A 144,179-nucleotide genomic window follows, 5' to 3' on the forward strand; every position below is an offset into this window, starting at 1 on the left:
TTACGTAGTATTTATGTAGACTATATTTATATGGATATTGTGTAGATATAATAAATAATAGCAATAATGTAAATCCATAGAGTTATAAAGGGGTAGAACTAGGAACAAATGTAAACTTCTTTCTACTCCTTTCTTTCCAACATATGTGAATATGAAGATGTAAATGTTTATCTTTTTATTTTTACTTTCATTTTTATATACATGTTCGAAATAAAACTTCATTCATTCATTTCTTATATTTACTTTCAGCATCCTTTGTTCTAAGCTTTAAAAATCGCTTACCTGCCAACACTCCCGATTTAAGCGGGAGTCTCCCGATTTTCAACCATTTCTCCCGCCCTGCTCCCGATTTGTAATTTCTCCCGCTTATCTCCCGATTTTAAAGTGAAATGAGTCAATGGTGTTTAACGTGTCGGGGTTCCTGCATGGATGTATTATATTAACGGGTTCCTGACAAACCTGGCAACCCAACCCAAAAGCACTGCCTACGTCCAAGCTCCGCCCCACGGAGCTGCTGCGATACGTCAACGTCGCCGCCATATTGGATGTTCAAGACTGCACTGTAAACTAATACAAGTAAATGGACTTATTTTCATAAAGCGTCTTTCTACAAAGAAATGTACGTTTTACGTCTCATTTATTCATTCACACACGCACTAATATACTTGGGAAACAGTTAGGCACCAAAAATAATATGTTTAATTTTCTCAGATGGCAAAAATAAGAACTTTATTGATCCCACAGTAATTCATGTCTCTTCAGCTATAGAGAACAAGGTAGTGCCCGAAAAACAATATATATCCCCCCTCACAAAAACAAGAAAAATAGAGAAATATATTCTCTCATCAGCAAAGCATTACATAAACATATTTTAAAAATTTCAAGTTACAAAATAACATATTTGAACCATTTTTCAGATTTTTTCAGTTATTTTATTGTTTGGAAAATGGTTAAAATATGTTATTTTGTTATTTGAAAATTTTAAAATTTGTTTTGTTTGAGAAAATGCTTTGAAAAAAAGCTGAGGGAAGAGTTGGTGGAGTATCAAGTCATAGCAAGCAAGGATCTCCCACAGGAAGAGAGAGTTGAAGGTTCTGGTTCTTCTAGGGAAAGAGGAGAGCTTTACAAATCTGGCATCACTGATGAAGGCAAAGCTCTGCATCCCTCACAGCAATGAAGCTCAGAGAGCTCATTCAGCATGGTGGAAAATATCCTCACAGGAAACACAATGAGTATGGATAATTCTACTCTTTGCGCACTCCTTTCTTGCAGGATAAACCATACCAGCCCTGGCCATAAGTATGTACCCTCCAAGAAAGTGATTGAAGCTGCAAAGTCTGACACCTACAATTACAACAGGTCCTTGGGTGACAAAGGGAACCTGGAAAATTCTACAAATATTGTATTTTATTGTTATTAATACTAAACTTATTTGGCTCCAAGAAGGCTGTAAAGTCATTTTGGGAGGTACATTTTAGCACATTTCATTGTAGCTATGGATTTAAAGCTCATTAAAAGTCGCCTTGTTTATATCAGGGCGGGGATGTTGTGAGTGGAGCATTCCAACCACTACCCCAGAAAATCTCCCTCTTTTTCACAGCCCAATGTTGGCAGGTATGCTTATACAATAGATTTTTCTTTTTTTTTTACATGCATTCTGCAGCCGCTTTGTTATCCATTACATAACTGTTGTTACTGTTTCGGCCACAAGAGGGCGGTGTTTAAACCTTGTGTTACCTGCTTCGGCCACAAGAGGGCGGTGTTTATCATAGAAACACATGTTTCACTTTAATCAATCAACTGTTTTCCTGTCAGAAAAAGGTTCATTTTTAAAGTCATTAGAAACATTTTGCTAGAAGAATATTACCCTAACCCAATAAAAAGATGGTAAATCCTAAAGGAATTTGAAGTGGAAAAGAAAAAAATATATTTAATTTCCACTTCCACCGAAAATAAAAGAGAAAATAAACTTCAAAATTTTAAATGAAATTTACCCAACAAACGAGTTTTTAAGATTAAAATTTAATTTTGAACTGAATAATTGTGTTTCTTGTGAAAGGGAAATTGAAACTTTGCAACATTTTTTTCTTTCATTGTGATTCAGTGCAGTATTTCTGGAGTGAGATGCAGATTTAACGACATTAAGCTACATTTAACAGTGAATTTAACAGTTATATTTGGTGTTTTTGCTGAAGACAAGAATTTGGACTTTGTCCTTAATTATTTGGTGTTTTTGGGAAAGTTCTTCATTCATAAATGTAGATATTTTAAGACCAAACCGTGTTTGACCCGTTGGAGAAATGAGCTAAAACAGGGGTGCTCAATACGTCGATCGCAAAGGTATTATTGGTAGATCGCGTGACATTAAAGAAATTGACGTCAACCTATCCTCCATCCCGTCTTTTGATTGACATACAGGGCAGCCAATCAGATGACATCTGAATTTTGTCTGAGGTCATAGGTCGCTGCGCATGAGCAAACAACTGCGCTAAGTGCTAACTAGCAAGCTTGTTAGGGCCAGTTTTCAGCCTTTGGTTTTTTCTAGGGCTGAAACGATTCCTCGAATAATTCGAGTAATTCGATTACAAAAAATGATAGAGGAACTTCCTCTGCCTCGAGGAATCGTTTAATTTCTTTTTTTTTCGTTTAATTTCACCAGCTCAAATCCTCGTATTACGCCCGGACCACATTTAATGCGACACAACGCGCTGAGGCTGCGCCGTACATCCATGCGCTGGCACGTTAAAGGGGGGAGAAAGAGACGGCGGGTATGTTTGTTTTGTAACATGCCATGCTCAGGCCATATATATATATAATATATATATATATATATATATATATATATCTATATATATATATATATATATATATATATATATATTATATATCTATGTGCTCAGGCAGTCTGCAATGGCCCAGACGGGAGACACATATAGTTCAGTGCTTAACTTTTATTTTTAATCCACGCTATATTGTTCTGGTCCGTTCCTGCCGTGCAGGCTCTGTTGCCACGGCTACGGCGTACCCTACGCCGTAGGGTACGCCGTAGGGTACGCCGTAGGGTACGCCGTAGGGTACGCCGTAGGGTACGCCGTAGGGTACGCCGTAGGGTACGCCGTAGGGTACGCCGTAGGCTACGGCGTACCCTACGGCGTACCCTACGCCGTAGGCTACGCCGTAGGGTACGGCGTAGCCTACGCCGTAGGGTACGCCGTAGGGTACGCCGTAGGGTACGCGGCGACGCGCACCATTCTGCGTTGTTGTAACGCGGAACCATAAATCAGTATTTACCGGGTATATAAACCTCTGTTCCCGCTACAGTTTTAACTAAAAGAAAAGGCAGAAAATGTCAGAAAAATAAAATCGTAATAAAGCTAACTGGGTAGTTTTCAGTTTTATCTCTATAGTCATTCATGGATAAAACAAGTAGCACTGGTGTCTAATGTGCTCCAATACAGCAGGATCAGAAGTTTATTTTGAACACTGCCAAAACTCTAACTTAAAACTTAACTACAACTTCAAATGTGCTTGACACAAATGAAAGTTCAATTTTAACACGTGGGAAAAACAGCTAACCTTTTAAGTGATGTGTGTTATCAGGTGTAATGGCACTTTTAGGTTAGAAATAAGAACATTTCTTGGTAAGATCCTTAGTTTTTTGAGTGAACATAGTTAATTGTGTTGTGTTGTGCAACATTGGCTCATGCAATATAAAGAATCCTCAATATATTTATAAATAAATATATGTTTTGCATTTTTTGTAGTAGGTGGTTGATCATTTTATAAGTAGCTCATGCTGAAAAAGTGTGAGCCCCCCTGGTGTAAATGAATGAAGAACGGACACATAATGAGCTTCCAGGAGCTGGAAACAGAGACCACTTCAGATTTCTGCAGCTGCGTGACTACTTTATAAAGAACATACAACCTGTAAAAAATCTCAATGGTGTACTCGATGTAACGATCAAGACGTACAATGGAACCAAACTGAAAGCAGTTTCAGAGATTCAGAAGATTTCATACTTCCATATATGAGCTACTGTGTGGAAGTGTGGGGGACAGGGGCGAAAATCCCGTTTCATAGTTGTTTGGGACAATAAACAGTAACATTTTAGAGAATAAATCCAGGGGGGGACAAGGAATAAAAGTTTGATCCTTCCTTTAATACAGCATTTTGACATTTTCATCTCTATCTCAAACAGGCAGAAGAGCTTTCTTAGAGCAATACAAAACAATGGTATTAGGTGGAAGGTGCAATAATACAATAATAATAATACACACATCTGACATAATACACTGATACAAAAACCCACAATCTGTACAAGAATATCTGTCTTATTTCTAGTTAAAATGTCTCATTTTTAGTTAAAAAAAATCTCATTCCACTTAAAACAAGACTCATCACTGGAAAAAGCAACAATTTCCACCTGTTTCAAGTAGATTTTCACTTAAAATAAGTAGAAAAATCTGCCAGTGGAACAAGATTGTTTTGCTTGTAATGAGAAGATAAATCTTGTTCCACTGGCAGATTTTCCTACTTATTTCAAGTGAAAATTTACTTGAAACAGGTGAAAATTGTCAAATAACAAGTTATTTTTCTGGTAATGACTCTTGTTTTAAGTGTAATGACATTTTACTGTTTATTATTATTTTCGGTTTCGGCCACAAATGTTCATTTTGGTGCATCACTACTAAATACTACTGCATTGTTCCAAAATTATTAATTCTGTCTCAAATGATTCTAGGGGGGGACAGCTTTACTAATGGGGGGGACTTGTCCCCCCCATTAGTAAAGCTGTCCCCCCCGGGATTTTCGCCCCTGGTGGGGGAACACATATAAAACAAACAGATACAATATTCAAACTTCAAAAAAGAGCAATAAGAATTGTAAATAAAGCGGCCTTTAGAGAATCAACAAACCCACTCTTCATCAAACTGAGAACACTCAGATTCAAGGATCTGGTCGACTTCAAAACTATAAAAATCCTGCACAAAGAGAATCAGCATCAGTTGCCACAAGACGTCCAGAAGTTGTTTCAAATAAAAGAAAATAAACACAATCTCTATGGGCTCAAATTAAAGCCATAACTATTTTGTATCTGTAAATAAACTTTTTACTTGTAGAAATATTTTGTGCGTGTGCAAAAAATATTTGTACTTGTAGAAATATTTTGTGCGTGTGCAAAAAATATTTGTACTTGTAGAAATATTTTGTGCGTGTGCAAAAAATATTTGTACTTGTAGAAATATTTTGTGCGTGTGCAAAAAATATTTGTACTTGTAGAAATATTTTGTGCGTGTGCAAAAAATATTTGTACTTGTAGAAATATTTTGTGCGTGTGCAAAAAATATTTGTACTTGTAGAAATATTTTGTGCGTGTGCAAAAAATATTTGTACTTGTAGAAATATTTTGTGCGTTTGCAAAAAATATTTGTACTTGTAGAAATATTTTGTGCGTTTGCAAAAAATATTTGTACTTGTAGAAATATTTTGTGCGTGAGCAAAAAATATTTGTACTTGTAGAAATATTTTGTGCGTGTGCAAAAAATATTTGTACTTGTAGAAATATTTTGTGCGTTTGCAAAAAATATTTGTACTTGTAGAAATATTTTGTGTGTTTGCAAAAAATATTTGTACTTGTAGAAATATTTTGTGCGTGTGAAAAAAATATTTGTACTTGTAGAAATATTTTGTGCGTGTGCAAAAAATATTTGTACTTGCAAAACATATTTGTACTTCTGGATACAAAGCTACAAACTTTTTTTCAAAAGCTACAAACCTTTTTTACAACTACGAGTTATGGCAGTGTTTTGACGTGCCAAAACTAAGAGCCAATCAGCATCTTTGGCACGGGTTTCAAAGCGTTTCTGGAGAGCCAATCAGCACGCTGCATCTCCTACTGAAGTCGCCGCCATATTGGATGTTCAAGACTGTAAACTAATACAAGTAAATGGACTTATTTTCATAAAGCATCTTTCTACAAAGAAATGTACGTTTTACGTCTCATTTATTCATTCACACACGCACTAATATACTTGGGAAACAGTTAGACACCAAATATAATATATTTAATTTTCTCAGATGGTAAAAATAAGAACTTTATTGATCCCACATAGGAGGAATTCATGTTCAGGTGCTAGGAATTCAATTCTGGGATAAATCTCCTATTTCAAGGTCATGTTGAAGGTCAAATTTAATTTTCAAGGTAATTTTTTGCCCAAAAATCTCCATATCTCTAGAATTAAGTCACATATTAAGATTATAGAGGATCTAGACCCATATTTTCACCCCCAAGGAAGCAGTTTTCTGTTTATTGGACAGGTCACTATCATTGTAGGGTCAATAATCTGATTGGGTGAGAACAGTGGCTTCATTCATTCATTCATTCATTCATTCATTCATTCATTCATTCATTCATTCATGCATTCATTCATTCATTCATTCATGCATTCATTCATTCATTCATTCATGCATTCATTCATTCATTCATTCATTCATTCATTCATTCATTCATTCATTCATTCATTCATTCATTCATTTATTCAGGCTTAAGATGAACAATAACCTCAGAACTAAGTCACAGTGAAAGAATAGGATTTTATTAAAGTAACACACTAAACATCAGCTGTGCGTATTTAAACTCACTAAAACCTACTATTCCTGCCTCTATCGCCTCGATTATTGATTCATTTAGAATCTTCTGCAAACCGGCCACTAGGGGGCGTCCCAGTTTGTTTGCGGTGGTTTTTGAAAACTTTATGTCCATAACTAACATGCCAAATCAAAAACTTGTCACCAAGTGCACGGTTTTCCTGAATTCCCTCCAGCTACTAGAACGGGGGTCTCAACCCGCGGCTCTAGAGCTGCATGCGGCTCTAGAGCCGCCCTAGTGGCTCCTGGAGCTTTTCAAAAATGTTTGACCTTTTTTTCCCTTTTTTTTCTTCTTTTTTGTTTTTTTTCCCCTTTTTTCTTCTCTTTTTCTTTTTTTTCTTTTTTCTCTTTTTTCCTCTTTTTTCCTTTTTTTCTCCTTTTTCTTTTTTCCCTTTTTTTCTCCCTTTTTTTTCCTTTTTTTCCCTTCTTTTTAGTTTTTTCTTCTCTTTTTCTTTTTTCTCTTTTTTTCTCTTTTTTCCTTTTTTTCCCTTTTTTCCTTTTTTTTCTTCTTTTTTGTTTTTTCTTCTCTTTTACTTTTTTTATTTTTTCTCTTTTTTCCCTCTTTTTTCCTTTTTTCTCCTTTTTCTTTTTTCCCTTTTTTTCCCCTTTTTTCCTTTTTTTCTTCTTTTTTTTCCTTTTGTTCTCTTTTTTCTTCCTTTTTCCTTTCCTTTTTAATCTCGACATTCCAACTTTTTTCTCGACATTTCGACTTTTTTTCAAAGTGCATAATGAAAAAGAAAATCTTCCCCCATGTCTAACTAATATAGAAACATGCAGCATGTGTTCCTTCATTCTAAGGCTGATACAAGACTTTTCATTTTTTGCAGCTCCAGAAATATTAGTTTTTTGTGTTTTTGGTCCAATATGGATCTAAAACATTTGGGTTGCTGACCCCTGGTATAGAAGAATAACAGAAAAGGATGCAAAAGTACAGAGAGTTATTTTTGTCTGTTTTACTCCAACTGTAGCCTAAAGTCATGGCTTTTGAGACACAAATATGTTTACTAGTTTTCTACAGACTTTCTGTTTGCACTTTTGTCATTGCACTAAAAATGTGCACTATTACAGAATGGATGTTCTGCTTTCTTTCTATTGTTTTATATCATTTATACAATTTTAAGTGAATCAGGACAGGTTTCTGTTTAAGGAAGATACTTATTTTATTCAGTTCATTTTGTTATGTTGTATTAAAGTGAATTGCTGGATAATAATTTATTTTCTGTGTGTTCATGTCATTCAAAAATACGTATTTAATACAATTCAGGTTCCAGTCAAATAGTTAAAAAAATCATTTCACTCGTAAAAAAAGGGGCTTCACACGTTTTCACACGAGGAAATTGTTATGGGGATTGGTGCCACACAATACAAATATAAAAAACAAATATATAAGAGATAAAATAAAATGACATGTATAAACAATAATAGAAAGTATAAACAGTGAAATAAAATGTAGACCGGAAATGTACAAAATGAGGTTTTAAAGTGCCGGGTGAGTCTGTACAAAAGTGACTTAGGAACTTAGGATAGGTAAAAAGTATAGACAGAAATGTACAATGAGGTTTGTAAAGTGCCGGATATGAGTCTGTGCAAAAGTTACGGGAGTGGAGTTTTTACGTTAATGTAACGTAGAGTGGGATGGGGGGGCAGTCCGTGGTAGTCGGGGGGGGGGAGGGGGGACCGGGGCCTTGTTGATGAGGAAGGCTGCAGACGGGAAAAAACTGTTCTTGTGGCGTGAGGTTTTGGTCCTGATGGACCGCAGCTCCTGCCAGAGGGAAGAGTCTGGAACAGTTTGTGTCCGGGGTGGGAGGGATCTGCTGCAATCTTTCCTGCACGCTTCAGGGTCCTGGAGGCGTGCAGGTCCTGGAGAGATGGGAGATTGCAGCCAATCACCTTCTCTGCAGAGCGGATGATACGCTGCAGCTGCTCCTGTCCTTTACAGTGGCAGCAGCATACCAGACGGTGATGGAGGAGGTGAGGATGGACTCAATGATGGCCGTGTAAAACTGCACCATCATTGTCTTTGGCAGGTTGAATTTCTTCAGCTGCCGCAGGAAGTACATCCTCTGCTGGGCTTTTTTGGTGAGGGAGGTGATGTTCAGCTCCCACTTGAGGTCCTGGGATATGATGGTCCCCAGGAAGCGGTAGGACTCCACAGTGTCTGCTGGGGAGTCACACAGGGTGAGGGGGGCAGGTGGGGCTGCGTTCCTCCTGTAGTCCACGATCATCTCCACTGTCTTTAGAGCGTTGAGCTCTAGGTTGTTCTGACCGCACCAGGTCACCAGCTGGTCCACCTCCCACCTGTAGGCGGACTCATCACCATCAGAGATGAGTCCAATGAGGGTGGTGTCATCCGCAAACTTCAGGAGCTTGACGGACTGATGACTGGAGGTGCAGCTGTTGGTGGAGGTGCAGCTGTTGGTGGAGGTGCAGCTGTTGGTGTAGGTGCAGCTGTTGGTGGAGGTGCAGCTGTTGGTGGAGGTGCAGCTGTTGGTGGAGGTGCAGCTGTTGGTGGAGGTGCAGCTGTTGGTGGAGGTGCAGCTGTTGGTGGAGGTGCAGCTGTTGGTGGAGGTGCAGCTGTTGGTGGAGGTGCAGCTGTTGGTGTAGGTGCAGCTGTTGGTGTAGGTGCAGCTGTTGGTGTAGGTGCAGCTGTTGGTGTAGGTGCAGCTGTTGGTGTAGGTGCAGCTGTTGGTGTAGGTGCAGCTGTTTGTGTACAGGGAGAAGAGGAGAGGGGAGAGAACGCAGCCTTGAGGGGATCCGGTGCTGATGGTCCGAGGGTCAGAGACATGTTTCCCCAGCTTCACCCACTGCTTCCTGTCAGACAGGAAGTCAGTGATCCACCTGCAGGTGGAGTCAGGCACGTTCAGTTGGGAGAGCTTGTCCTGGAGCAGAGATGGGATGATCGTATTAAAGGCAGAGCTGAAGTCCACGAACAGGATCCTGGCGTAGGTTCCTGTGGAGTCCAGGTGCTGGAGGATGAAGTGCAGGGCCATGTTTACAGTATCGCCTACAGACCTGTTGGCTCTGTAGGCGAACTGCAGGGGATCCAGTAGTGGGTCGGTGATGTTCTTGAGGTGTTTACAGCATCGACTACAGACCTGTTGGCTCTGTAGGAACTGCAGGGGATCCAGTAGTGGGTCGGTGATGTTCTTGAGGTGTTTACAGCATCGACTACAGACCTGTTGGCTCTGTAGGAACTGCAGGGGATCCAGTAGTGGGTCGGTGATGTTCTTGAGGTGTTTACAGCATCGCCTACAGACCTGTTGGCTCTGTAGGCGAACTGCAGGGGATCCAGTAGTGGGTCGGTGATCTTCTTGAGGTGTTTACAGCATCGACTACAGACCTGTTGGCTCTGTAGGAACTGCAGGGGATCCAGTAGTGGGTCGGTGATGTTCTTGAGGTGTTTACAGCATCATCTACAGAACTGTTGGCTCTGTAGGAACTGCAGGGGATCCAGTAGTGGGTCGGTGATGTTCTTGAGGTGTGGCAGCACAAGGCGCTCAAAAGACTTCATGACCACAGATGTCAGGGCGACGGGTCTGTAGTCGTTAAGTCCTGTGGTCCTTGGTTTTTTGGGGACAGGTATGATGGTGGAGGTTTTGAAGCAGGCTGGCACATGGCATGTCTCCAGGGAGGTGTTAAAGATGTCCGTGAACACCGGAGACAGCTGATCGGCACAGTGCTTCAGGGTGGATGGGGAGACAGAGTCCGGTCCTGCTGCTTTGCGGGGGTTCACTTTTTTGAATATTTTATTAACGTCCCTCTCCAGGATAGAGAGGGGCGTCGCAGTGGTGTGGGGGGTGGAGGATGGGGCCTCTGGGGTGTGAAGTGGTGGAGAGGCTCCAGCCCCTGCTGGGGAGGGGGGGGGCTGTTGGAGGAATGGAACTGGGGAATGTGAGTGCAGTCCGGGGGGATGGTGTCAGGACTGTCCCTTTGTCTTTCAAAGCGACAGTAGAACTGGTTCAGGTTGTTGGCTAGGCGTCGGTCGTTGATGGAGGGGGGGGGCTCTGGGTTTGTAGTTTGTAGTTTGTCAAAATTCTGTTTGTCTCTCCTGTTTTAGTCTTTTTTCTGTTGTGCAAATAACATTTAAAACACCACTTTTAGTAACATCAACATTCATCAACATTAGTTTTTTCATGAACATTCCCTTTTTTATGTTTTTATTACAAACCTTCATTTCACTTGTTTCTCGTCATTTATGTTGTGGAAATAACTAACTTTAGCAAACTACTTTGTGATATCAAAATCATGAACATTCTTTTAAATTTTCTTTTGTGCAAAAAAAAACTATTTGTCAAACCACTTTTGTCACATCAAAATGAAGAATTCCTTCACGTTGCAAGAACAAAGACAATCGAGTTAAATTTGTAGAAAAAAAGAACAAATGCAAATATTTGGCAAGAGTTGTGAGTTTTTCTTGCTTTCTCTTTGTTCAAATCTTTGCTGAATGTTGATTGGTAAAGTTTTTCTTATGAGATTTAAACATAATTTGCAGAAAACTATAATCTACTAATTCATGACATTTCAACAATTTTAACTGAAGGAATAATGGATTCGTTGGATCTCTACACTGAAAAAAAATAAATCTAAGCGCATGTAAATATAACATATTTAAATCTGTGTTATTAACAATTAAAAATGAAGTTTGTTGCTTTACATAAATACATCTAGTTTTGAACTTAATCTGCATTTGTTCAAAAAACAAGACATTGTGCATTTTTTCCTGAACCAGCAGTTTTACTGTAATTAATCCCAGTAATCTTTACATTTACACACAAACTACATATTTACTTTTCCTTTAACAATTTTAATCTATTGGGCAGATTGACCAACGTTTAGATGAAACAAGTTTTATTTGTTTAAGTAGAAACCACGGTAAAAAATATCTTGCTTGATCTACTTTAAAAGAATTAAGGCGACTTTTTCACATGAGATTTTTATGTAGATCAAGAAAGACTAGTCTTTGAATACATTACTTAATTTTTAGTATTTACAAAATTAATTTGCAAGTAAAGTCTACTTTATTTTTTTTTATTTTATTCCTTTCTTTTTTTTCTTTCTTCATTTTTTTTCTTTTCTCTTCCTTTTTTCTTTTCTTTTTTCTTCTTTTTCTTTCTTTTTAAAGTCAACTTGATTTTGATAAATAAAGTAAAGTTAACACTATTAAGTTGACTGTACTTGCAAAATGTATTATTAAAAATGAAGTAGTTTATCCAAAGACTAGTCTTTCTTGATCTACATAATAATCTCGTGCAAAAATGTGACAGAATATTTGTGTGAGTGTATATCGTTTTCTACTGATTTAGAATAGAATAGAGTACTTTATTGTCTGTCCCAATGGTGACAGAAATTCCTCTTTGACAGTCTCACAAACACATTCACACATTCCCTTGATTGATTGAATTGATTGAATTTATTTATTTAAAACAGGGACAATGCACACAAAAAAAACATTAATCTTGTAAAACAAGAAGAGATGCTTTGAGCCAGGTTAGTTAGTTAAGTTAGTAAATATTTATTTCGGTCAATCACAAACAAAAATGAAAAATCAACAAACAAGATAACACAGGTTTTTCCCTGCTCAACATTGTGATTTGACCGAAAAGGTCTGGGCTTGAAGCAGAAAGCTTATCTTGCCCACCTTTTAACAGAATAAAATATACAAAAAAACAAATGAAGTATCATAAGTCTACACAGAATAATAATAATAGTAATAATAATAATAATAATAATAATAATAATAATAATAATAATAATAGTAATAATAATAATAATAATAATAATAATAATAATAATAATAATAATAATAATAATAATAATAATAATAATAATGATGGTGATGATAATAATAATAGTAATAATAATAATCATAGTAATAATAATAATAATAGCAATAATATGATAATAATAATAATGATAGCTCTGAAAACAGAAAGTGAAAAGATGCTAAGGAAACCGGCAAAACAAATTTAAGTTGTCATTTTATCTCATGCATGTGTGCATTGTTCTTTGTTTGTTTATTGTGTTATTGTGTTATAGCAACAATTGTTAATTTCCGCCTGTAGTCCCTGGGCAGGTAAAGTGCTAAGCAGATACAATATTAAGATTAATTGAAATAAGACATAATAACCATAATATTTAAAAATTTGACAGAATGCACTAATAAATAAAAGCACGGAAACAAGAGCGCCAGATCATAAAGTGCACAATAGAGACAATAGAGACCAACAGCACATACACTCTCTCTCACTCTCATCACACATTCAAACACATACACATACAACACAAAGATAACAATCATCCTCATCCTCAACCACACCCATAACCAGACACACACACACACTCACATAATACTCAACAATGTGTGCAAACCTGGGCCGCTCGGTGGCGCAGTGGGTTAAGCAGCGGGCCATATACTGAGGCTACAGTCCTCCTCCTGCAGCGGTCGCGGGTTCGAATCCAGCCCGCGCACCTTTGCTGCGTGTCTTCCCCGTTCTCTCTCTCTACCCCTTTCCAGTCTGCATCTCCAATAAAGGGCCACTAGAGCCCAAAAAAAAAAAAAAAAAAAAAAAAAAAAAACAATGTGTGCAAACCTGCTTACTTAATAGCCAGCGCTTTGACAAGCATGAGAATGTGTGAGGATTTGTAGAATAAGTTCTGTGGAAGGACATTCCACTGACCCATGGCCACACAGGAAAAAGAAGAGTTCTACGTTGAGGAATACTACACTCACCCCTCGTAACAGATCTAGTTAGACGTACTGTGTTTTCAGAGCAGGGTGTCACAAACTTTTTCAGAGGGGGGGCATAAGCATTATGAATAATTTTGTGAAGTAGACAAACATTCGAGTGTATAATCAAGTTTTCAAAGCTCAAAATATCATATTTGCCAAGTACATGGCAATGATGGTAGTGTTGTGGTTTTTTGGCATGGATCTTAAGACTACTTTTGTACAATAACTCTAGTGGTTTTGTAACCGTTTCACATGCCTGAGACCAGGATGTAACACAGTACAAAAAATGGGGCTTAATCATTGCATTTAAATATGTACTTGATGCCTCAAGGGTGAGAGAATTTCTTATGTATCTGAGACAATACTGGAGGAAGGTATCAGGAGTGACAAAAGCTGATATTTCGGAGGCCCGTGGTGTTAAAGGAACCTGCCAATAACCTTTTAACAGATCCAGTTTTGTCACATATTTGGCGGAGCCTACACGATCTATGCAGTCCTCCATTCTGGGGAGAGGAAACGAGTCGGGTTTAGTGACTGAGTTTACCTTTCTGTAATCGTTACAAAAATGAGTAGTGTTATCGGGTCTAGTTCACAGCCTGTACAAGTGTACACTGATCACAACCCGTTAGTATTCCTCGCGCACATGCGTAATTCTAACCAGCGGCTTATGCGCTGGTCTCTTCTCCTCCAGGATTTCAATCTGGAGATTCACCACAAAAAGGGCACAGAAAATGTAATAGCGGACGCTTTGTCTAGGTGTTCCTCAGATCCACAGGAATTAAACATTCAGGGGTGTGTTTAATTCTTGGGTGTGGGGGTGTTATGACTGTGGTCATATTTTTGTAGTCTGGCTTGTGTGGGTGTGTGTGTGCCCTTTGATTTTCTTGTATTAATCTAATATGCAGATAGGTGTGCTCCACAGCCGTGCGGTCATTGGTGGGAAGGTTCCATGCCCTGGATGGTGATTGGCTGAAACGACAACCACCTGATATAAAAGGATCCAAGATGGCCGCCACCATGTGGGCTGCAAGCAGGTTGCAGACTCATCCTCCTCCTCTCCCAACCGGCCACACCTTGTACTTCTAACTTTGTATAGGTTTTGGAAGATATTGACTTTTGAGCAAAGTAAGGGTGGGCTGCCAATTCTGTTAACTTCGTTTTCTCCTGTTTATTTTAGTCAGGGAGGTAAGCCTTGTCATTTGTTTTCTTTTGTTTGACAGGTCAGTTACCTACTCCTAAGACAGGACCCTTTTGTTTGTTGTTTTGGCCTTTGTCCACCCTGAAGCCTAGTAGCTCAGTCTCAGTTTACTTTCAAGTTGATCTACTTTTGTTAATAAATCACTTCCTTTTTAAAGTGAAACCAAATCTTGTTTGTGGCTACTTGGGACTTGGGGAAGATGGGGCCTTTTCATGTTGTGTCCTAGGCCCCTAGACTGGGGGCATAACATTAGCTAAATCATATTTCAACGTGTTACTCAGCTTTTTGACATGCCCTTTAAAACTAAGTGTTGAATCCAACGTTACCCCCAGGTATTTAAATTGTTCTACGTGTTTTATTTTTTGCCCATTTACTACAATATCAGGGTAACTTTTAAGTTTACGCCTATTTGTAAAGAACATGGTCACAGTTTTTTCCACATTTAACGTGAGGCATGAGTTGTATAACCAATCACTAACCTTGTTCATTGCCTTTGTTCATTTCACAATATACACAATACAGTATCATGGGCATACATTATAGTGTTAACATCCTGACAGACAGAAGTCATTAATGTAGAAACAGAACAGCAGCGGCCCTAAAACTGACCCTTGTGAGCAGAGGTAACAGAGTACTCCACCCCAGTACTCGAGTAAGAGTACAAATACTACTGGTCAAAATTTACTCTGTTACAAATAAAAGTAGCTCAGTCAAAATATTACTCGAGTAAGAGTAGAAAAGTACTTGCTTTTAAAGGTACTTAAGTATCCAAAAGTAAATGCTTTTAAATTTACTTTAAGTAAAAGTAAGAGTAAGAGTAAATTTCTTATTTTCCACATCAGTAAATTACTATATTTTTTCTAAATTAATTTAAGGATCTTTTAACTCTTGTTTCTGAGAATGAACTCTTTGAAACCAGCTGCACTGATGTGCTGCTTTTAGAACCACAATGTTATATAAAACCTGCAGAAACACCAAAAACAAATCAAATGAATGGGATCATAAGAGGACAGCAGATGATGCAGAGTTTATTAACAATCATGAACTGAAACCAAATGAACCTGCACCATCCAACTAAGTCTGGATCCCCCTCAAAGACACTGCTTTACAAAAACTACATCTCTGCTTTCAATAACTCAATGTTGAAGTCACTTAACTTTACAGGAAGGACATGTACCAGTACAATATAGCAATATAGAGCGTAACAAACTGTCTCCCCGTGTCTGTCTGAGAGCGTGCACTGTGATGTTGTTGAAGTTGTTTATTTCTAGTAGGATAAGCCCCTTGAGTTGTAACAACTCGTTTACGAGGGGGTCCTACACAAAAAACATCAAGACATAACACAACTCAGCACAATACAGTGAAAGGAGACAAGACAATACAATACAATACAGACACGAAAACAAAACAAAAACAAACAATCAAACAAAAAAAAACAAAAAACAAAAAAAACAAGACAGACATATACAAAAATCACTTCGACAAGATTGCAACCAGAGTTTGAACAAATATTAGATAAGAAAAAATAAAAAATATAAAAAAATATTTAAAAAAAATATGAAAAAAAAAAAAAAAAAAAAAAAATATGGTGACAGAGTTAATGAAAGCAGGAGCAGGGTGTTTCAAGGTAGGTGGATAGGACTTGATTAAAACACATGAATGATTGCGATGATCTGATAACTACAGGTAGATGGTTCCAGTCGTTTGGGCCTTTGAACTTGAATGCTTTTGTACCCACTGATTTCCTATTGTGAGGCACTGCAAAGTAAGGATAAGTAGATTCCCTGGTTTGATAATTAGATGTAAGTTGTAAAAAATACTGTTTTAAATAAGGCGGGTAATCATAATAAATACATTTAAATATAAATTGAAACCAGTGTGTCTGTCGTCGAGTATGAAGAGAGGGGAAGTGAAGAGACTGGTACATTGAACAATGGTGAGTATGATAAGGACAGTCCAGTATAAATCTGCAGATTCTATTGTACACTTTGTTAAGAGGAGCTAAAACACATTTAGACATTTAGAAGAAGGTCTCCTCCTTTGACAAAAACAGCTTGTGTCCAATAGGATTTTAGGGAAGAAGAAAAAAGAGCAGACCTGAAAGTAACGAGTACTTTTCAGCCTTCCTAGAAATTTACTCGAGTAAAAGTAAAAATATTTGTCTTGGAAATGTATTCAAGTAAGAGTAATAAGTACCAAAGAAATCTAATACTCAAGTAAAGTACAAATCCTCTGGATATGTACTTAAGTACAGTACTCAAGTAAAGTTACTCCGTTACTGTCCACCACTGCTTGTGGGACTCCCAGTGTGGATGCTAGACATGGAGATAGTTTACCATTCACTCGTACACACTAGTATCGACGAGATTTCACCCAGTTATGTACATTGATAGACAATTCATAATTTTTTAATTTATGTAACAGCACCTGGTGATTTACTGCGTAGATCAGGGAGGACTGCTCCCACCACTCCTCCCTGATCTAGGCTGGTTTTAATTTCCTCAAGGAAGTAGCAGCAGATTCAGGAGAATGGTTCTTTCTGAAACCAAACTGCATTGGATGTAAAAAGGACCTAGAATCCAGATGTGCAGCTAGTTGCTCTGCTACGACCTTTTCAATGACCTTGAAGACACATTACAATAAAAAAGTGAATAAAAAAATTAAAAATACATTAAAAAGAAAAAAAACAGTAAATAAGTTAGAACAGACATGACTAGTGCCGGTTAAAAGTGCAACGATCTACAGGACTGTCTCAGAAAATTACAATATTGTGATAAAGTCCTTTATTTTCTGTAATGCAATTACAAAAACAAAAATGTCATCCATTCTGGATTCATTACAAATCAACTGAAATATTTCAAGCCTTTTATTATTTTAATATTGCTGATCATGGCTTATAGCTTAAAAAAACTCAAATATCCTATCTCAAAAAATTAGAATATTCTGGGGAATCTTAATCTTAAGCTTTTTTTTTTTTTTTTTAATTGCATTACAGAAAATAAAGAACTTTATGAGGATATTGTAATTTTGTTTCCTGAGCGCTGATTGGAGGAGACGGCAGCACTCACCTGTCCGCAGGTGTCGCTGACCAGCAGAGCCACCATGCTCTTATTCTGGGACGAGTCGGCCATGCTGCTCTGTTCCCTGCTCGGTGTGGGAGACGCTCTGAGGCTGCAGGGTTGCAGGTTCAGATCCCTGCTCTGCTCAAGCCCCGCCCTCTGATCAAGCCCCGCCCCCCCGCTCAGATGCCCAAGGGCCCTTCTGGGGGCCCGCCTTTAAAGGAGCATGAGGCAGGATTGAGGCAGGATTTATGAAAAAAATCGTATACATTTTAAGTTTTCTAGTAATAATGTCAGATGAAGCGTTCCAAACCCAAAAGAATGATTCCTCTAGTGTATCTCTCCGTTGCCTTGAACAGGCTGTTGCTGCAAAATGTGCTGCAATTCGGTCCCGAATTTCCCGCGCTGTCCTGCAGATGTGACGTCACATGACGCTGCATGCACGTTCTCCCCGTTCTCCCCGTTCTCCCGTGCCGGCTTCACTGTTGGCTGCAGTGTCATGTCTCTTTTTTCCTATTTTTTCCTCTTTTTTACCTTTTTTTCTCTTTTTTCATTTTTTTTCTCTTTTTTTCTTCTTTTTTTCCTATTTTTTCCTCTTTTTCTCTCTTATTTTCCTCTTTTTTCCTCTTTTTTCTCTTCTTTTTCCTCTTTTTTCCTTTTTTTCCCCTATTTTTTTCGCCTTTTTATTCGCTTTTTTCCTTTTTTTCCTATTTTGTCCTTTTTTTTCCTATTTTTTCCTCTTTTCTCATCTTTTTTTCCTTTTTCTCCTCTTTTTTCCTATTTTTTTCCTTTTTTTCCTCTTTTCTCCTCTTTTTTTCCCTTTTCTCCTCCGTTTCTCCTCTTTTTTTCCCTTTTTTTCCTATTTTTTTCTCTTTTTTTCCTTTTTTTCCTCTTTTTCCTCTTTTTTGCTTTTTTTCCCTTATTTTTTCCCTCTTTTTTTCTCTTTTTCCCACTTTTTTTTCCTTTTTTTCCTCTTTTTCCTCTTTTTTTCCTTTTTTTCCCTTATTTTTTCCCTCTTTTTTCCTCTTTTTTTCCTTTTTTCCTCTTCTTTTCTTTTTTTTCCTCTTTTTTTCTCTTTTTTTCCTCTTTTTTCCCTCTTTTTTTCCTCTTTTTTCCTCTTTTTTTCCTTTTCCCCCCTCTGCATGCACGTTCTCCCCGTTCTCACGTTCTCCCCGTTCTCACGTTCTCCCCGTTCTCACGTTCTCCCCGTTCTCACGTTCTCCCCGTTCTCCCGTGCCGGCTTCACTGTTGGCTGCAGTACCCCCAACGGCCGTCGCGGCGAAGGGTGGCGCTAGAGAGTCTCATTTCTTAAAAGGAGCCTCATGCTCCTTTAAAGGGTACCTTTATTCTGAAAAACCGGGTTTCTCCTGCTTTATTTGTATTTGTATAATTTATATTTTGCTTTTATATTTTTATTTTTTATTTTGCTTTTATATTTTTATTTTTATATTTTTATTTAATTTTTTTTTATTTTTATATTTTTATTTTTATTTTTTATTTTTATTTTTACTGTATTGCACCTATCACCACAACAAATTCCTTGTGTGTGTTGACAAACTTGGCAATAAACCCCCTTTCTGATTCTGATTCTTTATAGTGAGGGAAATTAAGTCAGGTTTTTAGGAGAATCGTTCACTTTGTGAGACAAGCACCAAATTTTGCATGAACATTGCCGAGTACCTACTTATGCAGAAAAGCCCGTTAGCCACCTGAAAAAATCCAAGATGGCGGCCGTTTTTCAAGATGGCTGTCTTATGAAAGCTAAAACAAGGTTGTCCGTGTAGAACTTGAATTGCTGAACATATTTTATCCATCCATCCATCCATCCATCGTCCGCCGCTTATCCGTTCCCGGGTCGCGGGGGCAGCAGTCTCAACAGAGATGCCCAGACTTCCCTCACCCCAGACACTTCCTCCATCTCTTCCTCCATCTCTTCCTCCAGCTCTTCCTCCAGCTCTTCCTCCAGCTCTTCCTCCAGCTCTTCCTCCAGCTCTTCCTCCAGCTCTTCCTCCAGCTCTTCCTCCAGCTCTTCCTCCAGCTCTTCCGGGGGGAGTCCGAGACGTTCCCAGGCCAGCCGAGAGACATAGTCTCTCCAGCGTGTCCTGGGTCTTCCCCGGGGTCTCCTCCCGGTGGGACATGCCTGGAACACCTCCCTAGGGAGGAGGGACATGCCTGGAACACCTCCCTAGGGAGGAGGGACATGCCTGGAACACCTCCCTAGGGAGGAGGGACATGCCTGGAACACCTCCCTAGGGAGGAGGGACATGCCTGGAACTCCTCCCTAGGGAGGAGGGACATGCCTGGAACACCTCCCTAGGGAGGAGGGACATGCCTGGAACACCTCCCTAGGGAGGTGGGACATGCCTGGAACACCTCCCTAGGGAGGAGGGACATGCCTGGAACTCCTCCCTAGGGAGGAGGGACATGCCTGGAACACCTCCCTAGGGAGGAGGGACATGCCTGGAACACCTCCCTAGGGAGGTGGGACATGCCTGGAACACCTCCCTAGGGAGGATCCAGGAGGATCCGGTACAGATGCCCAAGCCACCTCAGCTGACTCCTCTCAATGTGGAGGAGTAGCGGCTCGACTCCGAGCTCCTCCCGGGTGACCGAACTCCTCACCCTATCTCTAAGGGAGGAAACTCATCCCTAAGGGAAGAAACTCATCTCTAAGGGAGGAAACTCATCTCTAAGGGAGAGAACTCATCTCTAAGGGAGGAAACTCATCTCTAAGGGAAGAAACTCATCTCTAAGGGAGGAAACTCATCTCTAAGGGAAGAAACTCATCTCTAAGGGAGGAAACTCATCTCTAAGGGAGGAAACTCATCTCTAAGGGAGGAAACTCATCTCTAAGGGAGGAAACTCATCTCTAAGGGAGGAAACTCATCTCTAAGGGAGGAAACTAATCTCTAAGGGAGGAAACCCATCTCTAAGGGAGGAAACTCATCTCTAAGGGAGCGTCCAGCCACCCTGCGGAGGAAACTCATCTCTAAGGGAGGAAACTCATCTCTAAGGGAGGAAACTCATCTCTAAGGGAGCGTCCAGCCGCCCTGCGGAGGAAACTCATCTCTAAGGGAGGAAACTCATCTCTAAGGGAGGAAACTCATCTCTAAGGGAGGAAACTCATCTCTAAGGGAGGAAACTCATCTCTAAGGGAGGAAACTCATCTCTAAGGGAGCGTCCAGCCACCCTGCGGAGGAAACTCATCTCTAAGGGAGGAAACTCATCTCTAAGGGAGCGTCCAGCCACCCTGCGGAGGAAACTCATCTCTAAGGGAGGAAACTCATCTCTAAGGGAGGAAACTCATCTCTAAGGGAGCGTCCAGCCGCCCTGCGGAGGAAACTCATCTCTAAGGGAGGAAACTCATCTCTAAGGGAGGAAACTCATCTCTAAGGGAGGAAACTCATCTCTAAGGGAGGAAACTCATCTCTAAGGGAGGAAACTCATCTCTAAGGGAGCGTCCAGCCACCCTGCGGAGGAAACTCATCTCTAAGGGAGCGTCCAGCCGCCCTGCGGAGGAAACTCATCTCTAAGGGAGGAAACTCATCTCTAAGGGAGCGTCCAGCCGCCCTGCGGAGGAAACTCATCTCTAAGGGAGCGTCCAGCCGCCCTGCGGAGGAAATTCATCTCTAAAGGAGGAAACTCATCTCTAAGGGAGCGTCCAGCCACCCTGCGGAGGAAACTCATCTCTAAGGGAGGAAACTCATCTCTAAGGGAGCGTCCAGCCACCCTGCGGAGGAAACTCATCTTGCCCGCTTGTATCCGTGATCTTATCCTTTCAGTCACTACCCATGACCATAGGTGAGGGTGGAGTGACTCCAAACCAAAAAAAAAAGGAAATCACTGAGAGGCTAAGTGAGGGAGCATGGTACTGCTGACGTGCTGCATAAACGACAAGCCATTTCCGTGTTGTTTAAACCGTGTCCGCATCCTTCTCCTCTTCCTCTACCTCCTCCTCCTCTTCCTCTACCTCCTTCTCCTCTTCCTCTACCTCCTCCTTCTCCTCCTCCTCTACCTCCTTCTCCTCTTCCTCTACCTCCTTCTCCTCTTCCTCTACCTCCTTCTCCTCTTCCTCTACCTCCTTCTCCTCTTCCTCTACCTGGGCCTCCTCCTCTACCTCCTTCTCCTCTTCCTCTACCTCCTCCTTCTCCTCTTCCTCTACCTCCTTCTCCTCTTCCTCTACCTCCTTCTCCTCTTCCTCTACCTGGGCCTCCTCCTCTACCTCCTTCTCCTCTTCCTCTACCTCCTCCTTCTCCTCTTCCTCTACCTCCTTCTTCTCCTCTTTGAGCTCCCCCTCTCATTCTCACTCTTCTTCTTCTTCTTCTTCTTATAGCTCCTTCCATTTTTGTTGAAGACAACTCACCTGCTGCCTTTTATAGCACACCTGAGTGCTGCGTTTTCAAATGAGCACATGTGTGCTTCCACACCTGGTGGATGTGATTATCCAATTTGTTCATGAGTGTGGTCATTGGCAATCCAGGGCTTTGGAATGACAAGAAAGTAACCTCACAATCCTTATCTGTGTCTAAAGCCGGGAATACACTGTGCGATATTTTGAATGGTATGAGACTGCCCCATCTCACACTGCACGACTAGATCGCGGAGTTCAAAAGTTTAGAACCCACGATTTATGTTCTCACACTGTACGAGCCGATGCTCGGATGCGACCCGTCTGCTGACACTATACGATCATAATCCTCCCGTCGGACCTCTGTGTACTGGAACTCGAGGCCGGTTCTGGGGCACGGGTAGGCTGTTCCAGCCCAAACGTGCGTCCTGCCCACCCGATCAAAGGTTATGGGATCCTTTATTTTTTTTATAATTTTATTTTTTTATATATATATATATATATTTAAAAAATCCCCAAATATCTGTACTGTTTCTGGTTGGGTGGGCACTGCGCATCATTTTTAGACATAACAATGAACACATACCGCAAAAGTTGTGTCTCGCGGAGGAACCGACGTCCCAGCAAAATGAGAAGAGAAAAAAGAGTTGTTCCGAACAGTACAGCACTGCACAATGATAAAAACGAAATCACATTATGGGCGATTTTTATTATTTCACTTTAGTTTATAATTCATCTTCATTGTGGCATCATATAACACTGTTTTAGTCATTTTTGTGCACTTTTTGGCTCATTATATTGTATTTTTCTACATATTTGGGAAGACGAGGTTGCGCCAACATTGTATGACGTCAGGTTTGTTTACATCAGGGGCCGCTGTTATTGGTCCAGCGCGATCACGTGACGCGTCCAAAGCGCTCCTCGACACAGGCGCCGCTGGAAATAGTCCCGCTATTAAAATAACGATCTTGAAAATACTTCCCAAAAATCCGAGTTCAAACTTTTATCCTATGCTTAACATAAATAGCTCTTTTTTTAAAGTGAAAAGAATTTACACGCAGGAGGTGGGAACGAGATGAAACGAAAAGGTGGGTGACCTGACGGCCTACAGCAGACAGCGCACACACTGAAGGCTGATTTATGGTTCCGCGTTACACCAACGCAGAGCCTACGGCGCAGGGTACGCAGCGACCCGCACCGAACGTGGAAATGCGGTCTTTTTCTGCTATTAAAACATGTTGTAGTGTGAATTTGCAACACTTAAACTACAAATAATAGTTTTTGAGGTGACATCAGAGATTGCGCATGCTCTCTGTGAAAGGATGAGGTAAATCTGGTCGCAGCACGGCTTCAACTGTGCGATGCCTTCACGAGGAGCGACCAGGATTTCAAACATGCTTGATTTTCTTGCAACCTCACGATTTGTGATCGGGAGCTCGTCGTGAGGTGTTACAGTAATCTCTCGTCGTTACCCCACGTACACTGCACGAGGCACGAGCAACGATTGGGTCAAAATCGGGCCCGATCAAAAAAAAGTCGCACGACTGGAAAATCGGCTCAAAACGAGCCGATAATCGCACAGTGTATGCCCGGCTTAAGGTGTGAAAATGTGTGTAGAGTTTTACAAATCACTGTGTGTAATGTTTTGCAAAAAGGGTGAAGCAGACATTGTGTGCAATGTTGTGCAAATCTGTGGAGATGTTTTGCTCCTTGGAGTAGAATTTCGCAAATTGTGTGGACATTTTTATTTTAGTGTGTAAACAATCGTAAAAAACTGTAACAGAAGCTGAAATAACCAAAACACTTTATGTTTGCAGAATGACACCACTTTCTCAAAACTTGTCACACATCCATCAAAACCAAACTTTTCCATCAAAACCTACAATTCTTTCTCAATTGAACATGTGTGTTTTCTCATTTATTTACAGTTTTTCACAATGTTTTAAATATTTGTGTGTTATAGGTTGATGCTTTGAGATTTTACTTGAGAACTGTGTGCAACAACCGAAAATTGTGTGTAGTGTTTTGACAGCAAGGTGATTTGTAATTGACCTCAGAGTGTAAAGAAGGAAAGTCAGACTCTAATGCAGATAAGGGAGTGTGAAGTAGTGCCAACTTGGGTCGAGCAATTGGTACATGAAGTGAAGGTTGTGCAAATTGTGCCAAATTTTTTGCTTTTTGAGTGTTAGCAACTGTGAAAAAACTGTAACAATGGATAACAAAATTGAAACTACAGCTATCAATATCAACTTTTGTTCAACACCCTCATAGTATTGACTATTTTACAACTGACAACATACTACAATTTGGGTTTTGTATTGAGCACTCTAACTTAGTTATATAACTTAGAAATATACTGTCACAGAGTATTTACAGTAAAATATTGTAGATGTGTTTTTGTATTGCTGAAGTTCCTGTCAACACCATTGATTTATATTTGTTCTACTGTGTACAAAATGTCAAGATTCTGACAGAAAGATATTTATTGCAGTACTTGTCACATGCACATACTGTGAGCAATCAAAATGACAGGGTTCAATATGCAGTACAACAAAGGTCAATTCTCAAAGAAAGTACTGTAAAATGTGTCTTTTTTCGCGACATTTCGACTTTTTTCTCGACAATTCGACTTTTTTCACAAAATTTTGACTTTTTTCTTGACATTTTTTTTAAAGGTTTTTTTGGGCTCTAGTGGCCCTTTATTGGAGATGCAGACTGTAAAGGGGTAGAGAGAGAACGGGGAAGACACGCAGCAAAGGTGCGCAGGCTGGATTCGAACCCGCGACCGCTGCAGGAGGAGACATTTCGACTTTTTTCACGAAATTTTGACTTTTTTCTCAACATTTCAACTTTTTTCACAAAATTTTGACTTTTTTCTCGACAAAATGACAGGGTTCAATATGCAGTACAACAAAGGTCAATTCTCAAAGAAAGTACTGTAAATGAAACACAATGAAATGAAACCCTGTAAATATGAAAAAAATAAAAATACAGGAAAATTACGCATTGTCGACACGGGCCTGACGATCAGGCCACATGTCCTCGTCCACGTCCTCCTCCATCCATGCTTGGTGTCAACTTCAAGCTATTGACCTCTTTGATAGGTTGAGGACTACTTGCTTTGTTTTGCAAAGAGAGTTCACACAGGGGCTGGTAATTTTTAGTATTGAGAGAGCAGTTCCAATTGGCTGCTACAAAGTGTCTGCAATGTGTTGCCATGGTAAATCAGTTATGTTTTGTGTCTCTTTGTGAGAAGTGTGTTAACTGTTTTGAAAAGTGTATTAAAAGTCAAAGAAAATTGCGTGAAAGCAATGAGAAATAGTTAACTGATTCGCCAGAGAGGTCTCTTGCTGTGCAAAGAAGGTGTGAAAATGAGATAAAGTTGACCCATGATGTGCAAAATGTGTCAAAGTAATCGAGAAAAACTGTAAGAGGGGAATTCATTAAAAAAAGGTCCGTCAAAGGCATGAACACCAGGGCGGAGACAGAGATGTTGAGATTTCCTGCAGGACTGCGTTGGGCAGGAATGTTCGGTCCATCTTAGGGGGGAATATTGGAATATTCTTCCTACCACTTTTAGAGACAGCTCCACTTTACCCTCGTTTAAAGCAAAACCTAAAATATGGCTGAAGGAAAACCAAGGGTGTGAACATTAATTTTAATTTACATTTATTTTTTCTTTTCTTTTCTGTCGTGACCCGTTACTGTATCAAAAATGTGTTTCGGTTTGTTTCCAGCAGCTCCTGCCTGGCGCCCCCTGCTGGTAGAAACGTGTGTCGCAGGCTCCGACGCAAATCTTCGTTAACAGAAATGTTGAAATGTATTTATTCTACACATTTTTACAGCGTTGGAAAATGTTAAGAATGTTTGTATCATGTTTGTCCTCCTAAAGAAACCATGTTAAATCAACAACTATATTCCCCTCCCCCATCCATTTCCATTTTCAAACATTTTTGAAAAAGCTCCAGGAGCCACTAGGGCGGCGCTAAAGAGCCGCGACACTCGGTTTAAACCCTGTATCTCCACCGCTCGCAACTTTAATGAAATCATGCACAAAGAAAATAAAGAAGGAAAAACACACTTTTTTTTAGTGTGCATTTTTTATTAACATATTCTACCTTTATTTTTACATCATTTCACAAGAAAACTTGAAAAAAAAGCGTCATAAATTCAAAGAAACAAGGTATTCAAAGCTTTTCAAATCAAAATCTAAAACAACTGAGAGCACGACAGTCAGCAACGGCGTTGCTGTCGGCGTCCCGTCAAGCTGTGCATTTACACTGGCATATCTATGTGCAATAACTCTATCACGTCTTTAAAAACAACAACAAAATCACATGTTAAACTGAAGCTTTGTACGTGAGTACAGCATGAAAACACTTCAGCCGTCGTCGGTAGGTAGTGTGTGTTGTTATGCCTTCATGGAAGGTGAGAGACTCCCAACTGCAGAAGCAAGATGGCGGCTGCAGGTTCGGGTACGAGCGGAGGGAGAGAAACGCCCGCGGCGGGAGAAAAACGCCCGCGACGGGAGAGAAACGCCCGCGACGGGAGAGAAACGCCCGCGACGGGGGAGAAACGCCCGCGGCGGGGGAGAAACGCCCGCGGCGGGGGAGAAACGCCCGCGGCGGGAGAGAAACGCCCGCGACGGGAGAGAAACGCCCGCGACGGGAGAGAAACGCCCGCGACGGGAGAGAAACACCCGCGACGGGGGAGAAACGCCCGCGGCGGGGGAGAAACGCCCGCGGCGGGGGAGAAACGCCCGCGGCGGGAGAGAAACGCCCGCGACGGGGGAGAAACGCCCGCGGCGGGAGAGAAACGCCCGCGACGGGAGAGAAACGCCCGCGACGGGAGAGAAACGCCCGCGACGGGAGAGAAACGCCCGCGACGGGGGAGAAACGCCCGCGGCGGGAGAGAAACGCCCGCGACGGGAGAGAAACGCCCGCGGCGGGAGAGAAACGCCCGCGGCGGGAGAGAAACGCCCGCGACGGAGAGAGGAACGCCCGCGGCGGGAGAGAAACGCCCGCGGCGGGAGAGAAACGCCCGCGGCGGGAGAGAAACGCCCGCGGCGGGGGAGAAACGCCCGCGGCGGGAGAGAAACGCCCGCGGCGGGAGAGAAACGCCCGCGGCGGGAGAGAAACGCCCGCGACGGGGGAGAAACGCCCGCGGCGGGAGAGAAACGCCCGCGGCGGGAGAGAAACGCCCGCGACGGGGGAGAAACGCCCGCGGCGGGGGAGAAACGCCGGGCTAAAAACGTCTTTGCTGTGTTATATACAAATAAATGAAAGGGGTTCAAATCTACGGAAGCATATTGCTGCCACCACAGAAAAAAAATATCAGTATCACGTTATAACGTGAAACGTTTATTGTTCTTACAATAAATTATCACGTTATAACGTGATCATTTATTGTATCACGTCATAACGTGATAATTTATTGTTAGAACAATATACTATTTATCTCGTTATTACATGAAAAGTTTGTATATTGTAAAACGTGAAAAATATCCTGTTATAATGTGATAAATAGTATATTGTTCTAACAATAAGCGTTTCACGTTTTAACGTGATATTTTTCTCGGGTGGCAGCATTACGCTTCCGTACAAATCCAACCATCTTACAAACTTTACTTAATGCTTGAGAAATATAAGACTTGTAAATTAAAAGAAAGGAAAAACAATCTCTCGTGAAAAGAAAGGAAAAGAATAAATAACAGCGTTCACTCAGAGAATCTCGGAGAAAGATGTGCAAAGCATTTTACGAAGCGTAAAAAGACGAGAAGAAGAGCAGAAGGAGGTTTTTTTTCATGCGGATCAGCTGATTTTATATTTTACATTTGACACGATAAAAGTGACTCATAATGCAGAAACAGTATTTAAATAACACAAAGCTATATTTACTCACTGGTTGAAATTGAAATTGAATGTGTTTTTTTTTGTTTTTTTTTACTTGCACATAAAAAGGAAGTTTAGGCCACGTTTCCACATAGTATTTCCAAAAACAGATATTTCCCCCTCTACGTTTATAAAAACACCATCATTTCCAGGAACCTGCATAAATATCTGTTAAGGTGCTATGAGCAGCCAAACCTACAGGGGGCAGTGTAACGAGAAGATAAAGTCATGCTAGCCAATCAGAATCCTGGAAAAAAACATCAACAAATGACACGAGAAACTTCCAGTTACTTCCAAGATGAACCAGAGTCTTTGGTTTGGAGTGACAGAGAGGTGGAGTTAATTTTCAACATTTTGACTTTTTTATCAACATTTTAACTTTTTTACCGACATTTCGACTTTTTTCTCAAAATTTTGACTTTTTTCTAAAAATTTCGAATCTCCTCAAAATTTTGACTTTTTTCTCAAAATTTCAACTTTTTTCTCAAAATTTTGACTTTTTTCTCAAAATTTTGACTTTTTTCTCAATATTTTGACTTTTTTCTCAAAATTTCATCTTTTTTCTCAAAATTTCTTAAAAACGGATATTTCTCCGTCTACGTTTTTAAAAATCCCATCATTTGCAGGAACCTGCATAAATATCTGTTAAGGTGCTATGAGCAGCCAAACCTACAGGGGGCAGTGTAACGAGAAGATAAAGTCATGCTAGCCAATCAGAATCCTGGAAAAAAACATCAACAAATGACACGAGTAACTTCCAGTTACTTCCAAGATGAACCAGAGTCTTTTGTTTGGAGTGACAGAGAAGTGGAGTTACTTTTAAGTGTGACGTTATGATGGTTTTTGGAGACTTTGAGCTTCGTTTTCGTGTAAACGAACGGACAAAACGCAGGAAAACTCCAGCGTTTTTGCTCCGTGGAAACGGGGCCTGAATTCTCCGGGCAGACATCAGAGAGTGGGGGAAGGTGAAGGTGGAAGTGGAGGTGAAGGTGAAGGTGAAGGTGAGCAGCAATCCAGCGGCTAAACAGGTACAGCAGATGTTGGTCCAGTGTTGGGGGCCGTTTTCTTTTTCTACGAGAAAAAGAAAACGTATTGGAGGAAAAACTATTACTACTACTAAATAACTAACTAAATCAATCAATGAATACATAAATAAATAAATAAAGCATAAATAAACAAACCATACATAAATAAATGAATAAATAAATAATGTGTAAATAAATAAATACATGAATAATGCAGAAACAACCATGGTTCCTACTTTGTGAAAAGGCATTCGCCTCAAAGCGTTTCTACGAGAAAAACTAAACTTATTGGAGGAAAAACTCATGCAGACGGACGGGCTCTTTGGTTCTTACCTTCCTAGCTCTCTGGGGGGGGAGGAGGGTGAGACGGAGGGTGAGACGGAGGGTGAGACGGGTGGCACTTATTTTTCTGCAAAGATCAGATCAACACAACACATGAGACGGCAGTAACACATTCCCAACAAACAAACGCTGCAGCCTGATGACGACTGTGACAGGGTGGAGGAGCTGCAGCCACTCAGGCTGACGGGACACAGGTGTGGCCCGTCAGCCTCTCCATAGCCACGTAGCACTCGCCGTGCTACACTGGCCCGACCGACAGGATCAAGAAATCAATCAATGAATAAATAAATCATAATAAATAATAATACATAAATAAATGATGCATAAATAAATAAATGAATGAATGAATGAATGAATGAATGAATGAATGAATGAATGAATGGATTAATGAATGAATGAATGAATGAATGAATGAACGAACGGATGGATGGATGAATGAATGAATGGATGAATGAATGAATGAACGGACGGATGGATGAATGAATGAATGAATGGATGAATGGATGGATGAATGAAGGAAGGAATGAATGGATGAATGAATGAATGAATGAACGGACAAATGAATGGATGGATGAATGAATGGATGGATGAATGAATGATTGCATGAATGAATGAATGAATGAATGGATGGATGAATGAATGAATGGATGAATGATTGCATGAATGAATGAATGAATGAATGAATGAATGAATGGATGGATGGATGGATGAATGAATGAATGAATGGATGGATGGATGAATGAATGAATGGATGAATGAATGAATGGATGAATGAATGATTGCATGAATGAATGAATGAATTAATGGATGGATGGATGAATGAATGGATGAATGAATGAATGAATGGATGGATGGATGAATGAATGGATGGATGGATGAATGAATGAATGGATGGATGGATGGATGGATGGATGGATGGATGAATGGATGGATGGATGGATGGATGAATGAATGAATGAATGGATGGATGGATGGATGGATGGATGGATGGATGGATGGATGGATGGATGGATGGATGGATGGATGGATGGATGGATGGATGGATGGATGGATGAATGGATGGATGGATGGATGGATGGATGGATGAATGAATGAATGGATGGATGGATGGATGGATGGATGAATGAATGAATGAATGGATGGATGAATGAATGAATGAATGAATGCTGCTGACTCCTACCTTCTGGTTGAGCCGGTAGTGAATGAATGAATGGATGAATGAATGATTGCATGAATGAATGAATGAATGGATGAATGAATGCTGCTGACTCCTACCTTCTGGTTGAGCCGGTAGTGCAGGCTCCGGTCCGACAGCCAGGGATGCCTGAGCGACTCGGCGGCGCTCATCCTCCAGCTCTTGCTCTTCACCAGCAGACGCGTGATGAAGTCTTTGGCCTCGTCGGAGACGCCGGAGAACTCCTGCTCCTCGAAGTTCCACTGGCACGCCAGGATGTTGTTCAGCGTCTCGTTGTCGTCGTCGCCCAGAAACGGGGACAGGCCGCTGAGCCTGGACGGGAGGAATAATAATAATAATAATAATAATAATAATAATAATAATAATAATAATAATAATTCCTCCCGTCCAGGCCGCTGAGCCTGGACGGGAGGAATAATAATAATAATAATTAAAGCTGCAAGCAGCGATGAACGGGCCCTCGCACTCACGGCCACCGTCCCCCATAAGCATATCAGAAATAACACCACCCACGACTTCCTATGTCAAACCATTCAAAAGATATGGCAGAAAATAGGAACTACGAAATATCGACCAATCCGAAGAAGGGGCGGAGCCAATTTACACAAATGAAGGTTGAGGACTCTAAACCAAATCCAATGACACCACCCACGAGTCTTTATGTCAAACCATTCAAAAGTTATGGCAGAAAGTAGGAACTATCAAATATGGACCAATCAGAAGAAGGGGGGGGGTGCGCTTTTTGGCGTCTATCGTCGCCAAGGTAACGCTTTTGACTGAGAAAAGCAATGCGTGTCGTCGCAGGATGGAGACGCACATTTTGATGTATAACACACCTGGGTGCACGTTACGGTTCGGGCCGTATTAACGGCCGAAGAAATGGCATAAACTTCGCAAAAATGACACGATTATTTCAAAATGGCCGACTTCCTGTTTGGTTTGGGCGATGGCGCCAAGAGACTTTTCTTTAAGTTGCGACATGATACAGGTGTGTACCGATTTTCGTGCATGTACGTCAAACCATATTGTGGGGCTTGAAGAACAAAGTTTTCTAGGGGGCGCTGTTGAGCCATTAGGCCACGCCCATTAATGAAAACCATTAAATATCACATTTTTCACCAGGCCTGGCTTGGTGCACAATTTGGTGACTTTTGGGGCACGTTTAGGGGAAAAAAGGCCCCAATTTCGTCTGAAAAATGGCGAAGCCAGAGGCACTATTGTTATCCTGCGGGTTTATTAGTGCCACGGCAGCCCCCCGTGGCACTCTCAAAATTTCTGCGAGGAAATTTTCTAGTTAGTGCCACGACTTGCGCCAAGTGGCACGCCTCCTCCATAGCTATGCAATAGCAATGGAGGAGGAGTGCCTCTTTGCGCAGCCAGAGGCACTATTGTTATTGTGTGGATTTAATCTTCTTCTTCTTTTTTTTTATTATTCATTTTCCGGACAAAACTTCGGTGCGCTACTAGCTTTGAGAAAACGCGAAAAGTAAAAACGTAGAAACGTGCGCCTTAAGCGGCGAATCTTGTGCTATGACTTTTATTAGCGATTGGCGTGCACGTTTTTGCGCAACGTGCAAAAATGTGCGCGCTTACCCGCATCTGGAATGCATTGGAAAAACTTTTGGGCCTCACCACTCGCACACCATTACTCGAAAAATTCTGAACCGATTTAGAAAGTTGTAGGCCCTGAATTTAACTACAGTCCTGTGGATTGTCAGAGCGATTGTACAAATAGTTTTTGCATGAAGTGCAAAAACATTTCCAAATTTCCAAACTAATGGGGAACTATTTTCCCATGTATTTGTATGGCCCCATTAAAAGCGGATGGGAAAATGTTGAGAAAAAAAAGACAAAATTCACCTTTTTTCTGAGTCATCTAACTTGCTCATACTTGCACGTAGAAATGTCATTCAAACTTCAAAACGGAGGAAAACTTCTCTTCTCTCTCCAAACAGTTTTTTCCTAAAATGTACACTTTTCAAGAGAGCGCTCAAGCGAGGACTGGAAATCACTTTTTTGTCAAATCTAGAGTGAAGTTCTAATTTTTTAGAGTGAGAGAAACATTCAACGCAGAGCCTACGGCATAAGGCTGGCGGCGTCTGAAGACCTCACTTATCTTTTTTTTGTTCAAAGATATAAAACAAAGTTGATACTAAAATTGTTTGTTCTCCTTTTTTCCAAATGAGAATCGATAAGAGGATCGAAAATGGAATCGGAATCGGGAAAATCTTATCAATTCCCATTCCTAGTCTCCATTGACTGCAATGTAATAAAAAAAATAAAAAAGTTTTCTTCAAAAAAATCTCACTTTGTTTTCGCACTGCCGTTACTAACACATTTTAAGGAATATCTGAATAAGATTGTCAGAATCTGCTAGGTTCTGTGTCTCTCACGATGTCTTTGTTTTTCTGCTAGGAGCTATGGCTTTCTCACAAATCGGAGTTATTTCAGAACTTCTCACAAGGCAAAAGCTGGAGTTTTCTCAAAGCGAACCTGGAACATTCCTCATGTCGAGGTTCTTGTTGCCCCTAGCAACCAGAGCACAGCTGTTGACTGATTAGACTGAGCCAGAACTGGTCACATGACCCAGTCAGTACAGACTTCATATACTTTACCCTGGAAAATGGAGAAATCTGAACCCTGACCTTTTGACCTTAGATGATCCCCAGTCCTGCTGGGAACAGGTTCATGGGATATATATGTATATTATTATTATTATACATATAAATATTTACATTTGTATATTATATATACAAATTAGCCCCGCCCCTTCTTCTGATTGGCCGATATATTATAGTCCAATATCTTTTGAATGGTTTGACATAGAGAGTCATGGGTGGTGTCATTGGACTCGGTATTGAGTCCTTCAACTTTATTGCTTGCAAAATGCAATAATGTACACAAATGTGCAGCAGCCCGCCGTGGCACTCTCGAAATTTCTGCGAGGAAATTGTCTAGTTAGAATTATAATTGATTGCAATGACTCACATCATGTACATGATGACGCCGAGGCTCCACATGTCCGTGGGGAAGGACACGAACTCGTAGTTGATAACTTCAGGGGCCAGGAACTCAGGCGTCCCGAAGTTGACCCGGAGTTTCTCCCGGGGTTTGTACCTGCGGGCAGAGGTGGGAGTAATCAGTTACAGTTACTCCCTTACAGTTACTGGAGTACGTTTGTTGTTCTTTAAGGAGTAGTTTTGAATCACTATACTTTTTACTTTTACTTGAGTAGATTTGTGAAGAAGAAACTGTTCCTCTTACTCCGCTACATTAGGCTACGTTGAGCTGTTACTTTTCTTTTATCCCTTTTATCCACGTACGCGTCAATCTCATGACATCACTGGGTGATTCTTTGGGAAAAATGTTAGTTTTTGCATGTTTTGTCACATTTACACAGACTCAAACACACACAGAGTTTCTATGAGTTCATGTTTGTTCTAGTTCTGCCTGGTTAAAAAAGAAAAGTACAAGGCTCAAAATTTTGTGCTACTTGTGCTTAATTTATTTTTTTATTATGTTATTTTATTTATTTTATTTTATTAAAGTACTTGAATTTACTTTAAGATTATTTTAATTTAAGCTATTTTTTATTTTTTATTAATCTTAATTTATTTTATTGATTTAATTAGCCTGAAGATGATTATTTTGTACTTTTGTCTGTTTGAATGGTTGTGTTAAAAAAAAAAAATCCGACATTACTCAACAGTTACTCAGTACTTGAGTACTTTTTTACTTTTCCTCAGTAAGTAATTATTTGGATGATACTTTTACTTCTACTTGAGTCATATTATTCTGAAGTAACAGTACTTTTACTAAAGTATTACCTCCTCGCCAGGCCGAAGTCGATGATCTTGATCTTGTTCGTCGCTCTGTCGACACACAGAATGTTCTCCGGCTGGAAAAGGAGCAGAAAAGCCGGAATTTCAGACACTTTCGGAGAGAAAACAGGCGTAGAGGGTCAGACACACTGCAAAAACTCACAATCTTAACAAGAATATTTGTCTTATTTCTAGTTCAAATGTCTCATTTTTAGTAAAAAAATCTCATTACACTTAAAACAAGACTCATCACTGGGAAAAACAACAATTTTCACCTGTTTCAAGTAGATTTTCACTTAAAATAAGTAGAAAAATCTGCCAGTGGAACAAGATTGTTTTGCTTGTAATGAGAAGATAAATCTTGTTCCACTGGCAGATTTTTCTACTTATTTCAAGTGAACATTTACTTGAAACAGGTCGAAATGTCAAGAAAAAAAGTCAAAATTTTGTGAAAAAAGTCGAAATGTCGAGAAAAAAAAGTCAACATTTTGTTAAAAAAGTCAAAATGTCGAGAAAAAAAGTCAAGATTTTGTAAAAAAAAAGTCGAAATGTCGAGAAAAAAGTCGAAATGTCGAGAAAAAAAAGTCAAGATTTTGTGAAAAAGCCGAAATGTGGAGAGAAAAATCTCATTCCACTTAAAACAAGACTCATCACTGGAAAAAACAACAATTTTCACCTGTTTCAGGTAGATTTTCACTTAAAATAAGTAGAAAAATCTGCCAGTGGAACAAGATTGTTTTGCTTGTAATGAGAAGATAAACCTTGTTCCACTGGCAGATTTTTCTACTTATTTCAAGTGAAAATTTACTTGACACAGTTGAAAATTGTCAAATAACAAGTTATTTTTCTGTTAATGACTCTTGTTTTAAGTGTAATGAGATTTTTTGACTAAAAATGAGACATTTTAACTAGAAATAAGACAAATATTCCTGGTAAGGTTTTGAGTTTTTGCAGTGCACCCCTGCACCGATCACAGCGTGAAATCCATACATTTGTCAATATTGTTGTCTCATGTACAACACTGACATTGTATTATTAGGAGATGAGAAAGTATCATGAATGATCTGTTTTATTGCAGGCTGAGGCAACGAGCAACCCCCAGACCTGGAGAGGAATTGGATAAAGCCGATCAAATGTGTTTCCACGAAAACCTCAATTCAGAATTACTGTTTCCATGTAAACTGGAAGGAAAATAGTTTAATTCTGAATTATTTAATTGGGAATAATTAATTCCGTATTAAAAAACATCACGTAACCGTGGCCAGTCAGTTCTGTTTTCTGTAGAAAGATGTTTCTCAGGAACACAGAACTTGACGGCTTTATATTTCTACAGAAAAACACGATGCTGCTGTCGTGTCTCCCAGTCCCAGGTCCTTTAGGTCATTTAGGACTGGGTCCAAATCATCCCCCCTGAAATAAAAACGGTCCAAATCATCGCCCCCTGAAATAAAAACGGTCCAAATCATCCCCCCCTGAAATAAAAACGGTCCAAATCATCCCCCCCCTGAAATAAAAACGGTCCAAATCATCCCCCCTGAAATAAAAACGGTCCAAATCACCCCCCCTGAAATAAAAACGGTCCAAATCATCCCCCCTGAAATAAAAACGGTCCAAATAATCCCCCCCTGAAATAAAAACGGTCCAAATCATCCCCCCCTGAAATAAAAAGAGTCCAAATCATCCCCCCCTGAAATAAAAACGGTCCAAATCACCCCCCCTGAAATAAAAAGGGTCCAAATCATCCCCCCCTGAAATAAAAAGAGTCCAAATCATCCCCCCCTGAAATAAAAACGGTCCAAATCATCCCCCCCTGAAATAAAAACGGTCCAAATCATCCCCCCTGAAATAAAAACGGTCCAAATCATCCCCCCTGAAATAAAAACGGTCCAAATCATCCCCCCCTGAAATAAAAACGGTCCAAATCATTCCCCCCCCTGAAATAAAAACGGTCCAAATCATCCCCCCTGAAATAAAAACGGTCCAAATCATCCCCCCCTGAAATAAAAACGGTCCAAATCATCCCCCCTGAAATAAAAACGGTCCAAATCATCCCCCCTGAAATAAAAACGGTCCAAATCATCCCCCCTGAAATAAAAACGGTCCAAATCATCCCCCCTGAAATAAAAACGGTCCAAATCATCCCCCCTGAAATAAAAACGGTCCAAATCATCCCCCCCTGAAATAAAAACGGTCCAAATCATCCCCCCTGAAATAAAAACGGTCCAAATCATCCCCCCCTGAAATAAAAACGGTCCAAATCATCCCCCCTGAAATAAAAACGGTCCAAATCATCCCCCCCTGAAATAAAAACGGTCCAAATCATCCCCCCTGAAATAAAAACGGTCCAAATCATCCCCCCCCTGAAATAAAAACGGTCCAAATCATCCCCCCCTGAAATAAAAACGGTCCAAATCATCCCCCCCCCTGAAATAAAAACGGTCCATATCATCCCCCCTGAAATAAAAACGGTCCAAATCATCCCCCCCTGAAATAAAAACGGTCCAAATCATCCCCCCTGAAATAAAAACGGTCCAAATCATCCCCCCCTGAAATAAAAACGGTCCAAATCATCCCCCCTGTAAAACTGCCATCCCTCCTTTCCATCCCTTATGTCATTTCATCAATGAATGTGGTTTTACTGCTATTTCAACATTTAGAGTCATCACCAGAAAAATAACACCAGAAAAATAACTTATTTAACAATTTTCACCGGTTTCAAGTAAATTTTCACTTGAAATAAGTAGAAAAATCTGCCAGTGGGACAAGATTTATCTTCTCATTACAAGCAAAAAAATCTTGTTCCACTGGCAGATTTTTCTACTTATTTCAAGTGAAAATCTACTTGAAACAGGTGAAAACTGTTTTTCCCAGTGATGAGTCTTGTTTTAAGTGTAATAAGATTTTCTTTTACTAAAATGAGACATTTTAACTAGAAATAAGACGAATATTTTTTACTATGGCCAAAGCAGGACTCTCACATACTGTATAACATCTACACATCCCATTTTTCAGATTTTTGTCTTATTTTAAGTGGACCAAATGACTTATTTAAAAATAAAGCGTGCATATCTGATGTTGCTCACAGTAGTCCTCAGTTTGCTCAGGGAGCTTGTGTGAACAGAACAGAACTTGACGGCTTTATATTTGTACAGAAAAACACGACGCTGCTGTCGTGTCTCCCAGTCCCAGGTCCTTTAGGTCATTTAGGACTGGGTCCAAATCATCCCCCCTGAAATAAAAACGGTCCAAATCATCCCCCCCTGAAATAAAAACGGTCCAAATCATCCCCCCTGAAATAAAAACGGTCCAAATCATCCCCCCTGAAATAAAAATGGTCCAAATCATCCCCCCCTGAAATAAAAACGGTCCAAATCATCCCCCCTGAAATAAAAACGGTCCAAATCATCCCCCCTGAAATAAAAACGGTCCAAATCATCCCCCCTGAAATAAAAACGGTCCAAATCATCCCCCCCTGAAATAAAAACGGTCCAAATCATCCCCCCCTGAAATAAAAACGGTCCAAATCATCCCCCCTGAAATAAAAACGGTCCAAATCATCCCCCCTGAAATAAAAACGGTCCAAATCATCCCCCCTGAAATAAAAACGGTCCAAATCACCCCCCCTGAAATAAAAACGGTCCAAATCATCCCCCCCTGAAATAAAAACGGTCCAAATCATCCCCCCCTGAAATAAAAACGGTCCAAATCATCCCCCCCTGAAATAAAAACGGTCCAAATCATCCCCTGAAATAAAAACGGTCCAAATCATCCCCCCTGAAATAAAAACGGTCCAAATCATCCCCTCTGAAATAAAAACGGTCCAAATCATCCCCCCCTGAAATAAAAACGGTCCAAATCATCCCCCCTGAAATAAAAACGGTCCAAATCATCCCCCCTGAAATAAAAACGGTCCAAATCATCCCCTCTGAAATAAAAACGGTCCAAATCATCCCCCCCCTGAAATAAAAACTGTCCAAATCATCCCCCCCTGAAATAAAAACGGTCCAAATCATCCCCCCCTGAAATAAAAACGGTCCAAATCATCCCCCCCTGAAATAAAAACGGTCCAAATCATCCCCCCCTGAAATAAAAACGGTCCAAATCATCCCCCCCTGAAATAAAAACGGTCCAAATCATCCCCCCTGAAATAAAAACGGTCCAAATCATCCCCCCCTGAAATAAAAACGGTCCAAATCATCCCCCCTGAAATAAAAACGGTCAGAATCATCCCCCCCTGAAATAAAAACGGTCCAAATCATCCCCCTGAAATAAAAACGGTCCAAATCATCCCCCCCTGAAATAAAAACGGTCCAAATCATCCCCCCCTGAAATAAAAACGGTCCAAATCATCCCCCCTGAAATAAAAACGGTCCAAATCATCCCCCCCTGAAATAAAAACGGTCCAAATCATCCCCCCCTGAAATAAAAACGGTCCAAATCATCCCCCCTGAAATAAAAACGGTCCAAATCATCCCCCCTGAAATAAAAACGGTCCAAATCATCCCCCCTGAAATAAAAACGGTCCAAATCATCCCCCCCTGAAATAAAAACGGTCCAAATCATCCCCCCTGAAATAAAAACGGTCCAAATCATCCCCCCTGAAATAAAAACGGTCCAAATCATCCCCCCTGAAATAAAAACGGTCCAAATCATCCCCCCTGAAATAAAAACGGTCCAAATCATCCCCCCTGAAATAAAAACGGTCCAAATCATCCCCCCTGAAATAAAAACGGTCCAAATCATCCCCCCTGAAATAAAAACGGTCCAAATCATCCCCCCTGAAATAAAAACGGTCCAAATCATCCCCCCTGTAAAACTGCCACCCTCCTTTCCATCCCTTATGTCATTTCATCAATGAATGTGGTTTTACTGCTATTTCAACATTTAGAGTCATCACCAGAAAAATAACTTATTTGACAATTTTCACCGGTTTCAAGTAAATTTTCACTTGAAATAAGTAGAAAAATCTGCCAGTGGGACAAGATTTATCTTCTCATTACAAGCAAAAAAATCTTCAGATTTTTCTACTTATTTCAAGTGAAAATCTACTTGAAACAGGTGAAAACTGTTTTTCCCAGTGATGAGTCTTGTTTTAAGTGTAATAAGATTTTCTTTTACTAAAATGAGACATTTTAACTAGAAATAAGACGAATATTTTTTACTATGGCCAAAGCAGGACTCTCACATACTGTATAACATCTACACATCCCATTTCTCAGATTTTTGTCTTATTTTAAGTGGACCAAATGACTTATTTAAAAATAAAGCGTGCATATCTGATGTTGCTCACAGTAGTCCTCAGTTTGCTCAGGGAGCTTGTGTGAACAGAACAGAACTTGACGGCTTTATATTTGTACAGAAAAACACGACGCTGCTGTCGTGTCTCCCAGTCCCAGGTCCTTTAGGTCCTTTAGGACTGTTCCAGTTTCACCAGTTTCACCAGTTTCCCCAGTTTCCCCGCCTCTCTTTCCTCGGGGGGACAATACCCGCCGTCAGGTTTGACGTGGGAAGGAGCAGAAATGCCGGAATTTCAGACACTTTCGGAGAGAAAACAGGCGTAGAGGGACGGGTCAGACACACTGCAAAAACTCCAAATCTTAAGAATATTTGTCTTATTTCTAGTTCAAATATCTCATTTTTAGTAAAAAAATCTCATTACACTTAAAACAAGACTCATCACTGGAAAAAACAACAATTTTCACCTGTTTCAGGTAGATTTTCACTTGAAATAAGTAGAAAAATCTGCCAGTGGAACAAGATTTTTTTGCTTGTAATAAGAAGATAAATCTTGTTCCACTGGCAGATTTTCCTACTTATTTCAAGTGAAAATTTACTTGACACAGGTGAAAATTGTCAAATAACAAGTTATTTTTCTGGTGATGACTCTTGTTTTAAGTGTAATGAGATTTTTTGACTAAAAATGAGACATTTTAACTAGAAATAAGACAAATATTCCTGGTAAGATTTTGAGTTTTTGCAGTGCACCCCTGCACCGATCACAGCGTGAAATCCATACATTTGTCAATATTGTTGTCTCATGTACAACACTGACATTGTATTATTAGGAGATGAGAAAGTATCATGAATGATCTGTTTTATTGCAGGCTGAGGCAACGAGCAACCCCCAGACCTGGTACACCGTAAAAGGTCCCGGTACGCCAGAGGCTAATATTGAGAAGTGGGGGTACTCCTTACCGGTGGTCCAAATCATCCCCCCTGAAATAAAAACGGTCCAAATCATCCCCCCTGAAATAAAAACGGTCCAAATCATCCCCTCCTGAAATAAAAACGGTCCAAATCATCCCCCCCTGAAATAAAAACGGTCCAAATCATCCCCCTGAAATAAAAACGGTCCAAATCATCTCCCCCTGAAATAAAAACGGTCCAAATCATCCCCCCCTGAAATAAAAACGGTCCAAATCATCCCCCCCTGAAATAAAAACGGTCCAAATCATCCCCCCTGAAATAAAAACGGTCCAAATCATCCCCCCCTGAAATAAAAACGGTCCAAATCATCCCCCCCTGAAATAAAAACGGTCCAAATCATCCCCCCTGAAATAAAAACGGTCCAAATCATCCCCCCTGAAATAAAAACGGTCCAAATCATCCCCCCTGAAATAAAAACGGTCCAAATCATCCCCCCTGAAATAAAAACGGTCCAAATCATCCCCCCTGAAATAAAAACGGTCCAAATCATCCCCCCCTGAAATAAAAACGGTCCAAATCATCCCCCCTGAAATAAAAACGGTCCAAATCATCCCCCCCTGAAATAAAAACGGTCCAAATCATCCCCCCCCCTGAAATAAAAACGGTCCAAATCATCCCCCCCTGAAATAAAAACGGTCCAAATCATCCCCCCCCCTGAAATAAAAACGGTCCATATCATCCCCCCTGAAATAAAAACGGTCCAAATCATCCCCCCCTGAAATAAAAACGGTCCAAATCATCCCCCCTGAAATAAAAACGGTCCAAATCATCCCCCCCTGAAATAAAAACGGTCCAAATCATCCCCCCTGTAAAACTGCCATCCCTCCTTTCCATCCCTTATGTCATTTCATCAATGAATGTGGTTTTACTGCTATTTCAACATTTAGAGTCATCACCAGAAAAATAACACCAGAAAAATAACTTATTTAACAATTTTCACCGGTTTCAAGTAAATTTTCACTTGAAATAAGTAGAAAAATCTGCCAGTGGGACAAGATTTATCTTCTCATTACAAGCAAAAAAATCTTGTTCCACTGGCAGATTTTTCTACTTATTTCAAGTGAAAATCTACTTGAAACAGGTGAAAACTGTTTTTCCCAGTGATGAGTCTTGTTTTAAGTGTAATAAGATTTTCTTTTACTAAAATGAGACATTTTAACTAGAAATAAGACGAATATTTTTTACTATGGCCAAAGCAGGACTCTCACATACTGTATAACATCTACACATCCCATTTTTCAGATTTTTGTCTTATTTTAAGTGGACCAAATGACTTATTTAAAAATAAAGCGTGCATATCTGATGTTGCTCACAGTAGTCCTCAGTTTGCTCAGGGAGCTTGTGTGAACAGAACAGAACTTGACGGCTTTATATTTGTACAGAAAAACACGACGCTGCTGTCGTGTCTCCCAGTCCCAGGTCCTTTAGGTCATTTAGGACTGGGTCCAAATCATCCCCCCTGAAATAAAAACGGTCCAAATCATCCCCCCCTGAAATAAAAACGGTCCAAATCATCCCCCCTGAAATAAAAACGGTCCAAATCATCCCCCCTGAAATAAAAATGGTCCAAATCATCCCCCCCTGAAATAAAAACGGTCCAAATCATCCCCCCTGAAATAAAAACGGTCCAAATCATCCCCCCTGAAATAAAAACGGTCCAAATCATCCCCCCTGAAATAAAAACGGTCCAAATCATCCCCCCCTGAAATAAAAACGGTCCAAATCATCCCCCCCTGAAATAAAAACGGTCCAAATCATCCCCCCTGAAATAAAAACGGTCCAAATCATCCCCCCTGAAATAAAAACGGTCCAAATCATCCCCCCTGAAATAAAAACGGTCCAAATCACCCCCCCTGAAATAAAAACGGTCCAAATCATCCCCCCTGAAATAAAAACGGTCCAAATCATCCCCCCCTGAAATAAAAACGGTCCAAATCATCCCCCCTGAAATAAAAACGGTCCAAATCATCCCCCCCTGAAATAAAAACGGTCCAAATCATCCCCCCCTGAAATAAAAACGGTCCAAATCATCCCCTGAAATAAAAACGGTCCAAATCATCCCCCCTGAAATAAAAACGGTCCAAATCATCCCCTCTGAAATAAAAACGGTCCAAATCATCCCCCCCTGAAATAAAAACGGTCCAAATCATCCCCCCTGAAATAAAAACGGTCCAAATCATCCCCCCTGAAATAAAAACGGTCCAAATCATCCCCTCTGAAATAAAAACGGTCCAAATCATCCCCCCCCTGAAATAAAAACTGTCCAAATCATCCCCCCCTGAAATAAAAACGGTCCAAATCATCCCCCCCTGAAATAAAAACGGTCCAAATCATCCCCCCCTGAAATAAAAACGGTCCAAATCATCCCCCCCTGAAATAAAAACGGTCCAAATCATCCCCCCCTGAAATAAAAACGGTCCAAATCATCCCCCCTGAAATAAAAACGGTCCAAATCATCCCCCCCTGAAATAAAAACGGTCCAAATCATCCCCCCTGAAATAAAAACGGTCAGAATCATCCCCCCCTGAAATAAAAACGGTCCAAATCATCCCCCTGAAATAAAAACGGTCCAAATCATCCCCCCCTGAAATAAAAACGGTCCAAATCATCCCCCCCTGAAATAAAAACGGTCCAAATCATCCCCCCTGAAATAAAAACGGTCCAAATCATCCCCCCCTGAAATAAAAACGGTCCAAATCATCCCCCCCTGAAATAAAAACGGTCCAAATCATCCCCCCTGAAATAAAAACGGTCCAAATCATCCCCCCTGAAATAAAAACGGTCCAAATCATCCCCCCTGAAATAAAAACGGTCCAAATCATCCCCCCCTGAAATAAAAACGGTCCAAATCATCCCCCCTGAAATAAAAACGGTCCAAATCATCCCCCCTGAAATAAAAACGGTCCAAATCATCCCCCCTGAAATAAAAACGGTCCAAATCATCCCCCCTGAAATAAAAACGGTCCAAATCATCCCCCCTGAAATAAAAACGGTCCAAATCATCCCCCCTGAAATAAAAACGGTCCAAATCATCCCCCCTGAAATAAAAACGGTCCAAATCATCCCCCCTGAAATAAAAACGGTCCAAATCATCCCCCCTGTAAAACTGCCATCCCTCCTTTCCATCCCTTATGTCATTTCATCAATGAATGTGGTTTTACTGCTATTTCAACATTTAGAGTCATCACCAGAAAAATAACTTATTTGACAATTTTCACCGGTTTCAAGTAAATTTTCACTTGAAATAAGTAGAAAAATCTGCCAGTGGGACAAGATTTATCTTCTCATTACAAGCAAAAAAATCTTCAGATTTTTCTACTTATTTCAAGTGAAAATCTACTTGAAACAGGTGAAAACTGTTTTTCCCAGTGATGAGTCTTGTTTTAAGTGTAATAAGATTTTCTTTTACTAAAATGAGACATTTTAACTAGAAATAAGACGAATATTTTTTACTATGGCCAAAGCAGGACTCTCACATACTGTATAACATCTACACATCCCATTTCTCAGATTTTTGTCTTATTTTAAGTGGACCAAATGACTTATTTAAAAATAAAGCGTGCATATCTGATGTTGCTCACAGTAGTCCTCAGTTTGCTCAGGGAGCTTGTGTGAACAGAACAGAACTTGACGGCTTTATATTTGTACAGAAAAACACGATGCTGCTGTCGTGTCTCCCAGTCCCAGGTCCTTTAGGTCATTTAGGCTTTATATTTGTACAGAAAAACACGACGCTGCTGTCGTGTCTCCCAGTCCCAGGTCCTTTAGGTCCTTTAGGACTGTTCCAGTTTCACCAGTTTCACCAGTTTCCCCAGTTTCCCCGCCTCTCTTTCCTCGGGGGGACAATACCCGCCGTCAGGTTTGACGTGGGAAGGAGCAGAAATGCCGGAATTTCAGACACTTTCGGAGAGAAAACAGGCGTAGAGGGACGGGTCAGACACACTGCAAAAACTCCAAATCTTAAGAATATTTGTCTTATTTCTAGTTCAAATATCTCATTTTTAGTAAAAAAATCTCATTACACTTAAAACAAGACTCATCACTGGAAAAAACAACAATTTTCACCTGTTTCAGGTAGATTTTCACTTGAAATAAGTAGAAAAATCTGCCAGTGGAACAAGATTTTTTTGCTTGTAATAAGAAGATAAATCTTGTTCCACTGGCAGATTTTCCTACTTATTTCAAGTGAAAATTTACTTGACACAGGTGAAAATTGTCAAATAACAAGTTATTTTTCTGGTGATGACTCTTGTTTTAAGTGTAATGAGATTTTTTGACTAAAAATGAGACATTTTAACTAGAAATAAGACAAATATTCCTGGTAAGATTTTGAGTTTTTGCAGTGCACCCCTGCACCGATCACAGCGTGAAATCCATACATTTGTCAATATTGTTGTCTCATGTACAACACTGACATTGTATTATTAGGAGATGAGAAAGTATCATGAATGATCTGTTTTATTGCAGGCTGAGGCAACGAGCAACCCCCAGACCTGGTACACCGTAAAAGGTCCCGGTACGCCAGAGGCTAATATTGAGAAGTGGGGGTACTCCTTACCGGTGGTCCAAATCATCCCCCCTGAAATAAAAACGGTCCAAATCATCCCCCCTGAAATAAAAACGGTCCAAATCATCCCCTCCTGAAATAAAAACGGTCCAAATCATCCCCCCCTGAAATAAAAACGGTCCAAATCATCCCCCTGAAATAAAAACGGTCCAAATCATCTCCCCCTGAAATAAAAACGGTCCAAATCATCCCCCCCTGAAATAAAAACGGTCCAAATCATCCCCCCCTGAAATAAAAACGGTCCAAATCATCCCCCCTGAAATAAAAACGGTCCAAATCATCCCCCCCTGAAATAAAAACGGTCCAAATCATCCCCCCCTGAAATAAAAACGGTCCAAATCATCCCCCCTGAAATAAAAACGGTCCAAATCATCCCCCCTGAAATAAAAACGGTCCAAATCATCCCCCCTGAAATAAAAACGGTCCAAATCATCCCCCCTGAAATAAAAACGGTCCAAATCATCCCCCCCTGAAATAAAAACGGTCCAAATCATCCCCCCCCCTGAAATAAAAACGGTCCAAATCATCCCCCCTGAAATAAAAACGGTCCAAATCATCCCCCCTGAAATAAAAACGGTCCAAATCATCCCCCCCCCTGAAATAAAAACGGTCCAAATCATCCCCCCCTGAAATAAAAACGGTCCAAATCATCCCCCCCCCTGAAATAAAAACGGTCCATATCATCCCCCCTGAAATAAAAACGGTCCAAATCATCCCCCCCTGAAATAAAAACGGTCCAAATCATCCCCCCTGAAATAAAAACGGTCCAAATCATCCCCCCCTGAAATAAAAACGGTCCAAATCATCCCCCCTGTAAAACTGCCATCCCTCCTTTCCATCCCTTATGTCATTTCATCAATGAATGTGGTTTTACTGCTATTTCAACATTTAGAGTCATCACCAGAAAAATAACACCAGAAAAATAACTTATTTAACAATTTTCACCGGTTTCAAGTAAATTTTCACTTGAAATAAGTAGAAAAATCTGCCAGTGGGACAAGATTTATCTTCTCATTACAAGCAAAAAAATCTTGTTCCACTGGCAGATTTTTCTACTTATTTCAAGTGAAAATCTACTTGAAACAGGTGAAAACTGTTTTTCCCAGTGATGAGTCTTGTTTTAAGTGTAATAAGATTTTCTTTTACTAAAATGAGACATTTTAACTAGAAATAAGACGAATATTTTTTACTATGGCCAAAGCAGGACTCTCACATACTGTATAACATCTACACATCCCATTTTTCAGATTTTTGTCTTATTTTAAGTGGACCAAATGACTTATTTAAAAATAAAGCGTGCATATCTGATGTTGCTCACAGTAGTCCTCAGTTTGCTCAGGGAGCTTGTGTGAACAGAACAGAACTTGACGGCTTTATATTTGTACAGAAAAACACGACGCTGCTGTCGTGTCTCCCAGTCCCAGGTCCTTTAGGTCATTTAGGACTGGGTCCAAATCATCCCCCCTGAAATAAAAACGGTCCAAATCATCCCCCCCTGAAATAAAAACGGTCCAAATCATCCCCCCTGAAATAAAAACGGTCCAAATCATCCCCCCTGAAATAAAAATGGTCCAAATCATCCCCCCCTGAAATAAAAACGGTCCAAATCATCCCCCCTGAAATAAAAACGGTCCAAATCATCCCCCCTGAAATAAAAACGGTCCAAATCATCCCCCCTGAAATAAAAACGGTCCAAATCATCCCCCCCTGAAATAAAAACGGTCCAAATCATCCCCCCCTGAAATAAAAACGGTCCAAATCATCCCCCCTGAAATAAAAACGGTCCAAATCATCCCCCCTGAAATAAAAACGGTCCAAATCATCCCCCCTGAAATAAAAACGGTCCAAATCACCCCCCCTGAAATAAAAACGGTCCAAATCATCCCCCCCTGAAATAAAAACGGTCCAAATCATCCCCCCCTGAAATAAAAACGGTCCAAATCATCCCCCCCTGAAATAAAAACGGTCCAAATCATCCCCTGAAATAAAAACGGTCCAAATCATCCCCCCTGAAATAAAAACGGTCCAAATCATCCCCTCTGAAATAAAAACGGTCCAAATCATCCCCCCCTGAAATAAAAACGGTCCAAATCATCCCCCCTGAAATAAAAACGGTCCAAATCATCCCCCCTGAAATAAAAACGGTCCAAATCATCCCCTCTGAAATAAAAACGGTCCAAATCATCCCCCCCCTGAAATAAAAACTGTCCAAATCATCCCCCCCTGAAATAAAAACGGTCCAAATCATCCCCCCCTGAAATAAAAACGGTCCAAATCATCCCCCCCTGAAATAAAAACGGTCCAAATCATCCCCCCCTGAAATAAAAACGGTCCAAATCATCCCCCCCTGAAATAAAAACGGTCCAAATCATCCCCCCTGAAATAAAAACGGTCCAAATCATCCCCCCCTGAAATAAAAACGGTCCAAATCATCCCCCCTGAAATAAAAACGGTCAGAATCATCCCCCCCTGAAATAAAAACGGTCCAAATCATCCCCCTGAAATAAAAACGGTCCAAATCATCCCCCCCTGAAATAAAAACGGTCCAAATCATCCCCCCCTGAAATAAAAACGGTCCAAATCATCCCCCCTGAAATAAAAACGGTCCAAATCATCCCCCCCTGAAATAAAAACGGTCCAAATCATCCCCCCCTGAAATAAAAACGGTCCAAATCATCCCCCCTGAAATAAAAACGGTCCAAATCATCCCCCCTGAAATAAAAACGGTCCAAATCATCCCCCCTGAAATAAAAACGGTCCAAATCATCCCCCCCTGAAATAAAAACGGTCCAAATCATCCCCCCTGAAATAAAAACGGTCCAAATCATCCCCCCTGAAATAAAAACGGTCCAAATCATCCCCCCTGAAATAAAAACGGTCCAAATCATCCCCCCTGTAAAACTGCCATCCCTCCTTTCCATCCCTTATGTCATTTCATCAATGAATGTGGTTTTACTGCTATTTCAACATTTAGAGTCATCACCAGAAAAATAACTTATTTGACAATTTTCACCGGTTTCAAGTAAATTTTCACTTGAAATAAGTAGAAAAATCTGCCAGTGGGACAAGATTTATCTTCTCATTACAAGCAAAAAAATCTTCAGATTTTTCTACTTATTTCAAGTGAAAATCTACTTGAAACAGGTGAAAACTGTTTTTCCCAGTGATGAGTCTTGTTTTAAGTGTAATAAGATTTTCTTTTACTAAAATGAGACATTTTAACTAGAAATAAGACGAATATTTTTTACTATGGCCAAAGCAGGACTCTCACATACTGTATAACATCTACACATCCCATTTCTCAGATTTTTGTCTTATTTTAAGTGGACCAAATGACTTATTTAAAAATAAAGCGTGCATATCTGATGTTGCTCACAGTAGTCCTCAGTTTGCTCAGGGAGCTTGTGTGAACAGAACAGAACTTGACGGCTTTATATTTGTACAGAAAAACACGACGCTGCTGTCGTGTCTCCCAGTCCCAGGTCCTTTAGGTCCTTTAGGACTGTTCCAGTTTCACCAGTTTCACCAGTTTCCCCAGTTTCCCCGCCTCTCTTTCCTCGGGGGGACAATACCCGCCGTCAGGTTTGACGTGGGAAGGAGCAGAAATGCCGGAATTTCAGACACTTTCGGAGAGAAAACAGGCGTAGAGGGACGGGTCAGACACACTGCAAAAACTCCAAATCTTAAGAATATTTGTCTTATTTCTAGTTCAAATATCTCATTTTTAGTAAAAAAATCTCATTACACTTAAAACAAGACTCATCACTGGAAAAAACAACAATTTTCACCTGTTTCAGGTAGATTTTCACTTGAAATAAGTAGAAAAATCTGCCAGTGGAACAAGATTTTTTTGCTTGTAATAAGAAGATAAATCTTGTTCCACTGGCAGATTTTCCTACTTATTTCAAGTGAAAATTTACTTGACACAGGTGAAAATTGTCAAATAACAAGTTATTTTTCTGGTGATGACTCTTGTTTTAAGTGTAATGAGATTTTTTGACTAAAAATGAGACATTTTAACTAGAAATAAGACAAATATTCCTGGTAAGATTTTGAGTTTTTGCAGTGCACCCCTGCACCGATCACAGCGTGAAATCCATACATTTGTCAATATTGTTGTCTCATGTACAACACTGACATTGTATTATTAGGAGATGAGAAAGTATCATGAATGATCTGTTTTATTGCAGGCTGAGGCAACGAGCAACCCCCAGACCTGGTACACCGTAAAAGGTCCCGGTACGCCAGAGGCTAATATTGAGAAGTGGGGGTACTCCTTACCGGTGGTCCAAATCATCCCCCCTGAAATAAAAACGGTCCAAATCATCCCCCCTGAAATAAAAACGGTCCAAATCATCCCCCCTGAAATAAAAACGGTCCAAATCATCTCCCCCTGAAATAAAAACGGTCCAAATCATCCCCCCCTGAAATAAAAACGGTCCAAATCATCCCCCCCTGAAATAAAAACGGTCCAAATCATCTCCCCCTGAAATAAAAACGGTCCAAATCATCCCCCCCTGAAATAAAAACGGTCCAAATCATCCCCCCCTGAAATAAAAACGGTCCAAATCATCCCCCCTGAAATAAAAACGGTCCAAATCATCCCCCCCTGAAATAAAAACGGTCCAAATCATCCCCCCCTGAAATAAAAACGGTCCAAATCATCCCCCCCTGAAATAAAAACGGTCCAAATCATCCCCCCTGTAAAACTGCCATCCCTCCTTTCCATCCCTTATGTCATTTCATCAATGAATGTGGTTTTACTGCTATTTCAACATTTAGAGTCATCACCAGAAAAATAACTTATTTAACAATTTTCACCTGTTTCAAGTACATGTTCACTTGAAATAAGTAGAAAAATCTGCCAGTGGGACAAGATTTATCTTCTCATTACAAGCAAAAAAATCTTGTTCCACTGGCAGATTTTTCTACTTATTTTAAGTGAAAATCTACTTGAAACAGGTGAAAATTGTTGTTTTTTCCAGTGATTAGTCTTGTTTTAAGTGTAATGAGATTTTTTTACTAAAATGAGACATTTTAACTAGAAATAAGACGAATATTTTTTACTATGGCCAAAGCAGGACTCTCACATACTGTATAACATCTACACATCCCATTTTTCAGATTTTTGTCTTTTTTTAAGTGGACCAAATGACTTATTTAAAAATAAAGCGTGCATATCTGATGTTGCTCACAGTAGTCCTCAGTTTGCTCAGGGAGCTTGTGTGAACAGAACAGAACTTGACGGCTTTATATTTCTACAGAAAAACACGACGCTGCTGTCGTGTCTCCCAGTCCCAGGTCCTTTAGGTCCTTTAGGACTGTTCCAGTTTCACCAGTTTCACCAGTTTCCCCGCCTCTCTTTCCTCGGGGGGACAATACCCGCCGTCAGGTTTGACGTGGGAAGGTAAGACAGACATTATTACAATAGAAAGACATTATTTGAATAGTTTGCTGTGAGACTTTTCCCCTGGACTGAAACCTTTCAGGCCATAAATCCCTCACACCGAGAGACGAGACGTTTGCCTTTCAGACGGCGACGGCGTGTCAGGCCTCGTCACGGGTCAACGCTGGTGAAAGGAGGATGATGGATGACGATCACTAACACTACCTTATACATGGTATTGTGTGGGAGTTTGGGGCTCCACGTACACAGAGTATTTACAAAAACAGATATTTCCCCGTCTACGTTTTGAAAAATACCATCATTTACACCGGGGATCTCAAGCGCCGCCCTAGTGGCTCCTGGAGCTTTTTCAAAAATGTTTGACCTTTTTTTTCCCTTTTTTTCTTTTCTTTTTGCTTTTTTCTCTTTTTTTCCTTTTTTCTCTTTTTTTTTCTTCTTTTTTTCTTCCTTTTTCCTTTCCTTTTTAACCCGACATTTCAACTTTTTTTCTCGAAATTTCGACTTTTCTTTCAAGATTTCGACTTTTTTCTCGACATTTCAACTTTTTTCTCGACATTTCCTCTTTTTTCATAAAATTTCGACTTTTTTCTCCAAATTTCGACTTTTTTCTCCAAATTTCCACTTTTTTCTCAAACTTTCGACTTTTTTCTGAAAAAAAAATCAACTTTTTTTTCATAATTTCGAATCTTTTCTCAAGATTTCGACTTTTTTCTCAAAATTTCGACTTTCTTCTTAAAATTTCAACTTTTTTCTCAAAATTTCGTCTTTTTTCACAAAATTACGTCTTTTTTCTCAAAATTTCTCAAAAACGGATATTTCCCCTCTACGTTTATAAAAATCCCTCCGTGTAGACGGGGCCTGAATAAAGAATTCCGAACCAAACTGGTCGGCGTGGAGAGACCGGAGCACCGGGCTCACCTTGAGGTCCAGGTGCAGGATGTACATCTTGTGCATGTGACCGGAGCACCGGGCTCACCTTGAGGTCCAGGTGCAGGATGTACATCTTGTGCATGTGACCGGAGCACCGGGCTCACCTTGAGGTCCAGGTGCAGGATGTACATCTTGTGCATGTACTGCAAACCCTCGCAGATCTGCCGCACGAACAGCACCGTGTCCAGCTCCGTCAGGTTGTAGTTCTCGTCGATGATGCGGTCGAACAGCTCGCCCCCCTCCACGCTGCGGGAGAGAGAGACCCGGTCAGTAACGTTGCCGTGGTAACGCCCCCCCCCCTCCACGCTGCGGGAGAGACACAGCGGTCAGTAACTAACGTCGCCGTGGTAACGCCCCCCCCCCCCCTCCACCCTGCGGGAGAGAGAGACCCGCTCAGTAACGTTGCCGTGGTAACGCCCCCCCCCCCCCTCCACCCTGCGGGAGAGAGAGACCCGCTCAGTAACGTTGCCGTGGTAACGCCCCCCCCAGGACTTACTACTCCATCACCAGGATGAGGTTGCCGTGGTAACTCTACCACCTGAGATACGGAGCCTTTAGCGCCGCCCTAGTGGCTCCTGGAGCTTTTTCAAAAATGTTTGACCTTTTTTTTTTCCTTTTTTTCTTTTCTTTTTGCTTTTTTTCTCTAATTTTTTTTTCTTATTTTTTCTTTTTTTTCTTCTTTTTTTCTTATTTTTTCCTTTCCTTTTTAACCCGACATTTCAACTTTTCTCTCAAGATTTTGACTTTTTTCTTGAAACTTCGACGAAACGCCCCCCCCCCCAAGGACTTACTACTCCATGACCAGGATGAGGTTGCCGTGGTAACGCCCCCCCCCCGTGAGGTTGCCGTGGTAGCGTCCCCCCCCCCCCCCCCGTGAGGTTGCCGTGGTAACGCCCCCCCCCCCCCCCCCCGTGAGGTTTCCGTGGTAACGCCCCCCCCCCGTGAGGTTGCCGTGGTAACTTACTACTCCATCACCAGGATGAGGTTGCCGTGGTAACGCCCCCCCCCCCGGTGAGGTTGCCGTGGTAACTTACTACTCCATGACCAGGATGAGGTTGCCGTGGTAACTTACTACTCCATGACCAGGATGACGTCGTGCCGGGACTCGAAGGCGGCGTACAGCTGGATCAGGTTGGCGTGGCTCAGCTGGTTCATCACCTGGATCTCGTTCCTCACCACGTCCTGCAGAACACACGCGTGAAACAAACGCACAAACACTGGGGTTTTACTAATATTTATATCGTACAAATATTTTAAAAATGACAAAAAAACAGGTCAGGACTCGGTTAGATTATATCACTATGTTTGTTTCTCCTCGCTCAGTCAGTCAATAAGACGGAGCTGAGTCATGGCTGAGCGGTAGCGTCGCCGTCTTTGGTGTGAGAGGTCAAGGGTTCGAGACCCTCTGTACGCAAAGATTATTGTCAGCAGTTTGTGTATTTTTTCACGGTACTGCGTACCTTCTCTTTCTGGCTCCGGGCCTTGATGATCTTGGCGGCCAGAATCAGGCCCGACGAGTTCTCCACGCACTTGTGGACCTGGCCGAAGCGCCCCCTGGTGGAAGACAAGCAGACGGGCCCAACAAACGGGTCAAACACGGCCGACCGGGAACCACTTCTGAAACCAGTGGCGTCAATTCAGTCTTACTAAGGTACGGCAAGGTTACGAGTCACAGAACTGAACTAGAGTATCAACCAACACGCCCAGAAAATACTCATCACAGAAGTTTATGGAGCTGATCTGAGTGGTCAAGAAAATATGAACTTTTTCAAATGCAGTCTCACTCACATCCTGCTAACTATGAACACTAAACTTTAACAACGTGTTGATCAAGTCAGTCAATGCGCCTTTACGCATACGCATCCGTTTTCAGATAGTTTAATTTATTACATGGAACTCAAAGTCTGCAATTTAACCCAATAATCATTCTGGTGTTTCAAATCCAGCGTATAAAACATTCTTAGATTCTTAAAACACAAAATGTAGAACCCTGGACTGAAAATGAACATATATATTACATTATCTGTCAAGTATTACATTATGAGTTTTGGGAAAAAAAAAAAAAAAAGACCCACCTGAAAATGTAATAAATTCCGAATAATGTAATAAGGTATTACATTATCGGTAAAAATGTTATTACAATATCTGTCAGGATATTTTATTACATTATTGGTGAATTTATTACATTATTGGGTTTTATTACCTTTTTCGATTGAGTTAAGTGTAAATTTTATTACATTTTCAGGAAATTATTACATTATAGGAAATTATTACATTATAGGTGCTACATGCAGGAACGGCCCAGCGGCGGCGCTAACAGTGGCGCTAACGGTGGCGCTAACGGCAGCGCTAACGGCAGCGCTAACGGCAGCACTAATGGCAGCACTAACGGCGACGCTAACGGCAGCACTAACGGCGACGTTAACGGTGCTAACGACGGCGCTAACGGCGGTGCTAACGGCAGCGCTAACAGCAGCACTAACGGCGGCGCTAACGACGGCCACTCACCCGCCCAGAACCTCCTCCCTGTCGATGGTGTAGTAGGACGAGATCTGATGGGGTTTGGGCGTCACGATGCAATGATCGAAGGGAGCCAGAGCTGGAGGAGTCGAGTCTGGGGGAAACAAGATCACGTCTTTACTCAGGAACAGAAACATTCACCGCTCCTGGAAACAAAGATCACGTCTTTACTCAGGAAGAAAGATCGCAGAAAACATTCACCGCTCCTGGAAACTCTAGCTAAACTTGAAGGACTACACTACAAAAACTCAAAATCTTACCAGGAATATTTTTCTTATTTCTAGTTAAAATGACTAATTTTTAGTCAAAAAATCTCATGTCAAAATGTTGAGAAAAAAGTCGAAATGTTGAGAAAAAGTCGAAATGTTGAGAAAAAAGTCGAAATGTCGAGAAAAAAGTCGAAATGTTGAGAAAAAAGTCGAAAACTGAAAAATGCAAAATTTCGACTTTATTCACGAAATTTCGACTTTATTCTTGAAATTGTATTTCAACATTAATCACTCGTCTCAACGCCGCCATGGAGTATCCTCCACCTGTCTCACCTATCAGGAACTCCTTCACGTCGTCCTCGGCGTCCCCCTCGGCGTCGGCCTGGGCCTCCTCCGGTTCTCTGTCCGTCTGTCCGTCTCCCACTCGGCTCTTCTTCAGGTCGTCCTTCACGTCGTCTTCCGCCACTCGCCGTTTGCTCGACGCCGCCGAGTCGCCGGCCTCCTCCGAGCTTTGCAGAGAAACACACAATACTATTCTTTATTTCATTCATTAAAAGACCTCGACCTCTCACCATTATTTTCCGTGGTACCAACACGGAAAGTGGTATAATTCCATAACCTCAATAAAACAATGCTAAAACAGCGTTAAAAACATGCTTTTACAACTGACAGTAACAAACAGTACCGACAAAAACGCATAATTTAGCCACTATAATAAAGAATAATATATAAATAATAATAATGTCATAATCCGTGTATATATCACGACCACGGATCCCTTTGACTTTGCATGGTACAATATCCTTGGTGCACACACGGAATTATACCACTTTCCGTGTTGATACCATGGAAAATAGTGGTGAGAGGTCGACTGGCTTTTATTATTCTTTTAAATGTAATGTTTGATTTGCATTCTTCGGCTTCTGTATCCAGATTGTTCCATAAACTTATACCTTTTACAGAAACACAACGATCCATTAATTTTGTCCTGAATTTTTTTATTTTTTTAAATATCTCTGTTCCTTTTAAGTTATACTTATTTTCTCTTCCTTGACATCTTTCATTCTGGTTAAAAATAATGTTTTCCTTCATGAAGAAATGTTTGATGGACACGTGACACTGACGGTTGTTCTGGTTGGAATTACCTTTCTGGAGGAACCAGAGCAGAACTGACGCCCGTAACCGAGTCTGAGTCTTTTCCCGCCTTTTCTTTGTGCCGCGTCTTCGTATCGTCCTCCGATCTTCCGCTCCGGGCAGAACCGGCATCCTCGTCTTCCTCCGGCTCCGTGAGGACGAAGCTCTGCCCTCCGTCTTTCTCCTTCTGGTCCGGCCGGGACTCGGAGACCTGGCGAAGGATTCGTTCCCCGGCGGCTCCGGCGTCACCCGGCCGGGCGTCGGCCTCGGCGCTCGCCTGGGACAGATGGAGGTTCTGCCGGTTGAGCTTCTCCACCTGCTGCTGCAGCACCGGCTCATTCAGAGAAGAAGAAGAGTCTGGGTGGGAAGAAGACAGGAATAAGGGTTAAACTCTCTACACCACAGACTAAAACTCTCTACACCACAGACTAAAACTCTCTACACCACAGACTAAAACTCTCTACACCACAGACTAAAACTCTCTACACCACAGACTAAAACTCTCTACACCACAGACTAAAACTCTCTACACCACAGACTAAAACTAAATACACCACAGACTAAAACTCTCTCCACCACAGACTAAAACTCTCTACACCACAGACTAAAACTCTCTACACCACAGACTAAAACTAAATACACCACAGACTAAAACTCTCTACACCACAGACTAAAACTCTCTACACCACAGACTAAAACTCTCTACACCACAGACTAAAACTCTCTACACCACAGACTAAAACTCTCTACATCACAGACTAAAACTCTCTACACCACAGACTAAAACTCTCTACACCACAGACTAAAACTCTCTACACCACAGACTAAAACTCTCTACACCACAGACTAAAACTCTCTACACCACAGACTAAAACTCTCTACACCACAGACTAAAACTCTCTACATCACAGACTAAAACTCTCTACACCACAGACTAAAACTCTCTACACCACAGACTAAAACTCTCTACACCACTGACTAAAACTCTCTACACCACAGACTAAAACTCTCTACACCACAGACTAAAACTCTCTACACCACAGACTAAAACTCTCTACACCACAGACTAAAACTCTCTACACCACAGACTAAAACTCTCTACACCACAGACTAAAACTCTCTACACCACAGACTAAAACTAAATACACCACAGACTAAAACTAAATACACCACAGACTAAAACTAAATACACCACAGACTAAAACTAAATACACCACAGACTAAAACTAAATACACCACAGACTAAAACTCTCTACACCACAGACTAAAACTCTCTACACCACAGACTAAAACTCTCTACACCACAGACTAAAACTCTCTACATCACAGACTAAAACTCTCTACACCACAGACTAAAACTCTCTACACCACAGACTAAAACTAAATACACCACAGACTAAAACTCTCTACACCACAGACTAAAACTCTCTACACCACAGACTAAAACTAAATACACCACAGACTAAAACTCTCTACACCACAGCGGACTCTCAACTGGATTTGATAATATTCTTCAACAACAGAAACTGTCCAACAACAACAACGTCTACATGCAAGCTAACCTCCTAAGAGCGAAGGCGTTCGTGTGTTCGTGTGTTCATGTGTTCGTTTGTTCATGTGTTCGTGTGTTCATGTGTTCATATGTTCATGTGTTCATGTGTTCATGTGTTCGTGCGTTCGTGCGTTCGTGCGTTCGTGCGTTCGTGCGTTCGTGCGTTCGTGCGTTCGTGCGTTCGTGCGTTCGTGCGTTCGTGCGTTCGTGCGTTCCTGTGTTCGTGTGTTCGTTTGTTCGTGTGTTCGTGTGTTCGTGCGTTCCTGTGTTCGTGTGTTCGTTTGTTCGTGTGTTCGTGTGTTCGTGTGTTCGTGTGTTCGTGTGTTCGTGTGTTCATGTGTTCGTGGGTTCGTCTGTTCGTGTGTTCATGTGTTCGTGTGTTCCTGTGTTCGTGTGTTCATGTGTTCATATGTTCATGTGTTCGTGTGTTCGTGTGTTCGTGTGTTCATGTGTTCGTGTGTTCGTGTGTTCGTGTGTTCGTGTGTTCGTGTGTTCGTGTGTTCATGTGTTCATATGTTCATGTGTTCGTATGTTCGTGTGTTCGTGTGTTCGTGTGTTCGTGTGTTCGTGTGTTCGTGTGTTCATGTGTTCATGTGTTTGTGTGTTCATGTGTTCATGTGTTTGTGTGTTCATGTGTTCATGTGTTTGTGTGTTCGTGTGTTCGTGTGTTCATGTGTTCATGTGTTTGTGTGTTCGTGTGTTCGTGTGTTCGTGTGTTCGTGTGTTCATGTGTTCATGTGTTCATGTACCTGACGAGTCCTGAGGTTTCCTCTTTTTCTGGGTCTTGCCGCCCTTCGCGCTCTGCTTGGCTCTATCTTTGTCATCCTTTCCCTTGAAGACGAGAGAAGAAGAGAAGATCCATCATCAGACACGAGTTACGATCTACACCAGAGGTTTTAACTGGTTTAGTCCCAGTCCCACCATTATAACCAAGAAGCAACTCGGGGACCAACTGCTTTTGGGGATGTTTGTTTTATTTTGCACCTTACTTTTAAATAAGTGTATGGGCGTATATAGGCTGTTTATTTGCATCAGTGTATATTTTTGTTTGCACCTTTTGCTATAAAAAAAAAAACAAAAAAACAAAAACAGTCAATGAAAAAAGAACAATAGGAGCCAAGAGGGTTTATAATATTACAAAGTTCACTCTCACTTATTTGACATAATTTGGGTGGGTAAATTATTCACAATAATAAATACATTGAGTCTAAAGAATAAATATATATTTTTTTAATTATTATTGTTTTCCATTTACAATTTCACGGACCACCTGCAATACCGCCACAGACCACCAGAGGGCCGCGGACCACCGGTTGACAATCCCTGATTTACAGGAACAGAATCTGAGGCAACAGCACGTCGGGCCAAAGCCCTGAACACAAAAGACTTGATTCCAGTTCGGAGGCCCGACTCTGAGTCCGGCCTTGTTTTCCTAACGTCGACCGCACGTGTTGGAGAAATGTGTTTCTGCTGATGTGTTGGAGAAATGTGTTTCTGCTGATGTGTTGGAGAAATGTGTTTCTGCACTCCAACTATGCAGCGGGAACAATGAGACACAAGACATTCTCATTACTGGTACAAGGAGAAGTCAGGCAGCTTAACATCAAGCGTCAGCTTCCTCCTGGCTACTGGAGTTAATCATATTGACTGTGTTTCCAGCATCAATAACCCTTTTCTAACCGGAATATTAGCAATAACCCGGTTACACGACCATGTAAACACCAATAACCCCTTTGAATAACTGGAATTTGCTCATATTCTGGATTTTAAAAACCTGAATATGAGCCCTGGGTTACTCCTTTTCTAACCCGAATATTTGTTCATCCATCCATCCATCCATTATCTTACCCGCTTTATCCCTTGCGGAGTCACGGGGGTCTGCTGGAGCCTATCCCAGCTTATTTTAGGTGAGAGGCAGGGGTTACACCCTGGACAGGTCACCAGTCCATCACAGGGACACATATAGACACACAAACCATGCTCACAACCACACTCACACCTACGGGCAATTTAGAATCACCAATTAACCTAATATGCATGTTTTTGGACTGTGGGAGGAAGCTGGAGTACCCGGAGAAAACCCACGCAAGCACGGGGAGAACATGCAAACTCCACACAGAAAGACCCCTGCCGGGCCTGGGAGTCCAACCGGGGACCTTCTTGCTGTGAGGCAACAGTGCTAACCACTAAGCCACCGTGCCGCGTATTTTGGCATGTAAACGCCAAACGGAATATCCCCATCAAACGGAACAGGATTTTTTTTTCAGCGCATGTTCTTTCAACAAGTTCAATTCCATGAGCAGTTAATACTTTAGGAATGTTCAATAGTAACCGTTTGGCGTTTGAAAATACCATCACTTTTGATTTACCTGCGTTTAGTAGCAGTCTAATCCGAGTCAGACAGGACTGAACAACATCAAAACCAGACTGCAAGAATTCAAGGGTTTGCACAACAGTATCATCTGCATAAAAATGGAGTGCAGCATTCGATACATTGTCACATAGATTGACAATTAATGAAACAAAGAATAAGAATAAATGTATGAGGACTCCATGATGGATTCATCATGGAGTCCTCTGCTCAGAACAGGCTGCACAGCGGCGCCCCCCCCCCCCCCCCCCCCGATAAAGACCTGGGGGGAGATAACCAACGGGAGATAACTAACAGGGCTGACTCTCGTCTTTTACACCTCAGAGCCCCACAATCTTCCATGAAGGATAAACTACTTAACATTACTGGAACTGCATGTACTAGTACAGCAGGAGGAGGGTGAAGCACAAACACCAGGTCTTGTTGTTGTTAGTTATTACAGGAGGAGGTTTTAGGTGTTTTTACAACGGAGTATTAGGGCCAAACTAAGAAAAAAAAAATTTAAATTCCGAAAATAAAGTCATAATGATATGAAAATAAAGTCGTGATATTACGAGAATAAAGTCGTAATATTTTGAGAATAAAGTGGTAATATTACGAGAATAAAGTCGTAATATTAAATATATTATAAATATATAAATATAACTTCACAAGATGCTCAATATTCAACATTTTAACACATTGAGAAGATGCTCTTCCTGTTAGAGTTCTCATAAATTACCACTTTATTCTCGTAATGTTACGACTTTATTCTCGTAATGTTATGACTTTATTCTCGTAATATTACGACTTTATTCTCATTATGTTATGACTTTATTCTCGTATTTTTTTTTGTCTTAGTTTGGCCCTAATACTCCGTCGTATGTTTTAGACTCTTTCAGCTGCAGCTTTCACCAGCTTTGATCTGCAACTGCGAAACTACGAGAAGAAAATACTAGAAAATGTCCTTGCAGAAATTTAGAGAGTGTCACGGGGGGCTGCTATACATTGCTGCATTTCTCAGCAATAAAGGTGAAGGACTTAAAACTAAGTCCGATGACACCACCCACAACTCTCTATGTCAGATTATGGCAGAAATTAGGGACCATCAAATATCGACCAATCAGAAGAAGGGGCGGGGCCAATTCATGCCAATGACGGTCAAGTACTCAATACCGAGTCCGATGACACCACCCACGAGTCTTTATGTTAAACCATTCAAAAGTTATGCCAGAAAATAGGAACTATCACATATCGACCAATCAGAAGAAGAGGCGGGGCTAATTTGCACCAATTAAGGTGAATGAGTCAAAACCGAGTCAGATGACACCACCCACAACTCTCTATCGGTGCATCCCAGATGCCGTACTAAACAGTAGGCTATATACTAAAAAGTATACATAAGTTTGGCACACTTTTGAGCAAATATCAGTAGTAGCATTAATTAGGACGTCACTTCCTGCCGTTGGGAGGAAGTGACGTGTAACAGCAGCAGTAGCAGCTGTTACCATGGTAACAGCAGCAGTAGCAGCACCGCTCTGCTCTTTCCCGTTTATTCTGGCTTAAACAAGATGACATTATATAATATTATTACATTAATAAATGTCTCCAGAATGAGTATGGATAGTACATACTATTGAGTATGTACTAATGTTTCGGACGCAATAAAATCTTGCATACTCATTTTGCTGCTCATTAGGGTGGAAGTGTGCAATTTCGGACGCAGCCTATGTGAAGACTTGACTGAATGAGTAATGTGACCAGTTCTGGCTGAAGCGATGAGTCAACAGCTGACTTCCGGTTTCCACGGCGATAAGAACCTCCCTGGTGTCAAATCAATCCGATTTGTGATCAAACCGTAGCTCGTAGCCAAAAAACGAAAACATCGTGAGAGACACAGAACCCAGCAGATTCTGACAATCTTAATGTTATTCAGATATTCCTTAAAATGAGGGAGTAAGCTCAGTGCGAAGACAGAGTGAGATTCTTTTGAAGAAAACGTTTGATTACATTACAGTCAATGGGGACTGAGACAGGTATTGGCGCGGCTCTCGCCCCCTCCCCTCCCCCCGTTTAAATTTTGTGCATACCCCGCCTGTCAAAGTCACATTTTATGAATCCCAACACCTATGTCTACATTCTGACAAAAAATTATTTGTCTCCTTTTTACGGTTTGGCCGTGAGCTCGAGTTACAAATAAAAATTTGGGTTATTTTTTACTGCGTCTCCCACTCTAGCAACAGACATTCCGCACTCTAGATTTGACGAAAAAGTGATTTCCAGTCCTCGCTTGTGTGCTCACAAGATTTTACATCTTCATTTTACATCAGGAAAAAACTGTTTTGGAGAGAAGATAAGTTTTTCTCCGTTTTGAGGTTTGAAGTTTGAGGTATGAGAGAGCTAGGTGACTCAGAAAAAAAGGTTTTTTTGTTTTTTTTCCGACCTCCCATCCACTTTGAATGGGGTTTTTTGGACGTTTTTTTGGAAATAACTTTGGGAAAAATGGGAATTTCAACACCAAAAGTCATAGCACACTATTCCCGATTGAGACACACGTTTTGATATATGACTCTCCTGGGTCCTCTGAAATCTGTAGGAGGAGTAGCGAACCGAAATCTGGCCGGAAAATGAATAGAAAACCTGTAGGATAACATTAGATGCCTCGGCATCTCTCCTCCATTGCTATTACATAGCAGTGGAGGTGAATGCCTCGTGGCAACTGCCACGTGGCACTAAAAAAGCATCTCTTTTAGCAGATTAGATGTGAGCGTCTCACCTTCCTGCCGTTCCCCGGCTGCCTGACTAAGAGCTCCAGCAGCCTGGAGCTCTTCAGCAGCTCCCCGATGAAGCTGAGCACTTGCTGGCTGCTGATGAAGCTGAGCACCTGCTGGCTGCCCTCCAGCAGCTTCTCCACCCCTTCCAGCCGCCGGCCCTGGCTGTCCATGCGCTGGCCGGCCGTCTCCATGGAGCCCAGCATGTCCTTGCACAGGGTTTCCAGGGCTCCGGGGCCTCCGGGGCCTCTGGGGCCTCCAGATTCCCGCCTAGCTTTAGCGCCGCCGCAGCCCTCCTCCCGCAGGGAGGCCACGTCCCGGCCCACGCCGCGCACATCCATCGCCAGGCCGTCCAGCCGGGCCAGGACCGTCTGCTGCATCCCCAGCAGCACCTCCATCTGGGAGCTCAGCGAGTCCATCCTGCTCTCCACGCCGCGCAGCGAGGCATCATGGGAGCAGGAGGCCGAGCCGCGGAGCAAGGCATCATGGGAGCAGCAGGAGGCCGATGAGGCCAAGCCGCCCAGCGAGAACTTCCTCCCGGCCAACTTCTGGGCGTGGAGAGGGTTTGCATCGTAAACCTTGGCCAACGAGTTGACGAGGCTCGGGTTCATGACGGCAGGAACTGGTCTCTGGACCGGCAAGAACTGGTCTCTGGACCGGCAGGAACTGGTCTCTGGACCGGCAGGAACTGGTCTCTGGCTCCTCTAGGACCTGCAGGAACTGGTCTCTGGACCGGCAGGAACTGGTCTGGACCGGCAGGAACTGGTCTGGACCGGCAGGAACTAATCTCTGGCTCCTCTGGACCGGCAGGACCTAGTCTCTGGTTCCACTAGGACTGGCAGGAACTAGTCTCTGGCAGGAACCAGTCTCTGGCTCCTTTAGGACCGGCAGGAACTGGTCTCTGGTTCCTCTGTACCGGATCAGCTTCATGCTGCCGGACCGAGTGACGGCGAGAAGAATAGAGGAGGAGGGAGATCATCAATCTCTCCGCTCAGATTTGAGCCATAAGAATAGCAGTTAAAGAGCAGCCCACCCAGTTAAAGCCCCCCCCACCCCGGGGTGGTGGGCGGTTAGAGACCAGCCCGCCCACCCAGGGGTGGTGGGCGGTTAAAGAGCCGCCCCCCCAAACCCCAGGGTGGTGGGCGGTTAAAGACCAGCCCGCCCACCCAGGGGTGGTGGGCGGTTAAAGAGCCGCCCCCCAAACCCCGGGGTGGATGGTTAAAGAGCAGCCCCCCCCACCAGAGCCGGATTAAATAAAAGGACTACACTAGGCAGACTGGGATTTTTGGGCCCCCCTCCATCGATGTTATTTATGAATTGAAATCTTAAACTTACCAAAGTTACTAATAAAAGTTAATTCACATTTTACATAGCATAGTCATAGTCAAGTTGGTTCTTTGTTTTCCAAAATAAGTCATGTGTTGTATATTCAGTCTATCAGACTATTTTTTGATTTTTATTATTTATACGTTATTACACCGCTCTATTAAATGCTATTGAATTATCCTTAGCATTGCTATGTAAACAGAGTAAAATAAGATAAATGTTTTAAGCTATTGCATTTTGCAGGAAATCTTAATTAAATGGGTTGATTAAATTGAATAGGTAAATAAGAAGTCAAATCTACAAAGACCAATAAAATTTGCAGTACGTGTGCCTCCGTGTGTTCATGCTTCCTGGATTGGCAGTGGATGTCCCCCCCCCACCCCCCTCCCTCATTGGTGGTGGGCGGTTAAAGACCAGCCCCCCCACCCCGGGGTGGACGTCAGACGGCTGAGAGGCCGGTGATAAGAGCTGAGAGCTCGGTGTGCAGCCGGGGATGGACGGGGGTGGAGACGAGGGGAACCAGCGACGGCTGCTATGTGACATTTGAGACACTTGAAAAGCCCTTCAGCCGGGTGTCAGAATCCCAAGAATCCGGGACGGAAATATGACGCCATAAAAAGTAAAACAAACAATTAAAGTGCCCTGCTTGTAAATATATAAAAAGAGCAGAGCGCCTCGGAGCTGGAAAACAAAGGGTTAGTGTTTCACTGCGCTTCACAGGTTTACAACAATATCTGGGTGCAGATATGTTTCAGTGGTTTTGTGAATGAGAGAATATTGCACATAAATGAGTGAAAGAATATTGCACAGTATGAGGTAGCTTGTTGGTTCAGAATGTTCACAGCTTTGGGAAAGAAGCTGTCACTCGAGCTCAAAGTCGCTCCCTCTGTCTTACTTTTGCTTTGATTGGTTATAGGAGTCAGGTCCTTCTGGTCCTTACGTTGGGGAGATGAAACAATGACGAACCGAATAAAAAACAGCAGGAGGGGAAAGTGAACCTCAGGTTTTAGACCCCGTCCACACGTAGCCGGGTATTTTTAAAACCGAATATTCCCCCCCCACTCCGTTTATAAAATAATTTGTATCCACATTACATCGTTTAAAAAAAAAAAACCCCTTCCACACATAACCGAAGATCTGCGTTTTCGACCACATTCATAAGCATTCTAAATCTGTAGATCAGTGCTTCTCAATCCTGGTCCTCGTGTTCCCTGTCCTGCATGTTTTAGATGTTTCCCTGCACCAACACACCTGATTCTAATTAAAGGTCCTCATTAGCTTGTCACCAAGGTCTGCACAGTTCTGTTGATGACACAGGTACTTGTATCACGGTGTGCTGAAGCAGGGTAACATCTAAAACATGCAGGACAATGGTACTCGAGGACCAGGATTGAGAAACACTGCTGTAGATCATCTGCGCCTGCCGGGGAAGCTGCGCCTCCGCGGCGCAGCTTCCCCGGCAGGCGCGTCTCCTTCTCGGTAAGCCGCAGTTAACGAGCCCGAGTCCCCCCGTGTCCCGCCACAGAGCTGCCGCGTTAAATCGACGCAGCCCTACGCCGTAGGGTACGCCGTAGGGTACGCCGTACCCTACGGCGTACGGTGCGCATCGCCGCGTACCCTACGGCGTAGGCTCTGCGTCGGTGTAACGCAGTAAACGGTGGTCAAGAGCAGAGACCATTTATTTAATAAATAGCTTGGAGAACAGATGCTGGATCATCTGTAGTTCTGTAGTGAACAAAGGTCGCACGTCAGAACAGATTTGTTGTTGTTTTGGCGCATAATGTGACGTTTGAAAACGCAAAACTCCGGTTGTCTCTGTTTACACCAGGTCTACACGCATAAACAGAGTTTTCAAAAATCTTCACTTTGCCCAGAGTTTTTTTAAACATTCGTTTATTTGTGTTTTCATGTGGATGAAGGTCCAAACGTAGGAAAATATCTCCGGTTTAGCAGATACCCGGCTACGTGTGGACGGGGTCTGAAGCTGACATTTTTGCAGAGCAGGCTCTGCTCTGTTACGTACAAAAGGGGGGCCTGGCAAAAAAAGTTTGGGAACCACTGCTGTAGAGTGAGCTAAAATAACCGAGTCAAATTCCATGTCTTGTCTGACCCGACTTGGACAAATAAACTGGCTTCTAATTCTGAGGACGGAGGACTAGAGGTGGGCAAAAATATTGATACGGCAATATATCCCGATACATAGTCTCCCGATACGATATCGATATTCAACGTATGTATCGCGATATATTGCCGTATCAATATTTTTGCCCACCCCTAGTTGCACTTTATTTTTGTGATTTCAATTTCAGTGTGAGTGAGACACTGCATTTTATTTTGAGTATTTTGTATCTAAGAATAATGCACACTGCACTTTCATTGTGTGTTTTTTCATGCAAATATGTTGCATAATTAAAATGGAAAGTTTGAATTACATTGTTTTGACTCAGTCTGTCCAATGAATTATCACTATCATCTGATGTACATATGTACAACTTGGATTTTAAGATGTGTAATCCATTTTTAAATTTTTCGGTGAACTATTTTGAATATCGCGATGTATTATCGCATAATGTATATTATATGTATATGTATATATATGTATATATCGCATAATCGGGATATCGCAATATTGTATTGTATCGTGGCTCAAGTATCGTTATGCGTATCGTATCGTGAGGTCCTTCCCAATAACCACCACTACGGAGGACGGAGGACGGAGGACGGAGGGTGTTCAGTATTTCTTCAGCACTTTCATTTATTTCCAGACTCTTCAGTGCTTAAACTATATTGAAGAGAAGGAACTTCACTCTGATGAAACCAGTTCATCCTGGACCTGAAGGAAGTTGTACACAAACCTTTAAAGTATTCCAGTCAGACGAGTGTGGTACAGTTGATACTCTGAGAAAGTCAGGGGGGTGAAAGGTTAGAATGTGTTTGACGCAGGCGAGACCCTCGCCGCGTCTCCAGTTACTAACAGGAAACTCCCACAATGCATCACTGTGCACCGCCGCCGGTCCTGCACTCGGACCCGGCAGGTCCAGCCCAGAGACGCCGGTCCCTGGTGGACGGACAAGTATCTAGAAATACTGTAGCAACAACAACAACACTCACTCCAGGGATCTATTTTTACATGTACAGTCGGTTTATTTATAAAAGTGACTCCAAACACGTTTATCAGTCCGTGGTAAACTAATGCTGATCTGTAGTTGGTCGTACCGTTAACACGAGTGTTTCTGCGCTAAAAACAACTGTCCAGTTCTCCGGACGAGGGTCCCCCGTCCCCTCCGGTGTTTCCCTCCCAAGTGGCGTCCACGTTTGCAACGTTTCACCATAGTTTACTGGAGATTTCCCCGACGGCGCCTCCCTCAGCCTGAAAACAGTCTCCAGTAACCGCCATGTACTTGACTGCTTTCACTTGAACTTTAGAGCGTGAAATGCTCGCTAAAATTTAAAAAAAATATATATATTTTTTTTAAATCTTCATATTTGATTGAGACATGCACCTATGAAAACTCAAAGGGCCTTCGAAAGAGCTTTATCCTAAATAATTTTCAAAAGTATATGCAGGTAAATAGTACGGAAGGGTATTAGGGCCATGCAGGAGAATTTTTTTTATTTTTTTTATTGTGCACTTTGAGAAAAAAGTCGAAATGTTGAGATTAATGTTGAAATACAATTTCAAGAATAAAGTCGAAATTTCGCCTTTTGTTCTCAACATTTCAACTTTATTCACGTAATTTTGACTTTTTTCTCGACATTTCAACTTTTCTCTTGAAATTGTCTCTTAAAATATTATTTTTATTTTTCTCCTGCCTGGCCCTGATACTCTTCCGTAAAACAGGGACTGGTTAGATAATAATAATAATAATAATAATAATAATAATAATAATAATAATAATAATTATTATTATTATTATAATAATAATAATAATAATAATAATAATAATAATAATAATAATAATAATAATAATAATAATAGTAATTATTATTATTATAATAAATAAAAGGTGCACTTCTTATTTCTACCACTGGGTGGCAGCAGAGCGCCGCAGACGCAGGAATGTCTACCTGGGAACTGAGAAGCAGTTTACCATCCCTGAAGGTGTAGTCTGGTGTAATCGGGTGTAATCTGGAGTCGGTAGGTCCAGATCCAGACTTACTGCCCTCCTTGACGTATTAATGACAAATACTCAGCACTTCACACGTGAGATCAGCTGTAAACGCTGACGGGTCGTAAACGTGATTGGTGGTCAGAAATAAACCAGACTGGCAGCTTCATCCTGTTGGCCGAGCTGCTGCAGCATTCAGCAGGTTTACAGATCTCTAACGTTGTATTGTCATTGCTCTCTGCAGCATTCAGCAGGTTTACAGATCTCACTAACGTTATATTGTTATTATCTCTGCAGCATCCAGCAGGTTTACAGATCTCTAACGTTGTATTGTTATTGCTCTCTGCAGCATTCAGCAGGTTTACAGATCTCTAACGTTGTATTGTTACTGCTCTCTGCAGCATTCAGCAGGTTTACAGATCTCTAACGTTGTATTGTTATTGCTCTCTGCAGCATTCAGCAGGTTTACAGATCTCTAACGTTGTATTGTTATTGCTCTCTGCAGCATTCAGCAGGTTTATAGATCTCTAACGTTGTATTGTATAGCCTACAATTTATGATTATAGATTAACGTATTGTTAGGATTTCATGAAGGTGGGTTTCTCTTTATATGCAGAATAACCTCATATTCAGCAGGACAGCAGCTTCCATCTAGTCACAGAGTCAGCCTCTGTTTTAAGGCTAGACTACTTTAGATGTAGGTGTTAGATACAAATACACATACCGTTTGTTGAGAGAAGACAATGGGGAGAAACAGATGTTTAGCATTGGGGGGTCTTGACTGTATAACAAGCAACTGTAGCCACCCATGTGCAATAAACCTGTCTCTTTAAGTGCAATAACCACGTATCTTTGAAAATATTTGTAAATTTTTTGTAAATATTATCCATTTTTTTGGTGTTTACTATTTTTTTCTCTTGTACATACTCTTTTTCTACTTTTGGAAATAACTTTGGGAAAAATGGGAATTTTAACACCAAAAGTCATAGCACATAACATATAGCGCATAGCGCTATCATAGCATATCATAGCGCAGAAAACATGTAGGATAAAATACGGCAAAAATAGTCCCCGGTAATTCACTTCCGTTGTGGCTTTTTTATTTGCGTCATTTTTTAAATCTTATTTGCAGTGTTTCTTTTATTTGCAGCGGCGTTTCTTTTTGTTTGCAGCGTTTATTTTATTTGCTAAGCATTTATTTAGTGATGCACCGATTGTTCGGTAACCGAAATAGTTCGGCCGAAAATGGCAAAAAAACACTTTCGGTGTTCGGTGGAATAAGTGGGAAAAAAAACGAACAATTAATAACGGCGTTGTAAAATAAGGAAATAGACTGGCCGCTCCGTCCCGTAACGTTGCACAACACATAAATCGTTGGCCAACCAAAAAGTAACCACATAAGAATTTGACCAACATTCACCAGGAGGTGGAACCAAAACAACATAATGCTGGGAATTAAAAAATATTCAGTTTTTTATGTTCAATAAATATTTTCTACCTTGTGATTTTTTTAAAGATTTTTTTCTTTGAAAAGCCTAAATAAAATGTATTTGATTTATGCAATGGTGAAAAAATTGGCAAAATAAATGAAAAACTGCTGAAGAACCATGTTTGGTATTCGGCCAAGTGTTTATTATTATTTTCGGTTTCGGTTTCTGCCACAAATTTTCATTTCGGTGCATCACTACATTTATTTTATTTGCAGCGGCGTTTGTTTCTGTTTGCAGCGTTACTTTTATTTTCAGCAATGGCGGGTCTCGGCCACCGTAGATTTGGGGCTGGGGTGACATGTTTGGGTGTCTTTCCCGCAGCAGCTCCACCAGTGGGATTCAGGTACAGAGAACACCTCCATTTTTTTGTATAAATTCATCTGGACTGATGACGACGGTGTGCATTTCTCTCCCACCTTGTGGTCTGAAAGAATTGAACCTCCAGCCGGAAACCATTGTGCTTGATATATTAAAAGCTTGTATTAACTTTGATTCTATTCCACTGGTTTTCTTATGGTTCGCCAGACAAACGAACAGTGGATCTTTCACACAAAACGGGGCCCTATCATTGGGGCCTATGCGCTTGTGGGCCCGGTGGCGACCGCCTCCCTAACCCCCCCCCCCCGTGGCCTGAACAAAATAATCCAGGTAACGTGGAAAAGAGGGTAACATTCAAAACTTTGTACATGCTTAGTCGTCTCTTAAAGTTTAGCGCTCATCTCATCTCCTTCATGGCAACAAACTTGCCGAGTCGGCAAATCGGCTGTAACTGTTCCACCAATCCGTGTTGGCTGTAACTGTTCCACCAATCAATCAGTGTTGGCTGTAACTGTTCCACCAATCAGCGTTGGCTGTAACTGTTCCACCAATCAGTGTTGGCTGTAACTGTTCCACCAATCAATCAGTGTTGGCTGTAACTGTTCCACCAATCAGTGTTGGCTGTAACTGTTCCATCAATCAGTGTTGGCTGTAACTGTTCCACCAATCAATCAGCGTTGGCTGTAACTGTTCCACCAATCAGTGTTGGCTGTAACTGTTCCATCAATCAGTGTTGGCTGTAACTGTTCCACCAATCAATCAGCGTTGGCTGTAACTGTTCCACCAATCAGTGTTGGCTGTAACTGTTCCTCCAATCAGTGTTGGCTGTAACTGTTCCACCAATCAGTGTTGGCTGTAACTGTTCCACCAATCAGTGTTGGCTGTAACTGTTCCTCCAATCAGTGTTGGCTGTAACTGTTCCACCAATCAGTGTTGGCTGTAACTGTTCCACCAATCAGTGTTGGCTGTAACTGTTCCACCAATCAGTGTTGGCTGTAACTGTTCCACCAATCAGTGTTGGCTGTAACTGTTCCACCAATCAGCGTTGGCTGTAACTGTTCCACCAATCAGTGTTGGCTATTGGCTATTTATTGTGGTATTGTTGTCAAATTTGAACTTGCACTAGATAAAGCTTCAGGCTGTGTCTCAATGTGTTTTCCAGCTAATAAGTCACAGAATCATCTGCAGAAATCTGATCACAAAACACATTTCCGGCTGAAATAAAAACCTTCTAATTCAGTGTGTTCAAACTTTGATTATTCAATGCTAGTAGTAGTTACTGTGATTCTGACAATTGGGGGAAAAACTTCACAGTGTTACCTTTCAAAAGAAACCAAAACCATCCATGAACTGCAAACGGTTCAAGAACAGCTGTACATTTACTTTGGGTAGAACTTGGAGAGGAGTTTTAGGTGACTTTTACAGGAATGGTAACACGTTTAACCTAGCTTAATCTATCCGTCTAATCTCTGCTGTGGAGCCTCGACCGGGGGAAGACCGGGGGGGATGGACCGGCGGGAGATCGTCAATCATCTCAATAAAATCACCAGAACACAAGCGTGTGTGTGTGTGTGTGTTTTCTGTGTGTGTGTGTGTGTGTGTGTGTGTGTGTGTGTGTGTGTGTGTGTGTGTGTGTGTGTGTGTGTGTTTTTCAGCTGTGATGGTAATGAGTTATGTAAACGGCTGAAAGTGACACCGGCCGGTCCGGAGGCCAGAGGAGACAGAAACAGGACATGCAGGTCTCCATGAGGGACGAGAGGAGGCAGAAACAGGACATTCCCTCCGAGTTCAGGTCCCTGTGACGGACGCATCGTCCCCGGGAGGACGCCATGACGCCAGACATGCAGGTCACGTGACCATCAGAATGCAAATCAAACATTACATTTAAAAGAATAATAAAAGCCAGTTTGATGAAGAAATATCATGATAATTGTTAAGTTTGGTGGGTTTTCTTTTCTTTCTCTCTCTCTTTTTGCACCATTGTCATAGTTTTTTTTTATCAAAAAAGAATACGACTATCTGTGTTTGACGACAGCTATTTTGTGTTATTTTATAACTTTGTTGTAGTTTTGTTTTTGTTTTTTTGTTTGTTTGTTGTTGTTTTTTTAAATTACTTTTATTGGAAAGTGTTTGTTTTTTCAATTGCGTAATTCATTTAAGTTTTTTTTATTATTACATTAATTGAAATTTGATTTCTTAGGAAAAAGGGACAGATAAAATAAGCTAACGTGGCGTGATTTTTTACGTGTCAAACCCGCCACATGAAGCCATCCTAGTTCTCTGCTCCCACAGTTATTTGTGGGCTAATTTTATCGCTGCTATGCGAGTCTGAGAATCTGAGAAGAGCTTTCCACATTAGAGTCTCTCACGCTGCAGCTCAGTTTGCTCACGCCGCTACGCTAACACCCGCTCTGCACTAACACTCACTCTGCACACGCCGCTACAGAGATGCTAAGAGAGATGTTAACAGAGATGCTAACAGAGATGCTAACAGAGATGCTATGCTATAATGCTTTGGGGGAAACCCCAATTTCGGCACAGAAAAAATATGGATATGGATCGAGTATCGCCATTTAGATATGAGATATGACTTTTGGTCCATATCACCCAGCCCTACTTGACTGTGTTTCCAGCATTAATAACCCTTTTAAAACTGGAATATTAACAATAAACCTGGTTGCGCACGGCCATGTAAACACCAATAACCCCTTTGAATAACCGGAGTTTGCTCATATTCCGGTTTTTAAAAACCGCAATATAGTGAGGGAAATTAAGTCAGGTTTTTAGGAGAATCATTCACTTTGTGAGACAAGCACCAAATTTTGCATGAACATTGCCTAGTACATACTTATGCAGAAAAGCCTGTTAGCCACCTGAAAATCCAAGATGGCGGCCGTTTTTCAAGATGGCTGTCTTATGAAAACAAGGTTGTCCGTGTAGAACTTGAATTGCTGAACATATTTTAATGATCTCTTTATCCAAATGCATGTGTTTTGGCATAACAAATTCTATGATGTCAATACAAATGAAATATGGCTTCCAGTTTTCAAGATGGTGGGCCAATTTTGACAAATTGTATCTGTTTTCTGTTTCAATTCGATCAGAAATTAAGTTTCTAAATTTTAACCGGATTAAAATCTAAAAAAAAAAAAAACATTTATAAAAAACGTTTATGATGATCGCCGATCTACAAGCTCATAATGCGATGTGACACGTTGTGAGCTTGTAGATCTGCTGTTTTCACTATTTTGGGTCCCGCGCAATCTTCAAATTTATCTTTTGTGTCAGGGTCAAAAACGTTTGAGAACCACTGAAAGTGCTTACAGTGGTCGTTTCCGAATTCGCATACTGTACTACAAGTATACACTGATTTGGAGTGTAGTAAGTAGTATGGTGTATGTGAACAGAAGGAAATCTGCAGTGTGCGAAAAATACCCGGATGTTTTACTGATTTGGAAAAAAAATCCGCAGCATGCTTCAGACCAGTCTACCTCGCCTACTATATCCCAGAATGCAATGCGGCCCGGCCGGGCAGCGCTTTTTTCTTTTTTTTCTCAAAGCTTTATTGAGAAAACAGCTGCAACCGGACAGTGATGTGATGTGAAGGCAGAAAGGACTAATTGCACCGTGGAGAGGGAGAAGGAGGAATATAAATGTAAGTAACTTTAATATATAACCTTTTTAATTCAATTTAGTGTAAGGACAACGATTAAAAATGGTGGGTTTTTAATAGTATGTTAGGTTTTTGTTAGTTATCTTAGCGTGCTTGCTACGTAAATAAAAGTGAACTAAGTGTTATGACAACGTTATATATCGGTAGTTCGTTGTATTTTCATGAAATAACTACTTTTCATTGCTGTGTTTTGACAGAGAATTTGTCCGGGAGCTGAAATAAAAAGATGCAGAGAGAGGGTTTGGACAAGGAGGAGAAGATGGAGAGAGAGCTACTCGACAGAGAGGAGAAGATAAATAAAATAAAATGAACTTCAATAGACTGATATGTTCATTTCAATACATTTATTAAAATCCCTTTCCATCCCTTGTGTCATTTCATCAATGAATGTAGTTTTACTGCTATTTCAACATTTAAAATAAGATAATCCTTTATTAGTCCCACATCGGGGAAATTTGCTAAATATGGCCCATCTGGAATCGAACCCGCGTTCACTGTACGTAAGTCCTACGCAACCCGTTGAGCTATATCTTTGTTTTGTGTGTAGTTTGTAGTTTTGTATGAATATAAACTGAAGCTTCATGTTCTCTCTTTTTACTAGTTAGATGAATAAAGTTCTATCTATCTATCTATCTATCTATCTATCTATCTATCTATCTAACTGCAGACCAACCAATCTATGCACTTGCAAAACAAGTGCAGTGGCAATGGCCTTAACTGTATGGCGAAGATCAACTTGTTATTATGTTTGGGGGTCTCCACATAGAGATGGCTGCCTTGAGATCTCTTGGTACCCTGCTCCAGGACAGTGGGTGGATAGGAGCTCTTGTAGAGGTGGGCGTGGCTTACTCTGGAACAGCAGGGTCCTTTGTTTCTGCTTCAGATGTGAAATTCAAAATTTAAAATTGTATTACTTGCGTATAAAGCCCAAAACGGCTTAGCTCTGCATTATTTGCAAGACCTGATAGTGCCTTATGTTCCTGTCAGAGCTCTCTGTTCTCTGAAGCAGAAATGAGGGGAAATGCGTCATGATGTTCTCCGTGCGTTGCTGGTTTGATCCAGATCAATGATTAATCACCATGTAAACAGGGATAACCCTGTTTACTCACGCATGGAAACTAGGGATGGGCGATATTTTACCGTTCACGATAAACCGTCAAAACAATTCCCCACAGTAAGAATTTGTCATCTCACGGTAAAAATGATAAATTCACGTTGATGACGTTTTTGTGTAAAGCTGATTTATGGTTCTGTGTTAAATCGACGCAGAACGTACGTGAAGGAAGGAAGGAAGGAAGGAAGGAAATGAGCCTGAAAAGAAGGATGAAAAGAAAGAAAGAAATAAAGAAAGAAAGAAAGAAAGAAAGAAAGAAAGAAAGAAAGAAAGAAAGAAAGAAAGAAAGAAAGAAAGAAAGAAAGAAAGAAAGAAAGAAAGAAAGAAAGAAAAATTCCCATTGATGAGGTTTTTGTGTAACAAACATGGCGGATTTGAGAGCGTGATAGATTTATAGTTAAAAAGGTAGAGTTGAATTGGTATTTTTTTTATCGTCATTTTTATCGTTATCGGGATAAATGGCAGAAATTATCGTGATACATTTTTTAGTCCATACCGCCCATCCCTAATGGAAACACATTATTCCCAATGTTTCAGTAACCGGAATATTGACCTTAACCCCCAATTTTGACTGCATGGAAACGTAGTCCTTGATTTCCAGCATCCCCTTTGTGGCAGCACTAAGCTTAATTCGTTGGGTCATTCTGGGCTTTTTCTGTTTGAGACGTTTCTGAATGTGCAGTGAAAAGTGTCAACATAAACAGCCATGAAGCTCACGTTAACCCCCCCAAACAACATGTTAGCAGTAAAACTGTTACTCTAAACTCGGGCGGCATCCAGGGGGCCCCCCGCACCCCGTTTATGAGCAGCCGGCCGTGTTTACCTCCCGCTGGTTTACGTCATAAATAACTGTTGGTGGAGCTGAAGGGCGTCGGCTCTGTCTCTATCACTTTACATGAGGTTTATATTAGGCTCTTCAGCGGAGGGGAGAGGATTTATTCATTTATTTATGATGTTTTAAATTTTAAATGTTGATTTTATTATGTAAAGCACTTTGCGTTACTCGTGTAAATAAAGTTTGATTTATTGATTTCTTTTGTTTTTTTATTCTTTTTTTCATTCATTAAAAGAAAAACAAAACAGTTCAATATAACTAAACAATTTCCTCGCAGAAACTTCGAGAGTGCCACGGCGGGCTGCTGCCCATTTGTGTACATTATTGCATTTTGTAAGCAATAAAGGTGAAGGACTCAAAACTAAGTCCAATGACACCACACAGGATTCTCTATGTCAAACCATTCAAAAGTTATAGCAGAAAATAGAGACAACCAATCAGAAGAAGGGGCGGGGCTAATTTGCACCAATAAAGGTCAAGGACTCGATACTGAGTCCAATGACACCACCCATGACTCTGTATGTCAAACCATTCAAAAGGTATTGGACTATAACATATCAACCAATCAGAAGAAGGGGTGGGGCTAATTTCTATATATAATATACAAATGTATATATTTATATATATAATAATAATAATAAAAAAACGAAAACAAAGTGAGATTTTTTTGAAGAAAACTTTTGATTACATTATAGTGGATGGATACCGAGGCAGGAATTGGCGCCGCTTTATCCTCCCCCGTTTAAATTTTCTGCCTACCCCGCCTGTCAAAGTCACATTTTATGAATCCCAACATCTATGTCTACATTCTGACCAAAAATGATCTTTCTAGCTTTCACGGTTCGGCCGTGAGCTCGAGTTACAAATAAAAATTAAAGGTCATTTTTTTACTGTCCCTCCCACTCTAAAAAAATGAGAGCTCCACTCTAAATTTGCCAAAAAAGTTATTTCCAGTCCTCGCTTGAGTGCTCATATCTTGAAAAGTGTACATTTTAGGAAAAAACAGTTTCAGGTTTGGATAGAGAAGAGAAGTTTTCCTCCGTTTTGAAGTTTGAATGACATTTCTACGTGCGAGTATGAGAAAGATACGTGACTCAGAAAAAAGGTGAATTTGGGGTTTTTTCGAACCTGCTTCCACCCACAGTGTGACATTCTGCCCCATTCACTTACATGGGAAAATCTGCCCATTTGTTTGGAAATTTGGAAATGTTTTTGCACTTCGTGCAAAAACTATTTGTGCCATCGCTCTGAAAATTGACAGGACTGTAGTTAAATTCAGGGCCTACAACTTACTAAATCGGTTCAGTATTTTTCGAGTAACGGTGTGCAAGTGGTGAGGCCCCAAAGTTCTCCCAATGCGTTACGGATGGCGCTAAAAGCGCACGTTTTTGCATGTTGCGCAAAAACGTGCACACCAATCGCTAAGAAAAGTCATAGCACACGATTCCCGCTTAAGGCGCACGTTTCTACGTTTCTACTTTTTGCGTTTTCTGCGCTGTGGGACTAGTTACGCGCCGAAGTTTGTCCGGAAAATGAATAATAAGATGAAACGCACACAATAACAATAGTGCCTCTGGCTGCTCCTCCATTGCTATTGCATAGCTATGGAGGAGGCGTGCCACTTGGCGCAGCCGTGGCACTAATTACAACAAATCTCTTTTCTTGAAGGAAAGGGTACAGAAAGAAGACTAAGCTTATTTTATCTGTCCCTTTTTCCCAAGAAATCAAATTTCAATTAATGTAATAATAAAAAAACAAAAACAAATTACGCAATTTAAAAAGAAAAAACACTTTCCAATAAACGTAATAAAGAAAAAACAAAAACAAATCTACACCAAAGTTATAAAAGAACACAAAATATCCGTCATCAAACACAGATAGTCTCATTTATACTATATATACTGGCTTTTATTATTCTTTTAAATGTCTTTTAAATGGATATATGGATGGATGGATGGATGATGGATGATGGATGGATGATGGATGGATGGATGGATGGATGGATGGATGGATGATGGATGGATGATGGATGGATGGATGGATGATGGATGGATGGATGATGGATGGATGATGGATGGATGGATGGATGATGGATGGATGAATGGATGGATGGATGGATGATGGATGATGGATGGATAATGGTTGGATGATGGATGGATGATGGATGGATGGATGGATGATGGATGGATGATGGATGGATGATGGATGGATGGATGATGGATGGATGGATGATGGATGATGGATGGATGATGAATGGATGGATTGATGGATGGATGATGGATGGATGGATGGATGATTGGATGGATGATGGATGGATGGATGGATGATGGATGGATGATGGATGGATGATGGATGGATGATGGATGGATGATGAATGGATGGATTGATGGATGGATGGATGATGGATGATGAATGGATGGATTGATGGATGGATGGATGATGGATGATGGATGGATGATGGATGATGGATGATGGATGGATGATGGATGGATGATGAATGGATGGATTGATGGATGGATGGATGGATGGATGAATGGATGGATGATGGATGGATGGATGGATGGATGATGGATGGATGATGGATGGATGATGGATGATGGATGGATGGATGGATAATGGATGGATGATGGATGGATGGATGATGGATGATGGATGATGGATGGATGATGGATGGATGATGGATGGATGATGGATGGATGGATGATGGATGGATGGATGGATGATGGATGGATGGATGATGGATGGATGGATGATGGATGGATGGATGGATGGATGATGGATGGATGATGGATGATGGATGGATGATGGATGGATGATGGATGGATGGATGGATGATGGATGGATGATGGATGGATGATGGATGGATGGATGGATGATGGATGGATGGATGATGCTGTTTCTCTAGAGATTTTTACCTTGTGGAGGGAGAGCAGCCTCCGCAGCCCGCCCCCCGAGCCCAGACCCCCCACCCCCGGTTCCCGGTCCCCGGTTACCTTGTGGAGGGACAGCAGCCTCCGCAGCCCCCGCCAGAGGAAAGTGGCCACCAGGCAGACGCTGCCTAAGATCCAGACGTCCCTGTCCCTGATGAAGCCGTCCATGGTGACAGGTCCCCCTCCCCCCCGGTACTCCGCAGTGGCTCTGCCGGCCTCGGGTTAATGAATCCGGGCTGAGTTAGACCTGCTGGTCCCCCCCCTCCCCCCGGTACTCCGTGGTGGCCCTGCCGGCCTCGGGTTCACAGATCCGGGCTGGCTGGACCAGCTGATGCCCCCCCGGTACTCCGCGGTGCCCAAGCCGGCCTCGGGTTAGTAGATCCGGGCTGAGTTAGACCACCTGGCCCCCCCCCCGGTACTCCGCGGTGCCCACGGCGGCCTCGGGTTAGTAAATCCGGGCTGAGTCAGTGCGCTCTGGCCGCTGCGCTCTGGAGCTCTTGCGCTCTGGAGCTCCGGCGGCTCCAGGGACGACACTGTTCCCACCTCCCACCGCCCACCACGGGACCTGAGAGGTTGGAACATGCCGTCTCTGAGACGTGATCGAGGCCGCCGGTGTCGGGTTCAGGTTCAGGGTGTCGGTGCTGCGCTGCTCGCTGGCACGTCGGCAGCAGCGGATCCTTTAACTCCAGACGCAGCAGTTCAGGCCGCGCTGCCAGCTGGGCTGCAGGAAATGTCACTGCAGGATCTCTGCACATGCACATGCTGCTTTGTTCATGTTCGGAATAAAGCTTACATTCATTCATTCATTCATTCACCCAGGGGTGCAGGGAAAAAAGTCGAAATGTCGAGAAAAAAGTTGAAATTTCAAGATTTATGTTGAAGTACAATCCCAAGAAAAAAGTCGAAATGTCGAGAAAAAAGTCAAAGTCGAGATTAAAAAGGAAAAGAAAAAGGAAGAAAAAAAGAGAAAAAAGGAAAAAAAGGAAAAAAAGAAGAAAAAAAAGAAAAAAAGAAGAAAAAAAGAGAAAAAAAGAAGAAAAAAAGAGGAAAAAAAGAAGAAAAAAGGGTAAAAAAGGTCAAACATTTTTTTTTAGAAATTGTACTTCAACGTTATTTTCGACATTTCGACTTTTATGTATTATTAGTGCTATTATAGTGTATTAGTATAATTATAGTGTTATTAATATATTATGATATTATGCATAATATAACTGGCGCGTGTGTGTGTGTGTGTGTGTGTGTGTGTGTGTGTGTGTGTGTGTACATATATGTGTATTATTGTTGTTGTCATTGTTGTTTTTATTATAAGTGTAGTTATGCTAGGAATGTATGACTGTATGTATTTATGTCTTAGATATTAATTTTATGTAATATTTATGTACTTTATGGACCCCAGGGCGGCAGCTAACGGGGATCCATCCCATAAACCATAAACGGCGGCTAGCTTGCTGGCTAAAGGCAGCTACATGTCGGAACCAGAGCAGTCAATTATGTCCCGAGGCTGGATCCCTACGATGTGGGGGGGCCGTTGGGGGGGCCGGAGCCCCCGTTAGCGCCCAGGGCCGTCACTGGCGTAGCGCCCGAGCATGAACACGTGTAAACAAACACCGTCTAAGTTTATCTGCGTCCTGGCGCTGAACCGGCACCAGAACGGCTCACGTGGAGGAGGAGACGACGGGGAGATGACGGTGTCCTCCCCGGGGTCAAAGGGGACATTTAACCACCATAAATGATCTCATAACTCTGACATGACGACTTTACACACTCTGGAGCTCTGTAGACACTTTTCACTAAGTAAAAAGGTGAGAAATGGCTGCGTGATTTAAACATTATAATGAAGAGAGAGAACAAAAATATTTATCATCATAGATTTGAGACGTTTTAAGCAATTTCTTGAGATTTCCCATAATCTTCCTTTAAGGGAAATCTCAAGGAATGGCTTAAAACTAATGATGCACCGAAATGAAAGTTTGTGGCCGAAACCGAAACCGAAAATAATAATAAACACTTGGCCGAATACCGAACATGGTTCTTCGCAGTTTTTCATTTATTTTGCCAATTTTTTCACCATTGCATAAATCAAATACATTTGATTTAGGCTTTTCAAAGAAAAAAATCTTTTACAAAATTACAAGGTAGAAAACATTTATTGAACATAAAAAACTGAACATGTTTTAATTTCCAGCATTATGTTGTTTTGGTTCCACCTCCTGGTGAATGTTGGTAAAATTCTTATGTGGTTACTTTTTGGTTGGTCAACGATTTATGTTTGTGGTTCAACAGTTACGGGAGCGGCCAGTCTATTTCCTTATTTTACAACGCCGTTATTAATTGTTCGGTTTTTTTCCCACTTATTCCACCGAACACCGAAAGTGTTTTTTTGCCATTTTCGGCCGAACAATTTCGGTTACCGAACAATCTGTGCATCACTACTTAAAACGTCTCAAATCTGTGCAAATTAGCGTTTTGGCTACAATTAGGTATATTTACATTTTAAAATGTTAATTAATGTACAATGTCCCTTTACACTGAAAAAAATTAATCTAAGCCCATGTAAATATAACATATTTAAATCTGTGATATTAACAATTAAAAATGAAGTTTGTTGCTTTACATGAATACATCTAGTTTTGAACTTAATCTGCATTTGTTCAAAAAACAAGACATTGTGCATTTTTTCCTAAACCAGCAGTATTTATATAACATATTTACTTTTCCTTTAACAATTTTAATCTATTCGGCAGATTGACCAACGTTTAGATGAAACAAGCTTTATTTGTTTAAGTAGAATAACCACGGTAAAAAATATCTTACTTGATCTACTTTAAAAGAATTAAGGCAACTTTTTCACATGAGATTTTTTATGTACATCAAGAAAGACTAGTCTTTGAATAAATTACTTCCTTTTTAGTATGTACAAAATTCATTTGCAAGTAAAGTTAACTTAATTTTTGCAAGTAAGTTGACTGTACTTGCAAAATGTATTATTTAAATACAAAAAATTAGGTAGTTTATCCAAAGACTAGTCTTTCTTGATCTACATAATAATCTGTGCAAAAAGTTTACTTATTTTTTTTAAGTAGATCAAGAACAATATTTGTATCAGTGTAGGGTGGCTGTTGTGAAAAAAGCAAAAGCTTCCAGTAAAACTGGCAGCAGGTTTTTCTCCGGACCAGGTGGGGGAACTCTGTCCCTCATCCATCTTTCAGGATGGAGTTGATGATTTTTGAGGCATCGTGACCCCCCCGTCCTGGAACACCGGTCTATTTAAAGTGTGAAGGTCCTGCAGCCATGACGCTGGTAAATGTTCCTCGCGGGTTTCTGTCCCCCCTTTTTACTGAAGAATGATCCAAGCTGCTTTCAAAGGAATCCTGCAGTCGAGAAAACTGGGTTTAACTAACAAAATCAGCAGCGGGTGGTTCAGGCAGGGCCGTACCTGGCGGAATTGGGGCCCTAAGCGACATGTTATTTGGAGGCCCCCCCAGCCTTTTACAGACGTGCATTTATGTCCTTAAAAATATCCAAATTTCATAACAACATAAATTGACATAAAACTATGGCCAATATGTCATATATTGGCTGGAAATGATAGTTTATATACGACCAACTGGTCATGTGACCCCTCTGTTTCAACAGAGGTGAAGGCAGAGGGCGTTAACAAGGCGATCAATAAATGTTCAAAACACAATCCTCCAGACCAGACAGAGACTCCTATCTATAAAGTTCTTCATAGAATACACTATACTGGACAAAGGATGTTCCAGATGGGCTTTGTCACCTCTAATATCTGTTCACAGTGCACAGAGAACACCCCTGATAATTATATGCATGCTCTATGGTTCTGCACACCGGTACAGAGGTTCTGGAAGGAGATTTGTGAGGATTTATCCACATGGATCAACTACAGAATCCCAGTGTGCCCCACGATATGTTTATTAGGACACCTGGGAGATATTCAAATGGAACTTAACTGGACACACCTGGTTCTCACTGCCTTATGTATCGCAAAGAAAACCATTCTAGTGAATTGGAAACAAAAAGTCCAATCTATAGATATACTTTATTAATTATTAATAGACTCAGGGTCCATTTAAAAAAGACAAACACACATACAAATTAAAAAAAAGACAGTCATGCCAGTGTTTCCACATTGCTGATTCATATCTCACAGCACTCAGTCCAGGATTGGTCAACAGCATTAAAACAGAGTTTTGTGTGTCATTCAGTCGACAAATGAATCTATACACCAATTTTCTCAACAGAGCATGAAAAGTGTTACGCATTTGACAGAATAACTCACTCGCACTACACCACCTGGGTTTTCCCATCAACATACGTAGGCAATCATTATAGGCAACCTGCAGTTTGTGGATGCTTGCCTTTTTGAACTTAACCCACAAGGGGGCAGTGTAGAGTGGGGTACAGTTTGCTCTGAGAGATTCATTTTAACTTCATCAGAACACCAGGAAAATTTTCTTTTCAGCACATTTGCTTGTATATATAAAACACGCCATTGCCTATACATATCCTCATCATCAGAAAAATCATCAGTGATGATGTGGCCCAAATACTTAGCAGTGTGACAAAATGTGTGTATAATATGTATTAATCACTTTAGGAATCTTCTATCAGATCATATTAGTAGTGAGATAATGTCTGCCTCCACTGAACAACATTCGGCCGAATTGCACTCTCTGTGGTCCCCGATTATAGACTTCATTACCTAGTGGGGGCGGGGGGGTGGTGATCCCGTAGCCCTTGGGGTTGGGGGTCGGCTTGGGGGGTCTGGGGTGTGGGCCTCTGGTGGCCCCTGGGGGGCGGTGGGTGGGGCCGTGGGGCCCTGTCCCGGTGTCGTCCCCTACAGGCCGGAGACTCCTTTACGTCAGGTTAATATCTGTCCCGGTGTCGCCCCCTACAGGCCGGAGACTCCTTTACTTCAGGTTAATATCTGTCCCGGTGTCGCCCCCTACAGGCCGGAGACTCCTTTACTTCAGGTTAATATCTGTCCCGGTGTCGCCCCCTACAGGCCGGAGACTCCTTTACTTCACGTCTTTAATGTTCTGTGTTGTTAATACATTTTATGGCCAGTTTTAAATAAATACTTGGACTGTTTTCCAAAAGACATCAAAGGTTATGACGTTAGTGAGGTTTAATGAAGCGACACAAATTCCTTCTCTTCACCTGAACTGTGAATGCAGGATCGTAAACGTGAACCGGTGGTGTTAAAACTCCGTCACCTGTTTTCCTCCGTCACCTCCGTCACCTGTTCACCTCCACTGCTCAAGTCTCTGGTATTCGTGGTTCTGTATTTACGTGTGAATCCTGGCGGTCGCCGACTTTAACGGTTCAGATTCACTCGGAGCAACGAGCCAGCAGGTCCCCGGCTGGAATCCTGCCGCCGTGTCCTTGGGCAAACGCCAGACATTCCTTTTAAAGATCGTGTGTGTGTGTGTTTGCTGGGAAGGTTCCGGGAGGGAAGAGCAGTCGGAGATGCAGCGCCCTCTAGCGCCCTCTGGTGGCCTCTAGCGCCCTCTCAAGTTCAAGTTAACTTTATTACCCGTAGGTAAATTTGTTTTGCACTAGATGCAGTGGCGGAGCGTGGGTCTCAGTCCAGAGGGGGCGGAGCATTCTCGATGGGCCCTTATGATAGTCATTTTAACGTTCAACAACACCTCATCCTGCCCATCAAACAACATTTATTCTCACTTTTATGGAGCCAAGCCTATAGGCCTATGCTGCAGAAAGCAGAGTAAAGTCACAAACTTGTTCAGAAGAACACACACACACACACACACACACACACACACACACACACACACACACACACACACACACACACACACACACACACACACACACACACACACACACACACACACACACACACACACACACACACACAGGCCTGACAGCTGTCAATCACATGGCTCTGAAAACTCAGATAGTCACGGACTGGCTCAGTTCCATCTTTGATACAGCTTAAATACAAAAATAAAAACATTACACAATCTATTTATATATATATAGACACAGCGGTCTATAACATCATTTCTGAGCTCTATAACAGAGAATAGACTCTAGTCTAGTTCTATAACAGAGAATAGACTCTAGTCTAGTTGACAACAACACTAAGCTCATTCAAATAGGCAGCTGGTCGAGGCTACACAACATTCTGATAAAGAAATTATTTATGAAGGTTACACGGACTCACCAATGGTAGTTGACTCTTCCATAAAACTTTGTACATCCTTAGTCTTCTTTTAAAGTTTAGCTCGTCTCCTTCATGGCAGCAAATTGGCCGAGCCGGCAAGTTGGCTGTAACTGTTAAGGTTGATTTATGGTTCCGCGTTACACCGACGCAGAACCTACGCTGTAGGGTACGCGGCGATGCGCACGTACGTTGCGCGTCGGTGCGTACCCTACACTGTAGGCTTCGCCGTACCCTACGGCGTAGGCTCTGTGTCGATTTAACGCGGAACCATAAATCAGGCTTTACATCCAATCAGCGTTGGCTCACAGCCCTGATGCGTTCAGGACAGTTGTACAGTAAGAATTAGCCTACACTGGCCGCACAATGCACATTTTATCGTAATTATAGCCTACAATTTACGATTATATATGAACGTATCACACAAAACGGGGCCCTATCATTGGGCCCTATGAGCTTACGGGCCCCGGGGCGCCCGCCCCCTCGCCCCCCCTCTGGCTCCGCTACAGAGTAGATGGAAGACATCTCACACAATCACAATCTTTACTGTCATTAATTTGACACAGGACAAAAACAATGAACAGCTTTACAACAGCAGACAGACATGGCAGGAATCACAATACTCACTAACAGGATAAAAGTAGATGTTGCCCACAAGGCAAAGAACAATGAATGAATTAAGAAAGTAAAAACCAAGGGCAGGGTTTGTAATAAATAGAAGTTAAAAGCAGGATAGACCTCAGCAATAAATAAAATGCGTTAAGATTTGTTTAAAAGAGAGACAGCAGCAGGGACGAAGCTGTTCCTATAGTTCCTAGTTCTGGGGACTTTAAACCTGCGTCCTGATGGCAGCAGCTGGAATCACTCTCTAAGGGATGGAGGCATTATGGGATGGAGCTGGACAGTGACTCCAGATCCAGCGGTGTTTCCAACCAGCCGACCATTTAATGATAATAATAATAATGACTTGGATTTATATAGCGCCCTTCTAGGCACCCAGAGCTTTACAGAGATCATTATTCATTCATACACATCCTCACTGGTGGTGGTAGCTACGTTTTGTAGCCACAGCTGCTACGTTTGTAGCCACAGCTGCTACGTTTGTAGCCACAGCTGCCCTGGGGCAGACTGACGGAAGCGTGGCTGCCATATCGCGCCAAACGGCCCCTCTGACCACCACCAACATTCAAACACATTCACACGGGGCAGGTGGGTAAGGTGTCTTGCCCAAGGACACTACGACAGCAAACTGGGACAGAGCGGCATTCGAACCGCCGACCTTCCGATCATTGGACGACCCGCTCTGCCACCTGAGCTACTGCCAACCATGATGCAAGTGAAAAAGCTAAAACAGATTCAATAAAAGCATGATAACTATGATAACCTTTTCTTCTTCTGGCTCTCGGCGAAGGCGGACGCTTTTCTGCTCCTCTCCCTTATCTATCTGCCCTGCTGCTGCTTTTGTCCTGTCTCGTCTTCAGAGCCTCTCTTTTTCACTCCTTTTTCATTCACTGAAATTCTACAATCATGGATCTGATTAACTGGCCTCTCAGCACAATTGACCAAATTTTTGCTACGAGAAGTCAGGGGGTAAGGCCTCCTGCCCCGATGGGATGTTTTTTGCTGGATACACAATGGATTCCTGGAAACACTGGAAACCGTTGTGTTTGGCGATTCTGTCTGTCGAGGACGTTGAAGATGCTTCATAATTGGATTTATGATAGCAGGATTTCTCCTGATCGGAGGGGGGGGGGGGGGGGGATTCCTGGTCTACCGACAAACGCGTAAGTCGTCGACAGCTGTTCTGGCCCTCTCAGAGCTGCCGGACGTGGCTGAAGGGATCAGCTCTGCGACTAACACTCACACTCTAACGTTGGGGGAGCAAAACTGCAAGCTGGATGTGATTCTTGAACAGAATCTCAGGCTGGCGGCGTCTTTGAGCTCATTGGCAAGATGGATAAGACCTTGGAGAAGTTGGAAGCTCGGCTTGGCGGGATTGATCACAAGTTCATCTGTTTGGAGTCGCCATTGATGAACCAGAGACTGAAGGCAGACGGAAAATTACTGAGTCTGTCTGTTCTTTGGAACATAATTGTTAATTCTATAATCTGGCCTTGACAGGGCGGTTTTGGCCGATCATGCTGGTCACAATCTCCCTGGTGGAATGTAAACAAGTGGCTCTGCCCCCACTAACCCTCCCCTCTCTCAGGAACATCTGTGGACCTGTTTCAGAACTGACCGAGCCGCCGAGGTGTTTTTTGCACCTTGACAAACCCCCCCCCCCCTTCCCATCCCAGTGTTACCCTTGGAAAAACAGGCGCATAATACCATCGTGTCACCGCCGGTGTATCCGAAGTCAAAAACAGTTTTCTAAACTGCCAATAATAAACCTGATTCTGATTCTGATTCTGATAAACAAGTGTCATCATGGTCCTATCTATGTGGAAACGGGAAACTTCCTCAGACAGAACGGCCGCTGGTTCCTGCTCACAGCTTTGCAGTTCTCTTTAAATTTTCAGGTAGAGTCAATGATTGTCCCGAGATATTTATAGGACTGCACTTGTTCAATGACTAGTCCCTTAATCCTAACTGGTTCAGCTGTTTTGAGGTTCTTCACGAAATCAATTGCCACGTCTTTGGTCTTTGTCAGATGAAGCTGTAAGTGTGAGTCTTCACACCCCTGGACAAAGTTTCCAACCACAGGGCCGTGGTCGTTTTCATTTCCCTGCAGCAGGCTCACAATCACAGAGTCATCTGCAGACTTTCAAATGAGCCGGTTGTTGAAAGTGCTCTTACACATATGAGTGTGTAAAATGAATAACAAGGGAGGAGCACCCCCTGGTGGTGAACCTGTGGAGGAACACATTCCGTCAGATAAAAACCCCTTAACTCTGACTCTCTGTGTCCTGTTGTTAAAAAGTTTAAAATCCAGCCCACAAGATTTGTACTTAAGTTAAAATGTTCTAAAAGCCTCTGCGTTAAAATGTGCAGCTGGATTGTATTAAAAGCGGAGGAAAAATCAATGACTACATTTACATGCAGTCAAAATTCGGGTTATTGCCAATATTGGGGTTTTTAAAGGGTTTTTGATGCATGGAAACACAGTCAATGACTAAAAGCCGGGCTTGACACCCGCTTCCTTCGAGATGTTTGAAAAGCAAATGAAGAAGAGTGAGTGTGGCGTCCTACACTCCTCTTTTAGGCCTTTAGGAAAATTGCAATTGGTCCAATCTAGCGGCCTGTGGCGGTCGGGCCGCGGTTCACCTGTCGGGTCACGTTGGACCCTTCAGCAGGACCGGGGTCCAGGGCTCTGACGGGTTATTTCAGTCCCTGTCTTCCTGGTCTTGCAACACAGATCAGACCGAACACGTGTCTTACAATCAACACTGTTGAAATTCTGGTGAAATCTCAACTCCCACCAGCATTAAATACATGTATCCTCCTACAGCAGCTGCTGTTTTCTGCTTTTGTTGTATGTGAGGAAACGTTAAGGAACATTTATCAAACTGGAGCTGCACGGGTCTGCCGGGGTCACTGAGGTGATCATGTGACCTGGGACCCCTCAGACAAGCCGGGGACATTTTTAAAAAGTGTTGACTCATAAAGTTGTTTGGAAAATAGCCATCAACTCTGAACACTGAATATTAGGAGTGTAACGGTATTTGTATTTGTCCCGTCCCGTCACGGTACGGGCGTCACGGTTCGGTGCACGCAGTCATACATACGTCTGACTGAGTTAAAAAAAATAAATAAAAAAATAAAAATCTGAGTCAGTCCCTAGGTGGTGGTAATGCGCCTAAAAGCTGCCAGCAACCGCCATTACGAAAAAAGACAAAGAAGAAGAACATGCAACAAACGAGGGGACCTATTATGAAAAACACGTTTTTTCTTGTTTTAACATATATAAAGTGGTCTCCCCTCACCCTGCCAGCAGAGGGAAGATGAAATGCCATGAATTTCTGCAGGGTCTGTACCCCCGCCCGGCTGAATCTTCCAGTGTCACGTGACTTCTATGAACCGTTCAGAATCAGCTCCCGTCGTTACGTCACGACGGGAGCTGATTTCCATAGGTCGGCCTCCGCTGCTGAAACCACGCCCACAACCAACTCCGCCCGGCTGGAGCTCCGCCATTGTTTAGAAGCGGTGGCTGTTTCCACCGGTTTCCACAGCGAGGGGACAGTAAAAATGAGGTTTTGCATCGACATTTACCCTCATAAAAGGATCAGTTCCAACAGTACAGACCCGGCAACTGCACACGAGTCAGCGGTAAGTGATGTTATTTTATTTGTCTACAAGTATGATTTTTGCATGGGCTAAGTATTTAGCTCAGCTCCGGAGCACCGGAGGCCACACACCGGGGCTCCTCACCGGTCCGGTCCGTGAGCAGCTCCGGAGCTGTCCACCGACCGGAGGAGTGAGGAGTCCCGGGCCCCGGCGGCTCCGGTGTTCCCTAACGGAGTGTTAGGTAGTTAGCTAGTAATACATTTTTTTCTGTCTGGTTTCAATCACCTGAAGCACTACATTCACACTACATTACCCACAATGCAGTGCACACTATCCTTTCACTCGTACTTCTCACCTAAAAACATTGAAATGAACTGAATTTGAACCAGTTCAAAGTGAAAATGGTGAACTATGAACGTGAACTGTTCATTTTAAACTATTCGAACTGAACTTTGAACTAGTTAGCTGACGCCGTTAGCTCAGGTGAGGTGAGCAGGATGGAACCAGCAGGAGGTCGGAGGTCGGGACTCGTACCTTGGGTCTTCCCTCCACGCGCTTCAGCTCCCAGAAGGAACGCATCGTCTCCACCTTCTCCGGCGGCCGGGGGGCCGGGGGGGCCGGGGTGGCCCGGGGGGCCGGGGGGGCCGGGGGGGCCCGGTGAGGGCTGGTCACGGCCCTGGACCCCCCCACCTCCTCCACGGCGGGAGCCCGGGGGGGCCGGGCCCGGGGGGGCCGGGGGGCCACCGACGAGGAGACGGGGCCGATGCGCGGAGCTTCCTCGTCAGACCTGAAATCAATCAATCAATCAATCAATCAATCAATCAATCAATCAATCAATCAATCAATCAATCAATCAATCAATCAATCAATCAATGTTTATTTATAAAGCCCTTTACAACACACATGGTGACCAAAGTGCTTTCCATTAAAATACCGTATTGGCCCGAATATAAGACGTTGTTTTTCGCATTGAAATAAGACTGAAAAAGTGGGGGTCGTCTTACATTCGGGGTCTAGACGTTATACCCATTCACAACGCTAGATGGCGCCAGATATCTTTAAAGCCAATGCTGAACTTAACTCTCCAGGACAAAGCGAACTCCTGTCACGAAGAATAAAAATAAAAAATAGTATAAGAAAGAAAAGAGAAGAAAATAAGAGAAGAGATAACAGAAAGTGGAGAAACATAGCGACAAAAAAGTGGATGGAAGATTGGCAGGTGAACCGGCAGCTGAGGAGAAGTTATGATGCAACTTCAAGATGATGATTTCAATGAGGCAAAATAACAGGCTTTTTCTCTCGAATATATTGTTATAATCATTTGTTTCAGATGTACTGTAATTATTTTCTGTATAAAAATTTAATTTGGTGTTCAAAAAGTCTTTCTTCAAAATTCAGTCTTGAAAAAGAGGGGGTCGTCTTATAATCGGGACAATACGGTACGCATTTGTTGTAATATACCGTATTTTCGCGACCATATGGCGCACTGTGTGGAAAGGCGCACCCTCAGTTTTGTGTGTCATTTTTGGTTTTAAAACACACATATGGCGCACCGACCCAAAAGGCGCCGTCTACGGAGACGGAGCTGCACAGACACGCGTTGCAAAACACACACGCGCTAAAAATACAGCAGAAGCAAAACCTAGTTTGATATTTTATTTCACTTTTCACATCAATCAAACCCTTCAAAGGTTCATATTCTGTTTCTGCATTAAAGAATTTAAAAAAACCACCGGGTTGCTGCACAAACCTGTCTCAGCCACTGATCATCTCCTCATCCATCCAGCCCTTTTCATTTCACTCTGGCTGGAAAAGTCTCTTTAGGGAACGCTTTTCTTTTAAAAATCCCGACCGCGGCGGTCCCGGGTTCCGCTCCCCGTTTTCTCCCTCGCGCTGGACCGGGTCCCGGGTCCCGGTCCGCCCCCCCCCCCCGCGCTGGTCCCGCGGCGGACCGGGTCCCGGTCCCGGTCCGCCCCCCCCCGCGCTGGTCCCGCGGCGGTCCCGGGTCCCGCGTCCCGGGACCCTCGCGCTGGACCCGCTCACACACACGCGCTGTCGGGGAGCCGGTACCGGGGTTTGTATCCGACAGGAGCTCCGTTAATTCAGCTGCGCCAGTCCGAATTTCCAGACCTGTCTCAGCTTCTTGATCATCATCATCCCTTCATCCAGCCCCCTCTTTTCATTCACCCTTATAATGACTCCGGCTGGAAACCTCTTATGCAAAGTTTTTCTTTTAAAAATCACCATAAGTTTCTGTCCATCAGCTGCGCCAGTCCAGCACCACATAGCCTACATGAGAATCTGTGTGTCGCGCCGCGAATACACACACGCGCATGTCGGGATCCGGTACCGGGTTTGTAACCGACAGATTTGGCTGCAAATCTCGGAAAGTGAAGCTGATCTGACCTGAGACAGACCCCAGAAATCTCTGCTCTTAAAGCGGCCGGGAACCAGGTCATCGGACCCGCTTGGGGAACCAGGAAGTCGGTTGCAGCAGCGACCATCACCGCGCTGCTGCAGCCGCTGCTTTAACCGGGGAATGTGGACGGTTCCGACCGGCCGGCGCTGCAGAACACTCACACACAAGTGTGCTTATTTAAATAGAGCAAAACTTAGTTTGATTGTATTTTATTTCACTTTACACATCAAGCAAATCCCTAAAAGTCTTCATCATCTGTTTCGCATTAAACAGCTCAGTGGATGGTCTCATTCAGCTTCACCCGCCCCCTTCTCTTTTTACCTTCTCATGGTGGCCGACCTGACATTACCGTAATTCAGGTAATAGACACGGCGCACCGTTTCTTAAGGCGCCCGGCACATTTAAAAAAAAAAAAAAAAAAAAAAGTTGCGCCTTATGGTCGCGAAAATACGGTAGCTTTAAAGCAGCACAATGTAACTTTCACCAGAAAGAACTACGTTTCCCATGAGCACCAGCACGTACTGCCGGAAAACTCCTGTCCCCGTTGCTGCATTTGTTTTGATAGTGAAATAAGACGGGACGGACTTTCAAAACTACTTTTCTGTTTCACCAAGTGAACAGACGGAACGCAATAAAAAAATTTGTTAAACTGCTGGAAAGGAACTGGAATTTACCAGGATACCTTAAACAAGGAAGCCAGGGAGCGGTATATGGAGAAAATAATGATTGTTAACGGTTTAGATCCATATGAAATCCCTACTGAAGAGTGGAGCTCCGATGAGGATTTATTGGCTACCTTGTTTAGGAGTGTTTGGCAGCTGCTTTGGTAAATGTTTGACTCGCCATGTGTTTCAATAAATTAGTATAATAGTACAACATACAGTACATGTTTTGTATTACTCTTGTTTCTCTTTTCTTTTTTTTTGACTGCTATATTATGCTGAAGAGGCTCCGAGGCGTGAGCAATATTTTTGTTTTCCTCGTGAGATTATTTTTTTCCTCTGCAGCTACAAATACAGTTAATATCTTTTCCTCAACAAACTAGTTTTATCTGAAGATTGTTGTTAATCGCACCGCAGAGAGCTGGCCAGCAACTGCGTTTGGCTGGAGAAGTGGGGAATAAAACCCGTATGGGTTTGGCCCTGCCCCTTCTCAACCTTTCCCCCGACCCTGCACCCCAACCTGGGACTTGATGATTGGGCCGGAGCTTCGGGAGCTGCGTGCTGGCCTGCGGTCCCCACCCCTCGTCATCCCGCTGCTGCTTCCACAACACAGCAACGGGTTACCATGGTTACAGAATAACCACAACACAGCAACGGGTTACCATGGTTACCATGGTTACAGAATAACCCACACTGAGCTCTGCGCTCCAAGCCCCGCCCATTTCCGTCTTGACTACGAATGGGGAAGGAAGGGGAAGTGACGTATGCCGTAAAGCAGTCAAAGCCGTAAAAATGTGTAGTTTTTTAGTGTGGCAGGGTTCCTACCATGCTCCTCAAAGTTACATATAGTTAGAGAAATAACAGGCAGAAAACAGGTGAATCGTTCAGTTGTGGCTACAAGCACCAAAATTGGCACACATACTCCTTAGGGGTTGCTCTTTTGATAAAACCATTGTGCCAAAAAAAACACACACAAAACCTCTAACAATACTAAAGTATACACTGCCATCCAAAAACTCAAATTTAGCAGAATATTAGGATTCTGGGACTGATATCTGGTACAAGGAAGTGTAAGTCCCTGGGTCCAGATTTAGATTATACATAGTGAAAAGGTTATGATTTGACACCAAGATCATTCCAATAGGACAACTCTATTGGATTTTATTGTGAAATGCAATATTACTGTATATTCGATGGCGGCCATCTTGAAAAAAGGCTGCCATCTTTTTTTTTTTTCTGGCACAATAGTTTTATCAAAAGAGCAACCCCTAAGGAGTATGTGTGACAATTTTGGTGCTTGTAGCCGCAACTGAACGATTATTCCTGTTATTTCTCTAACTATGTTCATCAAAAAGCAACTTCCTCTTTGTCCCAAGCTTTGTATTTTTGATTGTTTCCCTGCAAGCTGTAACTTTGAACGATAGCAGGAAGAAGATGGAGGTATTTTGTCTTCTAGAACAGGGATATTCAATTGGCGGCCCGCGGGCCACATGCGGCCCGCCAAGAGCTTTTATGTGGCCCCTGGTCATATTTCAAAAAAGGGGGTGTTTGTTGAAAAAAAAAAAAAAAAAAAAAAATCTTTTTTTCTTTTTTTTTTTTAAATAATATTTTTAGAAGTGGCTACTATGGACTAAAATGGTTGTGCTCAATGCTTAATATAATATTCAAATAAGGAAATCTTGGTGGAAAGTGGTGCTTTGTCATTATGGCGTGTTTTATTAAAAGTAGGTCAATATCAACTTCTTTAAGTTTGCACAATGCATGGTTTCAAAATGAACTTGCATTCAAAATAATATTTCTTTATCTGAATATTATATTTAACATTCACAATTACTAAATCTGGAGACAATTAATACACAATTCATATGTAAACTAGATATATTCAAATGTATAATACAAATGTATTATATTTACATAAGTCTTCGTCTTTGAGTGCAAAATACATTTTGAAAACCCCCACATTTTCAAATTGTGCGGCCGTCTCCATACAGTCCTTTTGCAGATGTGGCCCCCGGCCCAATCTAGTTGAATACGCCTGTTCTAGAAGATGAACATGGAAATCTGTTCCCAGACCACGTAGTTGGGTTGAGGGTTTTCCTGTGATGCCTTGCTTTAGAGAAACTTACACATGCTGTTAAAGGGAAATAGAACACATTCTTTTATGCAATTTCTGGAGGGGGAGGATTTTATTGCAGCTTTGTCTACTGATGTATTATATATTTTTTATTCTTATTTGTATATATGCAACATCTTGTTTATTTCTAATAAGGTCACTGATTGTAGAAGTACACAGCGTTTCCATCTGGACATGTTGGTCTCTGATTAGCTGCTTTTCTTTTCCCTAAACGCCGTTACCACAGCAATAAAATATACCACTTAAATCTCTACATTTGGAATATCTTCAAGTGCCTATTTGTACGTATTAATGTACCTTGTTCTGTTTTGTTCTGTAATAGAAAAAGTCAATAAAGATATTTGTCAAAAACCCCATACAGGTCTGGACCTGAAAGTCCCCAGAATGAAACCTGGACCTCAGGTGACTGGAGCATCAGAAACGTCACCTGGGAGGATTTCTGACGGTTAAAGGTGGTGGTAAATTCAATCGAGTGCCGCCCCCTGCAGGCCAGACGGCCTCACTGCAGAACCCAAGGTTCATCTGCTGTTTAACCTTTTATTAGGAGGTGAAAGAAGAGACGTGGAGTCAGCAGAACCTCAGCTGGAGGAACTTAATATCCTGTTACTGTGTCTGTTTTAACAATATCTACATTTATCTGGATTTTAAGAGATTAATTATAGAAAATAAGGTAAAAACCCTGTCTTCCTTCAGCTTATATGGGGCACATTCATGAATGTGTGTATTAAATAATGTACTCTTACATTCCAGCAGGGCCGGTTCTAGAAAATGATGACTAGGGCTGCATTTCAGATCAGAGGGGGTGCACATGCCCGGCACGTTATTCAACACTAAATTATGCATTTTCCCATTATTTCAAGCGGAATGATACTAGCAAAACAAGAATATTTAAAGTGTATTTCAAATGCATTTTTGCAGCAATATTGCTGCAGAACAAAGAAAATGCTACATTTAGTCTGGACTACCTCACCCATCAGACAATCTAGCAACAGAAAATAAAACAGCAACAAAAATAAATATAACCATAAATATACAGGACCTACTCAGAAAATTAGAATATTGTGATAAAGTCCTTTATTTTCTGTAATGCAAAAATGTCATACATTCTGGATTCATTACAAATCAACTGAAATATTGCAAGCCTTTTATTATTTTAATATTGCTGATCATGGCTTACAGCTTAAGAAAACTCAAATATCCTATCTCAAAAAATTAGAATATTCTGGGAATCTTAATCTTAATCAGCAATATTAAAATAATAAAAGGCTTGCAATATTTCAGTTGATTTGTAATGAATCCAGAATATATGATTTTTTTTTTTTTAAATTGCATTACAGAAAATAAAGGACTTTATCACGATATTCAAATTTTCTGAGACAGTCCTGTAAACATGCTGGCGTGGTTGTGCTTGAACCACTTCTGAATATCCATCGTTACTTTGTTAACGGAGCAGCAGAGAGCAGCGTCTTGCTGGTGCAGGAAACTGCTGGACGCAGATGCGTGACGGACACTGGCTGATTTATGGTTCCACGTTACACCAACGCAGAGCTTACGGCGTAGGGTGCGCGTCGCCGAGTACCCTACGCCGTCGATTTAACGCGGAACCATAAATCAGGCTCACGCGCGCGCATTTGTCAGTTTTCTTTTCGTCTTTTCAACTGAGCAAACACATAAACTGAGGGTGCAATGCTTATGCACCCTCGTACAACCGGGCCTGCATTCCAGCTGAGTATCAGTGACCTAAAAACAAAAATACAGATTTTATATATGATTTATTTATTATTATTATATAAATTGCCTGATTGTAAGCGGGCTGCTAGCGGGCTGCAGACTCTCATCCTCCTCCTCTCCCAACCGGCCACACCTTTTGCTTAAAACTTTGTATATGTTTTGTAATTAGTTACTTTTGAGTAGTAAGGGTGGGCTGCCCGTTTTGTTAACCTTGTTTTCTCCTGTTTATTTAGTTAGGGAGGTAACTCCATTCATTTGTTTCTTTTGTTTGTCAGGGTTAGGGTTAGTCCTAAGACAGGATCCTGTTGTTTGTTATTTTGGCCTTAGTCCACCCTGAAGCCAAACAACTCAGCCTCAGTTATGTTTCTATATATTTAGGTTCATTTACTTATTCTTGTAAAATAAATAATCTTCTTTTCCTGAAACCTAATCCTGCCAGTATGCCAGTATGAAGAATAGAAATTCTAACAAATATCCGTCATCCCTTTAGTCGGTGCAAAGAAGTCGGCTGAAGTCCTGCAGAACCGGCTGTAGTGCAGGAGAGAACCAAAACGATCGTTCAGTTTGTGATACAAGCATGAAATTTGGTACACACATCGCCAAAGGCATTCCAAAAACAATTGGACGTGGAGCCATCGTGAATTTTAAACATGGCGCCCATGGCAGCCATTTTTCACAATGGACGCCAAAAACAACTCTTTTTATATGACTTGGGGACATAATATGATATTTTAGACATATTTACCACATATAGTACTTGGTAGATGTCTCTTGGATAATTGAAAAGTTATTATTTAATATTCAAGATGGCCGCCATTTTTTAAAGATGGCAGCCATCATTTGTATGACTGTCTGATACGGATGATCTTGGTGTCTAATCAGTCATTATTGATCTTGGTGTCTAATCAGTCATTATTGATCTTGGTGTCTAATCAGTCATTATTGATGATGCAGAAATCACATTTGAAACATTGGAATTGGCCAGAAGCTTCCTTCTACCTCAAAACTCAACATTACAACGGTTTCTTTCATGATAACAGCCATATTAGCCAAAATAAAATATATACCGTCATTTCATAAAAATAGATTTATTATACATAAAAAAACTAACTTTGAACTAATAAACCACAAAAAGATGAATGGAAAAGTAATAGAGTGGATGTTGAAGCTCAGCCAGGGCAAACTGGGAACTCATTTAAACTAATCACTCATTTTGAAAAATGGCTGCCATGGGCGCCATGTTGAAAATTCATGATGGCTCCACGTCCAGATCTTTTGGGGAAATCTTTGGCTATTTCTCTACCAAATTTCATGCTTGTATCACAAACTGAACGATTCCTATACATTTTATAGCCAAACAGCTGGACTACTGCAGGATCTGATCAGGATCTGCAGCGTTCCCTGCCAGAGCGACTGAAGCGGCTGCTATCTCTGTATTACCGGAGCAGCAGCGTGTCCTGCCTAACGCTCATCAACGCTTCTGAAATACTGCAGCCGGGCAGCTTTCCCGCTCTGATCTTTCCTCCCCGGCTGTCTGCAGGGTCTCAGGTCCAAACCAGATGACTGATGATGCTGTGGAGGAATCTGCCGTGACGCCTGACGACGCCTGACGGCGACAGCTGGCTCTGCTGCTGCTCCGTACCTGCTGAGCCCCCGGGGGAGTCATGGAAGATCAGGGGGGTATTTATACCCACAAACCCACATGTCCTGCCGTTACCGACCGCCACCGAGGTCTGGGGGTTCTGGAGCCTCAGCCCCCGTCTACACGGAGCAGAAACGGTGGTGTTTTCATGCGTTTTGTTCGTTCGTTTACACGAAAACGAAGCTCAAAGTCTCCAAAAACCATCATTCCTGAAAACTCCGGCCTAAGTGGAGATTTTTAAAACCTCCGTCTTCATGTTTGCTTGTAAACGGAGAGAAACGGACATTTAGGCTTCAGAACGTCACATTATGAGACAGAAACGTCACCAGCGACATGAGTGACACCTGTGGTCAGTGGCGAAACTACCATATATGCAGACAATGCGACTGCATAGGGGCCCGCACGCGGAGGACCTGGGGACTTTTTTTTTTTTTTTTGTGTTTACATCAATGTAATGGGCTGGTTTTAAAGATATATCTAGTTTAAATAAAAATTGTAATTTATAGATGATCTCGGATGATGACGGTGTAGTGCGCATGTGTAACCCATATTTGCGTATAGAGTAAGAGTTGGCGAGTGAGGAGAGGAAAGGAGTTAAGGCTGATTTATGGTTCCGCGTTACACCAACGCAGATTAGTATGAATGGCGACGCCTTACGGCGCGCGTCGCCGCGTACTCTACGCCGTACACTACGGCGTCGATTTAACGCAGAACCATAATTCAGGCTTGAGAGTTGAACTGTTGTCAGGAATTAATTAATGACTTTGCCCAGCGGAAGGCCCGGAAAGTCAAACTGTAATGGTAAGTAATGACCCATTATTATTAATATTTGTTATAGTGATAGTCTATCACTAGTTTGGTTGTGTTTATGCGTGTTTATGATGCTTTTATTTGTGGTGTGCCGCCGAGCCACCAAATTTCAATCTGTGCGCTGTGTGGGTTTATTCTCAGCTGTTGCACCGCCGGTGTTCTGTCGCACACCGGCGCACTGTGTGCGTTATGCTGTTGGTTATATGTGCTTTTTGTTGTGTTTATGCGCTATGATTGTTTTTATGTGGTGTTCCGCCGTGTAACCAAATTGCAATGTGCTTGTGTTATTGATGTGGATTTTTTTTAAACATATATATCTGCGCTGTGGTTGTGTTAAGAGTTAAAGCTGTCAGTAGTGCCCGTTGTCATTTGAATGGTGATGCAGATTGCGTCAATCACAGCGTGTCTGTTTTGCATTGTGATGGGCAGGGCCCGGTTTAATGATCTTGCATCGGGGCCCGGTGGTGAGTTGTTTCGCCACTGCCTGTGGTTACAATTAGTTTGTAACCGTCAATATTTTCTTGTATTTTACTTGTTTTATATTCTAAAGTCACACTTAAAAGTAACTCCACTTCTCTGTCACTCCAAACCAAAGACTCTGGTTCATCTTGGAAGTAACTGGAAGTTACTCGTGTCATTTGTTGATGTTTTTTTCCAGGATTCTGATTGGCTAGCATGACTTTATCTTCTCGTTACACTGCCCCCTGTAGGTTTGGATGCTCATAGCACCTTAACAGATATTTATGCAGGTTCCTGGAAATGATGGGATTTTTATAAACGTAGAGGGGGAAATATCCGTTTTTGTAAATACCAGCTCTGTGGAAACGTGGCCTCAGACTGGAGCCTGAGCCCCGACAGACTGCTAGCGGCAGCTGGAGCTGCCCCAGCACCCGAGGGTGCCTCGGCCTCGGGTCGGGTTTCAGGCCGAGGCAGGACGGGGCAGCACCTGTTGCTGCTGCTAATGTCGGCGGCTGGTTTGACGTGGGCAGAAAAGCACATTCTGGTGTTGTTTTACAGTGTATTGTTTTGTTTACTGCTTTTGAAGACCTCGGGTGCAGCCGGGAGTCACAGCTCACTAACAGTCTTGACTTTTATCCCTTTTATCTCTTACCTTGATTTATTATTTATTTTTTCTGCCTGCAGTCCCCACCCCTGGTTCTGCTGCAGCTACAACACAATTATCAAATTTTAATTATCAAACTGTAGCACTTTGAGATTTTCAGTAATGTAAAGTGCATTATAAATAAAATGTGTTATTATTATTATTATTATTATTATTATTATTATTATTATTATTATTATTATGCAAGTGGCATGACCATATTGCAATCGTCCAGAATGGCCCAAAGGGCAATGTTGCTAGCATTTTGCTAATAAGCTAAAGTCGCAAAAGTCCCACTGCACACCAGTGGGTGAACAGCATGACCCCGCTCTGATGTGGAAAAAAAATCCCCCAAAAATAATTTTTTCTCAGTCAAAAGTGTTACCATGGCAACGCTACATGCTAAAAAGCAAAAAAAAAGGCGAAAATTCGGATGCTTATTGCTCGGCCAAACTTTATCGTAGAGACATCGTTCAAACTCTCAAATACTCGGCCCGATTGGCACAAAAGTACTGTATAACCTCATTATGCCAATTATTACAGTTTTTGCGATATTTACCTTTTTTTTTTTTTATTTCCATTTGACTTTGGACGGTTGTTGCTAGGCAACAGGTTATCGTAGAGACATCGTACAAATGTTCCCGGACTCGTTACGCTGTGGAGTTCAACATATTCAAATTTCATGAAGCTGGGATTTAAGGACATTTTATGTCAAAATCCATGCAAACAGGTCCATCCCCAAAGGTTTATGAACAACCCTAAACCACACCCCCTGCAGCGAGCACAGGAATGAACAAAATACAACCGTAAACACCTCAAACTGACATAGAACCACCCCGAACACAAACACTACAGCCCCAAACCAAAGCATCAAGAGGGGACGAATGGGCAGTAGGGCATGCCCATATCAAAATTTCCTGAAATTGTCTAGTTATTGCCATTATTATTGGCATTTATTATTGGCATTTATGACTGTTCCTCTATTGTGGTGCGTGACAAAGGTTTCCCACTGTGTGGTTATATTAGCCAGTGATGAGTGGCGGGGGCCGCCCCGTCTGGGGGCCCTAGGCAACAGGTGTCCGGCTCACGCTCGCGCCCTTGCCCTTTACGCACCAAAATTCCTCCACATTCCTTGACTGTAGAAGGAGAAAGATGCAAGAATATCATTTGCCCATCTTGGCTTTAAAGAAGCAATGGCGCGATGTGTATTCTGCATCAGCACTTCTCAAACTCTTGCACTTAAGCATTTAGCACTTTAACATTACGGTCACTTAATTACTGGTTTATCAATTGCAACTTGTTTTATTGCTTAATGATTTTTATTTAGCTCAGTTGTATCCATTAATGTTGTGTTTTTGTTGGTATGGATGTCATATCTTGTCTCCTTTGTCTGCTGGTGTCCGTTTCTGTGTCTGGCATCAATTTGCCGGGGGGACGAATGGTGGAAATTACTGGCTACAACCATGAATATTTACACTTGTGTCTATTAATGGGTCAATGATGAATAAGGATTTTCAACAGGTCAATTTTAAAATAATGAAAAAAAGAATATCTATTGCAGTAGTTCAAACATTAAGAATGTTGTGTACACTTAAATTCATATAAAACTTTTAAATTAAGTGATTTTTGTCAAGATGAATTGGCACTAGCCTTAAAAAAAAGTCACGTGGTGCAACCATGACTCATATTAAAATAAATTAATTTCCTAAACATCTTGACATCTTTTTTTTTTTTACAAGTTTTCAGTATTATACAAAAATGGTTATTTTAATTGTTGCGTCACATGATATTTCATAAAATGGACATCAGTCAAACTTTGTTTGTATATTATGATGGAAATATAAATACAAATGTGTTGCAATCTTACACACTACAAGATACTTCGGAAATCATGCCAGATCGGGCAGAAGATTGATTTAAATACATTTAGAGGGATTTCAAAAAAAGTATTCAAAACAAGAATTGTGGTCGGACGGTCGGACCACATGACATTTTGACGCTTAAAACAACAACAAAATCCCAAATAACTAGTATTTTTTGTAAAATACAAGTGAGTCCATATGTGGGACAGGTAGTTCATATATATGGTATTTTATTATCCATTTAAACCTTTTTTGAATTGAAATAAAATCTGTTTTTCAGAAAATATAGGCGTCACGTCATTGACCCTGTTCAACAAATAAAAGTGAATTGAATTGAATTTGCTCTAATGTATCAGCCTTTTGTGGATTTTGCTTTTGCAGCAATCATATCACACAGTCTGGAAATGGCTAAAAGTACCAAAGGACTGCACGTCTACGACTGACCCCAACGCACAGGTCCCAACCATCTCCGTCGGTACCGATTTAGATGAACAAATGAAATAAAAGCTGATGAGACGAAACATGAAGACAAATATATCTCCTGGATTCAGATGGTTCCTCACAATCTCAGCCATTCGTCAAGAGCTTTAAGAGTCATGTGGCACATCTAGTCCTTCCTCTCAGATACAAGGAAGGATTAGGTTGGAGACGACAGACGAGTGCGACCTCCTGCTGATTTACAGGCAGGGATTGCCGGAGGCTGCCAAGCAAACCCAACAGGAACAACCCTGCGGCAGCAGCGCTGCAACACCAGGCCTCCTCGGAGGGCGATTAGAGTCACAGCTGAAAGAAACTCCAGGGGAAGATCGTGGCAGAGAGTGGCTAACGGTTTTCACCAGTGGAGGTTTTCCATTTCTGGCGATTGCGTGCCGAGTCATCATCACTGCGGTCCGCAGAGTTCCCTAAATTAAGTCCCTTCAAAATGGGTGACCCCGGGTCAGCCGGCCTCGCTGCGATGCCACATCAGCACCGGCTTAGCTAACGCCATCCAAACAGGCATGAGGGGTCAGGAAAGGTTTCCTCTAAATGGCAAACGCAGAGCGACGGGCGGTACCTCGCTGTCGAGCCTCAGAGTTCATGTTGGAAACTAGCACTTCTTTCAGAACTCCTGACTTGTTTTTGCTCAAAAACGTGCATATTTCCACAATGCATGCACTTTTGCTTGTCCAATTTAAGTTCTGTTAGACAACAGTCAGTGCGTTTACATGGGAAGTTTAATTCCTCTTTAAAAGGGACCTATTCTGAAAAACAGGTTTTCTCTCTCTTTAACATATATAAAGTGGTCTCCCCTCAGCAACTCACAGAAGGAGGAAAGCAACCAGATTCTGCAGAGTCTGTACAGCCGCCCGGATGATCGTCCAGTGTGATGTGGATCTACGAGACAATAAGATTCTACTCCCCAAAGTTACGGAACAACAGGAGCGATGCGTGAAACCACAAAAACTAACTCTGGCTGCCGGAGCGGTGTATCGCGTCATCGCGTCATTCAGGCAGCCAATCAGCACAGAGCCTCATTATCATAGCCACCAGAATCCCGCATAGATAATGAGGTTAGAAACTGGGATGATAAAGACATGGTTTAGAGGCTGAATTTCTAATTTATTTAGCAAAAACAATCAAAAGCTTGTTTTTAAGACATTCAAGGCCGGTTAGGGTTAGGGTTAGGGTTAGGGTTAGTGGTAGGGTTAGGGTTAGGGTTAGGGTTAGGGTCAGTGGTAGGGTTAGGGTTAGGGTTAGTGGTAGAGTTAGTGATAGGGTTAGGGTTAGTGGTAGGGTTAGGGTTAGTGGTAGGGTTAGGGTTAGTGGTAGGGTTAGGGTTTGGGTTAGGGTTTGGGTTATGGTTAGGGTTAGGGTTAGTGGTAGAGTTATTGATAGGGTTAGGGTTAGTGGTAGGGTTAGGGTTTGGGATAGGGATAGGGTTGGGGTTGGGGTTAGGGTTGGGTTTTTGTGGTTTACGATATGGTGCACGAGCCTACTGCACTGAGGAAAAGGGATAGAGCAGTGGTAACACGGCCGTCTTCCACACAAGTACCGAGGGTTCGAACCCCAAGCAGGACCAGAAGGACGGACAGAGGGGATCCAAAGTGCTGTAAAAAGTACTGCAATAAATAAGACAGGCAAGTTAGTAAGATACATCAAAATCACACTATAGGCTGCTTTTCCCCTAAGGCGACATCCCCAAGTTGTATATTTATAAGGGAGGAGAAAGAAAACGCCCCGAGGGGCAGGGTTGAGTTTTTAGGTAGATGATTCATCATTTAAGCCCTCCGGTGCAGCAGTCCCCAGCCTATGGATCCAGATCCTAGGGTTAGTGATAGGGTTAGGGTTAGGGTTAGTGATAGGGTTAGGGTTAGGGTTTAGTAGTTACATTTTTTGGGAGGTTCACGTCAGGCTACGTCGTAGCTACGGAGAGACTAGCCGCGTATGCTACGGCGTAAGTTTAACGCAGAACAATAATTCAGCCTTTAGTGAAGCCACCTTGCACAGTCTGGGTTTCTGAAACACAACCCGATCTGAACTCAGTGGCTGGTGTTTTATGGAGTTTCCAACCTGCAGTGGGCCGATGTCGATCCAGATGAAGCAAAACCTTCGCTGGACGATGCATGCTGCAGCGCATGCTGCAGCGCATGCCTCAAATATGTGTTACAACTGCCAGTCAAATTAAGATTTGACACAATAAAGCACATATATTCATATCAAGTTTCTGTGTTTCTGACGCCACGTTTCCACGTAGCCGGGTATTTACAAAAACGGATATTTCCCCCTCTACGTTTATAAAAATGCCATCATTTCCAGGAACCTGCATAAATATCTGTTAAGGTGCTATGAGCAGCCAAACCTACAGGGGGCAGTGTAACGAGAAGATAAAGTCATGCTAGCCAATCAGAATCCTGGAAAAAAACATCAACAAATGACACGAGTAACTTCCAGTTACTTCCAAGATGAACCAGAGTCTTTGGTTTGGAGTGACAGAGAAGTGGAGTTACTTCTCAACCTTTTGACTTTTTTCTCAAAATTTTGACTTTTTTCTAGACTTTTTTCTCAAAATTTTGACTTTTTTCTCGACTTTTTGACTTTTTTCTCGACTTTTTTCTCCAAATTTTGACTTTTCCTCAAAATTTTGACTTTTTTCTGGACTTTTTTCTCAAAATTTTGACTTTTTTCTGGACTTTTTTGTCAAAATTTCGTCTTTTTACCTCGACTTTTTCTCAAAATTTCGACTTTTTTTCAAAATTTCTCAAAAACAGATATTTCCCCCTCTACATTTATAAAAATCCCACCATTTCCAGGAACCTGCATAAATATCTGTTAAGGTGCTATGAGCAGCCAAACCTACAGGGGGCAGTGTAACGAGAAGATAAAGTCATGCTAGCCAATCAGAATCCTGGAAAAAAACATCAACAAATGACACGAGTAACTTCCAGTTACTTCCAAGATGAACCAGAGTCTTTGGTTTGGAGTGACAGAGAAGTGGAGTTACTTTTAAGTGTGACGTTAGAATATAAAACAGGTAAAATACAAGAAAATATTGACGGTTACAAACTAATTGTAACCACAGGTGTCACTCATGACGCTGGTGACATTTCTGTCTCATAATGTGACGTTCTGAAGAATAAATGTCCGTTTCTCTCCGTTTACCAGCAAACGTGAAGACGGAGGTTTAAAAATCTACACTTTGGACGCAGTTTTCAGAAATGATGGTTTTTGGAGACTTTGAGCTTCGTTTTTTCGTAAACGAACGAACAAAACGCATGAAAACACCACCGTTTTTGCTTTGTGGAAACAGCGCATAAATTATAAATATGGCCTGGTTACAATGAATGAATTTGAAACCTATATATTTTCCGGTTTCTTTTCTTGACCTGGTGCGGAGTAACAAGTTGTGGGATAAAAACCTGCTGGTTATCTTCGTGTATCCGCCGCTGGGTGAACAGACTCTGCACTCGTTCCCAGTAAAGATAAAGCTAAGTGGTTTTGGGAGACACAGAGTCTGCTGCGTTTCCAAGCAGCGTCTGCACACGTGCGTGAATGAATGTATATAGTCTGTAAGGGATAATGTCCGACGTGGTGTACATTATCAGAAATATATGGACGACGCCTCCGCAAAGTCCATACATTTATGTTAATGTCACCTGGAAGGGTATTATCCCGCTTAAACCACTGTCACTTACCAAAAAAACATGAATATTAAATCAGTTATTCATGCTTTAATGTGTTTTCAATTGAAATCAGTTAGTTTTATAACAAGCCACAGCTGAGCGGCTGAGCGACTATTTAACCTCTCATCTGCAGCTGTTGGAACCTGGTAGTTTTTACCACCTGAGGGTTTGACTAATACCTGGAACAATCACTACTATGGAGATTCTTCAGGCTAGACATTTAGTGGATGAATCCACCCATGACTCTCTATGTCAAACTATTCAAAAGTTATGGCAGAAAGTAGGAACTATCAGATTTGGACCAATCAGATGAAGGGGGGGCGCGCTTTCTGGCGTCTATCGTCGCCACGGTAACGTTTTTGACTGAGAAAAGTAATGCGTGGTGTCGCAGGATGGAGATGCACGTTTTGATGTATAACACACCTGGGGACACGTTACGGTTCGGGCCGTATTAACTGCCGAAGGAATGGCATAAACTGCGCCAAAGTGACACGATTAATTCAAAATGGCCGACTTCCTGTTGGGTTTGGGCCATGTCACCAAGAGACTTTTCTTTAAGTTGCGACATGATACAGGTGTGTACCGATTTTCGTGCATGTACATCAAACCGTATCGTGGGGCTTGAGGCACAAAGTTTTCTAGGGGGCGCTGTTGAGCCGTTAGGCCACGCCCATTAATAAAAACCATTAAATATCACATTTATCACCAGGCCTGGCTTGGTGACTTTTGGGGCACGTTTAGGGGATAAAAAGACCCTCATTTCATCGGAATAAGGAAAAAAACGAGAATAAATGTCCTACAGATACAACAGGGCCTTCGCAGTGTCAGTGCTTGGGCCCTAAATATATTTGTTTCACCGTTTTATTATGCTACATATATGTATATTAAGACTTTACCGTCCTGCGGTAGCCGGCTCTTCTTCTCTGAATCTCCGTTGCCGTGGTTACCACCTGGCAGTTGAACTAGCGCAATGATATTAAAGTTATCAGGCAATTTGACCGAACTTGTTTTCTAGGTGTAGGTTATCACTTTTAACCTCCACCTGTTAGCCAATCAGAATGGAGTATTCACACAGACCGTGGTATCAGCTCTTATACGTGAGCGTGGGAGCAGCCCAAGGTCGGGGTCTCTGCATTGATCCCTGCGGGATACAGAAACCTTTCCTGAGGGTTTGGGCAGGACACGAAGGTCGGGGTCTCTGCGTCTGATCCCTGCGGGACACAGAAACCTTTCCTGAGGGTTTAGGCAGCACACGAAGGTCGGGGTCTCTGCATTGATCCCTGCGGGATACAGAAACCTTTTCTGAGGGTTTAGGCAGGACACGAAGGTCGGGGTCTCTGCGTCCGATCCCTGCGGGATACAGAAACCTTTCTGAGGGTTTGGGCAGGACACGAAGGTCGGGGTCTCTGCATTGATCCCTGCGGGATACAGAAACCTTTTCTGAGGGTTTAGGCAGGACACCAGGTCCAGCCAAGTAACGGCCTGTCCTCACGTCCCCGTCCGTCTCTGCGGGGTTTCTGCTGCCCTCGTCCAGCAGCTGCATGGAAACGGAACGTAAAAGCCTATAAACCCCCGGCATGTCACCACAACGTCAATGTGTGCAGGAACACGACTGCAGAGCACGGAGCTCTGGCCCCAAACCACACATTCAGACATGGACAGAATGACAGAAAAGGAAGGAACAGAGATCTTCAAAAAAAATGAATTCAGGACAAAATTAATGGAACGTTTTGTGTTTCTGTAAAAGGTATCAGTTTATGGAACAATCTGGATACAGAAGCCAAAGAATGCAAATCAAACATTACTTTTAAAAGAATAATAAAAGCCAGTTTGATGAAGAAATATCATAATTGTTAAGTTAGGTGGGTTTTCTTTTCTTTCTCTCTCTCTTTTTAGCACCATTATCATATTCTTTTCTTTGAATCAAAAAAGAATACGACTATCTGTGTTTGACGACAGCTATTTTGTGTTATTTTATAACTTTGTTATAGTTTTGGTTTTGTTTTTTGGTTTGTTTTTTTTAATTACGTTCATTGGAAAGTGTTTTTTTTTAAATTGCGTAATTTTTAATTAGTTTTTTTATTATTGCATTCATTGAAATTTGATTTCTTTGGAAAAAAGAGACAGATAAAATCAGCTTAGTCTTCTTTCTGTTCCCTTTCATTCAAGGAAAGAGATTTTTTGTAATTATATTGAACTGTTTTGTTTTTCTTATAATGAATGAAATAAAGAATAAATAAGAATTAAAGCTGCAAGCAGCGATGAACGGGCCCTCGCACTCACGGCCACCGCCCCCCATAAGCATATCAGAAATGACACCACCCACTACTCTCTATGTCAAACCATTCAAAAGATATAGCAGAAAAAAGGGACAACCTATCAGAAGAAGGGGCGGGGCTAATTCAGGCCAATGAAGGTCAAGGACTCAATACCGAGTCCCATGACACCACCCACGACTCTCTATGTCAAACCATTCAAATGTTATGGCAGAGAATAGTATTCTAGGGGGCGCTGTTGAGCCGTTAGGCCACGCCCATTAATACAAACCATGAAATATCAAATTTATCGCCAGGCCTGGCTTGCATGCAAAATTTGGTGCCTTTTGGGGAACTATCAAATATGGACCAATCAGATGAAGGGGGGGTGCGCCTTTTGGCGTCTAGCGTCGCCACGGTAACACTTTTGAAAGAGAAAAGTAATGCATGTAGTCGCAGGATGGAGACGCACATTTTGATGTATAACACACCTGGGTGCACGTTACGGTTCGGGCCGTATTAATTCTCGAAGGAATGGCATAAATTGCTCCAAAATTACGCGATTAATTCAGAATGTTCAAAATGGCCGACTTCCTGTTGGGTTTCGGCCATGGCGCCATGAGACTTTTCTTTAAGTTGTGACATGATACAGGTGTGTACGGATTTTCGTTCATGTACGTCAAACCGTATTATGGGGCTTGAGGCACAAAGTTTTTTCTGTCTGAACCAACCAGATGAAGGGTGGGCGCGCTTTTTGGCGTCTAGCGTCGCCACGGTAACACTTTTGAAAGAGAAAAGTATTGTGCATCGTCGCAGGATGGAGATGCACATTTTGATGTATAACACACCTGGGTGCACGTTACGGTTCGGGCTGAATTAACTGCCGAAATTTCACCAAAATGACACAATTAATTCAAAATGGCCGACTTCCTGTTGGGTTTCGGCCATGGCGCCAAGAGACTTTTCTTTAAGTTGCCCCATGATACAGGTGTGTACCGATTTTCGTGCATGTACGTCAAACCGTATCGTGGGGCTTGAGGAACAAAGTTTTTTAGGGGGCGCTGTTGAGTCATTAGGCCACGCCCATTAATGAAAACCATGAAATATGACATTTTTCACTGGCTTGGTGAAAAATTTGTTGACTTTTGGGGCACGTTTAGGGAGAAAAAGACCCTCATTTTGTCAGAAGAAAAAAAATTCCTACAGATACAATAGGGCCTTCGCACTGAAGGTGCTCGGGCCCTAATAAAAAAGAGAGAGGATTGAAGCGTTACCTCTAAAGATGCTCCGAGAGCATCTCCGTAGGCGTTAACCTCAGTTAACCCAGCGCTTTGTTGTACTGAATGTTTTTTTCCCACAGTGCACTGCTTCATTAGTGCAGCCGCTTCAGATTTCACCAAAATAAACACGCTGACGGTTTGGTATAAGAATATCGAATGTCCGCCGGGTGTTTTCCCTGCGTATAAACTCGATATCCTTCCTTTTCAGCTTGCCAGCTCGGCACTTCCGTCACATTTAAATCCAGCCCTGAGCTTGTTCTTGAACGGAGCCCAACTGTCACTGAGACTAATGACCCAGAACAGTCGACCACAAACGCTGCAGAGACGCATAAAGACTCAGACTGTGTTTCCAGCATCAATAACCCTTTTAAAACCCGAATATTGGCAATAACACGGTTACACGGCCATGTAAACACCAATAACTTTTGAATAACCCGAATTTGCTCATATTCAGGTTTTTAAAAACCCCAATATGAGCCCTGGGTTACTCCTTTTAAAACCTGAATATTGGGTCATGTAAACGCCAAACGGAATATCCCCATCAAACGGAACAGGAATCTGTTTTCTGCACATGCTCTGTTCACAAGGAATCCTGGTCTTTTGAGTCCAGGAAGTTCTTATAAACACGGAGATTTGTTTTCCTTTTTTCCTGTTTTTTTCCACTTTTTCCTCTTTTTTCCTCTTTTTTTTCTCTTTTTTCATATTTTTTCCCATTTTTTTCCTATTTTTTCCTCTTTTTTCCTTTTTTTCGTCTCTTTTTTTCCTCTTTTTTTCCGTTTTTCATCTCTTTTTTTCCTCTTTTTTTCATCATTTTTTTCTCTTTTTTCCTTTTTTCCCTTTTCCTTCCTCTTTTTTCCTCTGTCTTTTTTCATCTTTTTTCCTATTTGTTTTTTGGAATGAAGGATACGAACATTTCTGCATTTGTAGACGGTAGAAAGTACCGGGATAGAAGATTTACAAGAAGGAGAGAGAAAAGTTGAAGCAGCATTTGTTTTGGATTTGGATACAGGAAGAAGAAGCAGAAATGACGGGAATTGCGTCATCACGTTCTCCGTGCGTCGCTGGTTTGATCCAGATAAATGATTAATCACCATGGAAACGGAATATTCCCAATGTTTCAGTAACCGGAATATTAGCAATAACCCCAATTTTGACCAGCACCGGTACCAACCGGAGCCTCAGAAAATGCACAAACTCCGTCAAGCCTTTGCCCAGATTAAATCTCAATCTCAGATCTCAATATTTATTGTTCGGCCCCTACATGTTCAATACAAGGTTTTTTGTTTAGTTATTGTCACAGGTTTATTTATGTTACCTAGATTTGGAAATGTAAAGTGCTACTTTTTAAAGATAAGAGCAATTGTTCAATTGATCATGCATCTAAATTCAGCACTTCTTTTTCATGAATCTGTCCTAACAAATACTGATGTAAAGTTTTATGATGGGTTATCCCACCGGTCGGTTGTGTCTAGAACTTCAACTCGTACTTCTGTCGGCATCAGCTTGAATTTTAAAACTGTAACTTGTGAAGAAAAAAAAAAGATCAATTAAAGCTGCAAGCAGCGATAAACGGATGAACGGATGAACGTCCCTCCACCCTTGTGGACATTTAGTGGATGAACGAGCCACGACTCTCTATGTCAAACCATTCAAAAGTTCTGGCTGAAAATAGGAACTCAGATATGAACCAATCAGATGAAGGGGGGACGCGCTTAATGGCGTCTAGCGTTGCCACGGTAACACTTTTGAAAGAGAAAAGTAATGCACGTAGTCGCAGGATGGAGACGCACATTTTCATGTATAACACACCTGGGTTCACGTTACGGTTCGGGCTGAATTAACTGCCGAAGGAATGGCATAAATTGCGCCAAAATTACACGATTAATTCAAAATGGCCGACTTCCTATTCGGTTTGGGCCATGGCGCCAAGAGACTTTTCTTTAAGTTGCGACATGATACAGGTGTGTACTGATTTTCGTGCATGTACATCAAACCGTATCGTGGGGCTTGAGGAACAAAGTATTCTAGGGGGCGCTGTTGAGCCGTTAGGCCACGCCCATTAATGCAAACCATTAAATATCACATTTTTCACCAGGCCTGGATTGGTGCAAAATTTGGTGACTTTTGGGGCACGTTTAGGGGAAAAAAGACTCTCATTTCGTCAGAAGAATAAAGAAAGTATTCCTACAGATACAATAAGGCGTTCACACTGTAAGTGCTTGGGCCCTAATTAAAGCTGCAAACAGCGATGAACGGGCCCTCGCGCATGCAATTTTCACCAATAAAGGTTAAGAACTCAAAACTAAGTCCGATGACTCCACCATGACTCTTTATGTCAAACCATTCAAAAGTTATAACAGAAAGTAGGAACTATCAGATATGGACCAATCAGATGAAGGGGGGGCCGCTTTTTGGCGTCTAGCGTCGCCACGGTAACGCATTTGACTGAGAAAAGTAATGTGCGTCGTCATCGTAATCTGAACCCCAGATCTGTTGTGATCCTTCAGTCCGGTCCAACGCCTCAGAACCTGCAGGAACCGGAAAAGATCCAGCCTGAACTTCCCCACGTCCAACAAAGCTCAGCACTTATTTTAGTCGCTTCTCTTTACACCAAACCTTCTGAAACACCAGAGTTCATATTCTACTCTCACTCTATTCCCTCATTTTCATTTCCTGCCATGTATTGAATTGTTGCACCTCTTGTTTTCTTTGTTTGCCTTCAAAACTGAATGAATGTAAATCACATTTAAAGGCAAGGCAAGTTTATTTGTACAGAACAATTCAACACAAGGTAATTCAAAGTGATTTGCATCAACATTAAAAGAAGCAGGACACAATTAAACAGTAAATAACAAATAAAATGAAATAAAATGATAATAAAAGAGGTAAAATAATAAAAGCAGCAGTTGTTAAAAAGTAAGGCAGTAGATCCAGCAGGTTCATCTCATTCTTACAATGGCAGGAATTACGTTTCTATACGGTCAAAACGTACAAAGACCGGGTCAAACACAGGATTAGTAAAGGTATATTTAAAAGTGGAGACTAATGAAATACTAAATGCGTTGCTGCATAAATCAAACGGGGCAGGGCAGCTTGACAAGTGGCACTTTGCAGCGCATGCAACCGATACGGGCCGGGGGAAGAGGTGCTAGAATCTGAAACACGGCCATAACGCAACTTAAGAGCGGCTTCGCATTCAGGAAGAATCACAAGAATTGTCAGACTCCGCAGGCAGAAATGTCCCTGTGTCTATACATAATAAACATACGCTTAAAACAGTGTTGCACAACTGTTTCTATTTCCTCATGTTCTGCTGTCAAACCCACCGGGGCAGAAAGACTGAGCGGCAGAGCCACCTGGGAGATTTGCGAGGCCCTGTGCGAAATGGCCAAAATTTTTTGGGTTTTTCGGGTCGGATCGTGTGTCTAAATGCGCAATTTTAACTCTCCAATTAGCAAAATACTGGATACCTTCCCCTGCCTCATCATCATCCCCGCGGCTGCTTGAGACCCGGTCGGATCGGTGATTTTTGTAACAAATTTATCAAACGAGGCTTTCAGAGAGACATTAAACTCTTCCATTTTCTTTAGTTTTTTTTTCTTTTTTCATCCCCTGATGGAAATTTCCTGAATCTGTCTCGTTCTCTCGACATTGTGTGACAGTTTGTTCCAACTCCACCGTCTGGATCAGAGCAGCTTGTGTCTGCGCTTGGTCTGATCAGTTGTATTGAACAACAGACACATATATTTATTGATATGCACAGACTAGTACACATTTAGGTCTGTAATGGAATGTGACTGTTGATATTTATAAGGGAAAAAACGAAAAAAAAAAACGAAAAAAAAAAAAATTAAATAAAAAACGGCCCATAGTGCAAAAACGGTTCGCACACCCCTTGCGGCGGCCCTGCTGAGCGGTTACTGGATAATCAAACTGTCATAATCTGGTAGAATCAGTTATTGTTTTTACTACCTGTTTGTGCTAATGGGCTTTTGTTGCTCTTGTTCTTCATTTATGTTGTTTGTCATTATTCAGAGTTATTATGTCATGGTTTTAGTAATTGTTTGTACTCTGTGCTGTAGTGTTTTAGTACGGAAGAGTATTAGGGCCAGGCATGAGAAAAATAAAAATAATATTTTAGAGGAGGAAGATTCATTATGCACTTCGAGAAAAAAGTTGAAATGTCGAGAAAAAAGTCGAAATGTTGAGATTCATTTTGAAGTACAATTTCGAGAAAGAAGTCAAGATGTATTCCAACTTTATTCACGAAATTCCGACTTTATACACGAAATTCCGACTTTATTCACGAAATTTCGACTTTATACACGAAATTCCGACTTTATTCACGAAATTCCGACTTTATTCACGAAATTTCGACTTTATACACGAAATTCCGACTTTATACACGAAATTCCGACTTTATACACAAAATTCCGACTTTATTCACGAAATTTCGACTTTATTCACGAAATTTCGACTTTATACACGAAATTCCGACTTTATTCACGAAATTTCGACTTTATACACGAAATTCCGACTTTATTCACGAAATTCCGACTTTATTCACGAAATTTCGACTTTATACACGAAATTTCGACTTTATACACGAAATTCCGACTTTATGCACGAAATTTCAACTTTATTCTTGAAATTGTATTCCAACATTAATTTTGACATTTCAACTTTTTTCTCGGAATACACAATAAAAAAAATCTTCCCCTCTCAAATATTTTTTTTCCTGCCTGGCCCTGATTCTCTTCCGTAGTTTTAGTGTGTTTTTCAGGTAGAAGCAGAGATCCCTTAGGTCAGGTAGAAGCAGAGAGATCCCTTAGATCAGGTAGAAGCAGAGAGATCCCTTAGATCAGGTAGAAGCAGAGAGATCCCTTAGATCAGGTAGAAGCAGAGAGATCCCTTAAGTTCAGGTAGAAACAGAGAGATCCCTTAAGTTCAGGTAGAAACAGAGAGATCCCTTAGATCAGGTAGAAACAGAGAGATCCCTTAGATCAGGTAGAAGCAGATAGATCCCTTAGATCAGGTAGAAACAGAGAGATCCCTTAAGTTCAGGTAGAAACAGAGAGATCCCTTAGATCAGGTAGAAACAGAGAGATCCCTTAGATCAGGTAGAAGCAGAGAGATCCCTTAGATCAGGTAGAAGCAGAGAGATCCCTTAGATCAGGTAGAAACAGAGAGATCCCTTAGATCAGATAGAAGCAGAGAGATCCCTTAAGTTCAGGTAGAAACAGAGAGATCCCTTAGATCAGGTAGAAGCAGAGAGATCCCTTAGGTGATCAGGTAGAAGCAGAGAGATCCCTTAGGCGTTCAGATAGAAGCAGAGAGATCCCTTAGATCAGGTAGAAGCAGAGAGATCCCTTAGGTGTTCAGGTAGAAACAGAGAGATCCCTTAGACGTTCAGGTAGAAGCAGAGAGATCCCTTAGATCAGGTAGAAGCAGAGAGATCCCTTAAGTTCAGGTAGAAACAGATAGATCCCTTAAGTTCAGGTAGAAACAGATAGATCCCTTAAGTTCAGGTAGAAGCAGAGAGATCCCTTAGATCAGATAGAAACAGAGAGATCCCTTAGATCAGGTAGAAACAGAGAGATCCCTTAGGCGTTCAGATAGAAGCAAACAGGCGTCTAAAAGGTTTCAGTATTCTCAGCTGGGCAACCCTTTGATAAATGTTGTCCGATCTTTATTCCAAAGTTCGTCTACATCAGGGATCAGCAACCCAAAATGTTTTAGATCCATATTGGACCAAAAACACAAAAAACAAATATGTCTGAAGCCGCTAAAAATGAAAAGTCTTGTATCAGAATTAGAATGAAGAAACACATGCTGCATGTTTCTATATTAGTTAGAACTGGGGGAAGATTTTTATTTTCTTTATGCACTTCGAGAAAAAAGTGGAAATGTCGAGAAAAAAGTGGAAATGTCGAGAAAAAAGTCAAAATGTCGAGGAAAAAAGTGGAAATGTCGAGAAAAAAGTCGAAGTTTTGAGAAAAAAGTTGAAATTTCGTGATTAAAAAGGAAAGGAAAAAGAAAAAAAAAAGAAAAAAAGGAAAAAAAAGAAGAAAAGGGAAAAAAAGAAGAAAAAAGAAGAAAAAAGAAGAAAAAAAAGAAGAAAAAAAGGAAAAAAAAGGTCAAACATTTTTGAAAAAGCTCCAGGAGTTGACGACCCCTCATCTACACCATACACTGATAAATTAACTGAAAAGGGTGCGCCTAGTTCTTTTCCCAATCCCCAAACCCATGTAGTGTAACATGCATGGATTTAGGAACTATGACCTATGACAATGAGCCACTTTGGGGTTTGGATTTCTCTCAACTGTTGCTGTTTATTTTATTTTGGTTTATTTAATAATAATTATATGGTTTCAAGCATATTTACAGTGTCTGAGGTCCTTTGTGTTCAATGTAATTCCTTCTCATAACCACCTACTTCTGAAAGCAGTCAAACTAACTATTCCCATAGGGTACATGTTACAAGCAGACAGAGCTGGTAGAGGAGCCAAAAACTGTACTCAAGTAAAAGTACTGTTACTTCAGAATAATAGGACTCAAGTAGAAGTAAAAAGTAGTCATCCAAATAATGACTGGAGTAAAAGTAAAAAACTACTAAAGTACTGAGTAACTGTTGAGTAATGTCTGATTTATTTTTTTAACACAACCATTCAAACAGACAAAAGTACAAAATAATCATCTTCAGGCAAATTAGATCAATAAAATAATACATTAAAATTAATAAAAAATAGCTTTAATTAAAATAATCTTAAAGTAAATTCAAGTACTTTAATAAATAAAATAATAACAGAATAAAAAAATAAATTAAGCACAATTAGCACAAAAGGTCAAGCCTTTGTACTTTTCTTTTTTAACCAGCAGAACTAGAACAAACATGAACTCATAGAAACTCTGTGTGTGTTTGAGTCTGTGTAAATGTGACAAAACATGCAAAAACAAACATTTTTCCCAAAGAATCACCCAGTGATGTCATGAGATTGACGCGTACGTGGATAAAAGGGATAAAAGAAAAGTAACAGCTCAACGTAGCCTAATGTAGCGGAGTAAGAGGAACAGTTTCTTCTTCACAAATCTACTCAAGTAAAAGTAAAAAGTATAGTGATTCAAAACTACTCCTAAAAGTACAACATTTCCCAAAACTTACTCAAGTAAATGTAACACAGTAAATGGAACTCGTTACTACCACCTCTGCGAGCAGATCTAGTGATAATTCTAGGTTTGATGAGAAGACTCTTATTTGATGATCTAAGGGATCTGTCCGGTACGTATTCAGCATGTCAGCCATGTAGGAGGGAGCTAACCATTCATAGATTTAAAGACAATAAGAAGTACTTTAAAATCTACTCTCTGTTTACCAGGGAGCCAGTGCAGAGAGGATGAAACAGGAGTGATGTTTTCACAACTCCTGGTTTTGGTCAGAATTCTGGCCGCAGCATTCTGAATAAGCTGGAGTTTATGTAACACTTGCTTTGTCAGTCCTGCTAAAAGTGCATTGCAATAATCGAATCTACTGGAGATAAAAGCACGAACCAACTTTTCAGAGAAATACATAAATGAAGTGAAGGAACACTCACCCTTGGTACTTGGGCAGGTTTGTAATCACCAGAACCTTCTTGTCCTTCCGTCCCATGTTCCTGGTGGGCATGATGGAGAGACTCTCCCCAGTCCGGTTCTCTGGGTGGTTTAGTTCAGGTCCTGGTTGTGGGTGCTGGTCTCTCTCCCTGCTCGGGTGATCCAGCCGGGACGGTCTGGTCCGTCCTGGAGCTACAGTCCAATGGGAAGTCCTGTCTGCTTGTGTTTGTCTGAACTGGGATCCATCAGGAGATAAGCACTCGCTGGTGGGAGGGGTGGGTGGTGGAGATTAGAGGTGGGGGAGTGTGGGAGGAGAAAAGGACGAGGGGGGCGGATCCAGGACCAGGGGGGCTGATCCAGGACCCGGGGGGGCTGATCCAGGACCAGGGGGGCTGGTCCAGGACCAGGGACCCTCCCAGGGACAGAGCCGAGGAAGCGGTCCAAGGAATTTGGCTTATTATAAAAGAATGCTGGGAATGCTGGGAATGCCGGAGTGCCGGAGTGCCGGGTGTTTCTGTGAGAGGAGGATGATGGAGGGAGAGAGGGAGAGAGAGACGGAGGCGGAGTGAGAGATAGGGAATGATAGGGACCGGGGGCTTTAAAAATGTCCCTGTTGTTTCAGAGGTTTAAAGTGCTCCCCTCTGCTGACACACATCGTGGACGTGTCACATTTCTTCGCTGAGCATCTTTTCAAGTACAATGAGACTTCAATCGAGACGATCTCGCTTCATAGTCCAGCGGTTTAGCTATAAAATGTATAGGAATCGTTCAGTTTTTGATACAAGCATGAAATTTGGTACAAATAGCCAAAGGTTTCCCCAAAAGATCTGGACGTGGAGCTGTCATTACCCGATGTGAGTCGCTACCCGATTTGAGTCACACATGCGCAGTCGCGTCCAACAACAGGGAATGTTATGCTATATAAGGGTATTGATGCAAAAAATATTTATATTTTTAGAAAAAAATATTTATATTATTTTTAGCAAGCATAGCTAAGCATGATAGCCAAATGACCTTCCAAGATGTAATTACTCATAGAACGAGTAATCTTCCATTTGTCAGCTTTTCCCAAACTGGGATGAAACTTTCCGGATTCCATGTAGGCATGGAGATGATGGAAAACATTAAAGTCGCTCATTTTAATCAATAATCTGGTAATGACAACACTCTCTACTTCTCCACTGACTGACTGATTTCCTGCTGAAATGCACATGTTGGACGCGACTGCGCATGTGTGACTCAAATCGGGTAGCGACTCACATCGGGTAATGACAGGAGCCATTGTGAATTTTCAACATGGCGCCCATGGTGGCCATTTTTCAAAATGGACGCCAGAAAAAAGTGTTTTCTAATGAGTGATTAGTTGAAATGAGTTGCCAGTTTTCCCTGGCTGAGCTTAAACATCCACTCTATTACTTATCCATTCATTGGATGGTTCAGTTCTTGCAGATATGAGGATCTTTGTTGGTTTATTAGTTCAAAGTTTGTTTTATGTATAATAGATCTATTTTCATGAAATGACGGTATATATTTTATTTTGGCTAATATGGCTGTTATCATGAAAGAAACAGTTGCCATGTTCAGTTTTGAGGTAGAAGGTTCTGGCCAATTCTAATGTTTCAAATGTGATTTCTGCATCATAAATAATGACGGATTAGACACCAAGATCATCCATATCAGACACAAACACAAATGATGGCTGCCATCTTTAAAAAATGGTGGCCACCTTGAATATTAAATGACAACTTTTCAATTATCCAAGAGACATCTACCAAGTACTATATGGGGTAAATATGTCTAAAATATCATATTATGTCCATAAGTCATAAAAAAATTTGTTTCTGACGTCCATTTTGAAAAATGGCTGCCATGGGCGCCATGTTGAAAATTCACGATGGCTATTTTTGGAATGCCTTTGGCTATCTGTGTACCAAATTTCATGCTTGTATCACAAACTGAACGATTGTTTTGGTTATCTCCTGCACTATCAAGCAAGCAACTTATTTTGGCTTTTCCCCTTTTAGAGGTCACCAAAGTGGACCGTTGCTCTCTGGTTATGGACTTGGCAGCGGATGCCCTTCCTGGATTACCTGGATCTAGGACGATGACAACGTTCCAAGGAGGTTAATGTCCTCTCCAAAGACCCGCCGGCACTCCGCAGCGCCAACAGATAGAGGGAATGCGCATGATGTCACAGATGCCACTTCACGGCGGGTTACAACCACTGAGTGAATAAAGACTGAGTTGCAGAAAGACTGAGTGAATAAAGACTGAGTGGCAGAAAGACTGAGTGGCAGAAAGACTGAGTGGCAGAAAGACTGAGTGAATAAAGACTGAGTGAATAAAGACTGAGTGACAGAAAGACTGAGTGTCAGAAAGACTGAGTGTCAGAAAGACTGAGTGACAGAAAGACTGAGTGACAGAAAGACTGAGTGTTAGAAAGACTGAGTGGCAGAAAGACTGAGTGACAGAAAGACTGAGTGTCAGAAAGACTGAGTGACAGAAAGACTGAGTGGCAGCGTAAACTTTCAGTTTGAGCAACTGGAAAACATCTAAAATGGGAAAGAGCTGTTGTACAACCGACTGTACTCATAGATTTAGCAAGAAATCAGAGTTATCGTTTTACAGACTGACCAAAAATAAGCTTAAGAGAGACAAATGGATCTCGGCAATTCACAGAAACAACTGGATTCCAGACACCGAAACGTGGATTTGCGGTTCCCATTTTGTATCAGGTAATGTGTGATTTTTGGGTAGCTAACGTTAAACGGTCAAATCATAAAGTTCGGTGTCCTCATCACTTTAATTTCACCAACAAATCCTGCCTTGAAGTCGGACCAAGCGTCAAGACTTTTGTAAGCCTTCAAGCTTTGCTTCGTGTATTTCACTGGCGTAGAAATTAAGTACATATAAATATCAGGAAACTGGATTCGTGGCCAAATATTAATGTCCATGGACCACTGGTTCTTGGTAACTGTACCAAATATTAATGTCCATGGACCACTGGTTCTTGGTAACTGTACCAAATATTAATGTCCATGGACCACTGGTTATTGGTAACTGTACCAAATATTAATGTCCATGGACCACTGGTTCTTGGGGTAACTGTACCAAATATTAATGTCCATGGACCACTGGTTCTTGGTAACTGTACCAAATAGTAATGTCCATGGACCACTGGTTCTTGGTAATTGTACCAAATATTAATGTCCATGGACCACTGGTTCTTGGTAACTGTACCAAATATTAATGTCCATGGACCACTGGTTCTTGGTAACTGTACCAAATATTAATGTCCATGGACCACTGGTTCTTGGTAACTGTACCAAATATTAATGTCCATGGACCACTGGTTCTTGGTAACTGTACCAAATATTAATGTCCATGGACCACTGGTTCTTGGTAACTGTACCAAATATTAATGTCCATGGACCACTGGTTTGATTGATTGATTGATTGAAAGAACGAACGAACGAACGAACGAACGAACGGACGGACGGACGGACGAAGGAAGGAAGGAAGGAAGGAAGGAAGGAAGGAAGGAAGGAAGGAAGGAAGGAAGGAAGGAAGGAAGGAAGGAAGGAAGGAAGGAAGGATCAAATGAACGATCGGATGAATGAATGAACAAAGAACGAACAAACGAACGGACGGATGGACGGACGGACGGACGGACGGACGGACGAAGGAAGGAAGGAAGGAAGGAAGGAAGGAAGGAAGGAAGGAAGGAAGGAAGGAAGGAAGGAAGGAAGGAAGGAAGGAACGATCAAATGAACGATCGAATGAATGAATGAACAAAGAACGAACAAACGAACGAACGGACGAACGAACTAACGATTAACGGTTCTTGGGGTAACTGTACGGGTCACCGTCAAGTCCAACTGACGCAAATTTAAGCTGATAATCGACTGGAATCCCGTCTAACACACTAGTTGCAGATGTTTCTTGTGGTAGCCTGTATGTATTTATGTAAGGGTCTTGCTGTGGGATTTCTATAGGTTTGCCTATATGCATCATGTCAGGAGATGGCGCTGTTGGCAGGTGCCTATGGTCTTTTATGGCCAGGTTGAAAAGGCCCACTTCCTCTTCCTGCCAGCAGTGTTAGAGGAGTGCAGCCATCTTGAATGCCACATGTTTTTTTGTACTGTTTGTTCCTGCCAGTTTTTGGAGATAAAGAATCAAAATTTGACGAATGAGTCCTGGTCCTTTTTCAAGTGAAGTTACTACATTTCTGCTGATGTTTCTGCTGATGTTTCTGCTGATGTTTCTGCAGATGTTTCTGCTGATGTTTCTGCTGATGTTTTGCCTCTCAGTCGGGAGGTGACGTCAATGCAGACCCTCTATTCAAGACCAGCTCCTGTCAGGGTGCAGTGATCCCGGTTCTGCTGTCCCTCGGGTTTTGTTGGTGTTATTTTAGACTGTGTGAAGCTCTGGACTTACCCACCTGTGTTAGCATTAGCCTTAATTAGCGCCGGTCCTCTGGGACTGGGTCACCTAGATGTAAGTCCCGTTACATCACTCCACCTCCTGACGATGACCTTAATTCCTCGCTGTTCTACATCTTATTTTAAGGGTTTTTTTGTTTTTGTTTTTAATTTACCGGCTTAGCTGTGTGTTTGCTTGGATTTTATTTCCTAAATTAGATTACAGGTGTTGTAAAGCCAACGCCTGGCCGCCCCCCGTGTGTTGTGTTTGGCTCGTCCTTCGACCAGCACGCAAGAAGTTTTTATAGTCGGTAAGAACTTGCGACCCGTCGTGAGACTGAGGGCAAGGCTTTCCTTCTCACTGGAAGTGGAGTTTAACAAGTGCTTGTTAAACTGTTTTTGGAAAAGTAGCAGATGGCGTGAAAGACGACCTGGTCAGACACTTTCAGAAGAAACCGGCTTGAGGTTCCCCGACAATCTGACGATCACCCCGAGGACGACCAATTAGGAGGCAAACTAAAACTAACACATCCCTACTTCAGGGAATCATCTTACACGGCATATGTTCTTTTCCATAAAATATGAATAAACTGGATACATATATTGTCACTGAGCAACAGCTCAACAAATCAAAACGTTTAAATCAGTCTGTTTCAGTGCAGCTTTCCAACCACAGAAGGAGCGGTTATAGTCACAGTCACATATACTGTTGGTATATGTTTGTATACATTGCAAAACTGAAAATAAAATAGTCCAAAAGAGAAGAACTGCTCCTCAGACGACCTCTAACCTCTGCAGGAGCAGCAGGCCGACAGGTGACAGCCTGGGTTTGGATTAGGCCTGTGTTGAAAAAATCAATTCTCCGATTTTAAATCGATTCTCATATTAATTAATTCCTAAAAATTGATTCATATGTCTAAACATCGATTTAAAAAAAAAAAAATGTCATCATTACATTACAACTTTTGGTACTTTTTTGTTTATGCCAAAAAAAGGAATATTTTGTTGGACACGAGAATAACTGGTGCCATGTTTTTGCCTTTAAATATGTTTAAAGGTATGAAAACATTAAAGTTTTCAGTTATAATTGCATACATTGTCTATATTTCTTTGCTTTATATACTGTCTTGGGGTTACATTTGCATAAATGTTAAAAACCAAATTCTCATAAATGGGGAAAAAATAAAAGCGATTTATTTCGTCCTCTGTTTCCTCCTTGGATCTGTTTGATAATTCTACACGATGTTTCTGTTTCAGTTCTATCAGCATTCTGGGAGCTGATTGGTCCTTACAGCATCATTAGCTGCAATACTTGCTGTTTAATCTCAATATAATACTAGTATTAATATGTTGCAGAACTACAGTCATATAATTCATGCAACAGCTCAAAAAACAGTTTTAATAACAGTAACCCAAATCTATATCGGATCGAATCGAATCGTGATAATCGATTCTGAATCTTAAGAATCGGAATCGAATCGATTCTTAATATTTGAATCGATTCCCAGCCCTAGTTTGGATGAGAGTTTTCTCTGGATGCTGACTGCTCCGACCTTAAAAAGACGCTGATGGAAGGCATGAGGGGCCGGTGAGTATCTGGCCAGCGTGGATCACTGAGTCAGAGCTCTAGTGTCCCGGTCAGAGCAGCTGCTGAACTACAAAGACGTGCAGCTAAAAGCCGGCGGGCTTTTAATAGAGCGGCGGTGGAGCGGCTCCATTAACAGCCTGGAAAAGGATGTTTCTCTCAAGAGCCGACAGGTGGAGGGAACGCTTTTGTCCTCCGCCGATGTTGAGATAAGAGGCAAGTTTATTTGTGTAGCACAATTCAACACAAGGTAATTCAAAGTGCTTTACATCAACATTAAAAAGCGGCAAGACACAATTCAACAGTAAATAAATAAAATTAAAGCTGCAAGCAGAGATGAACGGGCCCTCACGTGTGCAATTTTCACCAATTAAGGTCAAGGACTCAAAATTAAGTCTGATGACCCCACCATGACTCTTTATGTCAAACCATTCAATAGTTATGACAGAAAGTAGGAAATATCAGATATGGACCAATCAGATGAAGGGGGGGTGCGCGTTTTGGCGTCTAGCGTCGCCACGGTAACGCTTTTGACTGAGAAAAGTAATGCGCGTCGTCGCAGGATGGAGACGCACATTTTGATGTATAACACACCTGGGTGCACGTTACGGTTCTCACGCTCTAGGTGGTGTTTATCAGACCAGGAGGCAGAACTCCAACAACAGGATTAGTCCCGGAGCTGAACGACCCACAAGGGTGTAAAGGAAGCCGGCACGGCGGGACACAGCACTGCAGACGCTGCAGACGCTGCAGGCGCTGCAGACGCTGCAGACGCTGCAGACGCTGCAGACGCTGCAGGCGCTGCACACGCTGCACACGCTGCACACGCTGCAGGTGCAGCAGACGGTGCAGACGCTGCAGATGCTGCAGACGCTGCCGACGCTGCAGACGCTGCAGGCGCTGCAGACGCTGCAGGCGCTGCAGGCGCTGCAGGCGCTGCAGACGCTGCAGACGCTGCAGACGCTGCAGGTGCTGCAGACGCTGTAAAGGAAGCCGGCAAGGCGGGATGCAGCACTGCAGGTGTTGCAGACGTTGCAGACGCTGCAGACGCTGCAGACGCTGCAGACACTGCAGACGCTGCAGACACTGCAGATGCTGCAGACGCTGCAGATGCAGCAGACGCTGCAGATGCTTCAGACATTGCAGACATTGCAGACATTGCAGACGCTGCAGACGCTGCAGATGCTGCAGACATTGCAGACGCTGCAGATGCTGCAGACGCTGCAGACGCTGCAGACGCTGCAGACGTTGCAGACGCTGCAGACGCAGCAGATGCTGCAGATGCTGCAGACGCTGCAGATGCTGCAGACGCTGCAGACGCTGCAGATGCTGCAGACGCTGCAGATGCTGCAGACGTTGAATACGCTGCAGGCGCTGACATCGTCACTCCTCCATCCAGTCTATCTGTGCTATTTGAAAACTCACACTGACCTCCAGCTCAGAGGATTCCTGTTTGGATAAACATTAGCAACGTCAGCAACGACACCCCGTTAAAGTTTCACCGGGATATTTACTATATTTGGCCTCGAGTTGGTCAATAAAACCAGATGAGCCACAAATACGGTCCAGGTTCATTCCACCACATAAAGAAAAAAAACAACATCAAAACACATATTTCAAGTGTTGGAAAAGCAGTGGGAGGAAGTATAAACTTATTTAATCTCACCCCCTTTCCTCAACTAAACATAAATTATATGTCTGTATTTATTTATTATACTACACACTAATTTGTATAAATATATATAATTTTTACAAAAATAACCAGTTTAATGGGGCACGGTGGCGCAGCAGGTAGTGCAGCCGTCTCACAGCAAGAAGGTCCTGGGTTCGATTCCCGCCGGGGGACGCTGTGGGTGCTGAAGTGCATGTTAGTTCCCCCATGACTTCAGCACCCACACCCTGGGTGGGGTTGGTGAAAGGATCTTTCTGTGTGGAGTTTGCATGTTCTCCCCGTGTTCCCTTGGGTAGCTAATGGGAGCTACCTTCACAAAAACATGCACACAGTCCTGGGCTCTACTGCCCCCTCTGGCCAACCGGGGCGCCAGATGGGGTGGGGAGGATCTGGCCGGAATAACGTGATCCTTCCACGCGCTACGTCCGGCCGGAGAAACCCCACCCTGTCAGGTGAAAAGATGCGGCCTGCTCACTCCTCAGGTTAAGGAGGAGACTTGAGCTCAGTGCAGGAACTCCTGGGGTTGGTAGAGGATGTCAATGCCCAGGACTGTCACTTAGGTAGGAGCACTGGGTGGTAAAAATGGGAAAAAACCGGGATAAAAATATAAAAAAATAAATAAAAATAACCAGTTTAATATAAGATGTACGCTCTATCATGAATATAATATAACTGTGATATAAATATGCTATAACTATAATATAACTATGATATAATACGTATATCTAAGTATATAAACATACAAACACACACAGCTGCTGATCTTTAAACACAGTCTTCACTTTTATACCTCAAATAAACCATTTATTTATATTTCTTCTTAAATTGTTTTATGTTTGTACATTCTTTTAACTCCAAATTCAAACCATTCCACATTTTAATTCCACAAAAACTTCTTTTTGTTGTACGCACCAATAAAGATTTGAAGTTTTGGTTTCCCCTTAAATTATAACTCCTTTCCCTCCCAATGAATCATTTCTGAATGTTTATCCGGTAGCCAATGATTCTTTGCTTTAAACATTATTGTGCAGATTGAAAAGCCCCTAGAATTTAGTGACTAGATCCATGAGTTTTAGTGCTTTAGACTGTAAGAGTAGACAGTCAATTGGCTTGGTTGGCTTTTCCACATGAACTGAGGCTGAGCGTCTACCTGTGGAACCTTTTACTCAAGCTGGACGGACGGCTGGTCCTTGTTTCCATTCCCAGGTTGAGCTTCTACCTGTGTGTAACCTTGTGGATGAGCCGATAAACAGGGGCTTCAATTAAGAGGCCAAGACGGTCAACGTGGGTCAATCTGCCATTTATTCTACAATGGATAAAACTCTAAAATACCACAGTCAATGAAGGAAAAGAAGATAGACAGACATATCACGGCTGGGGAGCCAACCACTCACTGCCTAGGACGCTGGGAGTAAAGTAAATATCAGAAATATCACAAAAATAAGTATAAACCCAACACACATCAAATGAAAAACACCACACTATAAGTGAACTCCCAGCGCCTCGACCCCACGGTGAATGGACGACACCGCCAGCCGCAACGCTAGAAAACAGGAGAAGACAGAATGTTAAAACCAATAAAACCAATACAGCTAAATCATAAAATACTAAACTTAAATAAACGGCAGTCAGTGCTATGCCTCTACATTTTAAAACAGTGAAAGTTTCAGTCCACGGGGCAGAGAGTCAGGAATAGCCGACTCACAAAAAAGGACAGAGAGAGAGTAACCCTGCGTCACACCTGCTGTCAATCAGAGTTCCTGTGTTCCTCTGATTGGTCTCTCCGCTGACCTACTGCTACCTGTGGAACCTTTTACTGGAGCTGGACGGGAACGGCTGGTCCTTGTTTCCATTCCCAGGTTGAGCGTCTACCTGTGGAACCTTTTACTGGAGCTGGACGGCTGGTCCTTGTTTCCATTCCCAGGTTGAGCGTCTACCTGTGGAACCTTTTAGCTGGACGGACGGCTGGTCCTTGTTTACATTCCCAGGCTGAGAGTTACCTGTGGAACCTTTTAACTGGACGGACGGCTGGTCCGTGTTTACATTCCCAGGCTGAGAGTTACCTGTGGAACCTTTTAACTGGACGGGGACGGCTGGTCCTTGTTTACATTCCCAGGCTGAGAGTTACCTGTGGAACCTTTTAACTGGACGGGGACGGCTGGTCCTTGTTTACATTCCCAGGCTGAGAGTTACCTGTGGAACCTTTTAGCTGGACGGACGGCTGGTCCGTGTTTACATTCCCAGGCTGAGCTTCTACCTGTGGAACCTTTTACTCGACGGACGGCTGGTCCGTGTTTACATTCCCAGGGAGTTTCAAACAGCTGACGGAGGACAGCTGATTATTTGCAAAGCCGCGAAACTTGCGCCTCCTGCTCTTTCCAGAGAGTTGTGAAGAATCCATAACCCTAAAAGAGTTTATCAGCGTCTGACCTTCTCCTTTACTTATTTCTGGTTGGGGATGGGGCGGTATCAGTGTCAGCTTGTTTTATAAGACTATTTCATTACCTTTAGGAACCTTTAGGACAGTTCTCCTGTCCCGACTGACGGCAGTAACGGACCACGGTACTTTGGGAATCCCACCCAGCCACTTTAATAGCTGCAGAAGGATTTATGGGGCTGTGTGTGAATCCACGATGATAAAACTAGTTCCCAGAGCTGCCGCGGGTGCCATCGCAGAGATGACTAAGAGTCTTCATCTTCACGCCTGTAGGGCGACACGCAGGGCTAGAAAAAAGCTCCTCTGTGCTGTTCTTATTTTTTTAACAATATGTTTATTGATTTTTGGTTTTTAGAGAACATACAGTTACAAGCACAGTAACATCCCGAACATCAACTGCACAAACACTCAAGGGTGAATTAAAACAAATACAAACCTGAAAAAACAAGGTTAATAGCGGTCCTGTTTTCTTATAAAAGGCATGCCATGTAATTGTGCCGCCTAGTAGTAGTTTTATTTTAGTTTAGTTTATTTATTTAGCAATATAAGCATATGAACAAAAAATGAAAAACAATTAAATAACATGCAAGGAAAGGAAGAAGCCTGGTGGATTATATAGAATCATTTCCATATATGAATAAAAAACTAAACAAAGCTACACAAGGGAGAGTAAAAAAAACTAAAAAAACACAAGAAAATTTAACTCAGATCAAATAATGAACATTACAAAGATGAAACAATAAAAGTTATTTAAATGTTTTTTGAATATTGGCAAGGATGGTGACGATTTAAGAGATTTATTGAGTGAATTCCACAAGTGGTGAAAGATTGATGTTTAATGTTCTACAAAACGGTAAATTAAAATCATCTTTGTGCCTTGTGGCATAAGAATGAATATCGGAATTAACACAAAAGAAATTATGAAAAGAAGAAGGAAGATCTTGTATATAATTTTTAAATTTGAACATAAATAAACATGTTTTAAAAATGTTAATTTTATTGACAGATAATAATGAATAATTAATGAAAAGGGGAGCAGACGCTCATATCTGTTTGCGTGTGATTTCATTCTGAGAAAGCTTTTTTGAATAATCAATAATTTATTAATATATGTTGGATGTGTCGAAGCCCAAACAATGTTGCAGTAATTAAGATGAGGGAAGATGAAGCTAAAATAGAGTTAAATGAGAGGAAGGAAGAACAAAAGGACAAACTTTTCTCAAAATACCAAGCATCTTGTACCATCTTGTCTAGTACCGTTGTAGATTAGGGACCTGAACCCACCACCATCATAGGGGAGATACAGCAGGGAGAGTCGTATTCTCGGACATCTGTTGCTCCATATAAAATTCGAGAACAGATTTTTAAACTGTGCTGTTTTAACAAATCAGCGCAAATGCGGTAAGTGTTCCCTTTTCTGTTAAACTGGGTGTACAAAACCTTCCCTCTGGAATTAAAAGGAAAAACATAACTTTGGAAGTGAATGCACTGCTCTGTCTTTAAACTTTAGGAATAATCGTTCCAGGTTTAGCTGTTTTCTGGGCGGAGAGCGGCTCGCCGTCGGCTCTCTTCAGAGTCCGGGTCTGTTTACCCGCGGGATTATCTCATTATCATGTGTTGTGTCCATCTCCATCTTCCAATAGTGAGCTCAGCGTTTCATTTTGGTGCCGTGACAGCAGAGCCGTCCCCACTCGTCCGTCGCCCTGCTCCTCTCTCAGATTGGCTGCACTTGCGTGTCGCTGCAGGGTTTAGGAGTGCTTTACATCTGTCCTCGAGTGTCGCCCTTGGTCAATGTTTGCATTCCACTCGTGCTTTATTTAGCTCACACTTAGATTATCTTCTGACAATAGCAGCGCCGCAGGAAATGAGACAACACAGTGCTTTGTCCTGCACTGTACCTCTACCTGTGTCTCCACCTGTGTCTCTACCTGGGTCTCTATCTGTGTTGATAAAAACTTGTCCTGACGACAACTTATCAACTTATCTGTCAAATTTGAAAAACTAAGAAAAAATCACACCCAGATTTCTGACATAAGGACTGAAAGAAGAGGACGAGGCGTCAAAGCTAAAGCTAGTCGTCACAGTTTCCCCAAACACAACGCTCTCTGTTTGTCCTGGTTTAAACAGGAAGTTCTGGGCGACCGCTGCTGGATGTTAGCAACGTGACAACAGGAAGTTCTGGGCGACCGCTGCTGGATGTTAGCAACATGCTAGCAGGAAATTCTGGGCGACCACTGCTGGATGTTAGCAACAGGCTAGCAGGGAACGTCGTGCATCGGTATCTGGGCTTCAATCAGAATCAGAATCAGCTTTATTGGCCAAGTTTGAACATTGTCCAACAAGGAATTTGACTCCGGTTATTTCGCTCACTGTACCCAGATTTAAAAATAGAAAACCGTAGATAAACAGATAATTGTTCAATTTAAATATTATCAAGTTTCTAACCTCAAGCCTAAAAGTGCCAGTGCAGATTTGGAGCTTTACTCAGGTGAGAACAGGTGAGTCTTCCACCTGAGTGTTTCAGCTGATCTGAGGATTCTGGGAGTTTGTTCCAGACTTGTAGCGTCTCCATGTCTGGTTCTGACTCTGGGACTGATGAAGAACCAGATCCCGGTGACCCGAGGGGTCGGGATCTTATTTCAGATCACGGGTCCCTGGTGGCCGAAGTTCCTGCTAAGACATTTCAGGCCTGAGAGCGCCGCGCCGCTGCTCGCACACCTCCGTCCCTCCGGACCGGAGTAGGTACGGACAGTCTTTTAAACTAACTTACATATGGTGAGTGAATTATCCCAGATTCAAACAGGATCATTATTTTTTTGTGGAAAAAGCAAGTTTATAAAAATATTTCACTGTATAACAGTCAAGCAGGACAGTGGGCCGTGCAGGAACTGGTGTGTTCCACAGTGAAGTCGTCTTTTCTATTTCTTTCCAAGTTTTTCCAGCCCGACATCTTCCACGGGTTGTCTGGCATGAATGAGGAACAGCTTTTGTGTCAAACATATTTTATTGATTAAGATATCCAGATATAGGACATAAATGCAGTGTACATTTTCGTTTGTGAAGAACAAAGCAAAGAAACATAATAAACAACAGAAACATCACAATAAAAAATGAAGAAAAAGAAAAAAGAAAGAAAAAAAACCTAGTCATACTCACCCACTCTCCCTCCTACGGAAGAAAAAAGAAGAAAAAAGTCGAAATGTTGTGAAAAAGTTGAAATGTTGAGAAAAAGGTGAAATTTCGACTTTATTCTTGAAATTGTACTTTTTTCTCGAAGTGCACAATAAAAAAAATTCTTGCCCTCTCAAATATTTTTTCTCCTGCATGGCCGTGATACTTCCATACATATGAATATTAAAAATGTCTTGAAAACACCTTAAAAATCTTTGTCCAGTATTTCTCCATCTTGGGACGGTAAATGTGGACATGATTTGCCTCAACTCTGTTGCATTTGTCGCATCATGAGGAGACATTTGGAAACATACACTTGGATTAATATTTATGTTTTTTGGTAAGTGACCGTGGTATAAGCGGATAATGCCCTGCGGAGGCAAACCGTCCATAAATTTGTGTTAAAGGGAAAGTTCGTTTTTTTACAACCTGGACCTTATTTCTGGCATTTTTTATGGTCGTATACTCACCCAGAGGTGTTTGGTGTCATTTGGAGTCCTTCGGAAGATATTAGGGTTTTTGTGCGAGCCGCTTCTCCATATAACGGTAGTGAACGGGGCACAGCGGGACACAGACGATGCAGCGTCTAAATAACACATGATTGCCGCGAAACTCTTCATTTCTTTTATGAATCACTAGATCTGCTTCCAGGACCTGTTGTAACATTGTGGCGCTGTCTGTGTAATAAATAAAATAAATAAATCCGTTTGTAAACAAGACCTCTGACCTCATGACGTCATCTCTGTGTGTGCACTCTGTCCTCCGTTCAGTGAGCTCTTCAGCCGTAACTCTGGCTCAAAACGGTAAGGACGTCCATCATATTCAAAGTCGTCGTCCACAACCTCAGAATTTGACAAATATTCAGACATGTTTCAAATAACTAACAGTAAACTAACAGTAGCGAACTCCAGCTGTACACGGAGCTGTGTCTGGGACCTAGATCTAGTGATTCATAAAAGAAATCAATCATGTGTTATTTAGACGCTGCATCGTCTGTGTCCCGCTGTGCCCCGTTCACTACCGTTATATGGAGAAGCGGCTCGCAAAAAACTCCTAATATCTTCTGAAGGACTCCAAATGACACCAAACACCTCTGGGTGAGTATACGACCATAAAAAATACCAGAAATAAGGTCCAGGTTGTAAAAAACCGAACTTTCCCTTTAAAGGACATCTCGTCGGGCATTATCCCTTACATATATATTTTTCTATTTCTATCTCATTTAATTTAATACAATATATTTAACAGATTTTCTCTCATCTATGTTCTAAAATTAAGTTTACTGTCAAGTTCATTTCCAGAAAACCTGTTATCCAATCAGAATCCTCCGTCTCTATTAAGGCCCGGTTAGCTGCTCATTCATTGGTCAGGACTTCACCAATCACGGGGAGTGACGGGTAAATCGACCAATCACGGTTTGATTTCAAGTGGGCGGGAATAAAACAAAACTGGGACTTGCTGATTGGGCCGGAGCTTCGGGAGCTGCGTGCTGGCCTGCGGTCCCCACCCCCGGTCATCCCGTTGCTGCTTCCACCTGCCTGCATTGCCTTTTTCAAGGCGGCCTTTCACAGAATAAATTCAAATAATAAAAAACGGAATGTTTCTTGTTGCGGAGAATGTTATTGTCGTTATGGTCTATTTGTTTACATTCTGGTCATCGATAATTAAATTTGCACTTGTTAAACCCTTTCAATTGTACTGTTGCTTTTTTTCCGTGATGATTTCTTTCCTGTGATGACGTGAAGGCCCAGCGCTAGTGCTTGAGGATGATGATGTCGGCGCGGTGCATCCTGGGAATACGCAGCTCGGTTTTCTTAGCTACGGTGATGGAATGGAAACGTTTCTGTAAACCAGAAATACTCTGCTGTTCAGCCAGAGATGCTCCGTCCTCGTTCATTATCTGGTCTGGGTCGGTGCCCGGAACGCTTTACCATCCCAGGCAGAAATGCTGCAGGATCACATTCACTTCTGCCCACGAGGGCGTGATATTACAGTCCCTGATTAGCTGAATTAGTCAGGGAAATCTGAGAGATTGTGAAGAAAGGCCGGGACACGGCGTCCTCCCCATCTTTCCGTTTAAACCAGCAGCCGATTCCCTCTAGATTCTGGATCAGGTGCTCGACACCTTGTTTCATGGCGTCCAGGAGGAACGTCAGAGCTGAAGTAATGAGGCTGGTTTGGGGAACATGCAGCTAAAGGAGGAAACGCTGATACGCCTCAAACTCTGCACCGTCCACCCAGATATAAACACTAGTGTGGCAGGGTGGAGGAGCTGCAGCCACTCAGGCTGACTCAAGTTGAGGGGGATGAGGGGAGATGGCATCCCCCCTGAAATAAAAACGGTCCAAATCATCCCCCCTGTAAAACTGCCATCCCCCCTTTCCATCCCTTATGTCATTTCATCAATGAATGTGGTTTTACTGCTATTTCAACATTTAGAGTCATCACCAGAAAAATAACACCAGAAAAATAACTTATTTTCACCTGTTTCAAGTAAATTTTCATTTGAAATAAGGAGGAAAAATCTGCCAATGGGACAAGATTTATCTTCTCATTACAAGCAAAAAAATCTTGTTCTACTGGCAGATTTTTCTACTTATTTTAAGTGAAAATCTACTTGAAACAGGAGTAAATTGTTGTTTTTTCCAGTGATGAGTCTTGTTTTAAGTGGAATGAGATTTCTTTTACTAAAATGAGACATTTTAACTAGAAATAAGACAAATATTCTTGTTAAGATTGTGAGTTTTTGCAGTGATCCATTTTACTTATCCTGTGAAGGACAGAGTCATATTGATAAGTTCAGAAAAGTGTTTTTTATTGTTGTGTTTTGATGTATTTGATGTAAGCCCAGTGGATATTTAAAGCTTACAGAAGGCTGCATTTAACTGCTGCTATGTCATTCCTGCAGTATTTCTGCAGGTGTTTTGGTCACTGCTATTATTTGTAATATATTATATTATTGTAATCAGCACAAATTATCTGTCGCCATATGATAAAATCCACCATCCCGCCTGATTTTTTTTTTACAACTCGAGTACTGGACACAGGTGTGGCCCATCAGCCTCCCCACCCTGCCAGCCTTATAAGGGAGAGACAGAGAAGCTGCAGGTTCGGACTGAGAAGCTGCTGCTGACCTGTGTGATGCTGTGCTTGTGCACGTGTGGCGGTGTTTGGCAATAAAAGGGTTCTGCACTAAACTCCGTGTTCTCTCTATCCTGTCGGTCGGGCCCCCGTAGCACTCGCCCTGCTACAACTAGCAAACACAACATGCAGCTACAGGAGGAAACGGTGATACACAACAAACTCTGCACCGTCCACCCAGATATAAACACTAGCAAACACCAGGTACCAACTTAAACCCATTCAACTTCCACACAAGTACGTTTCTCATAGATTGAGAATTAACCAACTGAGTGACGACCCGGTACAGAATTATTACCCGGCTCTGCAGCTCTGCTGTCTCTGTTGTCTCTTTTACCTGCAGAAAATCTGCATGAATCAGGTGTAAGTAGCAGCTAGCTGGTGACGGAGGCGTCACAAATTAGCAGAATAACTGCCACACTTTTATTTGTCTGTTATGGTCAAGCAGGGGAAACACAGGACCAGGACGACAATGTGAACGCTTCGATTTAGAACTAATGTTGCTCCTCAGGCCACGTTTCCACATATCCAGGTATTTACAAAAACTGATATTTCCCCCTCTACGTTTTGAAAAATCCCATCATTTCCAGGAACCTGCATAAATATCTGTTAAGGTGCTATGAGCAGCCAAACCTACAGGGGGCAGTGTAACGAGAAGATAAAGTCATGCTAGCCAATCAGAATCCTGGAAAAAAACATCAACAAATGACACGAGTAACTTCCAGTTACTTCCAAGATGAACCAGAGTCTTTGGTTTGGAGTGACAGAGAAGTGGAGTTACTTCTCAACATTTTGACTTTTTGCTCAAAATTCTGGCTTTTTCTCGACTTTTTTCTCAAAATTTTGACTTTTTTCTCAACATTTCGACTTTTTTCTCAACTTTTTTCTCAAAATGTTGACTTTTTTCTAGGCCACCTATCCCCCCTTTTTTCTCGACATTTAATCTTTTTTCACAAAATTTCATCTTTTTTCTCAAAATTTCTCAAAAACTGATATTTCCCCCTCTACGTTTATAAAAATCCCATAATTTCCAGGAACCTGCATAAATATCTGTTAAGGTGCTATGAGCAGCCAAACCTACAGGGGGCAGTGTAACGAGAAGATAAAGTCATGCTAGCCAATCAGAATCCTGGAAAAAAACATCAACAAATGACACGAGTAACTTCCAGTTACTTGAAGATGAACCAGAGTCTTTGGTTTGGAGTGACAGAGAAGTGGAGTTACTTTTAAGTGTGACGTTAGAATATAAAACAGGTAAAATACAAGAAAATATTGACCGTTACAAACAAATTGTAACCACAGGTGTCACTCATGACGCTGGTGACGTTTCTGTCTCATAATGTGACGTTCTGAAGAATAAATGTCCGTTTCTCTCCGTTTACAAGCAAACGTGAAGACGGAGGTTTTAAAAATCTACACTTTGGCCGGAGTTTTCAGAAATGATGGTTTTTGGAAACTTTGAGCTTCGTTTTCGTGTAAACGAACGAACAAAACGCAGGAAAACACCAGAGTTTTTGCTACGTGGAAACGGAGCCTCACTGTGGCTTTAGTTTTGCCCCTGCGGCAGCTGGAACTTTGCTTAATTGGAACTTCAACATGGAAAAACAAAAGCAACATTTTCCTGCGTGTGCTGATCCGGGATGTTTGCACACGACAGTCTTCTCGTTTCACCTTGTGGAAGCGACTGAGTTTGAGTCCAGATCCAACTTCCAGTTCCAAACTAGAAATGAGTTTACTAGGTCAGCTCAGACGGGATGGAGCTATATTTGAAGGCCAGTAAATCTATGGATGGCGAGACGCCAGAACTCGGCTTTCTGCCGCTGATGAAACACGAGCGTGAGATAAAACTGCACAACGAGATCAGAATCAACAAACCGCCGGCAAAAATAGAACTGCACTGCATTTCAGTGCCATACTTTCCTCCCACGTCTTACTCGGGTGAGACAACCACACACAACATTTGATTTGATTTTTTATTTATTTTGTACATGTAAAAGACAACAACTAAAGAGATGATAAGAAAACAGAGCAAACAAAATAAGAATTTCATACTTAATATACTTAATAACTTAATTACATGTGCAAAAAGGAGTAGAAAGAAGTGTAAACTTATTTAATCCTACCCCCAGTTGAATATTTCTATATATTTGTACACACATGCCCATATAAATATTTATATGAATATACTTATTTACACCATACTATCTCTAAATTAACTCCATCTGCTCCATATCTATATACAGTATCTACTTACACAGGTATTCACATACATACACATATATATACATATTCATACACACACACCCATAAATACTTACATTCTCCGGATCCCGTATCAAAACTAGATTGTGAAATTTGAGCAACATTTTGGCTCCAGCCGAGACGAGAATCTGAACCCTGGACACGACTGGGACACGGCTGGGACACGACTGGCCTACATAACAGTGGTCAGACGGAGCCGCCAGGACCAGGATCAGCGCCCCCCCACCCCGGACCATCCAGGGGTTCATCTCCACCTGTCTGGGACACGTCTGGCCTATATAACAGTCATAACCCTGCATTCACACTGAAAGCGTATAGTGTATGTAACTTACACATCTTCAGTTTCCAATTTCACCATAGATCACACTTTGGGAACCTTCTTTATATTTTAGCGTTATTTCCGCGTAGATAAGAGTGAGTTTGATGCTCCTTAACAAGTTTGGTCTGCAGATCAACATCAACCGCCAGAGCCCTTGCTCCCGGTGAACCATAAATCTGCCCAGGCTGATTTATGGTTCCGCGTCACACCAACGCAGACCCTACGGCGTAGGTTACGCGGCGACGCACACCCCACCGCGTCCCGACGCTGTCGATTTAACGCGGAACCATAATTCAGGCGAAGCTGCAGTCTGTCAGTGGTGAACACTGACACACCGGGTCGGAGAGGATTTGGTCATGATGTTTAACCTGTGTTTTGTGATTAATAAGCACAGTTTTTAATTATTTTGCGTTGGATCAATGTAGCAAATAAAATCGTTGGGACCATCCAGCTCCTCAACCATCAATACGTGTTTCACGTGAGCAGTTCAGGTAAAAACGGCAGTTAAATCAGCAAAAATGTCAGTTTGCTGGATGAAATATATTAATTCCTGATAGTATAAGTTTGTTAGTGACAGCTCTGCTCATGTACGCATGTGCATGAGTGTACGTTTGTGTGAACATGAAAGTACAATCTGCATTGAGGCTTCTTGCTTGGGTAATCCCGGTCTGTGATTGGACGCTGCCTCGGCGTCAACGCTGCTCATTTGCATAAAGTTCAGATTTTTCAACTTCAAATTGATGCGCTGCTCCAGCTGCTCCAGCTGCTCCAGCTGCTCCCAACGCGCATTTTCATAGGAAATGAACGCTTTCAGTGTGAATGCAGGGTAAGAGTCGTCAGAAGGAGCCGCCAGGACCAGGTGGAGACCAGATCCCCCCGGACCACCCCGGTGGTTATCTCCACCTGTCTGTACTGATGTCTCTGTTGGATTCCTGTCCACATTCCCTGATAAAATCGGAAGACACTGGATTAGTAATAGTTGGGAGGGAATATGTCAACAATCATCAAGATTGTGCACTTAGGGGGCACGGTGGCGCAGCTGGTAGTGCAGCGGTCTCACAGCAAGAAGGTCCTGGGTTCGATTCCCGCCGGGGGATGCTGTGGGTGCTGAAGTGCGTGTTAGTTCCCCCATGACTTCAGTGCCCACACCATGGGTGGGGTTGGCGAAAGGATCTTTCTGTGTGGAGTTTGCATGTTCCCCTGGGTAGTTAATGTTCTCTACCTCACAAAAACATGCAGCAGTCCTGGGCTACACAGGCCAATAGGCCCCATTGGGGTGGGGAGGATCCGGCCGGAATAACGTGATCCTTCCACGCGCTACGTCCGGCCGGAGAAACCCCACCCTGTCTGGTGAAAAGATGCGGCCTCCTCACTCCTCAGGTTAAGGAGGAGACCTGAGCTCAGTGCAGGGCCCTCCCGGGGTTGGTAGAGGATGGCAATGCCCAGGGGGGTTGGTAGAGGATGGCAATGCCCAGGGGGGTTGGTAGAGGATGGCAATGCCCAGGACTGTCACTTAGGTAGGAGCATGGTATATAATGCCCAGGACTGTCACTTAGGTAGGAGCATGGGGTGGTAAAAAAATGGGGAAAAAAAAAAAAAAAAAAAAAAGATTGTGCACTTAGTGACAAGTTTTTTGATATATGATGTTAGTTTTCAAAAACCACCGCAAACAAATCAGGATGGCCCCCTAGTGGCCGGTTTGCAGAACATTCTAAATGGCTCCCGGCGAAAAGGTCATATCTCAGCTTCTCTTAGTCCTAGATTGTTGTATATTGTCACTTTCTCTAGGAATTCAATTCAATTTCCAATTTCAAGGTCATGTTGAAGTTCAAATTTAATTTTCAAGGTAATTTTTTGCCTAAAAATCTCCATATCTCTAGAATTAAGTCACATAGAAAGATTATTATTCATTCAGGCTTAAGATGAACAGAACCTCAGAACTAAGCCACAATGAAATGATTTTATTAAAATAATACACAAAAAACATTGGTGTGCATATTTAAACTCACTTAACACCTACAATGCCGCCTCTATCGCCTTATTGATTCATTTTGAATTTTCTGCAATCCGGCCACTAGGAGCCGTCCTGATTTGTTTTCGGTGGTTTTTGAAAACCTTATATACTAGTTAGTCTCAAATATAGCTTGGTGGTAGATATGCTGCTATAGGCCTATGCTGCAGGGGGCACCGACATGATCCGCTGGGCGGTGCCCCTCACCCTTCTTCTCCTCTCCCTTTTCCTTCCTCTCTTCTCCATTTCCATTTTTATTTATTATAAATGTCTCATAGCTATCGTTTTTGTCCATCGTTCCTGTAGTTTCTTGTGCTGGCCCCCCTTTTTTCTCTTTTGTGCATGTTTGCAGGCCGCTTATGATCCAGGTCCTGGTCCAGGTTTATTCTCTCCTTATGATCCAGGTCCTGGTCCAGGTTTCTCAGGGGTTTATGTTCATGTTCTGGTTCTGGAAAGATCCTGGACACAACTATTTTGTATTAGACGCCATAAAAATAAAATTGAATTGAATGCCAAATATCAAAAACGATTTTCATGAATTCCCTCCCAGCTATAAAGCAAAGTCGTGAATGAGTTGAAACAGATTCTCTCCGTTCAATGGTTCTCTCTCGTTGAATGGGGAACTGCATCCCCAAAGGCAGATAAAGGAGGTGTTCTGTCCCCTCTGCCCTCCCGGGGACGTGTTAATTCCATAAAGGTTCCACATGGCTCTTGTTCCACCGTCGTTCCTGGTAACGGAGACGCTGGTCGACCGTTTAGAGCCTGTAAAGCTCCCTGACCCTTGATCATGGAGACCTGGAAACACTAGACAACAACCCGAAGAGGGGGCCGCTCCCCTAATCCAGTCAGAGATAAATAACTACAGCATGGATGTTCATCATGAAGAGCATTGGAGGAAGAGGAAGGGGGAGCAAACTCTCTAGGTTTTGTTGATGTTTTTATTGTCATCCAGAAATTGCTTATGTAACCCCTTTTTCCCTTGGTGTTCAGAATCTACACCGTGGTTACACTAAATAAAATAAAACAGGTCCTAGGTTCTCAGCTAAAGATGGTGAATTCGCTGGGGTCTCATTTAAACAAGGGACTTGATATTAGATTGGGAAAAAGGAAATGACTAGGGCGGTGCCTCCACTGAATGCTTACTATGCTATGTGAACACTAGTATAATTTATGTAAGCCCTCAGAAATATAAATGACTTTCAAAAGAATGTTAAACCACAATATGCAAAGGGTATGACCAATGTTCCCTCTAATCTGTCATGTATCTGGGCGTACACACAAGCTCCCTGAGCAAACTCAGGACGACTGTGAGCAACATCAGATATGCACGCTTTATTTTTAAGTATCTCATTACACTTAAAACAAGACTTATCACTGGAAAAAACAACAATTTTCACCTCTTTCAAGTAGATTTTCACTTGAAATAAGTAGAAAAATCTGCCAGTGGAACAAGATTTATCTTCTCATTACAAGCAAAAAAATCTTGTTCCACTGGCAGATTTTTCTACTTATTTTAAGTGAAAATCTACTTGAAACAGGTGAAAATTTCGACTTTTTTCTCGAAATTTTGAGAGAAAAAATTGAAATGTCGAGAAAAAAAGTTGAAATTTTGAGAAAAAAGTCAAAATTTAGAGAAAAAAAGTCAAAATGTCCAGGGAAAAGTTGAAATTTTCAGAAAAAAAGTCAAAGATTTTATGAAAAAAGTTGAAATGTCGACAAAATTTTGTTTTAATTGACCATTTTTACTTGTTTCAAGTCAATTTTCACTTAAAATAAGTAGAAAAATCTGCTAGTGGAACAAGATTTTTTTGCTTGTAATAAGAAGATAAATCTTGTCCCACTGGCAGATTTTCCTACTTATTTCAAGTGAAAATTTACTTAAAACAGGTGAAAATTGTCAAATAAGTAATTTTTCTGGTGTTATTTTCTGGTGATGACTCTAAATGTTGAAATAGAGGTAAAACCACATTAATTGATGAAATGACATAAGGGATGGAAAGGGGGGATGGCAGTTTTACAGGGGGGATGATTTGGACCGTTTTTATTTCAGGGGGGGATGATTTGGACCGTTTTTATTTCAGGGGGGATGATTTGGACCGTTTTTATTTCAGGGGGGATGATTTGGACCGTTTTTATTTCAGGGGGGATTGATTTGGACCGTTTTTATTTCAGGGGGGATGATTTGGACCGTTTTTATTTCAGGGGGGATGATTTGGACCGTTTTTATTTCAGGGGGGATGATTTGGACCGTTTTTATTTCAGGGGGGATGATTTGGACCGTTTTTATTTCAGGGGGGGATGATTTGGACCGTTTTTATTTCAGGAGGGGAAGCCACCCTCCTCATCCCCCCTCAACTCCAGTACTGCTGGAGACAGCTTTTAGCAGAGGCTTCAGACTTTCTCGTGTCCGGGATCCCCACAGCTCCTTGTATTCCCCAAATCCTTGAATACTTCTCCTCCTCTCGACTCGCGGGACCTCCGTAAACTGATTTATGGTTCCGCGTTACACCAACGCAGAGCCTACGCCGTAAGGTACGCGGCGACGTGCACGTATGTTGCGCGTCGCCGCGTTTCTTACGGCGTAGGCCCTGCGTCGATTTAGCGCGGAACCATAAATCAGGCTTTACGAGTGAACGTCTCACAAGGGGCAGTCGCGTTGCGACGCCACTGTAGCCAAATCACAAGGAGAGAACAGAGAACTGTGAGCTCATGAGAAGTCCTGGTACGCCGTAAAAGGTGCCAGAGGCTAATATTGAGAAGTGGGGGTACTCCGTACCGGCGTGTACCGGCCCACTTAAAGCACTGCGCTGGATAGACTTTCTTGTGCGCTGAGAATATGCGGGCAGTGCGCGATTGCGCACGCGCGCAGCTTAGAGGGAACATTGGGTAAGACACAAACATTTATTTTCACTGTACCCTTTTTTAAACCAACAGACCAATAATCAAAAATAATCAAAAACAATCAAGAGTGTTTTAACCCTTTTTTACCTCAGCTCAATGAAATGAAAAGTTTTTAATCTGTAGCTCAACCTCAATCTTGTTAAGGAAACAATAAACCTATGACATGGTCTTTTTTTAGCTTAGTCTAAACCAAATCAAATTTTGGTTATCTTTTTAATAACCATTCACATTAAAGAAATACCTTGATGGGTTTATAATATTTTAACTGTATTCACACTCTTTAACTGTTCAGTATTATTATTGCAATAACCAAAGTGTAAAGAAATATAAACCAATAGTGCTCTGGTACTCTCAAAATGCAGTACTAATACCCGTTCTTGTACCAAAATATTTTTCAATGTTCATAAAGATGATTATGATACCAAAATAAAGAGTCTAAACCCAAGCGCTTGGATAATTTAACCGTTGGGGCCCATTTGAAGAGTTGGTGCACATGAAGTTTTATCCAGTTATGAACGAAAGAGTTAAAGGAGCTGTCTGTAAGAAATGGCCAAAACTGGTACTGCAGTCACTTTCAAAATATTGTTGAGCGGCGTGTACCCTCCCCCTCCTCCCCCCGACCAGAGGTTGCCAGGTAGGCTGCAGAATGCAGCAGGAACGTAGGCTGCCATGGCTGCGATAATTAGAGCCGAGCTGGCAACCCGGATGCCGAAACAATACTGACTTGGTGATTGGGAGATAGGTGGAGGGTGGAGCTTCAGAAACAATACTGACTTGGTGATTGGGAGATAGGTGGAGGGTGGAGCTTCAGAAACAATACTGATTTGGTGATTGGGAGATAGGTGGAGGGTGGAGCTTCAGAAACAATACTGACTTGGTGATTGGGAGATAGGTGGAGGGTGGAGCTTCAGAAACAATACTGACTTGGTGATTGGGAGATAGGTGGAGGGTGGAGCTTCAGAAACAATACTGACTTGGTGATTGGGAGATAGGTGGAGGGTGGAGCTTCAGAAACAATACTGACTTGGTGATTGGGAGATAGGTGGAGGGTGGAGCTTCAGAAACAATACTGACTTGGTGATTGGGAGATAGGTGGAGGGTGGAGCTTCAACATCAACATCAGTTGAGGGCTGCAACTCCTCTTTTTAAACTGGAATATCCTGGCTTGAGTGCTGTTGTCAGTGACATAAGTATTTGAAATGAACATGATTTTTAAATGTCTGTTGACATATCGGGGTCATTTTATGATTAGTTTTATTATTGCTCTTACATACAGCTCCTTTAACTTTGAAACCAGGCCAGTCACCGCCTGTTCTAACACAGTCCTGTGCCTGTGTTCTGCACTCGGTCTCGTTCCAACGTCAAGTACTCACGCAACCCCTCTGTGTGGAAGCATCATGGCGGTGTAGCCAGCCAGGCCGCAAAGCGATATCCAGACAGCTCCCCGCCGCCTCTCGTAACTCCAGCTACCTGCGTCCTGCAACACGTCCTCGTCTCCTGCCGCCGACTCGTCTGCTCGTCCCGTTCGTCCAGGCCGTCCTCAAACGCTCACGAATGTCCCGTGGAAACTTCCTCCATCCCTGTCCGTGTTGTGCAGCCGTCTGGTTTCTCTGCCGAGGAGCTAATGGCGGAGCTAATGGCGGAGCTAATGGCGGAGACCACGTTGTACGCCCCCCGGAGAAAAGTACTTTCGCATCCTTGTAAAGTAAACACACTCGCCTGAGACACGTGAGAAGAGTGTTCTGGTTGCTTAAAATCCCTCTGGGCAGTGCAATATCTGGGCCAACCTTCAGTCGAGTCTCCAAACATTCAATTCCTTCTGTTCACCCCGAAAAACGCAGCCAGCTCCTTCCTGTCCCGGGATCTCTCTGATACGTCCAGCCGGAAAATGTTCTAGTCTCTTTTTAAACAGGAAAAGTTCACCTTTTACATTTTCTTAAGGACCATAGAATATTTTTAAAACAGCGTAATACATGAATTACAGCATCAATAAATGCACAGTATTTATTTTAATGACTATTGCAAACAATAAAGACCTAAGGATTCTGGGAAATGAAGTCCTACTCTGTTTTGTCTTCTAACAGCAATATAAAAAAAAAGATAATCTACTTATTCTTAACATCCCTGAGATTATAAAAACCCAGTAAAACAAAGAATGAATATTTAGACGTTTTTAGGGATTTTTAGAGAACCCTACACTTACCTGGGGCCTCATTTATAAAGCGCACAAAAAAGGGCTTGAAAGATGCGTACGCCACCTTCTACGCAAAGGTTGGGATTTAAAAAAAAAACCTAACGGGAAAATGTGTATCTTTACGCAAACTTTGATCCTAGCGCACGTTTTGAAGATATGGGGAACTGGCGACGCAGACGGTGAGGTGGTGAAATGAAGCCAGATTCATGTCATACTTTTCATGTCATCACATATCAGATTTATAATATAATAGCGCTTATCGTGTCCATCTGTGTTTGAAGCACAGCATCAGTCAGGACACGGCTGTCGTGCCAAAAAGTGATTGCCTACCGACTTTGGACACCCCTGGTCTAAAGTTTAGACTCTAAACTCTCTTGTGGTGGTCTCGGACTCGTATTATGAACCGTGAGCGAGCGCCACATGGCACCTTCAAAACAGACATGGGAGTTTGGCGGACCGCAACCGGAGAAAATTACTTTTCTACGTCCGAAAAGGTTCTTCCAGAAAGTGGTTTAGAGCACGTTTCAGCCCATTTGGGACACAGTGAAATACGTTTGTAAGGAAGTATAAAACATTTTTATTGGTTATATCTGGGGAATCAGCCGAGAATCGCGCGGCTTCATCCGCATTCCCGTTGCGTTGAGGCGGCGGAGAGCCAGCGGAAAGGTGGTAATCTCCTATTGCAGCATTGGGTATTTCAAAGTTGCAGCACAATCCTTTGGATTGGTGCAATTACTTCGTCAGCTGTAATCAGGAACTTCTTTGAACTTTAACTTGACCTGCAGTATCCATCTTGCTGTCAAAATGGTAGCAGATATTTTTTATAGTATTTTTTTGATTATGCCCACCGTTTTCAAAGCATGTCAGTTTCTGTAGTGTAGTGGTTATCACATTCGCCTCACACGCGAAAGGTCCCCTGTTCGAAACTGGGCGGAAACATGTATGACTTTACAATAACATTATTCTGACTTGGAAAACCACTGCAGTCCTGCTCTTGGTGGACAGGAAGGCAGACCATCTCTTTCTCGCATTGGGTCTTGTGAAGAAATGCATTTTTGTTGCACTTCCACAACTGACCAAGAGCCAGTCATTCTCCTTTCACCTACACTTTAAATGTCCAAATTTGCAGGAAAAAAAGAAACACAATTGCCTGAAACAGGCTGAGGGCTGGTTTCTCAGCCCTGGAAGGTCCTAAAGAGGTGAAACAACCATGGATGAGCACCTTTGGGGTCCCAGAGACCCCGCTGGAGGTCCTCTAAAATTCATGAGAACCGGGCCGAGGACCGGGACTTCCAGCCGACCGAGTACGAGAAAGGCGCACCGTCTTCGGACACTTTTTCGTCGATCCCCGGTCCTCGGCTGGAAGTCCCGACCCGAGCGATTTAGCGTTCAAAATTTGGCCGAAAGACGCTGTTCTACCCTCCAGAACATTCTAAACTCTGTCGTTGTGTTCTCGGACTCGTATTACGAACCGTGAACGAGCGCCGCATGGCACCTTCATAACAGACATGGGAGTTTGGCGGACCGCGACCGGAGAAAATTACTAATTTCCACGTCCGAAAAGGTTCTTCCAGAAAGTGGTTTAGAGCACGTTTCAGACCAATTGGAACACAGTGAAAAAGGTTTGTAGGAAAGTATAAAACATTTTTATTGGTTATATCTGGGGAACCAGCCGAGAATCGCGCGGCTTCACCCACATTGCCCTTGCACTGAGGTGGCGGAGAGCCAGCGGAAAGGTGGTAATCTCCTGTTGCAGCATTGGGTATCTCAAAGTTGCAGCACAATCCTTTGGATTGGTGCAATTACTTTGTCAGCTGTAATCAGAAACTTCTTTGAACTATGACTTGACCTGCAGTATCCATCTTGCTGTCAAGAATTGTGGCAAGAGATTTTTTATAGTATTTTTTTGATTATGCCCGCCTTTTTCAAAGCATGTCAGTTTCCGTAGTGTAGTGGTTATCACGTTCGCCTCACACGCGAAAGGTCCCCTGTTCGAAACTGGGTGGAAACATGTATGACTTTACAATAACATTTTCTGGACTTGGAAAACCACTGGAGTCATCTTCTTGGTGCACAGGGACAGGAAGGCAGACCATCTCTTTCTCGCATTGGGTCTTGTGAAGAAATGCATTTTTGTTGCACTTCCACAACTGACCAAGAACCAGTCATTCTCCTTTCACCTACACTTTAAATGTCCAAATTTGCAGGAAAAAAAGAAACATAACTGCCTGAAACAGGCTGAGGGCTGGTTTCTCAGCCCTGGAAGGTCCCAAAGAGGTGAAACAA

At 42.1% G+C, this 144,179-nt stretch overlaps 1 protein-coding gene and 2 non-coding genes across 5 annotated transcripts; 2 read left to right on the forward strand and 1 right to left on the reverse strand.

Annotated features, from left to right (window-relative positions):
- Positions 1 to 29,233: 29,233 nt before the first annotated feature.
- LOC133458717 (myosin light chain kinase 3-like) lies at positions 29,234 to 115,993 on the reverse strand. Of its 3 annotated transcripts, XM_061738910.1 has the most exons (14): positions 115,782 to 115,993; positions 88,771 to 88,919; positions 88,667 to 88,734; positions 57,534 to 57,615; positions 55,244 to 55,589; positions 54,432 to 54,607; positions 53,878 to 53,983; positions 52,830 to 52,923; positions 52,442 to 52,551; positions 51,474 to 51,615; positions 34,265 to 34,335; positions 33,426 to 33,554; positions 30,518 to 30,749; positions 29,234 to 29,309 (listed from the first exon to the last, which is right to left on the reverse strand). In XM_061738910.1, exons 1-14 carry the CDS (start codon positions 115,850 to 115,852, stop codon positions 29,238 to 29,240), a joined length of 1,848 nt encoding a protein of 615 aa, XP_061594894.1. In that variant the 5' UTR covers positions 115,853 to 115,993; the 3' UTR covers positions 29,234 to 29,237. The 3 variants fall into 3 exon arrangements, with proteins under 3 accessions (XP_061594894.1, XP_061594892.1, XP_061594891.1); XM_061738908.1 differs by having other exon boundaries at positions 88,667 to 88,919; XM_061738907.1 differs by lacking the exons at positions 88,667 to 88,734; positions 88,771 to 88,919; positions 115,782 to 115,993 and adding an exon at positions 61,911 to 62,896.
- Positions 115,994 to 142,759: 26,766 nt separating this feature from the next.
- On the forward strand, positions 142,760 to 142,832 carry trnav-cac (transfer RNA valine (anticodon CAC)). Its single transcript has one exon. It is a non-coding gene; the product is annotated as a tRNA-Val (tRNA).
- Positions 142,833 to 143,831: 999 nt separating this feature from the next.
- Positions 143,832 to 143,904, forward strand: trnav-cac (transfer RNA valine (anticodon CAC)). Its single transcript has one exon. It is a non-coding gene; the product is annotated as a tRNA-Val (tRNA).
- Positions 143,905 to 144,179: the final 275 nt, after the last annotated feature.

This window comes from Cololabis saira, chromosome 13, assembly GCF_033807715.1.
Source record: "Cololabis saira isolate AMF1-May2022 chromosome 13, fColSai1.1, whole genome shotgun sequence".
NCBI classification, from domain to species: domain Eukaryota; kingdom Metazoa; phylum Chordata; class Actinopteri; order Beloniformes; family Belonidae; genus Cololabis; species Cololabis saira.

Excerpts from the sequence above, each read along its gene's own strand:
- LOC133458717 (XM_061738907.1), bottom strand. The coding sequence starts at position 62,516 with ATGAACCCGAGCCTCGTCAACTCGTTGGCCAAGGTTTACGATGCAAAC. Across the intron at positions 57,616-61,910 it reads AGCCGGGGAACGGCAGGAAG|GGAAAGGATGACAAAGATAG; the intron begins GTGAGACGCTCA and ends CTCGTCTTCAAG. Across the intron at positions 33,555-34,264 it reads GACTTCGGCCTGGCGAGGAG|GTACAAACCCCGGGAGAAAC; the intron begins GTAATACTTTAG and ends CTCTGCCCGCAG.